We start from the raw sequence: 144,179 nt of genomic DNA, 5'->3' as shown, positions 1-144,179 counted from the left end.
CAACTTGCAACATAGCAACATTAATAATAACCACTTGAATGATATAAACAACGATATTTTCAATATCATACATTTTTCACATAATATATGTAGCTTAGATTAACCAACAACATTAAACCATATTAGTTTAGATTCACTGAAAGACTATACCTTTATAAACAACTTCCATTCCTACCCCAAATACCAACTCACGAACTCATTAGACCCTTTATACAAAGTTATTTCTTTCCTAAAAACATCTCTAGATGGTTAGGATAAAATCCCTACACTTAGGAAGAAGTTTGGAAGCAATTGAAGTGAAGAAAATGGCATTTTTAAGGTTTCTTGGATGACAGCATCGTGGCGTTGGTCTCCCATCGTGGCACGATTTTTCCAGAGTCATACGAACTAAAATACTGATCAAAATCGTGGCATGTTGGTCCCGAATCGTGGCACGATCATAGTTTGACAGACATCATTAGATTTTCAACCTTCACGTTTTTGCGCATAAAAAACAAACCGTTAATCTATTTTCGATGCCGTTTTCACCTACATGTTCCTGACACTTAGCCCTATCATAATCTACAAAAAAATTCAAGTTTCAACCACCCAAAAATCGATTTCCAAACCTCACATAATCCCTTATTTGCAAAAACGTTTAGACACCGACTTTTCAAGCGAAAATCCCAATTTCCATCAACCCAAACCCCAAAACTGATTGGAAACTTAGTATGTGAATAATCTGCAATCTAAACATCCTTTATCACCCTAATCCATCAGATTACCTACTTCTTCCAACGATTCAATTCTAAATTCTAACCCTAATTCCCAAATTCATAAACAACTACATGTTAAATTCAATTTCAGAATTATACAACCTAGAATTAAAGAATGTTAATCCCACCCTTACCTTAGGTTAATCGATTGCAAGTTTCTCCTCTTTGGTTCTCCTCTTCTCTTGTTTTCTCCCTTTTTCTCCAAAAACCTGTTTTACATGAAAACTATTATGACTCTACTTTCTCCTATTTATTTCCGCAACCCTCTTTATCTTATTTCCACTTATCCCACTAAACTCTTCTAAATTCCAAAACAGCCCCCACAACTTAATATTATTTTATTTTCAAATCTTATTCTATTAAATAATAAAATAAGTCACCTAATAAATCAACAACACATCACATAATCATATAAATCACATAAGTCATATAAATAGACTCTAAACTCAATAAAATAATCAAATAATTAAATAGGGCGTTACAGTGGTGGCCCTCTTAGTGGGAAAAAAGATTCCGAGTTTCCAACTTCAAGATTTGTTAACACGACCACACACCTTTTGTAGTAATTAGCAACAATGTGTCCCATGTCCGGAAAAGTCAACCACTTATCGACAAGATGTGCACAACCTTTCATATTTGCGGGAGGATGTAAGCCATTTAAAATGTAGTTATAACGATCCTCATCCGCAAATACTTCAACATAATCATCTCTATGATTTTTCAACTCTTGAATAAGATGTGTACGAATCATGATATGATTTTTTTCGGTCAAGCCCATGAACTCAGCTATAGCCCGAAATCCACAATGTCCATCGCCTAAAACATCCACCACTTTTTCAATAAATGGAAGCATGAAGCGTGACATATAATCAATAGGCCTCATAACCGTGAAGCCTTAGGCTTTGGATACCGAGAATGTGGTGGAAGTGGGGAAAGTGATGTTTTACCAAGACGAACACCTTTTTTTCTTTTATATGATGATGTTGTTGGTGATGGTGACGGTTGACTATCCGGATTTTGGGAATCAACATCCTCCCACGAAGAAAGGACCCGACTAGTCGATGTAATTTTTCCTTTAGACCTCGCAATGTCCACTTTTTTTTTGGCTCCCTTGGTTAGTACTTTTCTTGGTGGTGGAGACATCATGGTGGTTTCAGGAAATGCCAACTGCCGCAAACCCTCACTGACTTCAAACTTCATTTGGAAAGGGAGTTTCTTGAGACGTTCTACAATAGCTTTCAACTCAACCTCGACAAAAAAAAACCAACTTCATTACTTTCTTCGCCCATACGTAACCTATGTCAATGGTGGTGTATCTCATCCAATAAAATTGGCTTCTCTTCAAGGAGTTTAGTAGCAATTTCGCATGCACATGGTAACCCGTAAGATGTCCTTTGAACACAACCAAAAATTTCCTTGTCCATGCACAAAGTTTCCCTACAACGTGTCTCTTTCAAAGCAATGTTGTCGAAAGCATATCTAGACACATGAGCACCTAAGCCGGAGTACAAAGTGACATCTTTGAATCTATGTTCCAACACGGTAACGCTCTATCCAAAGGTTGTTTGTATCACAGTGAACTGAAGCACCAACATGTCATGTATTTTCTCCCAACAAGTACCCAAATCACCCACACTATTGTCCAAATATTTCTTTACTAAAGCATGAGCCGATTCTACCCTGTTGGTGATTCTGCAAACAAGATGCAACACATGGTATGTCCATGCCCTCACTATTTTCTCCTTCACTTCATTCAAGGTAGTCATGGCATAATTTAGGAAAATTGGGAAATCACTACATGAATCTTGGAACTCCACTAATGCATTTGCATATAACTCTTGAGTGGGCGATTCAACCATAGCTTTCCATGCTCTCATTATCTTTTTCACAACATCGCGAGGTTTCACCTCTTTCCCATCCTTTCCCATCCTTATTTAATCGAGTTTAGGCAATTATATTATATTTATATAATATATGTGTGAGTTTTGTTGATTTAATATGATTTAAGTCGATTTGAAAGATTTGATGTGATTTGGTAATTTGATAAGATTATGGGACTTATTTATTTTATTGTTAAATAAAATAAGATTTGAAAAGAAAATAAAAATATTTAGTTGAGGGCTGTTTTGAGATTTTAGATAGTTTTGGGGGAGAAAGTGAGGTAAGATAAGATATTAGGAAGAAGTATATAAGAGATAGACCTAGCCTTTAGAAAACAATTGCACGTACGATCAAAGTTTGGAAAAAGGGAGAAAAAGCCAAGAGAAGGGAGAACCACCTTAGAGTGCTGCGATTTTCTTCAAACAAGGTAAGGGTGAGACTAATAATTCAGTAATATTGATTGTTGTAATTCTGATGATTAATTGACAACGTTAGGATTGATTTAGAAAAGTTTTGAAATTAGGTCAAAACCCTAAAATTGATGATCAAACGGTAAAATTTGTTTAGATTGATGTAGAAACCGTCCTATAACCTTAGAATATGTTTAGGATGAATTCTGGATGTGAAATTAAGCTTAGAACCATGTTAGATGATGATAATCATGTGAAAACTGCATTCTGCCCGAGCCAAAGTTCATCGCTCGCCATAGCGAGCTATGATCCTCGCCTCACGAGTGATGAATGTTCATCGCTCGCCACGCGAGCCCCTTTTCCTTCGCCTCACGAGTTACCAGACGTAGCTCGCCACAGCGAGCAACCCTACTCGCCATAGCGAGCTTGACCAGAGAGTATGTCATTTTCTGAGTTTTCGACTTTTGAGTTAAACCTTAGATGCCTTTGAGTACCTTTAGGGGCCTACTATTGATTAGGGAAGGATTTAGAACGAGATTGAACCTGGAACAACCTTAGTTGGGATTCTGGCTTGTACTCGCCATGGCGAGCAGATGCTCTCGCCTCGCGAGCACTTCCAGAACTGAGTGCTTTTGAGGATTGTGAGACCTGAGCTGTTTGGTTTGGTTAGGAAAAGAACTTTAGGTACTAATGTGACCTATTAAAGATAATGACTATGAACTGTGAAGTTTTTATGAACTGTTAAGAGATTATGAAATGAAATATGGATTGATTGCCTTTACTTGAATTATTGTTGAATGATCAAGAAATTGTTGAGAATGATTTGTTATTAAACCTGTTGTGATTTGATTATGCCGCAAATGTTATTTAACTAAGTTGCATGTCTATGAATAAGCTGATGAAGAACTCCAAATTATTGGATGTATATGTGATAAGTTGATTAAGATGCTTTGTTGTTAGAGTCCATGCATTAGCATTCATTGAGCTTTGTCCTCACCACGATTAGGAGCTTTGTCCTCCGCACGTTTAGGAGCTTTGTCCTCCGCACGATGAAAGTATATTAATACTTATGATGACGATTGGTACCACATGCATATAAGTGTCTAAGTTGCATTGTCGCATTTGTCGAGTTTAATGATGTATATGCTATTGATTAAGACTTGAAGCTGTGATTACTTGATAATTGTTTATCAAAGATGCTATGTTGTTTAAGACTGATTATGATGTTAATTTATGATTTCGAATTACATTGATTAATGTTATTGTGTTATGAAATCTCACCCCTTCTGCTTGAAAATGTTGCTCTTCGTATGAGTAACTTGCAGGTGATCGTGCTTAAGTGTGCAGTTTGCTGTTGTGAGTGGCCTTGCCTCACTGTGTCGTCTAGGTCGCTCTGATACGTAACGGGATGGGGTTTTGATATGCATGCTTCATTCTATTACGTGAAACATTTATGTTATTTATATAATGTTGATTAACTTTTGAAATACTTTGATGGGGCCTACGTGCCAAAAAGATTTAAGGATTATGAAATAATTTCCGCTGCATTGTTTAAGTAATTTGTTGAAAGTTAAATTGTTATTTAACTGATTTTGGATTAAGTTTGCATGTGATATCCCGTTTATGCTGTTTACTCTGATAAATGTTTAAGAAATTTTTATATTGGGAAAACGGGGTGTTACAATTGGTATCAGAGCAGGTCGGTCCGTCCGGTCAATTAGAAGAGTCTTGTCGAGTCTTAGTAATATTTGTATTACTATCTGATGTTGTTGCTGCTACTTGTTGTAGAATATCAGAATGGCTGGAAGAAACGATGTTGCGATTGCTGCTGCACTAGAGACTATGGCGTAAGCTATTGGACATCAGCCTAATGCTGGTGTGACTGCTGAGAATAGGATGTTGGAGACCTTCATGAGAAATCATCCTCCAACCTTCAAAGGAAGATATGACCCTGATGGAGCCCAGACGTGGCTTAAGGAGATCGAGAGGATTTTCCGTGTGATGCAGTGCACTGAGGTTTAGAAAGTGCGATTCGGTACGCATCAGCTTGCTGAGGAAGCTGATGATTGGTGGGTTAGCCTTCTACCTACCCTAGAGCAAGAAGGTACTGTTGTGACTTGGGCTGTGTTCAGGAGGGAGTTCCTGAGGAGATACTTTCCGGAAGATGTTCGCGGGAAGAAAGAGATTGAATTCCTTGAGCTGAAGCAAGGAAACATGTCGGTGACAGAGTATGCTGCCAAGTTTGTGGAGTTGGCAAAGTTCTACCCGCACTACATTGCTGAGACTGATGAGTTCTCGAAATGCATCAAGTTCGAGAATGGTTTGAGGCCCGACATTAAGAGGACGATCAGATATCAACAGCTCCGAGTTTTCCCTGATTTAGTGAATAGCTGCAGGATCTACGAGGAAGATACTAAGGCTCATTACAAGGTTGTGAATGAGCGGAAGACCAAGGGCCAGCAGAGTCGCCCTAAGCCTTATAGTGCCCCTGCTGATAAGGGCAAACAGAGAATGGTTGATGATAGGCGGCCTAAGAAGAGGGATACGCCAGCTGAGATTACTTGCTTCAATTGTGGTGAGAAAGGCCACAAGAGTAATGTTTGTCCTGTAGAGATCAAGAAATGTGTCCGGTGTGGCAAGAAGGGTCATATTGTAGCTGATTGCAAGCGAAATGATATTGTGTGCTTCAATTGCAACGAAGAGGGTCATATAGGTTCCCAATGCAAGCAGCCGAAGAGGGCGCCTACTATGGGTCGAGTTTTTGCTTTGGATGGTACTCAGACAGAGAATGAGGATCGTTTGATCAGAGCTACTTGCTATATTAATAATACTCCTTTAGTTGCTATTATTGATACTGGTGCTACGCATTGCTTTATTGCTTTCGATTGTGTTTCTGCTTTGGGTCTTGATTTGTCTGATATGAATGGAGAGATGGTTGTCGAAACTCCAGCTAAGGGTTCGGTGACTACTTCTCTCGTATGTTTGCGTTGTCCTTTGTCTATGTTTGGTCGTGATTTTGAAATGGATTTAGTTTGTCTACCTTTGAGCGGTATAGATGTGATTCTGGGTATGAATTGGTTAGAGTACAACCATGTTCATATTAATTATTTTGGCAAGTCAGTGTATTTCTCTTCCGCTGAAGAGGAAAGTGGTGCAGAGTTCTTATCTACTAAGCAGCTGAAGCAAATGGAACGCGATGGTATTTTGATGTTTTCGTTGATGGCTTCTTTATTTATTGAGAATCAAGCAGCGATTGATAATCTTCAAGTGGTGTGCGACTTTCCTGAAGCTTTTCCATATGAAATTCCTGATGTGCCTCTAGAAAGGGAAGTCGAGTTTTCTATTGATCTTGTTCCTGGAACGAAGCCGGTGTCGATGGCACCTTATCGTATGTCTACTTCCGAGTTAGCTGAGTTGAAGAAACAGTTAGAAGATTTGCTCGAAAAGAAATTTGTTAGACCAAGTGTTTCACCTTGGGGAGCACCAGTTTTGCTAGTAAAGAAGAAAGATGGTATCATGAGATTGTGTATTGACTATCGTCAGTTGAACAAAGTAACTATCAAGAATAGGTATCCACTTCCGAGAATTGATGATTTGATGGATCAGTTAGTGGGTGCAAAAGTTTTCAGCAAGATTGATTTGAGATCAGGGTATCACCAGATTAAAGTGAAAGATGAAGATATGCAGAAGACAGCTTTCAGAACGCGTTATGGTCACTATGAGTATAAAGTTATGCCTTTCGGTGTGACCAATGCACCTGGAGTGTTTATGGAGTATATGAATCGCATCTTCCATGCATTTTTGGATCGGTTCGTAGTTGTGTTTATCGACGATATTTTGATTTACTCCAAGACTGAAGATGAACATGCTGAGCATCTGAAGATTGTCTTGCAAGTGTTGAAAGAGAAGAAACTTTATGCTAAATTGTCTAAGTGTGAATTCTGGTTGAAAGAAGTAAGTTTTCTTGGCCATGTTATTTCTGGTGATGGTATTGCAGTGGATCCGTCTAAAGTTGAAGCGGTATCGCAATGGGAGACTCCTAAGTCAGTTACAGAGATTAGAAGCTTCTTGGGTTTAGCTGGTTACTACAGAAGGTTTATTGAAGGATTTTCCAAGTTAGCACTTCCGCTAACGCAGTTGACTTGTAAAGGTAGAGCTTTTGTGTGGGATGTTCATTGTGAGAACAGTTTCAGTGAATTGAAAAAACGTTTGACGACTGCTCCAGTTTTGATTTTGCCGAAGTCCGACGAACTTTTTGTGGTGTATTGTGATGCGTCCAAGTTGGGTTTAGGCGGTGTACTTATGCAAGATGGTAAAGTGGTAGCTTATGCCTCGAGACATTTGAGAATTCATGAGAAGAATTACCCGACGCATGATTTAGAGTTGGCGGCTGTGGTCTTTGTATTGAAGATATGGAGACATTACTTGTATGGTTCAAGGTTTGAGGTGTTTAGCGATCACAAGAGTTTGAAGTATTTGTTCGATCAGAAGGAATTGAATATGAGACAGCGTAGATGGCTAGAATTGTTGAAATATTATGACTTTGGTTTGAATTATCATCCAGGTAAAGCTAATGTTGTTGCAGATGCTTTGAGCAGGAAGACATTGCATATGTCCGCTTTGATGGTTAGAGAGTTCGAGTTACTTGAACAGTTCAGAGATTTGAGTTTACTTTGTGAAAGGTCACCTCAGAGAGTGAAACTGGGAATGCTGAAGATTGATAGTGAATTTCTGAAGAGTATTAAAGAGGCACAGAAAGTTGATGTCAAGTTTGTAGACTTGTTGGTTGCTAGTAATCAGACTGAAGACGGTGACTTTAAAGTCGACAATCACGGTGTGTTGAGATTCCGAGGTCGAATTTGCATTCCTGACGATGAAGAGATGAAGAAAATGATTCTTGAAGAGAGTCATAGAAGTAGCTTGAATATCCATCCGGGAGCTACGAAGATGTATCACGATTTAAAGAAGATTTTCTGGTGGTCTGGTTTGAAACGTGATGTGGCACAGTTTGTGTACTCCTGTTTAATTTGTCAGAAGTCAAAGATTGAGCATCAGAAACCTGTTGGTATGATGGCATCTCTAGATGTGCCAGAATGGAAATGGGATAGTATATCAATGGATTTTGTGACGAGTTTGCCGAATACTCCTAGAGGGAACGATGCAATTTTGGTAATCGTTGATAGATTGACGAAGTCGGCTCATTTTCTACCGATTAATATTAGTTTTCCTGTTGCCCAGTTGGCAGAGATTTATATCAAGGAGATAGTGAAGTTACATGGTGTTCCTTCGAGTATTGTATCAGATAGAGATCCAAGATTTACTTCTAGATTTTGGAAAAGTTTGCACGAGGCCTTGGGTTCGAAGTTGAGATTGAGTTCGGCTTATCATCCGCAGACAGATGGTCAGTCGGAGAGGACAATTCAGTCGCTAGAGGATTTGTTGAGAGTTTGTGTTCTTGAGCAACGAGGAACTTGGGATAGTCATCTTCCGTTGATCGAGTTCACATACAATAATAGTCATCGTTCTAGTATTGGAATGGCACCTTTTGAGGCTTTGTATGGTCGGAGATGCAGAACTCCGTTGTGTTGGTGTGAGTCAGGTGAAAGAGTGGTCTTAGGACTAGAGATTGTTCAGCAGACTACTGAGAAGGTTAAGATGATTCAAGAGAAAATGAAAGTGTCGCATAGTCGACAGAAGAGTTATCATGATAAGCGTAGGAAAGATCTTCAGTTTCAAGAAGGAGACCACGTGTTTTTTAGAGTCACTCCTGTGACCGGTGTTGGACGTACCTTGAAGTCAAAGAAGTTGACTCCGAGATTTATTGGTCCGTATCAGATATCGGAAAGAGTTGGAACGGTGGCGTATCGAGTGGGATTACCACCGCATCTTTCGAATTTGCATGATGTTTTCCATGTGTCGCAACTTCGGAAGTACGTTCCGGATCCATCTCATGTGATCCAAAGTGATGATGTGCAAGTCAGAGACAACCTTATGGTAGAGACTTTACCGGTGACGATTGATGATCGTAAAGTGAAGACGTTGAGAGGCAAGGAGATACCCCTTGTTAGAGTCGTTTGGGCTGGAGCGACTAGTGAAAGCTTGACGTGGGAGCTTGAGAGTAAGATGCTGGAGTCTTATCCAGAGTTGTTTGCTTGAGGTAAATTTTCAAGGACGAAAATCTTTTAAGTGGGGGAGAGTTGTAACGCCCACTTTCGTTTAATTATTTATTTAATCGAGTTTAGGCAATTATATTATATTTATATAATATATGTGTGAGTTTTGTTTATTTAATATGATTTAAGTCGATTTGAAAGATTTGATGTGTTTTGGTAATTTGATAAGATTATGGAACTTATTTATTTTATTGTTAAATAAAATAAGATTTGAAAAGAAAATAAAAATATTTAGTTGAGGGCTGTTTTGAGATTTTAGATAGTTTTGGGGGAGAAAGTGAGATAAGATAAGATATTAGGAAGAAGTATATAAGAGATAGACCTAGCCTTTAGAAAACAATTGCACGTACGATCAAAGTTTGGAAAAAGGGAGAAAAAGCCAAGAGAAGGGAGAACCACCTTAGAGTGCTGCGATTTTCTTCAAACAAGGTAAGGGTGAGACTAATAATTCAGTAATATTGATTGTTGTAATTCTGATGATTAATTGACAACGTTAGGATTGATTTAGAAAAGTTTTGAAATTAGGTCAAAACCCTAAAATTGATGATCAAACGGTAAAACTTGTTTAGATTGATGTAGAAACCGTCCTATAACCTTAGAATATGTTTAGGATGAATTCTAGATGTGAAATTAAGCTTAGAACCATGTTAGATGATGATAATCGTGTGAAAACTGCATTCTGCCCTAGCCAAAGTTCATCGCTCGCCATAGCGAGCAATGATCCTCGCCTCGCGAGTGATGAATGTTCATCGCTCGCCACGCGAGCCCCTTTTCCTTCGCCTCGCGAGTTACCAGACGTAGCTCGCCACAGCGAGCAACCCTACTCACCACAACGAGCTTGACCAGAGAGTATGTCATTTTCTGAGTTTTCGACTTTTGAGTTGAACCTTAGATGCTTTTGAGTACCTTTAGGGGCCTACTATTGATTAGGGAAGGATTTAGAACGAGATTGAACCTGGAACAACCTTAGTTGGGATTCTGGCTTGTACTCGCCATGGCGAGCAGATGCTCTCGCCTCGCGAGCACTTCCAGAACTAAGTGCTTTTGAGGATTGTGAGACCTGAGCTGTTTCGTTTGGTTAGGAAAAGAACTTTAGGTACTAATGTGACCTATTAAAGATAATGACTATGAACTGTGAAGTTTTTATGAACTGTTAAGAGATTATGAAATGAAATATGGATTGATTGCCTTTACTTGAATTATTGTTGAATGATCAAGAAATTGTTGAGAATGATTTGTTATTAAACCTGTTGTGATTTGATTATGCCGCAAATGTTATTTAACTAAGTTGCATGTCTATGAATAAGCTGATGAAGAACTCCAAATTATTGGATGTATATGTGATAAGTTGATTAAGATGCTTTGTTGTTAGAGTCCATGCATTAGCATTCATTGAGCTTTGTCCTCACCACGATTAGGAGCTTTGTCCTCTGCACGATGAAAGTATATTAATACTTATGATGACGATTGGTACCACATGCATATAAGTGTCTAAGTTGCATTGTCGCATTTGTCGAGTTTAATGATGTATATGCTATTGATTAAGACTTGAAGCTGTGATTACTTGATAATTGTTTATCAAAGATGCTATGTTGTTTAAGACTGATTATGATGTTAATTTATGATTTCGAATTACATTGATTAATGTTATTGTGTTATGAAATCTCACCCCTTCTGCTTGAAAATGTTGCTCTTCGTATGAGTAACTTGCAGGTGATCGTGCTTAAGTGTGCAGTTTGCTGTTGTGAGTGGCCTTGCCTCATTGTGTCGTCTAGGTCACTCTGATACGTAATGGGATGGGGTTTTGATATGCATGTTTCATTCTATTACGTCAAACATTTATGTTATTTATATAATGTTGATTAACTTTTGAAATACTTTGATGGGGCCTACGTGCCAAAAAGATTTAAGGATTATGAAATAATTTCCGCTGCATTGTTTAAGTAATTTGTTGAAAGTTAAATTGTTATTTAACTGATTTTGGATTAAGTTTGCATGTGATATCCCGTTTATGCTGTTTACTCTGATAAATGTTTAAGAAATTTTTATATTGGGAAAACGGGGTGTTACACATTGCATAACTTTCGGGGAAAACATTTGCAACCGCTTTCATCAAAGACATATCCCTGTCAGTCACAATCACCTTTGGCATATTCATCTTTGACGTAGGAAGTTTACGCAACATTTTTAAAACCCAAACAAAGTTTTCCTCTTTCTCATGTGTCGCAAATCCAAACCCAACCAAATATGTCAAATCGGTCAAAGTGACCCCAACTACCTCAAACATTGACATCTTGTACATGTTGGTTTTGCAGGTGGAGTCCATAACCAAAACCGTTAGAAAATTGTTAAACAACTTAACAGATGTTGGATGAGCCCAAAAGATATTTTCGATTGTAGTACTTTCACTTTGTGTTCTTGAGTAATAAGTATAGTTGTGCTCCTCCAACTTCGAGATTAGATATTGCAACGGATTCTTGTCACCTCTTTTGTTCTTCAAAATATTTCTTGGAAGCATCTTGCTCTTGGTCAAGTCACGTACAATCTTCTTGTCGTCCTCCTTTAATCTACCGGCAAGAATGTGTCCTTCTAAAGTCGGCTCCATCGCATGGTTGTAAACTCCATTAAGAATGTTCAATCCCCATTCTTTGTTTGCTTACTTTGATATCCACTAATCATGAATGTAACGCCCACTTTCGTTTAATCGTTATTTAATCGAGTTTAGGTGATTATATTATATTTATATAATATATGTATGATTTTGATATGTTTTGATAAATTGTGGTGATTTTGGTGATTTGATTGATGACGTGTTAGGTTCTGAGTTTTGGAGGAATTGATAAGATTAGAGAATTTATTTTATTGTTAAATAAAATAAAGATTTGAAAAATATTTAGTTGAGGGCTGTTTTGATATTTTAGATAGTTTTAGGGGAGAAAGTGAGATAAGATAAGTTATTAGAAAGAGGTATAAATAGGAGAAGACCTAATATTTTAGAAACTCATTGTACGTGAAAACTTTTGGAAAAGGGAGAAAAAGCTTAGAAGGGAGAAGAGCATAGAGAGAGCTGCGATTTCTTCATAACCAGGTAAGGGTGAGACTAGTAATTCAATAGCATTGATTGTTGTAATTCTGATGATTAGTTGACCAAGTTAGGATTGATTTAGAGAAGTTTTGGAATTAGGTCAAAGCCCTAAAAATTGATGATCAAACGGTAAAACTTGTTTAGATTGATGTAAGAACCGTCCTATAACCTTAGAACATGTTTAGGATGAATTCTGGAATCAAAATTAGGCTTTGAACCATGTTGTGTGAGGGATTTTTGAGAAAAACCCTAGTCTGCCCGTGCTTCTGTTCATCGCTCGCCACGGCGAGTGATGATCCTCGCCTCGCGAGTGATGAACTTCATCGCTCGCCACGCGAGCCCCCTTTCCTTCGCCTCGCGAGTTGTTTGGTTCAACTCGCCATGGCGAGCAACCTTCCTCGCCTCGCGAGCTTAGGCAGAGTGCATGTCATATTTCGTGTTTCGACCTTTTTAGTTGAATCTTGTATGCCTTTGAGTACCTGAACTTACCTAGTATTGATTAGGAATGAATGTAGGATCAGAGGGAACCCAGAACAAGCTTAGTTTGTGAGTTGAGTGGTGCTCGCCATGGCGAGTAAGTACTCTCGCCTCGCGAGTACAACCAGGATGAACTTGATTATGTGTTTGTGCGATCTGTGTCGCACTTTTTGGTCCAGAGTGAACCCCTAATTGGTAATGAAACCTTATGATAACGTTTAATGCAGTCTGTAAAGCTATTGAGTTAAGTTGATATTATTTGAGCATGATTAAGGTATTATGCAATATGTAAGATATAATTGAAATGATTATGATTCTAGTAAATTGTTGTTGATATATTGATATCTCCTTGCTGTTATGCGACTTGACTATGCTGCTGCTGTTATTTAACTGAGTATGCAATGTTTATATATGAATATAATGAAAATGATGACGTTTTGCATCAAGTTATTGAATGCACATGATTACGATGATTATGATGTTTTGTTCATATGTGTCCATGCATAGCATATCATTGAGCTTAGTCCTCACCACGAAAATTAGGAGCTTTGTCCTCCGCACGTTTTATAGGAGCTTTGTCCTCCGCACGATTAAAGTATATTAATACTTATGATGACGATTGGTACCACATGCATATAAGGAGTCTAGGAGCATTGTCACATTGTCATGATTAAGATGCCTTGTTGATAATGAATGGATATGTGATTATGTGATAAGTGTTATTTGATTATGTTATGTTGTTTATAATGATTGGTTATATGATTACGTGATAACTGTTTAGCATTTATGCAAAGTTAATAATGGAATGATTGATGTTAATTTATGATTCGCAATTACATTGATTAATGTTATTTTATTATGAAATCTCACCCCTTCTGCTTGAAAATGTTGCCCTTCGTATGGGTAACTTGCAGGTGATCGTGCTTAGTGTGCAGTTGCTTCGTGAGTTGGCCTTGCCTTCACTGTGTCGTCTAGGTCGCTCTGATACGTAACGGGATGGGGTTATATGCTATAACATGCTTCATTCTCTTACGTGGATAATATGTTATTTTTATTATGTTATGGAATATGAACTATTTTGATGGGGCCTACGTGCCAAACTGATTTATGATTTTTGAATTAAATATTCCGCTGCTATGTTAAAGATATTGTGAAGGTTAAATTATTATTTAACTGTTTTTGGATTACGTTTCTATGTGATATCCCGTTTATGGTTTTTACTCTGATAATTGTTTAAGAAATTTGTATATTGGGAAAACGGGGTGTTACAATGAACAAGCACCCAAATTTTCTTGAGCCCGTTGTCGCATGCTTCGGGTTTTTTTTTTCCGGCACTTCGTGAGCTCCACTCCTTTCACACACCAGGCAGAACATTGGATTGATCAAACTTAATATTTGTGTAACAATTGTAAATCCCGCCCTATTTGCTTGACGACGTGCCCACTCAAGCAGTTCTTCTCTATCTTTCGAATTAACATCGTTTGGAAAAAACCTAGCCGTGTCAACTTCGTGGGCTTGAAGTGGGAGGACACCGGAGTCAACATATTTTGAAGCTTCAACATGGACGGAAGCTCCATCAATGTTTGGTTTCGCTTCAACCTTAGGCAATTTGACATCTCCAGAAATTTCGACAAAAATTGGTTTTGTCTCTCCCGGAACATCTTCCGCGTTATCTACTACTCCCTCCGTCCCAAATTGTATGACGTTTTGGGCATTTCACACATATTAAGGAATGTAATTAATATTGTGTGGGAAAGAGATATTATGAGTTGTTTTACAAAATTATCCTTAATAAATTATATTGGAAAGATAAATGAAAGAATTGAAAAAAGAAAGAGTAATAAATAGTTAAGGATATAATAGGAAAAGTAACATTAATGTTTCATTGGTATTCTAAAGTGACATATAATTTGGGACAAATATTTTTTCTAAAGTGACATACAATTTGGGACGGAGGGAGTATTACTATAATTAAACAACACAAAAATATGAATTAACAACTAACTAATGAATAAACATCAATGGCACAATGAATTAAAACAAAAAACAAAAAAACAAAGAAAAACAAAAATTGAAAAGTAGCTGCCATTTTTTTGGTACTTTACTACCGAGGTTTTCTTCGGCAGTAAACTATTGAAATTTACTTCGGTAGTAAGCTACCGAGGATTCCCATGATAGAGTTCTACGTAAACTGACGTAAAAACCCATAACAAAGCCTAAAAATGAACGGATTAAAATGTTCAATACCTGTTTTTTTTTATATCAAAAGTGTGTTGATACCTCCTATGCTTGATGCTCGAATGATTTTGGTGCAAGATTTGATGAAAAAATTATTGGATTTGGGTTTGGATGGAAGTGGTATGGAAGTTGACGATGAAATAGTGTGTGGGGGGAGCAGGTGGCTGTTTCATCTGATGAAACATACTTCTCGGCAGTTAACTACCGAGGTTTTCCTCGACAGTTAACTGCAACCAATTTTTGAATTCCTCAGCAATTAACTGCCGAGGGAACAAAAACGTATTTTATTTGTGTGTATCTGCCTTGTGAAATGTATCAACAACGATTTAAAAAAAAAAAAAAAAATTAGTAAAAAAGGTAAGTTTCATCATCAATTTCCACTGACGTAACTGATTTACCACTAGAGCAGTTTGGGTTTCTGCGTGGACACGGCAAAGAAAGAGGCACGCCAAAAGCTAGATTAGTCTTGTTAATGTCCATCAAATAAAGCAGAGCTCGTGGAGTTTTTTTAATTCCATGAGCTAAGCCATTATTTACGATGATGCCAAACAAGTACTCCTCCAAGTTTCACGGCCACAACGTCGCCTCCTTCTCCTTGTCTCGCAGATCCCTCATTCTATCCGCCCTTTTCCTTTGCATCATCGCCGCTTTTATCTTTTTCCGCCCTTTTCAGGGAAACCGCTGCCTCAACTCCAATCCCAGATCAGTTAAAGTCGTTTGGGAACACTCCGCGGCCGCCGCTGTCACTGGTAGCCATGATCAGGTTTCCAATCATCGGCATAAGGTTATGGGTTTTGTGGGTATTCAGACCGGATTCGGATCTGTTGGTCGGAGACAATCCTTGAGAAACACTTGGTTCCCTTCTGATCACCAATCCCTTCAACGGTATCTATTCTTCTTAATCAATTTAACATCCATCCTCCAACATTCATGTTAAAGTTTAGTTTTATTACTGTGTCATTGTTAGGAGTCTCACATCGAGTAGATATAAGTATGACTCATGAGGCGCTTCTGGACCAGTCTTTTGGTTGGCTCTCGTTGAGAGTTGGACCACTAAAATGCTACCCATAGACTGGATTAAGGCGCTCCACCGAATACTGATAGGTGAGTGAAGTCGCCAAAAACAAAAAAGGGCTAGCATCGAGTTAGTGGCGATAGAGTGAAAGTTTCCATGAACGTCGGCGCTCAAAACGTGGCAATGTTAGGAGTCCCACATCGAGTAGATAAAAATGCTTGATGTGGTAGTTAAGCCATGGACTCTCCCACCTAGGACTAGTCTTCTGATTGGACTCTCTATGGGCTTAAATCCTAACAGTCATGTTGTAGGTTAAGTGTTAAAGTTATGCAAAACTAGATTGTTTTATTCATAGTAGTCAATAGTGGCCGATAGCGGCGCTATAGCGGCCGCACGTAGCGTAGCAATGTCGAACCGCTACGCTAATCGTCGCAGTGGTGCGGAATGAGATAGCGGCGAGATAGTAGCTGCTTCAGCTGCTATAGCGGCATAGCGAAGCTGCCCCTTCATCCTCTATTTGATTTTAGTTGAAAATTTTCAAATTGTCACTATTTTTAAAACATTTTGTATGATTTCTCAATTTATAAATTAATTTTAGGGCATTTTGGAGATTTTTAACACCAAATTGACTCTGTTGTATGGTTTCTCTGTTCTTTTATTCTTCCTCTGTTTTCTTTTGTTTTATGCTTTCTCTTGTTTTATGATTTTTTTATTTGTTCCTCTAGCTTTTGATTTTTGGCGTTTTGATTTATGAATGTATCATGAGAGTTGAGTGTTATATTTTATATAATGTAAGTTTTTTTTTTTAGAAATATGCAAGTTTGTTTATACTTTATACCATTATTCAAGTAATTTGTTCAAAATATAATCAAATATCGGTGACCGCTATTTGTCATACCACTACACGTTAACCAGCTATCCCACTTTTGAGGTCGGACGCTACGCATCACTATCCTAGATTGACTACTATGTTGAATTTTGATTAAGACTTTTGAAAGCTTTCACAAGATTTGGGTGTTTTGTATGATTTATGAATGTTTCATGAGATTTGAATGTTATATTTAATTTTAGGGTTATGCTAACCAGTGCCCTTAGGGCACTTGTTAAGGAAACTAGAAATAGTAAAGTTTGCATTGAATTCAACAATTTATATTACATGTATGTTTGTTTATAATTTATACTATTATTTACGTAATTTGTCAAAAAAGTTTTCAAATAGCGGCCTTAGCACTATGCGCTATCTCGCTATAGCATTTTTGGGGTCGACCGCTACGCAGCGCTATCCGCAATTGACTACTATGGTTGTATTGGTTGGTTGTATAAATCTTGCAATTAAATTTATTTGTTGTTGCTTGCTTGCAGATTGGAAGAAGCCACTGGGTTGGCATTTAGGTTTGTCATCGGAAAAACAAGTGAACAATCAAAGATGTCTGCACTTAAAAAGGAAGTAGCAGAATATGATGATTTCATTCTGTTGGATATTCAAGAGGAGTACAGTAAGCTCCCATACAAAACGTGTGTGCTGGAAATGAATAAATTGTTAAATTGTAGTATGCGTGTGTGTGTGAGTGTGTGTGTGTGTGTGTGTGTGTAATTTGTTACTAACTTGACTATTATTCCTTTGTAACAGGTTAGCTTTCTTTAAAGCAGCTTATGCTCTTTTTGACGCTGAGTTTTATGTCAAAGCGGATGATGACATATATTTAAGACCTGGTGACTAAACTTTTAAGGCTTAGAGTTATGGAATTCATTCCTTTTTTGACTGCATTACACCTCTAGTTAAGTTTTTCTAAAATATTTTCAATTTGTTGTCAGATCGTCTTTCATTACTACTGGCAAAAGAGCGATCTCATACTCAAACTTACATAGGATGCATGAAAAAAGGACCTGTTTTCACTGATCCAAAACTCAAATGGTTAGTTTTGTTTTGATTGAATTTACTTTATCTCTATGCTTTAGTTCGCTTCTTTGTTGCAATAATACTAGTATATAGAACTTGTTTTGGTCTCTTCTTAACGGCGTTGTATGCTAGAGAAAGAATAAATTACTGTTTAGTTCTAGGATTAAGAAATGAACAATTACTATGGTGTGAGAGAGCCAATGTCAGATAATTAATTTCCACGCAGATGTTAGTTTTAATTATGTGTCAGCCTGAAACTTTTTTTTTTTTTTCTTCCAATTACCTTTACATGTAAATTTTCTGAACAATTTTATATTTTAGCTTTCTTCTAAACTGGCTTTCCATTTATTTGGGGGTAGAGTAAAATTGTTATTATCTGTGGCCGAATCAAAATAAATATATAATTCATCAAAATCATTAAAATGTTATTATAAATAGATACATGGTATTCAAATTGACATCTTCAACTGCTATTTTGTGCCATTTTTAGTTTTCCATTTGATTACTACAAACAAAACTTCTAAAATAATGTTATCCGTGATTATCAAATCAAGACTCGTTATGAATCGAAATACCTATTTTCCGAATCATGCATTGGAAACTATTATGTATCTTAAAATGCATGATCAATAAAAAAACATGATATTTGTAAGTAAAAACAAGTAAAATAGCAAAATACATCAAGTCATAAATCGAAATGAAAAAGTGGTTGGCTATACAAGTTGAAAAAAAGTGGTTGACAACACTAGGTTCAGGTTGTGATTCATTAGAGTGAATCTAGATTCATCATAGTGAATCAGAATTCATCCTAATGAATTGAGATTCATGTTGGGATTCAGGTCTAAACTAGATGCGGATTCAGGTCTAAACTAGATGCACACGAGGATTCATATTGATTGCGTTTAGTTTATATCAAACTGAGATACGACTTGCATGTAAAATGATACTGATAACTTATCAAGCAGATAGCAAATTTAGAATTCTATTTTTCTTATCAGTCAACTATCCCCACTTAATGGGATAATGATTGATTGTTGCCAGTTGGGGAATTTATTTCCAATTGCGATCGTCAGTAAATTGAAACAATTTCCCACCTTTTGCTGTGATATTTGAGTGCCAATTCCTGTTGTGGGTCATACTCATGTAACCTTTAGGGTCCGTTTGGTGCGCATGATAGTATAGAGACATGATATGATAAAGAGCTCGATAAGGATATGATAGGACAGTGACAGGATAACACTTATCATATCCCATGTTTGGTTAACAAGTGATAGGATATGATAGTGACAGTATTTTTTTTTTTTTTTAATTATATAAGAAATGAAATCACGAGAAGGCAGTAACAAGAGATTGTAGAGTTGTGATTTGCCTTCTTGAAATCATTAGTTTTTTATTTTGCCCAAAAAGTGGATCATCATGATTCATGATAACAATTGCAACAAGAGATTAGGAAAAGTAATGGAAAATAATTCTGTGAATCGATTAGGAAAAAGATTGGGTCTTGAACAAAATCCAAACACAAAAAGCAGGAAATAGATTAGGAAAAAAATATTGAAACAAAAGAAGAGATCGATTTCACAAAGAAGTGAATCGTTAAAAAAATTGTAGATGAAACCTACAGGAAAATAGTAATGTGGAACAGAATAATGGCTATTGTGGGAAAGAAGAAAAAAACAAAGAAAAAACACTGGAGTAGTACTGCCACAGGTGGGAGTCGAAGAAAGGTTTTGGAAGAAATAGAAAACACGCGTATGTAGTTTTATCCTATCATGTTGTTAACCCACCAAAAACTAAGGATAAGAATTACAAAGGTTCAATAGGATAGGATTAGAAACAGGTTAAACTTATCATTTCCTGTTGGTGCACCAAACAACGGATTGAGTCAGGATAGGATATTCTAATCATATCATGTCTCCTTATCATGCGCACCAAACGGGCTCTTAACCTTTTGTTTGTTTACGTTGTTGCTGTTATTTGCTGTCTAGTTTTGCTCTACAATTTATGGTGACATTTTATAACTATCATATGAACTTCTTTTGTTTATGGAGTAATTATACTATGAGCCACTATCATATGAACTTCTTTTGTTTATGGAGTAATATATCTTGCAGGTATGAGCCACTATCCCATTTGCTTGGAAAGGAGTATTTTCTTCATGCTTATGGTCCTATATATGCTCTTTCTGCTGATGTTGTTTCAAGCTTGGTTGTTCTTCGAAATGACAGGTATGTTTTCCTTTTTCAGTACACACTGGGGTTGCAAAATGTAGACAACTATTGTATATTTTGGGAATTGCAAGAAATAGCACTGGATATACTTGTTTTTTTTTATTTTTATATGTTTTTTATTTTTGGGTGGGGGTGGGGGGCATCTAGAATAAAATACTATTGATCTTTGTGTTTTGCGTATCTGCTTTTTTGCCATCTCCTATAATGGATTGTGAACATTTATATGTCTACTAGTGCTAGGGTTAATCTCTGTTTATATCATTAAAAAATAAAATAAAAGTTGATACATTACTCTGAATTTGGGATAGTCCTGTTGAGTAATGAGTTGTTTCCTGGCCCAAATTGATTGGGAGCTATATTCTCGTTTTATTACCATCCATAGCATTGTTTCGGGGAGTTTTTCCACTCATTTGGTTCTTGAGTCCATGGTTTAAACTTGTAAAATAGAAAGCCCTTTTATGATTTACAATGTTGCTTCCTTTGAATATCATGTCCATTGAATCAATCCCGTAAGTTGTTTGTTAGTTATCAAATTTACCGATAGACTGGTTATGAAAACATTGCTTGAAATGTGTAAATCAATTATTTGGAACTTATGAACCGGCTTCTTTCGTTCTTAACCCCTTCATGTCCCTAATTAATTCATACATTTTCATGCTTCATATGTCACGACGTTTTAAAATGTGTTTCATCCTTTCATTCCCAATGAAAAGGGGTGAACATTACAATAAATAAACATATTGATACGAACATTGTTCAGTACCTGACCCCTTCCCATATCGAATGTAATATTTGCATTGTGTCGCAGTTTCCGGATGTTCAGCAATGAGGATGTTACTATTGGAGCTTGGATGCTCGCAATGAATGTCAAACATGAGAACAATCTCGAACTTTGTGCTTCAGACTGTACAGCCACATCTATTGCTGTGTGGGATATTCCTAAGTGTTCAGGTTCGTTTTTCTCTTTGCCCAAAAATGTTGGTATCTATATTCCGGAGTTTGTACAATAAAATTCCCTCGAAAATATGAAAAAACACACATAGGCCTCCAACCAAATAATTTTACTGTTATCATTGGACTGCCTTGTGGTGAACAATTGTCTGAAGCTTAATTTTTGTGTAGTAATCTCTCTGTCCAACTATCGATGGAGAAGATCGGATGGCAAAAAAAAAGAGGGATAAATTTAACTGCATTAACAGACTTGTAAAATGTATTACAAAAGAAATCAAGGGATTTTTACTCTTTTCATATTAAATTAATCCGAAATAAGGAATGTTTAGTTACTTACCATCTTTGCAGAGATTCTTGTATATTTAGTGTATTGTATTAAATCTCGCACATGTACGCATTCGAGTGTATGCACACATTTGTTATATTCATCATATTATAATGTAACCAGAAAGGAATGGGAAATATTTTTTGTGAATTATATCTGGGTTATTGTATATCTGCAGGCCTGTGTAATCCAGAAAAGAAAATGTTGGAGCTCCATCAAAAGGAGAGCTGCTCTCAGAGCCCAACGCTGGAATCCGATGATGATTAGAATTTGTGGGAGTGTGATATTATTTGGGAAAAGTAAGCTCAGAAATTGTGGAGGAAGTTCTTCTTGTCATTTCTTAATGCCAGAAGATGCTACCAACGCCATTCTTTACCATTCACCTTTCTTCTCGTTTGAAGATAGGTTGTTGAGTTTTCTTTCATATCTCTTTCACACACACACACACTCTCTCCATTTTCATCTCATTTGAAGAGGGTAGTATTGAATGATATGAAGGTTGTATGAGGAGGGCTTTTAGATAAAACGTAAAGGATGAGATCAAGAGATCATTGTAGTTTACTGTAGTTTATTGTAGTTTACCAATTACAGATTCTTATATCAAACATTTTTGGAATTATACATCTAATGGTAAATGTTATACTTCTTAAAAATGTGTGTTCACTCCTTGGCATGAGTCACGGTTTCCAAGGTTTATGGGTTAATTCCCTCTTTAGTTCAAAATAATCAAATTTTAATTTCTTACTTTGTTTTGGATAGAAGCAGAAGCTACACGTTTAATTATCTTGATTTTATAGTATAAAATGGTGGTTGAAATGGAGAAGAACCTTGTGTAAAATACCATTCAAGTTGAAGGGAAAATTTTATTGGATGGTTGTAAGACTGAGGATGTTGTATGGAACATTGTGTTGATGAAGAACTGACACGGGGATAAAATAAACGTAGTGGAGATGAACATGTTGTGTTGTGTTGGATGTGTGATAAGATATGACGAAATATAATTAGATATGATATTTAGCACCTTATTATTTAATTTATTATTTATGTATTTACTTTTTATTCCGTTCAACCACGGTTGGACAATGAGCTGGAAGTTTCAACGACTCAATTTTTGAAATGTTTATGATTAATTTAAAGATAAATGTGTATTTTTTTTAAATAGCGTGCCTCTTGAATATTTTATAGATAAAAATATGGAGGAAAAAAACCTATAATTTACTATAAAAGTTAGGCTTAAATGCACTTTTGACCCCTAACTTTGCACTAGTTGCGATTTTGGTTTCTTATTAAAAAAACTACATTCCAGCCCTCTATGTTTCCCTCCTTTTGCAACTTTTAATTTTGATCATTCAAAATCAACTATTCGAGACAGTAGAAGATCAAGAAACCAATCTCAAGGCATATTTTTGCCCTATAAATCTGAACCTTGCTCAACAAAACACCTCACTTGTTTTTATTGTCTTGAATGGTTGATTTTGAAAGATCAAAATTAAATTACAAACGGGAGAAACTAATCGTAACTAAATAATTATCACTAAATAATTATACATATAACACATAATTATCACTAAATAATTTGTTTTAAGATATTCTTTCACGAATCAATTAATTACAAGAGAACTGTGTATTTTATTTGATTTTTTGACAGTATTTATTAGTTGTGTATCTTCTGCATAATTTTTTAGGGCAAATCTTCAAGATTAAAATGAGAAAAATATAGCAATACTCTAATTAAAAATTTAAATTAGGTGCACTCTTTGTCACTGTATTAATAAAATTAATTAAACATTATAAATAAAAATAATCTTGATCACTCTAAAAAATATTGTTGAGTCATTTATACTAAAATTTAAAATTAAATTGATATTAATCAATATAACAATGTTAATAAAATTACAAAACACTTCTATAATTTAGTAAATAAATATTGTCACAAGACTTTTGTTAATAAATGGTATTTTGTCTAAAAAATCAACCAAAAAAAACTCTGCATTAATGCTATTGATAACTTTTTTCATTTTTTTTTGGTAAAATATTGATTTTTTTTTTACATCTTATGACAATGATATCATGTATTTGTATGGTGCACGGATATCACACTAAAAAATAACCAAAAAAAAATATTTAATTAATATGACTGATGATAACATATATTTTGTAACAATCAATCACTGATTTATTATCCATCAACATAGTTTAGGATTGAACATACCAATCAGTTGCAAACTTGCATTGATTCATTCACAGAACCATGGAAACACTGTTGATATCTTATGATGGATATAACTAGGGAAAAGAAAAACACACCCTTTTGGTGTGAGCAACTAATTCATTATTTCTGGTAAGAAAACAGAAAACCAAAGTGAAAGTGAAAGTGAAAGTGAAAGCGAAGAGAAGAGAAGACAAAGACCACATAAACTCAGATTTAACCAGTGTTTTGCAAGCCAGCAGCAATACCCTTCATGGTGAGAATGAGGGTGTCTTCCAAACCAGGTGCATATTCACTTGTTGGGTTCAGTGTTACAAGTTCATCAGCAGCTTTACTTATCTCTATAGACTCTTTAGAGATGTGGGGACGTAGTTTCACATTATAGTTTGGATCACGGATGCGTTTCAATGTGTAAGCCTGGCACACATTCAAGGTAGTTATGTATGAATCACGCAGGCGGAGTCTTTGCTTTAAGTAAGGGTCTCCCTCAAGAAGATCCTTGTGCGCAGCCACCTATACCAGTACAGCAGAAAAATGAAAATAAGCTTTTGTAAGAACTAACCAGTGCCTTATTCTTAGTAAATTAGTTGAATTAATATAGCTTCACCTGAAGTAGGAGTTTCTTGGTTTCTTCAAATTTGGTTCTCAACTGCTCCCCAAATGACCATAGATCGTTTGAAACAAGGAGCCTGTCATACAGAGCAGCAATACCTGGGTCTCCCTTGGCAAACACCATTTCAATTAAATCAATAGTGACCCTAAAGAAAGGCCATTGATTGTACATCTCTTGAAGCATTTGAAGATTTCTAATATCCTTGTCAATAACATTCTTGAATGCGGCCCCAAAGCCTAGCCACACTGGAAGATGAAACCTTGTTTGTGTCCAGGCAAAGATCCAAGGAATAGCACGGAGAGTCTCAATACCTCCGCTTGGCTTTCGCTTTGCAGGTCGACTTCCGATATTCATGCGGCCATACTCCAACTCTGGAGTAGCCTGCAGTTTAGAAAGTTTTTAGTGACTGTTAATATAACTGCCGGTTTATTCAATAGAAAGAAAGAAAAACAAGCAACTGATCTTTATTTGAGGAATCTTACCAGCCTGAAATACTCAACAAAACGAGGTTCTTGGAATACCATAGAACGGTATTCCTCTGTGGCAATGATAGCCATCTGATCCATCAACGCACGCCATTCTGGTTTGGGAGAAATTGGTGGATGCATTCCATGCTCTAGAGTAGCTGCAGTGAAACGTTGTAGTGTTCGGAAACACAAGTGCTCCTCACCAAATGATTGCTCAATAACTTCGCCTTGTACAGTTACACGAAGTGATCCATGGATTGTATCTGGAGGCTGAGACAGGATAGCAAGATGAGTGGGACCACCACCTCTCCCAACAGTCCCTCCACGACCGTGGAACATAGTTAGTTTAACACCATACTCCTTAGCTACCTTTATAAGCTCCTCTTGAGCCTTGTATAGCTGCCATGCTGCAGAAAACCTTCCGGCATCTTTACCTGAATCGGAGTACCCAATCATGACTTCTTGTTTCCCGTTGATCCGATTTCTGTACCAATCTATTGAGAACAACCGGGCCAAAGCAGCAGGAGCTGCCTCCAGATCTGCAAGCTTCTCAAACAATGGTACAACTCTCAATGGTTGCTTGACATGGCATTCACGTTGCAAAAGTTCAACTGCTAGAACATCGGATGCTGCAGTTGCCATTGATATGATATATGCTCCAAAGTTGTCTGATGGTAGTTCTGCTATGACATGAAATGTATCCAAAACATCTTTAATTTCTTCGGTTTGGGGAAGGTCAGGTCCGAACAAGGGGCGTTTGCCACTCAATTCAGACAAAAGCCATTGCTGCCGTTTATCTTCAGACCATTCTTGGTAGGAGCCAATTTCAAGGTGTTTGGTTATGGCATCCAACACATCAGTGTGACGGTCTGACTCTTGCCTAATATCAAGCCTCACTAGTGACAGACCAAAAGTAGAGACTTGCCTCAAGAAATCTAGAAGACTTCCATCAGCAATTGCGCGATCACCACAAGCACAAAGTGATCTATAACAGAGTTCAAGAGGTTCCAAGAACTAGAAAAAATTTAAAAAGTTCAGTTAGCCAAAAAATAACAAGCAATCAAACTAAATGATTCATAAAACATATCCTTGTTCTGTTATGTCTATTTTATCCTTTTATACTACAAACAAAACTAAAGTAGTAAACTTTGATGATAATCTAACAAAACTGAAAAACATCAATTTCAGAAAATGAAATTATATTAATATCGAAATAGGTTTTGATAAGTTTCTTAAACTACATAAACAGTGGACGAATAATGTATAACAATGATGAATTTTAAACAGCTAAACTCAGAAGCTGAAATAGATTGTATTATTTGAAAGAAAAAAAAGTAAGCAAATATTTACCTCGTCAACATTGGTGAAAGTATTTTCCTCTGGAATGTCCGAGTACCCATGAGCTAACAAATGGCGAGAACGCTCACGAGTTTGGTAGAGTCTGTCCCTTACTTCACCAAGTATCACTCGGTATGGTTCATTTGGAGGAATGTTTTTCCAAAACTCTGTATCATGAATTGAGTAAAAGAGTATCAGAAAAGTAAACTAACCAATGTAGCTATCATCATATGGGAGCTTTTACTAAAGTACAAAAAATTTACTTAATTGAACTTAAAAGATAGACTTAAGTAAACACCTATGTAGTGTTTTGCAACTGCATCTTTCTTGGAAGACCTATTAAGTTCTTCTGCACGAACACGTAGCTCGTCATTGCAACGCCACATTGACAGCTACAAAAACAAAAAGAGAAATCAACATAATGGTGCCATAGTAGTAAACCATCTACAGTGATACCATTTAAAAAGATTTAGGCAGCTTTAAATTACTTCAAACATAAGATCCTCTATTTGGGAGTAATACAAATTAGCAGCCATCATTCTAGCCAATAAGCAAACATCTCTTGTCACTTCAGGAGTTACTCTTGGATTTCCTGCATTATATTGTACATTGTTAGACACATGAGATTTGGAGAAGCTTAATAGTATCATGACATATATTACAAACAAACAAATATGACCCGTCTAAAAGTTGACATTTGATGTGGCCACATTTATAATGTTAGGCTTCACAATCTCCACACATATTTGTTTCCTTCATATACTGAGAAATATTATTTGTGAGAGGTAAAAAGAATCATACCATCACGATCACCACCCATCCAAGAAGAAAACTGAATAAGTGGAGCATTATATGGGACACGTTCATTAATCCCTATATTCTTTAAAGCTGTATCAACACGACGGAGAAATTTAGGTACACCCATCCAAATTGTTTCATGGAAGTAGCTCATCCCGGCTCTCATCTCATCTTGTGGGGTTGGAGGGGTCCTCCTGATTTCATCAGTACGGAAGGCAGCTTGGATCTACATGAACAAAGTTAGCAGAAGAAACGTTTCAAAATCACCATGTCTTCATGAATAAAGCATTTGCTTGCAACTTGAATATGTATATATATTTTGGTGATTATATACTTTTTGATAACATGGATTCAGTGATGATTTTTGTTATAATATTCTCACGTGTAGAACCGATCCGACCCCATTTTAAAGAAATGAGGAGAATAAGTACTCTATAAATATTCTGATTTCCATGTCTACATTTGAAAGTAAATGTTTCATATGTATAATTTGTTTAAAAGATACAATAAGGTACTTATAACAACCATTAGATCACAGCACAAAAACTCGTTGAACTATGTTAAGGAAGAAATAATTTTCCCCATTACTTTTGTGCTTAACTTTCCTTTAATAGATGTCAAAAAGCACGCAGCGAATATAAAGAATATAAAAGAAATTCCGAGTTTTGATATCCACCTCCCTTTGTAGAGCCTCATCGAGCTCCTGCTTATCATCAGGAGTGATGTCTTTGGCATACAATTGTGTTAAACAATTACGTATCCTGTAAAGAAAATGAAGTGATGAAAAATAACAAAAGTAATAAAGGACATAAGGTGAAAAGTAGTAGGTTTTAAATCTAACCTTCCATGCTTTTGAAGCAAAGACCTGCGAATTGATTGCGTTGGATGAGCAGTAAGAACGAGATCAACGGTCTGGTTTTTAAGTGCATCAAAAACTTCCTGAGGAGTCTTGTTCAACTCACCAACAAGTCTCTTAATAGTTTCTTCGATATCTGATTCTGTTGTTGCATTGTTCTCATCAGCAAAATCACCCTTTTTCAACTTAATCCTTCGACGGTGAGCAATTTGGACCTCCTCAGCTAAGTTAGCCAAGTTAAGCATATGAGAAAAGGATTTGGCAACAACAATAGAATCTCCAGCATCCAAACTTGTTATGAGATTTCCAAGTTCTTCAAGTTTTTGAGGATCATGCTTTCCTTCGTACTCAGCAGAAAGTTCATATACTTCTTGAACTGTTTCCTTGAGATCCTCACCGTGTAAATCCTGAAGAATATCAAGGAAACGGTCCAAGAGCAAAGCATCATACTCAACCAGTTTATCATCCTCACTCACTTTTGCAGGAACCAATTGCCGAAGCTGAGCATCGATGGATGCCATCTTTTCAAGGTTCCTGTTTGCCATTGCTGCCTGCTACTTCTTTCCTGCAAACATCAAAATTTAATGATAGATAAATAAAGTGTTTGTTTGGTTTGCTACTACTAAAGTAGCCTATGGAAACATAACATGTGGATGATGAATCAATAACCGAGATCTAAGATTATGTAGAACTGTAGTACCTAAGGAAAGGACCAATCAGATAAGTAGATAGAGAGATAAGTGAAAGTCCCCAGATCCAAAGTGAAAAGTGGTGCAGAGCTGTCTTTATATAGATAGATTGAGATAAACAAGGAATGACACGTGCACAAAATTGTTTAAGATATAAGACTATGTTTGGATATTATAAAAAGAATGAAATAAAGTGGAACGGAATATAACGGAATACAATGGAGTGGAATGGAATAGAGAATCAATTCTATTGTTTTGATATTTTATAATTGAACATATAACAAAATATATGAAGATAGGATCCTAAACTTAATGAGTCTAAATGAATAGGGGGAAGACAATATGTGGAATGACGAACAAAAGATCTTAAGATCGAGTACCAAAGGTAAGACATAGAGCTGGCAACGAACCGATCCAACTCGAAAATAATTTGAAATTTGATTCGGTAATTGTTTCGTTGAACTTGGTTCATGAACCAAATAAATCGAACTTGAGTTGAAAATTAAGCTCGTCAAATGAATGAACCGAACTTGAACTACATATAATTCGACTCGTTTGGTTCATGAACCAACTCGATAAATATATATACACACACACTAATTTTCACACTAATTTTTAAATGAAATATTATTTTTAACATTTTTCTTTGTCAAAGTTTTTTATTACCACTTTATTAACAATGTAAAATAAAAATGTCCAACTGAGTAAAAATAATGGTAATCCATTCCTCACCTAAAGTTTTTTATATATCGATATAGCAAATATAACATAATCCATATACTTGAAAGTTTTAAGCTTGCTTGTTCAAAAAAAAAATTAAGCTTGCAATTTTATCTCCCACATCGAACATTCACCTACAATGGGAATGGAATTACAATAATATTAATTAATTAATTTAATTAATAGTATTTACCATTTTACGTAAGTGGTTTTTAGACCAATTACAAGGTTTCTGAGCTGTTTTTTGTGCCCTCATAAAAACCATAGTTGTTTTTGTCCCTTGGTTCATTTAATTCGAGTCTAGTTAATTTTTATCGAGTCGAATCAAGCTGAGCTAGGTTCGACTTAGCTCGACTCATTTTCAACTCTAGTTATGTGATTTGAGCAAACAAATTGAACCTAACGAACCGAACCGAACTGTTCGTGAACCTTAAACGAGTCGAACTCGAGCTGAAAAAAGAGTTCGTGTTGAACTCGAGTCGAGTTTCGAGCCGAGCAAAATCTTATCGAGTTGAGCCGAGCTCAGACAGATTCGATTCGACTCATTTCCAGCCCTAGTAAGACATGTCACTAGGACAAAGGACGTAAAGAATGGGGAACAAAACTAATGATGGGTGTGAGTTCTAAACATGATGTTGATTTAACGAAGACGTGAACTATAACATGTAGATATGTTGTTAATCAACGAATGAGATGTTAACGTTGTAAGATAATAGATATGATGATAATATAAATGTCATATGACGATGATGAACGACGTAATAAAAGATGCTTATGAGAGACTTAAGAGGAAAGTAGAGAGTTGTAAGAGGATTATTCATGAACTAATAAAGATGAAAATGATAGTAAAGTTAGAGTAAGGGACAAATATAACGATGAGGCTATATGAAGAGTGTGAACTTAGGAAAGTTGTTAGGTTGAAGCGGAAAGGAGTCGAGGTAAAATCGTAAAGATAAGATACGATGAGGCGTATGTAAACAGGGATTAGAGATGAGTAGGTTAAATAAAGGGATGTAGTGAAAGATGGCAGTCGCGGTAATGATGAATACAAAGTTACTTATGAATAATGAGACAAGATCATAACAATACAAATAACGAGGATGAATTTAGAGAACTGATGACGATTAGGGAATCGTTAGGGTGAAACGTAAACAAAGATAGGAAGTTGTGTATGAAGTAAATGAATGACGTGAGGGGTAGTAAGAGCAGTGAGTTAGGATAGGAATCTAATAAAAGAGAGTAAGATGAATGAGAAGGAAGATAAGAGATACATGAAGAAAAATTAATTGTTTTAGGAATAGTTCATAAACAAGAGACAAAGATGATAGAAGAAACTTAGAATAAAGGTCGAGTCTAGTAACTTAAGTTAAAATTAAAGAGTACAAAACCTAAGTAAAACGAGCATATGATGTTAGCGGCCTAAGGTAGTAGACAGCGAAGAAGATGACTTAATTTATAATGATGGGAATTGATAAGTGGAAGTAATGATGAGGTAAGAGCTTAAAACTAATACAAAGAATAAGATACGCCGTAGAGGGTAAGGTGTAGATTCAAAATGAACAAGTAGGATGGTGAAGTGGTTTAAGGTAATTAAGATGTTAGGTGAAGGAATAAGACGAAGGTAATTGGAAATATAAGTGTGTAAGTTAAAGTAAGGGATAATGTTAGAAATAATGTTAATGGTGAAGTAACGACCTTAAGTGAAAATGAACAAAGTGTGGTCGATTTAAGAGGATAGATAATGTTAAGAGAATTGATAAAATGAAATAGAACGGGAATAAAAAATTGTGTGTTAATTAATGAATGATGTCAGAGGTAATATTAGTGACGAGACAAGATAATAAATCACTAGAGAAAAAAAGACCTAAGTTAGAATGAGGTAATGATGATTAGGATGATTGGAGTTATAATTGACGATGAAAGAGAAACATAGTACTACGGTATAGTTGTGACGGAGAGTAAATAGTCTACTCATGGTGAGATGAAATTAGTGTCCTATAAAATCATTAATGATGAAATGAAGTAATATGGCATAAAATTGTTTTAAAGTGGAGAATAATTGTGATAGTTGTAATGATAATGGTGAGGTGGAACCTTAATCAAGGACAAAGAATTTGTCGTTAGGATGAAACACGCAGTGCTTGAGAATAGTTAATGTTCAGTATAGATTTTAAGGACAATGTTGAGTAATGACGATTTTGTATGTTGAATGATGACGTAATGATGACGGGGTTGAATAATATTGAATAATGACGACATAAATGATGTCAATGATGATGTATAAATGACATATATGAATGACGAATAATGACGAATGACATACTTGTTTTATAATAACAAGTAAAATGATGAAATGAACTATGTTGTGAAGATGATCTGTTGTCGATGTATTTTCTATATGGTATTAGTGAGTCTTCATGCATCATATCATATTGCATAAAAATGACGAATGATGTATGTTTGTTCAGTAACACAACTCTGACATACAAATGTTGATTAGGATTTATGTATGTATGTTTAGTAACACAACCCTGACATACAAATGTTGATTAGAAATCGGTACCAGGATGCATATAGGTCTAGAAACGAAGTGCATTTGCATGTCTCATGTTAGGTGTATATGATGTATATGTGATATGTGTCAATGTTGATGTATTATGAGTGTGATGAGTCATTTATATACTATTTTAATATGCTTTTTAGTTTAGTTTTATTTAGATTTTATATAATTTCATATTAGTATTATTTCCTTTTTAGGATAGTTTACTTTAAATTGCAATTTATTATATTTCAGGGAAGAATATTGGATGGATTGAGTCTTGGAGCAAAAGAAAGGGATTTTGAGCAGATTGGACACGAAAATATGAAGATTGGGAGACAAAATATGTCTCCCACAAGTCAGAAGCCTGGCACGGCCCGTGCTAGCCTTGGCACGGTCGTGCCACCCTCCAGAAGACCTTTTGCTGCTTTTGCTTGGGCTCTAAGCTATTCTATTTTGGCGCACAATCTACCGTGGAATATTCTTGAAAGATACTTGCTTAGATTTTAAGTCAATTGTGTACTATAAATAGAGTAGCTAGCCATCACAAATATTCATCTTTTCTTGGAATACAATATGTGACAATTGTCTTTCTAATAAAAGTTCATTTTACTTTCTTGTTATTTATCTTTATGCTTTCTCTCTTCTTCCCCTTGTCTACGATGAACGTCAGTGAGTAGACTTCTCTTGTCTTGGGATTGTTGCATAAGTCTAATGACATAATCCTAATCAAACCAAGCTTTAAACCTTAATCTTATGTAACCCTAATTCCTTATCTAAATTCACCGCTTTAACATGGATCAACCATTATCAAACTGTGGAAACGAAAGTGGAGGGTTTGATAATTGTTTATCCATCATCTCAAATATCAATTCATAAAACGAAAGTGGAGCTTTGATATTCGAACAAGTGAATTTAGACAAGGATTGCAAAGTCAGCGAAATAGGCTTTGCAATCTTTGAGACATATAGTTTCGATCTTCAAGGGAACTAATAACAATCAAGTCATCGAAATAGGCTTGGTTGTTAGAGGAACCAAAATCTAATAGTAATCAAGTCAGCGAAATAGGCTTGGTTGCTAGAGGAACATAAGAGAAACTGTCTTGAGAAATTAGGTCTAACATAAGGTTATAAGTTTAATAGTTTGGTTTGTGAAGGACTTGTCATTAGGATGAACCAATGATTCCAAGGCTTTTATCTTTTATTATTATTTCCTTTTAAATATATAAAAATACAACTTTCTACTTTCTATACTTTAATTCTAATCATTGTTAAAAGATAATTGAATTCATAACTCCCTGTCGGAACGATACTCTTATTTTACTACTTCGGTAAGACCGTGCACTTGCGGTTTTATCTCATCAAGTTTTTGGCGCCGCTGCCGGGGAGTTATTGTAATTTGATTAACTTTTTAATAGTGGTTAGTCTAAAATAATAATAATAATAATAATAATAATAAAAAAAATAATATAAAAATAAATATATATATATAAAATAGTATATATATATATTTATAAAATATTTTATTTCCTTTTTCTTACCTTTTTTATTTTTTTATTTTTTATATATTTATAATATATTTTATTTCCTTATCTTATTTTGTTTTTATTTTATATATATATATATATATATATATATATATATATATATATATATATATATATCTCCCTCCCTTTCTCCTTATTTTTTATTTTCTATCTTTAACCGTTTTGATTTCAGGCATGGCTCAAAGACAATAATAACGACATGGATGAGAAACGTGCTCTCAAAGAGTATGCAATCACATCTTCAGATGAGCCGTACGATGCTATTGTGTACCCAACGGTTGAGGGTAGTAAATTTGAAATAAAGCCTGCACTTATTTACCTAGTGCAGCAAAATCAATTTTTCGGATCACCCACTGAGGATCCGAATCTTCATGTTTCAAATTTTTTAAAACTCAGTAGAACTTTGAAGGCAAACCAAGAGGCCGTAAGGCTGCACCTCTTTCCTTTTTCCTTAAGGGATAGAGCTAGTGCTTGGTTTCATTCATTGACTATTGGTTCTATCACTTCATGGGACCAAATGAGGCGAGCTTTCCTTGCCCAATTCTTTCCCCTTTCTCAAACCGCTCAATTCAGGGCGAGGCTTTTTCAATACACTCAAAAAGATGGTGAATCTCTTTACGATGCGTGGGAGCGTTTCAAAGAAATGCTTAGGCTTTGCCCCCATCATGGTTTAGAGAAGTGGCTAATTATCCACACCTTTTATAATGGTCTTTCGTATACCACAAAAATCTATGTTGATGCAGCTGCAGGTGGAGCTTTGATGAATAAAACTTACACAGCAGCATATGATTTGATCGAGGGCATGGCACAAAACCACTATCAGTGGACAAGTGAGAGAGTCATCACTGCTTCTTCACCCTCTAAAAAAGAGGCAGGTATGTACAAAATTTCCTCCCTTGATCATCTAACTGCTAAGGTTGACACACTGACACAAAAATTTGATACAATGAATACTAGTGTTGTCACACCTGCTCCTGTATCACCTCCTTGTGAAGTTTGTGGTGTATTTGGCCATATTGGCATTGATTGCCAACTAGGTAGTGTTGTTAGAGGTCCTGAGCAAGTAAACTATGCTCAATATAATCGAGGGTTTAGAAACGACCAATTTTTTTATCAAACCCCTCAAAATCTTTTTGGACAACAAGCAACACCACCCAGTTATGCAAACAACCAAAGAGTCCCTCAAAAATCCAGCTTGGAACTTTTAATGGAAAATTATGTTATAAATCAATCAAAGCAGCTCCAAGAGCTTAAAAACCAAACGAGATTTTTGAATGATTCTCTTGCCAAAATCACATCCAAGGTAGACTCCATAGCAACTCACAATAAGATACTTAAAACCCAAATCTCTCAAGTGGCCCAACACGTGACTACTTCCTCTCAAACCATCGGGATCTTTCCAGGTCAAACTAAAACCAACCCCAAAGGCCATATAAGTTCTATTATTCTTAGGGATGGTAACCAATTAGAGGACCTCGTTGTGAAAATTAAGAACAATGAGGGAGAAATAGGAAGTGATGAGCCTCAAAGTGAGAAAACTATAGGAGAAAATGAACAGCCATTTGTTTCACCACCTCATGAGCCTAAAAATCCATTAACACAAGGTTTTGTCAAATCAAAGTTAGATGACGAATTTAGAATTTTAATTGAAATACTTCCAAACAAATTGTCATCTAAACTTAAGAATCTAGAAAGTTTTCTCATACCTTGTGTCATAGGATCCAAAAGCATTGAGAAAGCCATGTGTGATTTGGGAGAGAATGCTAGGTTGACGCCACTATCCCTTTGGGAAAGATTGGGTATAGGGTAGAGAAACCTCTTGAACGTCAAGCTAATGACTATAAAGAAGCGCTTCGTGGGAGGCAACCCGCGCATTTAACTGCTTTTGTTTTGTTTTGTTTTGTTTTGATTTGTTTTGTAGGTATTTGTCCAACTATGATGTGAAAAAGAGAAAGAAATTTGAAGCCATTGACCAAAAACCAAAAACCAAAAAAAAAAAAAAATTCTTCCCTCTTTTTCCAGAAAGTTGGCACGGCCCGTGCCAACCCATCAACAAAAAAAAAAAAAAAAATATTATTTTTTTTATTTTTTCTTCCCGTATCCATATCAAATAACATCAATCTTCAAACCTCCATATTTATCCCCATTCACCATTGCAAAAAAAAAAAAAAAATTCTTCACCAATCTCCACCATTCAACTCATAAACCTTCTCCCCATCACTAAACCAACCCTTTCCACCAAAACCATTCACTAACCCCAACCTTCACCACAACCACACCAAGTCCAACCAAGGTCAAGGCTATGGCTTCCAAAAGAAGTGGAAAAGAAGTTGCAACATCTTCAAGAGGACCTCCCCCAAAGAAGCAAGTACCGGCAAATAACCATGGCATAATATTCAAGGACAACAAGCAAAAGGATAGGTATACAAATCTCATCTCTAAACCTTTACATCCTTGCAGGTACCCTGATAATTATGACTTGGTTACATTAGGCCTTAGTGACAATGTGTTTAAATTTCTAAGACGATTAGGGTGGGTTGCTATGTTACGACCTATGTGGGGTTATGAAAGTTTCACCTATAAGTTTTTAAGTTTAAATGTTTTTACAAAGGATAGGATGAATTTTGATAACCCTAATCATAGAATCTCTTTCCGGCTTAAGACCCACCACCTTTTGGGAACATATCACCGACCTTAGGCAATTTAACACACGGTACCTTCAAAAGGTAATGACTGGCACTATTTGGGGTAGGACCGAATTGGGGAACACTAGGACGGAGGAACTCTTCATGTCGTGGGTCATGCTTAACAAACCAACCCATTAACACATGCTTTTACTTGCTTGATTACCTTTCCCATGACGGTAATAGGTCTGATAGTAGGGGAGAGCTAGTTGTGGGAAGTATCATCACATACATTGCTAGGCAATTGGGAGTGGGTGAGGACCAAGGGATTACCAAAATTGAGGGAAACAATAGGCTTAACATAGAGACCCTTATCTTTATGAACTTCATTAAGCCCTATCCACCCATGTCCTACGCACTCAAACTCAATGTGCCTATTTTGATTATACTTTCTAACCCATCTCGGACTAACACCGAGGTGGAAGAAAATTTGTTGTATGTTGCTGTTGATCCACAGGTACATGAAGAACACGATAATGAAGGCGAGGAAGATGCACATTTGTACCAAGAAGAGGAAGGTGCACAATTGTACCATGATGAGGAGCACCATGACCATGATGCCGGATAAACAAATGAAAATGCAAGATGGGCATGGATGCATACCGAGGCCGAGAGGATAAGCACCAAGCAACTAAGGCAAGGTGTTGAATTGTCGGGACTAAGGAATTATGTCCTAAGGGGCAACCGCATATCCGAAGAAAATAACCAAATACTTCGGAACATGATGCACCATTTTCACCTCCAAGGTCCTCCCTATAGAACTCAATGAAAAATGTGAGCTTTCCTCTTCCTCTCTTCTCCTACTACTCCTCCTCCCCCTCCTACTTCTTCTTCTTCTTCTTCTTCTTCTTCTTCTTCTTTATTTCTCTTATTTTGAATCATTGAGGACAATGTTTCTCCTAAGTGTGGGGGGAGCCTAATAAAGTGTCTTTAGTCGTAGTGTTTCCAAACTCCCTTGAACTTTATTCTTTTGTTTTGTTTTATTGTAAAAGGCATAGTTAAGTAGCTAATTTTTATTGAAAAAAATCATGACACAAAATTTTTTCATTGTCTCCTCTTATTTGGTTGATTCTTGTACATGAAAGCAAACTCTTGTGTTTTAAGTCTTCTTGATATACCCACATCTTGTTTTAAAGTGAATAAAATTCTCCAATGAGAAAAACACAAAGTTGCTTCCCTTGAGTAAATGTATGAATAGGTATTTTAAGGAAACGCGTTTTAATCTTAGTGGTGCATTAACCTTTAAAGATTCTCAAAATGCCAGTAGTATAAGTCAGTATAAGGGAGTTCATGAAAAGCCAAAAAGCCAAATAAATTCCAAGATCTCATCATTGAATCTAGATTGGGGAAGGAGGTAGGCCCTCCGACTTCCTACGTGAAGATGATTGTTATCTTGAGGAAAAACTTTAAAACGCATCATTGAATCTAGATTGGGGAAGGGGGTAGGCCCTCCGACTTCCTACGTGAAGATGATGTTTTAAGGGATACCATTGAATCTAGATTGGAGAAGGGGGTAGGCCCTCCGACCTCCTACGTGAAGATGTTGTTCCTTAAATAAAGAACTTAAAATGTGCAAATGGCAAAGAACAAAGATTCTCAAATACTCCCATCTCTCTTATATGGATTATAGAAGGAATCTTTCTTGGTTGGTTTAGTGCTAGGATTAGACCATGTTTCCTCATAATGCCTATCTTATACAGGAGCAAGAAAAGGGTTGGACTTCAACACACTCACTTGAAACTTGATCGTTGGGTTGAATAAAAATTACAAGAAACACTTGAGTTTGTGATTAGTGTACACTTGGGATTTAAGCCCTTGAGGAGACATGTGCTTTAATTGAATTGTCATTTGATATAACTGTTGGTGCTACTATGTTCATGCCTTTTGCTTGAGGACAAGCAAAGATTCAAGTGTGGGGGAGTTTGATGAGTCATTTATATACTATTTTAATATGCTTTTTAGTTTAGTTTTATTTAGATTTTATATAATTTTATATTAGTATTATTTCCTTTTTAGGATAGTTTACTTTAAATTGCAATTTATTATATTTCAGGGAAGAATATTGGATGGATTGAGTCTTGGAGCAAAAGAAAGGGATTTGGAGCAGATTGGACACGAAAATATGAAGATTGGGAGAAAAAATATGTCTCCCACAAGTCAGAAGCCTGGCACGGCCCGTGCTAGCCTTGGCACGGCCGTGCCACCCTCCAGAAGACCTTTTGCTGCTTTTGCTTGGGCTCTAAGCTATTCTATTTTGGCGCACAATCTACCGTGGAATATTCTTGGAATATACTTGCTTAGATTTTAAGTCAATTGTGTACTATAAATAGAGTAGCTAGCCATCACAAATATTCATCTTTTCTTGGAATACAATATGTGACAATTGTCTTTCTAATAAAAGTTCATTTTACTTTCTTGTTATTTATCTTTATGCTTTCTCTCTTCTTCCCCTTGTCTACGATGAACGTCAGTGAGTAGACTTCTCTTGTCTTGGGATTGTTGCATAAGTCTAATGACATAATCCTAATCAAACCAAGCTTTAAACCTTAATCTTATGTAACCCTAATTCCTTATCTAAATTCACCGCTTTAACATGGATCAACCATTATCAAACTGTGGAAACGAAAGTGGAGGGTTTGATAATTGTTTATCCATCATCTCAAATATCAATTCATAAAACGAAAGTGGAGCTTTGATATTCGAACAAGTGAATTTAGACAAGGATTGCAAAGTCAGCGAAATAGGCTTTGCAATCTTTGAGACATATAGTTTCGATCTTCAAGGGAACTAATAACAATCAAGTCAGCGAAATAGGCTTGGTTGTTAGAGGAACCAAAATCTAATAGTAATCAAGTCAGCGAAATAGGCTTGGTTGCTAGAGGAACATAAGAGAAACTGTCTTGAGAAATTAGGTCTAACATAAGGTTATAAGTTTAATAGTTTGGTTTGTGAAGGACTTGTCATTAGGATGAACCAATGATTCCAAGGCTTTTATCTTTTATTATTATTTCCTTTTAAATATATAAAAATACAACTTTCTACTTTCTATACTTTAATTCTAATCATTGTTAAAAGATAATTGAATTCATAACTCCCTGTCGGAACGATACTCTTATTTTACTACTTCGGTAAGACCGTGCACTTGCGGTTTTATCTCATCAGAGTGTTATGTGCATTTCTTTAATGTTTTGAAACTGAAGAATTATGATAATGATGATGTTATGTAACCTGATGAAGAATTGTGAATATGTTGTAAATGATGATCAATGATGTTATGCCTATTTATATATTATTCATGTATTCCAATATATGTTATGATGGACATTTTCACCCCTTTGTTGTTGTGTATTATGGTGTCTGTACTCTTGGGGTAGAGACACTTAAGACTATGAGCTCTAGTTTGCGGGACGTTTAGAAGGTGGAGACAGAAATATACTTCTGTAGCTATTATCTGAAGCTTGTCTTGCCTTGTCAAAAGGTTATTTTGATGATGTTAGTCCTAGGTTTTTTGATGATGATGTTTGTAACACCCCAATTTTATGTTTTTATTTAATTCAATTACATTTTATAGGTGAAGTTTTTTAATAATATTATTATCGGTGCCGTGTTGTTGCATAACGAATTATTGTTGAATAGAGAAAGGAAACAGAGGGAGAGATTCAAACTAAATAAATAGAGTTGTGGGTGTAGGGAGTAAGACGTAAATAAGTGGGGGAGGGGAAGAGTAATAAAATAGTAACCAGCAACGAAAAGAGTTTGGGATGAGTAATGGTCCGAATATAAATAGAACCTTAGAAGTTAGATTAGTCAGTTTTCCACTGAACGTGAAAAGAGAATAAGAGAACAACAGAGAGAGAAACGGAACCGGGAACCCTAGTTGCAACCAAGTCAAGCCAAACCAAAGATTTCGACGAATTTGAGGTAAGGGGGAGAATCTATTCATCTCTAGGGTTTATTTTTCTTGTTGGGGCTGTACAAGGGATAGAGGAGGAGAGTTACTATAATGCTTAAGAGAATTTATCTTGGTGGTTGAAGATTTAAAATTCAAAAAGAACAAAGTTAGGGTAATTGAATTAGAGCCTTCAATCATGTGAAGAGTGATGCAATTAGGTAAATTGTGTGAAAAAGTAGTGTTTGGATGATATGGTAATCCTAGGTAATGGTTCATATCAGTTTTGGATCATAAGATCTCTTGAAGTGAACATTTAGGACAATTTAGAAGCATTACCATAGCTCGAAAACGTAGAATTTGGACATATCGTCAGCTATGGCATGGATTTGGATTGTAGATAATCCCATCAATTTAAATTTCTGCGAGCTACAGTGACATTTTCTCAAGGTTAGGGAAGACATGAGAGATGGGTTTCTCATTGCTAGTTAATAAAAATAGATACGGGCTCCAAAGCCCATTATATTTATTTGTAAATAAGAATTTAATTTTTTTAATAAGTAAATAAGAATTTAATTGCATCAATCGATGTTTTAGCACATCAATTAATAAAATATGAAAACACAATTGTGCACTAAGAGATACTAATTACTCTCTCTGTCCCAAATTGCACGTCGCTTTAGGGGGAAAATTTGTCCCAAATTATATGTCGTTTTACAATAGCTCAGACATGGGTGCAAGACATGGAGAGGATCTTCCGTGCTATGATGACTAATGATGATCACAATGTCAGGTACTAATGCAACATTAATGTTACTTTTTCTATTATAACCTTAACTATTTATTACTCTCCCTTCTTTCAATTCTTTCATTTATCTTACTCATATTATTTATTAAGGACAATTTTGTAAAACAACTCATAATATCTCTTTTCCACACATTATTAATTGTATTTCTTAATATGTGTGAAATGCCCAAAACGTTATACAATTTGGGACGGAGGGAGTAAATTATTGTAAATAAACTCTATTAATATAAAAAATACCCATAATAAAAAGTTTCTAATATAATATGCATTTTTTTAATAATACAACATAAATGTAAATAGTTATGTAAAATATAAATGAAATTAAATTTGAATACACAATAATACCCATTTTAGTAATTATACATCCAAAATCAATTTTAGTTGAAAGTATCCAAACAACATGAATTGATAATAATCACTTTTACAATAATGCATCCAAACATAAATCAATTTTCCATCAACTCACTTTTATCCAAAATCAATTCAATTAAAATCAATTATGTCAAAATCAATTATACTCACAGCATAACCAAACATACACTTAAACCCAAAAAAGTAATAAAATATTAAATTAAAATCTTCATCAAATCAAATCAAAACCTTACTCCAAATTCATTTGCATCACATTTTTTTTCTGTACCTTACTTCTCCAACAACAAAACCCAAACTTTAACCTCAGATACAACCAAATCTGGGCACACCAAATTCATTTTCAATATTGTTACGGATTTTTTTCTTGTTCTTTTCTTCTTCAACCTCATAGATACAACCAAACCTGGGCACACCAACAACAAAGATTTGTAACAGTGATCCATAACAAAATACAAAATTCAGACTGGTTTCTCTTGAAGATTCATAAAGTGATTCATTTTCTCTTGAAGATCCATTCAAATCGTTCGAGAAGATTATGGATTTAAAGTCGTTCTCTTGAAGATTATGGATTCGTAACAGTGATCCCAACAATACCGATCATCTACGACGGCGGCGTTGGGGTTACGACTACGACGACGACGTTTGTTGCGGTGGTTGGAAGGGGAGAAGAAACGGTTGGTATAAACACCACACATTTGAAAAACCCAATTGTTTCATTGCTTTATCAGCCCTTGAAGAACCTTCACCAACACAAATGGTATTTGCTTCACAATTCAAAAACTCTTTACCCACCAATTCAGTGACCACATTCACTGTCAAGTTACCGTCTTTTTCGCAATTCATTGAACCCCAGATTCAATTCTCAAAGAAATACGATTTGGGGTTTGAAGTGACGTTGTTTTCTAAATTTGCAAAACAGTTCAAGTTTGAGGCAAATTCTCCAAATCTTAGTTTGATAAAGCGCGAAGAAGCGCAATCGTTGACATGGTAGCGACAATCATGATTGAACACGAAAGAACAAGCCTCGAATCGTTGACCCATTCAGGATCTGAAAATTAAGGATCTTCGTATCCATGAATTTTTCAAGAGCTTAGAAGAGAAGGGTTGTTTGAATTAGTCAAAGAGACAAGATTTTTGAAAAATTTAGAGAGAGAAAGAGAGAGAGAAATTGAAAAGCTAGAGAAAGTGAGAGAAGAATTTAGTGAGTACAAAACCTTGATGAAGTATGATTTCCATCCAAATCTAAGAGAAGGAGAGGGGCGATGGGGAAGATTGCAGCATTTGTTGTGTTGTGTTGTGTCACTTTTTGTCAACTTCTTTTTTAATTGGTGTTGAATTGATATTTTTTTATTTTATTGGTGGAGAATTGTTTTGATTTTGAAAATGCTATTGAATTGGTGCATAATTGATTTTTTTATTTATGGTGAATGTTGTTGTTGTTTAATTATATGAATTTTGGTGATTAGATTATGTGTTGTTGATAGTTATTTATTTGATTTTTTTTTTGGGTTTTTGTCATGAATGTGAGTTAAAGATGATGAAGATTAGTAAGGTAGAAGATGAAGAAAGAAAGAACAAAATTAGTTGTTGTTGGTGAACTTTAAGTTACAATAGACATGCAAAATTCAATTGTCATCTTTTTAAAAAACAGATCAAACGGTTTAAATTACAAAATTTAATAAGGTTTATGGTGGATCACTTTTAAGGTTTGTCCACCATAGAGATTTGGGGTTAAACTTAACAATCCAGGATTTATTTGGCAAATGGAGAAAAAGTGAGGGACCAAAAGATACGTTTTATTAATTGTGGGACCAAAATAAAAACTTGAAATTATTTGAGGGACCTGTTGACCTTTATTTTTTGAGAATTGTTGTTTACACATTTGATAAGGCTGTGCCACACGAGTAATTTACCTAAATGCCCTTCGGCAGTTAACTGCCGAAGTTTTAGAAATCCGGCTGCAGTTAACTGCCGAGGAAAACCTCGGTAGTTAACTGCCGAGGAAAATGTTATAAGAACAGAACGGACATAGGAGTTTCCAAAACTCCATTGTTGCGTTTTTGATTATCCTTGCTGCGGTTTTGAGCAATTTGAAGCCATTCCAAGCCAATTTCAATCACAAAAACAAGTAAGTTTTCTGAATCCTATTGCATTGTTGTTTTGTGGTCGAATTGTTTGTTTTTTGTTGTTAAATTTCGATTATATAGGTTCGATTATATTGATTTTATGATTTTATGATATGTTAGGATAGTTTAGGTTAGAATTGTTAGAGAACTTTTATTGAATTGTTAGATTTAGGTTTTGATTAATCGTTGTAGAATTGTTAGAATTGTTTAGGTTTAGGTGTATGTTTTGATGATAGTTTAAGTTTAGGTTTAGTTTTTGATTTTATGATTTTATGGCATTGTTGTTTAGTTAGGTTTTGATCGCCATTTATTTTTAATGTAGATATGTCTCAAAATAAGAACCAGGGTAACGTTCAGGGTGATGAGAAGAACAAAGAAAAATCGCCTATGACGTGGCACAGAATTGTTTGCGATGGTTACGAAAAAAGAAGGGTTTGAATGTGCCGGTGTACAATCTCTGAGGTTGAGGAGGAGCGGGAGGACATGCTATTTTGGTCCTCAACCAAAACAAGGTGCCGCAGGGACAGTAGCGGGAAACCCGATTGACTTGTGTGACGAGGATGAATGGATGAATGCCTAATTGTTTTCGATTTTTTTATGTTTTATTTTTGTGTTCCGCACATTTTGTTTGACATTATGGTACTTAGAATAAAATCGCATTTGAAATAATTTCGATTAAACTCGCGTTTTTAATAATTGTGTATTTGAATAAAAACTAATTAAATCTAACGTGAATCCAACTAATTAAAATTGCGTAATGAATAAATAAATTCGAAAAGTGAATAAATAAGATAATTATTGTTTCATTCAAAACAAAATATATGTTATCACATTACATTGCATTACACATTACATTCCGGAATTTACCTTCCAACTGCAACAATCATCTTACCACTGAATGGGGAAAGTTCAAACTTGCTAACCAACATGACTCCAGTATTCGATCAGCGTCTTCAACGCTGGTATTCAAGTGTCAAAAGAATGAGGTGCATTCCTTGACACTTGAATACCAGCGTTCAAGACACTTATCGAATGCTGGAGTCCTGCCGATTAACAAGTTTGAATTGCCCCATCCAGAGTAAGACAATTGTTGCAGTTGGAATGTGCATTCCAACTGCAACAATTGTCTTACCTTTAAATGGGGTCAATTCAAACTTGCCAAACAGCAGGACTCAAACATTTCACCCGGCATTCATGTTTTCCTTTGAAAAGAATAAATTTTTGTTAGGCTTGCTTTAGATGATGGTATTCAAGTGCCAACGAAATGAGGTTCATTCCTTGACACTTAATACCTTCATCTAAACCAGCCTAACAAGAATTTAATCTTTTCAAAGGAAAAACATGAATGCTGAGCGAAATGCTTGAGTCCTGTTGTTTGGCAGGTTTGAATTTATCTCATTCAAAGGTAAGACAATTGTTGAAGTTGGAATACACCTTACCCTAACTAATGACGATCTTCTGGCGGAATCAAGTTGATGATATCTTCAGTTGATGTCAGCAACGTCACCTGTAACACCCAAGGCTGACGAGGGCGGGGAGTGGTCGCCGGTGCACAAGGCACGACAATGAGCGGCTCCTGACAGCTTCTAGAGGAACCGAATCACACCGGAATGAGAGGCTTCCTGAGGCTGTGCAGGTATGTGACTGCATGGTTGAAGGAAGACTTATAAGAATTGTTTGGTACTACCTATATCAACAAGATGCATCTTCTTTTCGGTAGCTCATTCCATAAAAACTCCACAGTTAAGCGTGCTTGACTTGGAGCAATTTTGGGATGGGTGACCTACCGGGAAGTTTCCCAGTAAGCGTGCGAGTGAGGATAAAACACGCTGAACAGACTCGTGTTGGTTTGTGGGGTCAGTCGGCAATCCTGAAAGCAGTATGGGATGTTACAAATGGTATCAGAGCAGACCTCTCCCAGTACGGTGTGGAACCAAGCGGAAGCTGATGGGCATGTAACACCCAAGGCTGATGAGGGTGGGGAGTGGTCGCCAGTGCACAAGGCACAACAATGAGCGGCTCCTGACAGCTTCTAGAGGAACCAAATCACACCGGAATGAGAGGGTTCCTGAGGCTGTGCAGGTATGGGACTGCATGGTTGAAGGAAGGTTTATAAGAATTGTTTGGTACTACCTATATCAACAAGATGCATCTTCTTTTCGGTAGCTCATTCCATAAGAACTCCACAGTTAAGCGTGCTTGACTTGGAGCAATTTTGGGATGGGTGACCTACCGGGAAGTTTCCCAGTAAGCGTGCGAGTGAGGACAAAACACGCTGAAAAGACTCGTGTTGGTTTGTGGGGTCAGTCGGCAATCCTGAAAGCAGTATGGGATGTTACATCACCCGCATATCGATCCACCAAAACATGCTCGTCACGTTTTCGTCATTTGTTAATTCCACCCAAGTGAATGAAACTCTCCCCTCGTCGAGCGTTGGACGTTTATATCGAATGTGTTCCACCCTCCTTGTGTCTCTGGGGTTGACTCCTTAGTTGAATTCAGTCAGTTCATCCTTGAGACATCTTAACGTTACACCAAGGCATCAAACCTTCAACCTCTGAGGTTCTCCGCCGTTGAATTGCGCATGAACGTCGATCCACCCGGCCATTGTTTCAAATCTACACAATAAGAAATTTAAAACAATCAATTAAAAATTCATTCAAACATTATACATAGACTCTAAAATTCATAAAAATAACTCTAAAATTATAAATCATATACTCTTACTAAAATAAAAAAATTAATCATATAATATAACATAAATCATTCAACTTATGTTTAATCATGTAATATAACATTAATCAACTAACATGTAATCTAAAAATGATTTATAACATGTAAATCTAATTAAAAACTAAAATAAAAAATAAATATAAAACAACAAAATAATAAATAACCCTAAAAATCTAAATTATAACATAAACATCATGCAAATATTTTAACAACATTAATCAAGTAACATCCACCCTAAAAATTAATTATAACATGTAAATCTAGTCAAAAACTAAAAAATAATAAATGTATTCAAAAAATAAAAAATAAAAACATTTATAACAACTAAAATGTAAGTTAATAGCATTATAATTACTTACTTGTTGAATAAAATGTGATTTTGTTGAATAAATTTGGTTGTATTTTTTAGAGAGATTTGTGAGAGAAATTTGAAGAAGATGAGATGAATAATTGATGAGAGAGCTTCTGCCAGATTTGTAGTAGAAGATCCTCGGTAGTTAACTGCAGCCGGATTTCTAAAACTTCGGCAGTTAACTGCCGAAGGGCATTTAGGCAAATTACTCATGTGGCACAATGCAATGTGGGAACAACAATTCTCTTATTAGGGATCAAGCCTAAAGCTGTCAAAACGGGCCGGACCGTATGGGCCCAATATCAATGTTTTGGGTATATAAATCCCCTAATATTATTTCAACCAATCTCTCTCTCTCTCTCTCTCTTTCATACAACACAACACAATCTGAGTGAAGAGAGCTGACACATCAAGGATTTAGGGTTAGGGTTTATCTTTTCTTGAATCTTTACCCTTTTCTAAATTCCAATTCCAATGCAAACGATAATGGATCCCACCAAAAAGCGCAAGCTGGACGAGAACGGCTTCGGCGGCGAATCTGATCACCTAAAGCTCTCCCCCTCGGAAGGCCGCAAGCTGATCGAGCGTTTCACCCCTGACCAGCTAATCAACATCCTCCAAGACGCCGTCGTCCGCCATCCCGACGTTCTCTCCGCCGTTCGTGCAGTTGTAGACCCAGACATCTCCCGACGCAAGCTCTTCATCCGCGGCCTCGGTTGGGACACCACAACAGAGGGCCTCCGGTCACTTTTTTCAACCTACGGTGAACTCGAAGAAGCCATCGTCATCGTTGATAAGGCCACTGGGAAGTCAAAGGGTTACGGTTTTGTAACCTTCCTCCACGTGGACGGTGCTCTATTAGCTCTCCGTGAGCCTAGCAAGCGGATTGACGGGCGCGTTACTGTCACGCAGCTGGCCGCAGCAGGGAATTCAGGCTCCAACACCAACGCAGCTGACGTTGCCCAACGTAAAATATATGTATCCAATGTGCCGCCAGATCTTCCAGGGGACAAGCTTCTAGCCCACTTCTCAATTTATGGGGAGATCGAGGAAGGTCCATTGGGCTTTGATAAGCAGACAGGAAGATCCAAAGGCTTCGCTCTTTTTGTTTATAAGACACCTGAGGGGGCAAACGCTGCCGTATCAGAGCCCGTCAAGAATGTGGAGGGGCGCCAGTTAAATTGCAAGCTGGCAATAACAGATGGTGGGAAACAGCAAGGGATGCGGGGTGGCCCGGACGGGGCTCAGGGTCGTGGGAATGCTCATGGAAATGGATTGGGGATGGCTCCTGCAGCTGGGTCTGCGTCGGGTCAATATGGTGCTTCTGTGGGTATGGGTTCTTATGGTGGGTTTTCTGCTGGGCATCAGGGTCAGCCTCCAATGGGTAACCATCCTTTGAGTTCGTCTGTTGGTGGTGGTTTGTCTTCTGTTGGGAATCAGGCTCCGTCTTCAATTGGTGGAGCTGGTGGGTATGGTGGTGGTCATTATGGAGGTTACAGTGGGCCAACGGCGGCTGGCTATGGCGGTAGTGGTGGTGGTGGTGGTGGTGGTTATGGTGGAGGCAGTGGTGTGACTGGTCCAGGTGTGGGAGCCGGTGGTGGACATGGTTCTGCTGGAGGTAGTGGTGGACATGGACTTGCTTCCTTGTACAGATTACCAAGTTCAGGTGGAATGCAAGCTGGTGGATATCCTGACAGTGGACACTATAATTCATCGGGCTATCAGAATCAGCATCATCCTCCTGCTGGAGCATCGCCGGTACCAAGGGTTCAACCTGGTTCCATGTATTCAAATGTGCCTCCTTACTACTAAGGTAATTTTGAATTTCTGGTTTGTAACATTCTCCTTAGGTCAATTATTTTAAGTTGTATGTTCCTTTTTCTTAGTTTTGTTCTTCTTGTTTTGACAGCGTTTCTCTTTTCTCAGTTTTTGTTTTGTCAATAGAGTGTTTCTTTGTTTACTCCATAGTATTATTTGGTATATATTATTACTACGTGCATTATTTCCACTGTGGTATTATTTTTAATAATTATTTGCACTGTGTTTTGTAGCATGAGTTCTATTCATGAATAATCAGTGGTGAGGTCTGAGGACTAAATAGTGTTATAGTTCAAAATTTGCTTCGCATACCCTGTCTATGTTATGGAAAGTTGTTCTTGTCATTGTTTGTGTTGTGTTTGCTGTCTTGACGTATAAATTGTTCACTATGTATGACTAAATATGACGTTTGTGATGTCTTTTTTTCTCTTTTGATCGGTGTCTTTATTTAATTGTCACCTTTTGACCTCTTTGCTTGTCGTCTTATAAAGTAATTGTCTTAATTTTAATTGAACTGAACATACCTGTTTGTTTTGGTGTTAGAGATTGCAGCTGATCTGTGATTTTCAATACCTGATTGATAAATGTTTTGATTTCTATGCACTTGTAGCTAGATAAATCCTTATTTGAAGTCGTTGATAGTGAATTTGTGATGGGTAGTAAATTCCATCCTTTCAGTATGGTATATACCGAATCACTTTTTTTTTAAACTTCTGACTGGTTTTAGTTGTTATTTTTGTTTTATTTTACTTGACTACAACCTGTTTTGTTACTTTCTTTGTTAACTCATGTATTGCATACCAACTCTATCATTTAGAATTGCGCTAGGAAACTCTCGTCTCATTCAATAAAAAACGGCATGGAATAAAATCTGAAGTTTTCGTACTCCCTTTGTCCCAAATTAAGTGTCACATTTGAGAAAATAATTTGTCCCAAATATTTGTTGCTTCTGGTTTCCTGTGCAATTTTCATTTCTTTTTTCAAATTGTACCTACTAATCAATACTATATGCATCACTTTCAATTCATTATTCTCTCACTTTGTTTTAATGATAATTAGAACACACCAATAGTTAATAAGGATAATTTGGTAAAATCATCTCTCTCTCTCTCATTTATCATACTTGTCGAATACAGCACTTAATTTGGGATGGAGGGAGTATTATTTATGGAGACATTGAGTTTATTTCTTGTTGAAACTCTTATTTAGTGGTTATCCTACATTTAACATGTTCTGTTCTGCAATGTCTTTCTAATTTTTAATTACCTTGATACTAAGTGCCGTCTCTATGATTTGATTTTAATCGGTATCTTCTGATTATTTGATATTGTGGTTTTCCCCTCCTTGCTTGTATAGTTTAATTGTTTGTGGTGTGTGGCTTGTTTGTCTTTAAACTTTGCCATTATAATTTCCTACTTGTTGTGCATGTTTCGTATTCCTTGCTTGAAATCATCTTCAAAATTGTAATTTGGGTTGTGTTTTGACATGGCCGTTCCTCCAGCAGTGATTTTTGTCATCGAGTATGCACTTTTACTATATATATTCATTGAAAGATGGTTGTGAAATGATGAATTGAGTTGAATGGATGTTTGATTCAGGTGTATCATCGCTTGTTGGGCGCAGATCTTTGTGTGCTTCTGGTGATTGCGTTATTGCAGACTATGTGCTCTGGTGTTGTGATTGTGTTAGCTTGTCCTTTTACAGCCTGTTGATTTCATCTGCCCCTTTTTTAAGCTTGTTCCATGTGTTGTTAGTTAAAAGCTATTGAGATAGACTAGTTTTGTACTTTAGCCGGATCACTTTAGCTGTACAATCTGTTTTAATTATATTCATGGATTATGGTATTTTTATTATGAGTCTGTACTTGGTTACATTTTCCTTGGGTTATCAATAATTTCTTCCTGAGTTATATTATACTCTCCTTATTTGATGTTGTACCTAAAAAGAATTTCGTTGTACAATATAAAATGGATTATATTGGTGTCAGCCATTTTTAATTCCCAAACATCTTTGCTTTTCCAATAAGAACTCATTTATTTTGTTTCTCCCTTTACCAAGGAACTCACATCAAGTTATTGCACCTTTGTTTAGTTTTATCAACTGTGCTGTATGAATTTGTTGTAAAGAAATTGTTTGGGTTTGAAGTATGATGCCCTAGTTACTTGCATAGATTGTTGGTGATGTTGTGAATGGAAGATGTCGGTTTATGGCGGATGCTTTAACAAAAATGATTGTTGATACACTTTATGTAGAGCTGGTTAGTGGAAGATAGCGGTGCAATTGTGTATTTCAATAAATTTATGTTTATTTCCCAATTTAACGGGATTTAGTTTCTTTTGCTGGTTTGTGGTATGGTGAAGGCTTTCTGCACCAAATAGTGTTTTAGCTTGACATTGTTGATTGCTAACCTAAAGATAAAATGATAGTGACACATAATGTGTATTGCTTAAAGCCTGCGCTTTATTTATGTCTGTAAAGAAGCTTGCTGATCGATGAATTTCTTGCTTTCCTTCTGTTTTGTATTTCACTCGTCTCCATTTTCTTTCCCCCTCTATTCTAGTAGTGTTTTGATCATGGGACTGTGTTTGAATTGCCTCAACAATTTATGTTTTGGCATTTCATTTTTGTTTGCCATAAACCCCACATCTATAGAATAATTCCATGTCTAGTCATGTGGAATTCATTAGATGCTTGGTTTTATTATTTCTTTTTGGGTGTATTGTATTCTGAATTTGCTCGTGTGCTTGGGATATTTCACTCTTTTGGGTTATATTATACTCCGTCCGATCTGAACATGTGATTCTTTTAGATTGTTGGTACTTCAAAATTTATGTTCTGTACAATTTCTGTGCATCATTTTTTTCATTATAGGTCAAATTTGAATCCTATAATATATGTTTTTTCTTCAAACTTCTCTTGGTCACTATCCTTACTAATTCATATTCTAGAAGCTAGTGTATAATTTGCATGCTATGGTGTAATTGGCTTTATTCAATTACACAAATGAAAGCGCTGAAGTTTTAATCAAAAGATATAATGCATTATTTTTTGCAATACTTATACATCTAAGTGTCTTATTGGTTGTAGTTTTGTTATATATCTTCTTCACTCCATGTTGGTTATGTCTAAATATTGTGGTAAAGCTTCAACCATTGGTTGAACATGAACAAACGATTGGTTTCCGTTGGACCGAATAGTTGAACTGAAGTAGCATCTGTTTTGGTTGTGCGTCCAACATGCAATTATTGCATCTCGAGGCTGTTTTCGCCTCAATTTCAAGAACCTATACATCCAAGCTATTGCCTAAATGTGCGGCCAAGTCCAACTAAATTAAACACAGCGACAAACATTGGTTTATTTATGTGATCATTACTAGTCTATTGATGCGTCTTCAGGAAGATGGTTGCTGGCGTGGAATTTAGAATCTGTCATCCGCTGGCTTGGTGGGTAAATCATTTTTCAAAAGCTCGTTTTTGACCCGATTCATCGCTTTGAAATTCATTGGCTCTTCCAACAAGCCTTGTGACGCTTGTATATGTATGTCAAGTTGGTAATAGTATAGTTTAGTTAGGTAACTTTGTTTAGGTAAGAGTTGACGTTTTAGAAGAATGAAAATATTGTTAGATCTGGTCTGCTTTATGATTGCCTTGTAATAGTATATTGGGGGAGAAATTGGACTCCTAGCTTGGTTTGGGTTTTAGAGAAAATTGAATTTGAACTAGTCAAATTTGATTGGTGTATATTTCTAAAAATATCAATCAATAATTTTTCGTCAAGGCTCAACAAAGCTAACCAATGTTCTCAAAAAAAAAAAAAAAAACTAACCAATGTTCACCCTTTGGTGTTACTGCCATTACATGATTTTTATTTAATTAATTAATTGAGATATTATAACCTTATCTGCCATCTATAATATGAAAGTGGCTTCCCAAAATTTATTTAAAATAATGATTATATTGCATGTTTTTAAAAAAAGGTCAAAATAAAATACTATCAATCAAAACACACAGTTTGATCTAGCACAAACAGTGCCAAAGAACTTCGAATGTTCACAACATGAAAAGCTTATGGTTAGGCATAAACATAAATGAAGATGAAGTTGAACATAAACATAAATGAAGATAAACATAAACATAAATGAAAACATGAAAAGCTAAACTGATAGATTAAATAGAGCCAGTACAAGATTACGATCCTTGAAAGAAAGTGGTGAGTTAAAAGCATCACCAAGTAATCTAACTTTAAGCCTCTAAAAACTAGCCACCATGCTCATCTATGGTGAATATGAGATGGAATGAAAACTCTAAAGCTGCTAACCCATAGCTGGAACTTGTCCTCTCCAACTCTATTACAAATTTTCAGACCCTTGTGGCACCATCATATGGTTGCCCTTTTGTAGTACAAGGCCAACATTTATAAGTTGTACCCTATGATCATTTTACACATGAGTTGTCCTTAGCATATCCTACCTACTCCTGACATATTCCTCTTCCTTATTAAGCAATGGTCAGACGTGGTCCTCTGGGTTCGTACTAGTTGTACGACTCGGCTAGCGATCCAAGGAGGTGAATCTTTCCAAATCTTTAGAGAAGCAATCTCCATCCGCAATGCAATTTCCTGTATCTTCAGTGTCATTCCTGATCTTTCATCATCAAACATCCACAACAAGCATTACTAGTTCAAAATGATTAATTAAAACTAAACTAATTAAGACTATAAAATCTTAAATAGACATTGATTAGATGTCTGAGGCAATGCAATTATGCAATTTCTTGTTTATTATGAGAGCTAGTGCAACGTGATAACCAACTATTTTGTTGATTATCCCACATATCATAATTAGTTCGAATCCAAATCTACTGCCTAAATAGGTGGCTCGGGCTTAAGTCCCTCCACCTCTGTATCCAATAGGGACTCTGAGCAGAAGGCATACAAACTTCAACTGTCCTCGATCCTGATTTGACACCGTCTCTTTTCTTTAGTTAATCTTGGTGTCCTCAAAGTTCAGCACAACAAGCCATCATCGATTAACCTGACATTATTTGTACCCCCATCAAAAGGAAATAAGAGTGCCCATATTAACCAACGATAACCATCACCACCGTCACCACCATCTTCTCCGACCAACCATCCACCCATCTCACCAGAATCCTCAGACTATCAAACTCCACCTCAAACTACTACTCACACTTCACCTCTGAACAAACCAAAAATTCAAACTTCTTCAAACCCCAAAACCATTGAAGAACCTTCTTCCAAAACTTCTCCAACAAAACCCTCTCTTCCAGAAGAAGTTGCTCCTATAAACTTCATTCTACCACCACTCTTCCAAGCTACGGCTCCCAACTTCAATCAAGCTCCTCCTCACCTTATGACTTAGACAAAGAAGGCAAACTCAGCTCCATCACTACGAAGAAGATTCTCCAGGCTATTATCAGCGAGAGGAACAAAGAAAACGGGGGAAATAGATAACACTGTCCATGAGATAAGTGACTCAAATGAAGAAAATGCTCACTCCTCTCAACAGCCAAACCCTAACCCTACTCCGCAGAAAACCGCCTCTCTCACTGAAAATCTAGAAACAATTAATCCACCTACAAATAGGGAAAACAAATCCCTGCAAAATCAGAATGATTTTGTGGAAGTTGAACCAACCGCTGCTTCTGATAAACCCCCTTCTCCAATCGAAATTCCAAAAGAAATCACAAAATCTCCTTCGCGGCAAGAAGAGAAAGAAGAAGTTTCAGCTACTCAAGAACGTTCTCTGGGAAGCTCTCGTGCCAGGAACAAAGGAAAAAGGAAGCTCACTATAGACTCAGAACATTATCAGATCAAGCAGTCAGTTTCAAAAAGGGGTAAAACTCATAATCTATCTGTGTCTAGGTCTAAGTTTACTCCTCTAATTGATCCTGATTTAACCAAAACCTTCTTTGACAAATGGTCCTCTAGACCCATTGGGGTAGGTCGTTACTTTGATTTTAAAAAATTACAAGATGCTGAAATCTTTGTTAACAATACCCTGATGCTCTAGGTTGGGTTCCTTTTCTTCAAATTAGGGAAAAAAATACTATCCAAAAGCTGTTCAAGCTTTCTATTATATGGCTGAGTGTTATCTAGATAAAAATGTGATCATTTCTCACATTAAGGGAGTCAAAGTAGAAATTAACTTAGAAACAATCTCAAAATTGTTAAACATTCCTCTAGAGGGTCCAACTGTGTTTGGTGATGATTGGTATGATGTACTTCATCTAGATCGTAATGTTGTTTTTGACATTATTTACAAACCAAATGCAACTGATCTATCTTGTTCAAATTTGTTGCACATTCCCCAAATTCTTGTAAACATGTGTCATAACGGTTTCCTTCCTAAAAATGGCACTTTTAATCATATTTCACACAATGACATTCTTTTGATTTATCACATGTTCACTAGAGAACAAGTTAATCTCCCATTCATCATTCTCAAAAGTATGATGATTGCTGCTAACTCCACAAACAAAACAGGCACTGTTCCATATGGAATGGCCCTCTCCAAAAAACTTAGGTTACTTGAAATCCATTTGCATGATGAGATGTCTAGTTTCAAAATCTCAACTTTTGGATCCAAAAATGTCCACCAAATGAAAACTAAACCTGACTCATTCATTACTCCTGTTGTGAATAAGTCTCAATCTCATGGTCTCAAAAGGAAAAATCTTATCTCTATGGAACATCTTTTGCAATGCCTACAAAATGAAACCACTACTCCTAGAGAAAGTTCTCCTGTTTCACAAGAACATGCTAGGTTGTTAGATAACTTTGCCAAAAATCCCATTCTTCCTAAATTTCAAAACTTGAATGAAATGAAAAGCTTCTTTGAAGAGGGTGCTCCAGCAAACAAACTTTCTGTTGCTGCTCCTATCTTTGTCTCTCCACCAAGGCACAATTATTCAGCTCTCTTTCGCTCTGAATATATTGATAAGTTTTTTGCGGATCCACCCTTCTATGATTCATTTGTTCCTTTGAAATCTGCTTCTCCTTCTTTTAATGTCTTGACTAGGGCTTGTCTTCCTCCTTCAATGAATGAGCACCCTCCTAAGAGGTCAAAAACTGAGAAAAACATTAGAAGGATTAGGAAAGACATTCTCAAACTATTTGAATCTCTGCATGGTGTTATGAATCATATTATGAATCAACACCCCATCTTGCAGCAAGACTTGTATACCACTGCCTATGCAATGTCCTTTCCATGGAATCATACACAATATGATTCATAATACCATGCAGAGATTCAAATAGTTTGAGAATGTCTTTCCTAATCCTTCTAATGTTTTTCTCAGTTTTTGACCTCTTAGGAGGGCGCTCATTCGTTGAAGGAGGAAGAGAAGCCCCAGTCAAGACATTAAAAGAAGGAGAAGCAAATTTCAAAGGAACAGATGAATCATAGAAGGGTGGATCTGCAAAAAACTTATCAATAGATTCAGAGCGAAAGAGAGCTGAATAATTGTGCCTTGGTGGAGAGACAAAGATAGGAGCAGCAACAGAAAGTTTGTTTGCTGGAGCACCCTCTTCAAAGAAGCTTTTCATTTCATTCAAGTTTTGAAATTTAGGAAGAATGGGATTTTTGGCAAAGTTATCTAACAACCTAGCATGTTCTTGTGAAATAGGAGAACTTTCTCTAGGAGTAGTGGTTTCATTTTGGAGGCATTGCAAAAGATGTTCCATAGAGATAGGATTTTTCCTTTTGAGACCATGAGATTGAGACTTATTCACAATAGGGGTAATGAATGAGTCAGGTTTAGTTTTCATTTGGTGGACATTTTTGGGTCCAAAAGTTGAGATTTTGAAACTAGACATCTCATGATGCAAAGGGATTTCAAGTAACCTAAATTTTTTGGAGAGGGCCATTCCATATGGAACAGTGCCTGTTTTGTTTGTGGAGTTAGCAGCAATCATCATACTTTTGAGAATGATGAATGGGAGATTAACTTGTTCTCTAGTGAACATGTGATAAATCAACAGAATGTCATTGTGTGAAATATGATTAAAAGTGCCATTTTTAGAAAGGAAACTGTTATGACACATGTTTGCAAGAATTTGGGGAATGTGCAACAAATTTGAACAAGATAGATCAGTTGCATTTGGTTTGTAAATATTGTCAAAAACAACATTACGATCTAGATGAAGTACATCATACCAATCATCACCAAACACAGTTGGACCCTCTAGAGGAATGTTTAACAATTTTGAGATTGTTTCTAAGTTAATTTCTACTTTGACTCCATTAATATGAGAAATGATCACATTTTTATCTGGATAACACTCACCCATATAATAGAAAGCTTGAACAGCTTCTGGATAGTATTTTTCCCTAATTTGAAGAAAAGGAACCCAACCTAGAGCATCAGGGTATTGTTTAACAAAGATTTCAACATCTTGTAATTTTTTAAAATCAAAGTAACGACCTACCCCAATGGGTCTCGAGGACCATTTGTCAAAGAAGGTTTTGGTTAAATCAGGATCAATTAGATGAGTAAACTTAGACCTAGACACAGATAGTGACACGTTTTGACTGCATCAGGTCCAGAAATCTGCTTCTCAAAAAGTGCAATTTTCACCATTTCGCGTGTAAAATTCAAACCGTTAATCGGATTTTGATGTCGTTTTCGCCTACACGCTCCTGACACTTGGCTCTATCATAATCTATAGCAATTTCAAGTCTCAACCATCCCAAGAATCATTTTGCCAAACCTCACATAATCCCTTATTTGCAAAAACGTTTAGACACCGACTCTTCTAGCGAAAATCCCAATTTTCATCAACCCAACCCCAAAACTGATTGGAACATTGCGATATGAAAGATCTAAGGTCTGAACACTAATTCTACACCAATTCAACAAATTTTCTACTATTAAAACAATCAATTACAACTTTTAAACCTAATTCCCAATTTTCCAAAACTACAACCTACCACCTGTTAAATCCAGTTTCAGAATCATACAACTTAGAATTAGAGAAAGTTAGTCCCACCCTTACCTTAGATTGATTGATCGCGAGGTTCTATCGTTTTCTCTTCTCTGACTCTTCTCTTCTCTTGGTTTCTCCATTTTCTCCCAAAAACTTGTTTCACGTGAAAAACTGTGAAAAACTATCTGACTCTTAGTTTTCCCTATTTTTATTTCCTTAATAAATTTTCTTTATTCTACTTAATTCCACTAAATTCTAATTCAGCCCCTCAAGTCTAATTATTCTATTTTTAATTATTTTCTACTAACTAATAAATAAAGCCACTTATCAACATAACAACATAACAAGTTAACACATAAACAATTAAATCATATAATTAGACTCCAAACCCAATAATATAATTAAATAATTAAATAGGGCGTCACATTGTTCAGGAGCATCATCATCTAGATACTCATCTTTGGTGATTTCTTTCCTCTTAGTCTTCCTGCTTTTTGCTACTGGTAATGCTCCACCATACATGGTCTGAGGAACATATTCTAGCCTTATCTTTTTACCAGTTAGAGCAAAGTATTCCTTGATGAAGTTCATCTGCACTTTTAGAGGGTCTTTTGCTTGCAGATTGGAGGAAAGTCTTCCATCAAGTTTGAAATTGCATCAGACTCCTTCAGGACTGTGATGAGCTCTGTGTAGGCATCTTTTGGAATTAGAGGCATATTCCTAAGGCTATGTTTGGATTGATGGGTTGTAGTGGAATGGAATGGAATGAGATGGTATATAATAAAATTCCATTGTTTGGATTGATGGGATGTACATGGAATGGAATGGAATGCAATGGAACCAATTCCATTCTATACCACTCAATCCTTCAATTTCTCATTCCCCCCAATTTGGGAGGTATCCAATGGAATGAAATTTGTGTCTTGAAATTTTACTATTCTACCCTCCTTTTATTTGCCTCTTCCTCTACTCAATCACAATTTTAAACACGTTCTTTTCTCTATTTCTACTGACTGCATTTCACTTTCATCTTCTTTGTACTGCTGACTGCTATTCTTCTTCTCCTGTCTTCTCATTTCTACGATTTTGCTTCACAAGGTACCTCATTTCTACCCCATTTATTTTTTCACCGTATGCTTCTATGCATGTTTAGTTATGTGTATCAAATTTTATTTGTCACGTGATCTTTTCATTTTTATTATGTGTATCATAACATCAATCCTTTGTGAGCCATTTATTTTGTGAACTAGCGTCAAAATTTTCAATTATTTTAGGTGATCGTGATAAATTTATACACTTGCTCTGTTTGGGTATCCTATGATTTTGTCATTTTTGGTAGTGTGGAGTATCTCTATGTAGATAGTTGATGAATGTAAAATAGAGGGTGTGTTCTTTTTATTTGTTTATTCTAGTTTCTTATATATGACATATGCATGTCATTTGATTTTTTTTCCTGGAACTGAGATTATGTCTATATGCTAGTTGTATAAAGTAACCATCATTAGAACAGTGAAGACTTGTGAGATTTTGTCTATATATGATTTTTTTTGCTTAGTTATTTGTGGTACTGGGTTTTCGTCTATATATGATTCTTGCTTTGTTATTTGTGGTACTGAGTTTTTGTCTATATGTGATTTTTTTTTTGCTTTGTTATAGATGACTAATGAAGACATGAGAACAAAATATTTGAAATTGCTTCAAATGATGATTGTTCAAGTATCCATCATTATAGTTCTAATATTTCGCCTAAAAAACAAGTCTAGATCTCAAATACCCTCTAGAATCATAGAGCATAGAGAGAAAGTTAGGAACGAACTAATGAAACATATAATAGGTAGTGACCGATGTTATGATATAATTCGTATGAGTCCCAAAGCTTTCGTAAACTTGTGCACCTTATTACGAGATCACGGTGGGCTTACACATACACGAAGAGCATCTATCGAGGAACAAGTAGCCAAATTTCTTCACACAGTCGGACATAACGTCAGAAATCGTGTGTTGTCCTTCTTCTTTAGACGCTCAGGTGAAACAATTAGTCGTCATTTTCATAGAGTATTAGATGCTTTGATAGAATTGGAAGACAAATTTTTGAAAGGCTAAAATATGCTTTTGATCCCTGCAAATATAGCGAGTTTGGGTTTTGGTCCCTGGTAAAATTTTTTTTTGAATTTCAACCCTGCAAAATTTTTTGTTTTTTAAAAAAGTCCTTGGACCCACTTTCTTGCTGATTTGGCTCATTTTTGCTTATGTGGCAAGTGCTGACTGTACAAACTTGTATACATTGCATTTAGGTGGCAATTTTAATTATTTACTATTTAAAAAATCATTTTAATAAATCAGAAAACTTATTTTTTGAAATGAAAAAAACATTTATTTTTAATTTAATAAAAAAACTATGTGAAATCAATTAATCATCTCTTCTTTACCAATATGTTTGTTCAATCAGCAAGAACAAGCAATCTTCCACTCTTTGATGATCAAGTTCTATGTTTATTTACACCAACCCAACCAATCTCCTAAAAAATCCAAACCATGAACAACAACAACACAACAATTGCTGCATTACGGTCTCTCCTCCATTTCTTTCACAGATGCCCAACAACACAACAACCGGCACCTCCTTCACCTCCTCCACTCCTCCTCCATCGTCCCTCTCCTCCTCTTCACCATGGCCTCTGCCTCTTCTTCAACAACTCCACCTGCAACCCATCCTTCCTTTCCAACCCCAAACGCAACAAATGTCGTCACAAATCCAACGCTTCGTATTAATTTATCGCGACGGTGAGTTTAAAAAAAAACAAATTGGATTTCCTTGAACTCGATTTGGGAACATCGGCGAACCAATTTCAAGTTTCAATTGCAATTTCAAGCAAACAAAGTGTTGTTGTGTTGGCTATGGAAGAGAGAAGAGAGAATAGGGTACTGGGTTTGAGATGGTGATAATGGTGATCTGAATAATTTTTATGTTGATAGAGATGATTTAATTTGCTGGCTGGAAAAAAAATCATGTTTTTCTCAAATTTCTTTCCCCAACGATGAAATAAAAAAACCGAATTTATGGACTGGCTTTGATGCTGATTGAATCTCTCGAAGATGAAGGTTATTGGAGAGTGGAAAAAAAACGAATTGAATATGAAGATAAAGAGGGATGGAGGTCAAATGAAGAAAGTCGATTGAAGAAGATGAATTGAAGAATAATGGATGGATTGGGACAGACAAAGAAAAGGGGGAACTTGAAACCCAAAAAATTTCTTCCTTTTCTGATTTTATTTATTTAATTAAATTAAATGTTTTCTTAATTTTGAAAAACAATTTAATTATTATTAATTAATTTATAAATGTTTTAAAAAATAGAATTTCCAAGTATTTGCCATGTGGATGAGTTGGTACAATCAGCACCTGCCACATAAGCAACAATGAGTCAAATCAGCAAGAAAGTGGATCCAGGGACTTTTTTAAAAAACAAAAATTTTGCAGGGATGAAATTCAAAAATTTTTTTTACCAGGGACCAAAACCCAAACTCGCTATATATACAGGGACCAAAAGCATATTTTAGCCTTTTTGAAACAACCTGATGGAACACAAGTGCCTTCAGAGATACGTAACAACAATAGGTTGTACCCATATTTCAAGGTAAGAATAAGTTTGTCTTACACTTCGATAAGTTATGTTATACACTTTTAATGGGATAATTGAATGCCAGGATTGTATCGGAGCAATTGACTGTACACATATACGTGTCAAAGTTCCAACAGAACTTGCACCTAGATACCGTGGTAGAAAAGATTACCCTACACAAAATGTATTCGCTGCGTGCACATTTGACTTGAAATTTACATATGTCTTGGTTGGATGGGAAGGAACAGCATCAGACTCAAGAATAGTAAAGAGTGCTTTGACACGTCGGTATCCTCTTAAAGTCCCGCAAGGTAACGAAAAAATACAAAAGCTTTTTATAAGTATGTAGCTTATCCAAACCAATAGACTCATTATTTTCTATAGGAAAATATTATCTTGCTGATGCGGGGTTTCCTTTAAAGGCATGTCTCATCACACCTTATAGGGGAGAACGTTACCACTTACAAGAATATTCTAGAAATCCACCTCGAAACCCTCGCGAGTTGTTCAACAATCGACATTCATCGTTAAGAATGTCTATTGAATGTGCATTTGGAGTGTTGAAGAAGAGATTTCCAATTCTGCAAACTTCAACTGAACCCACATTTGGAATTAAAACTCAAAATGAAATCATTGTTGCTTGTTGCATCTTACACAATTATTTGATGACTGAAGACCCTAACCAGAATCTAATAGACGAGGTGCGTCACGAGCTCACAAATGAAAGCGGTTTGCAAGAGGGACATCAAGCTCAAAGAGAAAACAATGATGATACAGCTAGAGGAGAGCTAGTTAGAGCTGATGTTACTGGTTCAATGTGGATAGCTTACTAAAAAAGTATTTGAAGGCCTCTCTTTCAAATATGGAGTGTTCTTAGGCTATTTAGGCTAGTTTATTGGTGTTTGTTTTGATGTTTTGGGCTTATGTTTTGAAGCTTAACGTGTTGCCATTTGTTTGAGTATGATAACTGACACTTTGTTGATACTAATGTGAACTTGGGGAATCTGTTTGCAATCTGAATCTTAATTTTTAGTGCTTGGAATCTTCATATTTCAACTTGTGCTTGAGTTTGTAATTTGTGCTTGAATTATTATATATGTCGTTTGTTTTTTTTAATATTAGATATGGAAGAAAGTTCAAAGAGGCCAAGGAAATGCAAAGGTCCTGATACTTGTAATTGGACTTTAGCTATGGATGAGGTATTGATGGATGCATATTTGCATCAACATACTCTGGGAAATAAAAATGGTAACAGTCTGACATCATTTGCAATGGATAGTATTTTTCAAGAGCTGAAAACTCACTTTCCAGACAAGCCAATTACTAAAGACAAGATTAAAGATCACATGAAAAATATCAAAGCAAAGTTCAATCCTTGTTATGATGTTTTCAAGAATGGTTTGAGTGGGTTTGCATGGAATGCAGAGACAAATACGTGGATTGCTGAAGATGAAGTCTGGGAAAGTCTAATTAAGGTATTATTTACTTCAACTGAAGTATTTTTTTTTATCAAGTGTACATGATAAGTTTTTTTTTTTATGTAACACTTTGTTTAATTTACGAAATTGTAGACAAAACCCGTAGCTGCTGAGTGGAAAAATAAGCCTATTATGTTTTATGATAAACTAGCAACTCTTTTTGGGAAAGATCGAGCAACAGGAGATGATGAAGATACATGATTTGAAATGAGAGCAAAAAAAGCTGCTAGTGCTAAAAAAAATTACGGTCCAACCATTGAGGATATAGACCATTTGGTTGAAACCAATGAAGTTACTTTGGAGGGATTTGAAGTTGATGAAGAATTTGATCCCAATGGTTCTCCTAAAAGACCTTCTATTAGGAAGCCTCAAGATGTACCATCATCTAGGAATAAGAAACGTGCAAGAAAGGTGGATGAAGATGAGACAAGCATGAGCGAAATTGCTAAGACTTTTAAGAAAATGGCTGAGATGTTTGAACTGAACACTGCAGAGTTGGTCAAACAGAATAAGAGTTCTAGTGCTGAAGATGTTTAGGCTAACTTGGTCGAGATTGGTGTTGAAGAAGCTTCCTTGCCTTGTGTCTACATGCACCTTGTTCAACATCCAGAAGCATGGAAAGCTTTTAATGGAATTCCAGTTGATAAGCGTAAGGAAATGTTACCTTACATTGTGCCGAACTATCCTTGAAGAAGAGTATTATGATCTGCAGTGAACCCATGCTTTACTTATTTTGTTATTAACAGCTAATGTTGGTTGAAAAGAAACTCTTTTGTTTGTTAGCTTTTTGAGAGGTTTAAAAAGCCATTTTTGTAGAAGCAAGAAAAGCTTGTTTTGGTGGGAAAAAAAAAAGACAAGCACTGTTATTTTGTTCTGTTTGGGTTCTAACATTACTCATGCAAGTACATGTTAATTTTCAACTATTGCATTTTGACAGGATAATGTTTCTTGTCTATGATGTTTTCTTTATTAGTCTATGATGTTTCTTAGTCTATGATTTTTCTCGTTACATTCTCGTTACATTCAGTCAGTGATATTAGCCATTGTTTGATACATATATGAATAAATAATCATAATATGGAACTTATTTTATAAGGGTAAAAATGGAAAAAAATATTGTAACTTATTTTATTCCATCCATTATCTAAACAATGGAGTGGGAACCTTGTTCTATTAAATTGTAAAATATCCAAACAATGGAATGGAATCCATATTCCATTCCGTTCCGTTCCATTCCATTCCGCTCATTTAAATACCGTTCCGTTCCACTCTCTTCCATCAATCCAAACAGAGCCTAAGAGTTTTGCCATTGATGACCTTGCCTGTTTCTATACCAAGCTGTTCATCAGTGAAGAAGTTGACTTTGCTAAGAGCTTTCAGAATCCCTCCTTGATGAAGAATTTCTGATATCAGCCTTCCATAAGGAACCCATCATCTTTTCTTTTCTTGGCTGTCCCTAAGCTCTTTGAACATAGGCTTGAAGATGTATCTGGGCACATTAGCTTGTTCTCCTGTGATGAAGAAATGAAGCAGGATTCTGTGCTCCAGAGATGGTTGATCACTACCACCACCTTTTAGTAGTAAATTCTCATTCTGAATCTTCAGAAGCATCTTCTTCTCCATGCTCAAATCAGCGTAAACTCATTTCTTGTTGTTGTTGAACATGGATAGGTTGAACGGTTCTAAGCCCAATTCATCTCTTGATTTACCTTCCAATGTAGGATCAATCAGAATCTTCTCAGTTTCCTCCTGTAGCGCCCTCTTTATTTATTTAATTATTTTGTTGAGTTTAAAGTCTATTAAGATGATTTATATGATTTATGTGATTTATATGTGATTATGTGATGTGTGTTATTTTGTTGAGAGGTCTTATTTTATTATTTAATAGAATAAGATTTGAAAATAAAATAAATATTGAGTTGATGGGTTGTTTTGAGAATTTAGAGAGTTTTGTGGGAAAAAGAGGAAATAAGATGAAATAGATGGGAAGAGATAAATAGGAGAAAATAGGTTAGAATTATTTTCACGTACGTTCAGTTTTGGAGAAAAGGGAGAAAAATCAAGAGGAGAAGAGAACCAAGAGAGAAGCTGCGATTTTGATTTATAAGGTAAGGGTGAGACTAACATTCAATTTTCTTAAGCCTTATAATTTTGATGATTAGATTTAACAAGTTGTAGGTTTAGTTTTGAGAATTGGGAATTAGGTTAAAAGTGATCAATTGAGGATTAGATGATGAAAACTTGTAGAATTGATGTAGAAAGTGTTTACATACCTTAGATAATCCATATGGTGATGTTTAGAATCAGTTTTAAGCTTTGAACCATGTGATTAGGTGAATTTTCGTAGAAAACTGCATTCTGCCCGAGCCTAATTCATCGCTCCCCTCGCGAGGGATGATCCTTGCCCTCGCGAGCAAGTTCCATTCGCCTCGCGAGTTGCATGTTGCAGCTCGCCATAGCAAGCAGATCACTCGCCATAGTGAGTTTGACCAGTGAGGAAAACCTGATTTGTGATTTAACATATTAAGTCGAGCTTTATATGATTTTGAGTGTCTGAATATGTATAAGAATGATTAGGCAAGTTGTTAGATTGAAATTGAACCTGGGAAAGTTTAAAAATGGGATTTTTGGGTGAAAAATGTCAAGTTCCCGAGAGCACCCAATTTTAGTTCGCCAAGGCGAGTAGCCTTTTTCCTGAACTCGCCATAGCGAGTAGAGTGGCTCGCCTCGCGAGCTGCACAGAGACAGTCAGCCTTGTTTAGGGTTTTGCGATCTTTGTCGCACGAGATGTTATGAGTTGATCATTGGGGTAGGAATGGAGGTTAATTATAATACTCCTGATGTTTTGTGAATCTGTTATAACATGATTTAATGTTGTTGGTAATGTCATATATTTGTATATGCATTTGATATTGTTATATCTTGAGATGTTTTATGTACTGCCTAAGTTGTTGTTGTTTATTAACTAAGCTGCATGAGTCGGTCTATGATGTAAGAAGTTGTTCTAAATTATTGGAGTTGTATAAGATGTCGATGTTTCTAAGATGTTAAGTTGTTGAGTTCATGCATACTCATTCATGTTGGGGGCTTGATGCCCTAGAGCCTTTGCTCAACACGTTGGGGGCTTGATGCCCTGGAGCCTTTGCTCAATTAAGTTGAGGGCTTGATGCCCTGGAAGTATATTAATACTTAAATACGTTGAGGGCTTGATGCCCTGGATTGGTACCACATGCATGATTAAGAGGTTTAAGTTGCATAGTCAAGTCGAAGTCGCATGGTCGAGTCAAGTTGTCAAGTTGTTATTAAGTTGTTATACTTTAATGAAGTGTTAAATGAAACATTATTATATGATGAATTGATGATATTTATCTTGTTGAATATAATTGTTGAATTATATGCTTAATATTATTGTTTGTGAAATCTCACCCCTTCTGCTTGGAAATGTTGCTCTTCGTATGAGTAACTTGCAGGTGATCGAGTTTAAGCTGCTGTTAGATTGCTGTCATGAGTGGACTATCTCTCACGTGTGTCTTTAGGTGCTCTGATACGTAACGGGATGGGAACTTTGTTGCATGCTTTTCTATTCCTTACGTATTACTTATGAACTTTCACGAATAAGTTGTTGAATTGATTTTATGAGATGTTATGAAGAGACCTTCGTGCCAAAGACTAATATTTTTAGATGATGAATAAATTCCGCTGCGAAGTATGAATTATTATGTTATTGAATTTTGAAGGATAATTAGTTAATTATTCTATTTATGATTTTAAGAAAAGAAGTGTGACATTCCGTTTGTGATGATTACTCTAATTATTTAAATGAAATTTTTATGTTGGGAAAACGGGGTGTTACAATTGGTATCAGAGCAGGTCGGTCCGTCCGGCCAAGTAGATGAGTCGTGTCTTGTTGAGTAACAGTTGTAATACTGTCTTATGTTGTTCGATTGTTGTATGTTGTGTAGAGAACTAAGAATGGCTGGAAGAAACGACGCTGCGATTTCTGCTGAATTGGAAGCTGTGGCTCAAGCTGTGGGGCATCAACCTAATGCTAATGTGAGTGCTAATGCTGAAGTGAGGATGTTGGAGACTTTTATGAAGTATCATCCTCCTACCTTCAAAGGAAGATATGACCCTGATGAAGCTCAGACGTGGCTCAAAGAGATAGAGAGAGTGTTTCGGGTTATGTAATGTACTGAGGTTCAGAAAGTGCGTTTTGGTACGCACATGCTAGCTGAGGAAGCTGATGATTGATGGGTGAGTCTTTTACCTACTCTAGAGCAAGATGGCGCTGTTGTTACTTGGGCTGTGTTTAGGAGAGAGTTCCTAGACAGATACTTTCCGAAAGATGTTCGCGGGAAGAAAGAGATTAAGTTCCTTGAGCTGAAGCAAGGAAACATGTCGGTGTCTAAGTATGCTGCCAAGTTTGTAGAATTGGTTACCAGAAGATCCGTAACTTTTCCGAGCTGGTGAGCAGTTGCAGGATTTATAAGGAGGATACTAAGGCTCATTACAAGATTGTGAATGAGCGAAAAGGCAAAGGTCAGCAGAGTCGTCCAAAGCCTTACAGTGCCCCTGCTGATAAGGGAAAACAAAGAGTTAATGATGAGAGGCGGCCTAGGAAGAAAGATGCTCCTGTTGAGATTGTGTGCTATACTTGTGGCGAGAAAGGCCACAGGAGTAATGCTTGTCCTGGAGATGTGAAACGGTGTTTCCGTTGTGGTAAGAAAGGGCATGCACTTGCTGAGTGTAAGCATGATGATATTGTGTGCTTCAATTGCAATGAGGAAGGTCACATTGGTTCGCAATGCAAGAAGCCTAAGAAGGCGCAAACTATTGGGAGAGTCTTTGCTTTGACTGGTACATGTTATTTTGATAGTACACCTTTAGTTGCTATTATTGATACTGGTGCTACACATTGTTTTATTGCTATTGATTGTGCTTCTAAGTTGGGTCTTGCTATGTCAAATATGAATGGAGAGATGGTTGTCGAAACTCCAGCTAAGGGTTCGGTGACTACTTCTCTTGTGTGTTTAAGATGTCCTATATCTATGTTTGGTCATGATTTTGAAATTGACTTGGTTTGTTTACCTTTGAGTGGTATGGATGTAATCCTTGGTATGAACTGGTTAGAGTACAACCATGTTCATATTAATTGTTTTAGTAAGTTGGTGTATTTCTCTTCTGCTGAAGAAGAAAGTAGCGCAAAGTTCTTGTCTACCAAGCAGCTGAAGCAATTAGAATGTGATGGAATTTTGATGTTTTCTTTGATGGCGTCTTTGTCTATTGAGAATCAAGTAGTGATTGGTAAGCTACAAGTTGTATGTGATTTTCCAGAAGTTTTTCCTGATGAAATTCCTGATGTGCCTCCAGAAAGAGAAGTTGAATTTTCGATTGACCTTGTTCCGGGAACGAAGCCTGTGTCTATGACACCTTACCATATGTCAGCTTCTGAGTTGGCTGAGTTGAAGAAACAATTAGAAGATTTGCTTGATAAGAAGTTTGTTAGACCAAGTGTTTCACCTTGGCGAGCGCCAGTATTGCTAGTTAAGAAGAAGGATGGTAGCATGAGATTATGCATTGATTATCGACAGTTGAACAAAGTAACGATAAAGAACAGGTATCCACTTCCAAGAATTGATGACTTGATGGATCAGTTAGTGGGTGCTCGTGTGTTTAGCAAGATTGATTTGAGATCGGGTTATCACCAGAATAAAGTGAAAGATGAAGATATGCAGAAAACGGCTTTTAGAACACGTTATCGACATTATGAGTATAAAGTGATGCCTTTCGGTGTTACAAATGCGCCAGGAGTGTTTATGGAGTACATGAATCGCATTTTTCATGCATTTTTGGTTTAGTAGCCTTGTGTTGTGTAACACCCCGTTATCCCAACAGCTAAATATTCAATAAAATAAATCAGAGTTCAACAACAAACGGGAATGTCACACTGCTTTTCAAAATTTCTTAAATAGAATAAAATGTTATTTATTAAAATCAACTTTGATAGATAAACAAATACTTTGCAGCGGAATATTTTTCAATCACTTAACATTAAATAACCAACAATAAATTCTGGCACGAAGGCCTCAACATAAATAGTCATCAATATTTTATTCAAAAACAATAAAGACTCCAACAACATGTTCCAAAATTGATGCATAAGGAATGAAAACATAAAAACAATTTCCCATCCCGTTACGTATCAGAGCCCTAAGACACTTGAGCCACCACTTCTACTACTCTTCATCACCTGCAAGTTACCCATACGAAGGGCAACATTTTCAAGCAGAAGGGGTGAGATTCACAAACAACAATAATAGATATATAATTCATCAATTGAATCTAACACCCTAAATAACAACAATACTTCCATATACTTATATACTTCATGATCAACAACATTATCAACATTCGGCAATTCAAACCAACAACAACGACTTAGGCAATGACATGACAACACTACTATGACTTAACAACAAAATGCGACAATGCACATGCATGTGGTACCATTTAACGCGTTTGAATGACAAAGCATTCCAGGGCATGAGCCCTCAACAGTTTGAATGGTTAAAGCATTCACAGGGCATGAGCCCTCAACGGTTTGAATGAACTAGCATTCACAGGGCATAAGCCCTCAACGATTGAACGACAAGGCGTTCCAGGGCATGAGCCCTCAACAGTTTATGATTATGCAATGAACTCCACTTGTGTATATCAACATACAACTCAACTACAACACAACGACAGCATGAACGACGACAACTGCTACTCAACAATGCATATATATGAATATGACTTACACCTCAACATAGTCAACTAATGATACAACAACCTTTAAAAATGAAATTCAACAACTTGTATAATTTATTTAAATATAATTATACATAACAGCAATCAACAATTCATCATACTTAATTCAATAGCTCCGGTAAATAACATAATTAATCATAACTATTTGTCCTACACAAAATCCAACCAACATTATTCAAATACATAGAAACGACTTCAGGTACTGAGCAACTCGCCTCGCGAGTACATCTGCTCGTTGTGGAGAACTCAAGAAAGGAGTTACTCGCTATGGCGAGTACGTGGCGAACAAGAAAAATGGTGCTCTCACTAAATCTTCAATTTTAAGCTCACTAATCATCTTTTTAACCTGAAAATTGTCTCAGTCCTCTCTAAAAACATATAGGCACTCAAAACCATCCAACTTACATCTTATAACAACAATTTGAAAATCATGATCTCTCACTCTCTTACTCACTATGGCGAGTGGTTTTGCTCGCGAGGCGAGCGATGAAGATTGCTCACTCGCGAGGCGAGACAAGCTACTCGCGGAGGCGAGCGATGAATATCCTGTACGGGCAGAATACAGGTTTTTCCCAAAAATCTCAATTTTCTCAATTTCAATCCCCAAAACAGATTACATAAGTGTAATAAATTTCTGTCTACGACCTGAACACATTCTAACACTATTACAATAGTTCCTACACTCTTTCAATCCAAAATCAAAGAATTAAAATCTAAACCCAATTCCCAAATTAACCAAAACCCTCATGTTAAATCAAAATCAGAATTACAATCTATATCATTGAGAGTTAACCTCACCCTTACCTTAGATTGAAGGACAAAACTCTACAGAAAATCCAGTTCTCTTCACTTGGCTCTCCTCTTGGTTTTTCTCCCAAAACTCTGTTGTACGTGAAATTCTTCTGACTGTCAGTTTCTATTTTTTTTATTTTTTTTTAACTTAATGTAACCTCCCAATATTACTTTAACTCCTCATAAACTCTATTAATTCTAATTTAACCCCAAACTTCCAAACTAATTCTATTTCTCACATTAATCTAATAAATACTAAAAATAAATCAATTAATAAAATACACCACACCACAACATCAACAATAATTATTTAAAATCATAAAAAGACTCTAAATAAATCAGAAATAATAAAATAACGACTAGGGCGTTACATCTTGTAGCAGAGACACAAACTGAGTAGTGGAGATAGTGGTTGTACACTTCGTACAAGTGTACTTTGTCAGCGCTCTTCAAAGAATAAGCATCAAATGCCTTCAAATCCTTTCAAAATAGTCGTTGCTTCCCTCTTTCAGTCTTCTGCAATGCTTAGACGAGATTAAATCCATTGAACAACCTTTGAAGCTTTAAGTCTTGCATCTCCTGATGAACTAGAGCTTCTGGTGATCTTCAGCTTCTGATGAGATGCTTCTGATGAACTTGTTTCTGATGACGTCATCACTTCAGGAGCACTTTGACTTCAGAAGCACTTCTCTTCAGATGCTTCAAGCTTCCTTTTTTGTTGATTCCTTTGCTCTCTTTTGTTCTTCCAGAACCTAATAATGATTCCAAATTTTTGTCTATGGTCTTGTACACTTGAACAAATATTAGCATATTCAATTGACAATTTTTAATACCTTATTATCATCAAAACTCTCAAAGGGTAATGTTTAACAGATTTTGTTCCAACATGCAGGTACACCATCCTCATTCGCATGGAGAAGAATGTCGTAGGTCACAGAGAAGAAGACAACAACTAACGAAAGTGTCCTCTTCAAATTTCATTCAACATCATCAACCAAAATATCTCAAATCCCATGTGATGATGCAGGAGGGTTTTATTAGTAATTTAGTAGTATTTATTATTTAGTCAAATCTTAGTAATTTTCTAGAACTTTATATTATTATTTCGTTTTATTTTATTGCGGCCCACGAGTTTGTTATTTCTTTCACTATATAAGCAGCACTTATGTAACCTAAGAGTCACACTTTTTTTATTCAATAAAATTATTCGAGATTTTCTCTCAATTCTGGTGGATTTCGGAAACCCTTATTTTGATAGGTTTGTCACTTGCAACCCTATTTTCACAAGTTTGTCGCTTGCAAACTTGTTCTTTTCTACCTAGGTTTAGCGCTTGCTAACCCTACACTTCCGTACTGCGTCAGTTGGTATCAGAGCAGGTTTCTCCTGTTCTTTTCCTAATGGATCAGCCATGGGAGATCAACCGGTTACGAGGGCAGAATTTGGCAGTTTAAATGCGGCCGCCAAAGCTCTGTTAGATTAGATGGTGGCGTTAACGGCTAAGATTGACAACATCAACATCAACAACCGCAACAACAACAACAACAACCGCAACTACAACAACAGAAACAATCAGAATAGGGGAGGTAACCAATTAGGGTTCGTGGTGAAAACAATCGAATTATTGAGGATTCGAGTTCTTCAACGTTGGAGAAAACTGATTTTGACGAGATAATGTCGAATCATTGGAAGAAGCTGCAGATTTTACGAGAACAGGCCAATTCTGCTAAATCTATTGAAAAGAATCAAGCTTTAAAATCTAAGACTTCGAGCGTGGTACAAACTGTCGTGAAACCAGTAGTGAAGGCGGAAATTGCTGCTCCAGTAAAAAGGGCTGAAGCAGAAATATCGATTTCAGTGGCAAAGACAGGTGTTGAAAAAACAGTTCCACCATCAAAAGCTTCTGAAGTTCCTCTTGATAATGAATTTGAAAAGAAAATATTGGCTGAAGTTAATAGTTTGAAGAAAGCACCAGATCGAAGCGGCTTTCTGGCTCGATTCAAACTGCAGAACTTGAATACTTATGTTGAGAAGAATGAGATCTGCCACATCGACCTCCGGCAAAACCACCGCATCACATCCGTCACATTGAACACAAGAAATTGCATGCGGATTGGGTTCAGTTCAAATATACATGTGGAAAATTGTTTGAAAAGAAAGAAGCGGCAACAGAAAAGTTAGCAATTAGTGATTATGAATTGTGTCTGGCCCATGAAGACATCTCAAAACTCAAGAGTGAATTGCAGAAGAAGACAGAAAATAGTAATAAACAAAGTGCTACACAGTTAAGTGGAGATGTTTCAGTGAACAATGGGCAACAAGTTCAACAGCAAAAGAACACTTCCTTCACCAATTTGGGTCCATTAAAGGATAGTGAACGTCAAGATTTGAATTGTGTTGTAAAGGAATATTCACTTATATCTGATTACCGTATTGCTGCAATAACTTTTTATGAAGAGGTTACAGACCAGAACTTGGACATTTGGCATGACACACCTGCATTTGCATTTGTACCTGATGCCTTGCGGCATTATTATTATCAATACCTTTCATCACCTTCGAAAGCGGCTGAGGTAAAATTTCAATCACTCTCATCTAACCACTTCCAAGTGTTTGCACAATCAATTCCTTTAAGCTTCGACTGTCTCAAATGTTTCGATCCCGGTGGATCGATACCGCTTTCGTTTTTCCCACAATTTTCTATTTCAAATTCGTTGTTCTCATTGCCGTGTACAATGGCTCCGCCGTGGGCAGCATTTGAATGGTGGAGTTTTTATGATGCTCGGCTATACACTCAAGCACCGAAGCTGCTGCCGAAACCTCCACATCCATGTGTTTTCACTCCGACTCTGCCGTCACTGCCCAAACCTCCGGATCGAAGCTATCAGAAGATTCTCGTGGATTTTCAAGTGACACGGAATTTCACCTTGCCTCCACCACTTCTTGCAAACAAACATAAACAAAATTCTTTGATTTTGCTTGGGAAATCAGGCCGTGTATATCAGTATGATGATAGTTTGGTTGAAAAGTATCAATTGAGAGGCCAATCTAAGTCAACTCCCTCCTTACCAAAGGAAATTATGGTGAGGATACCATTTGTTTATTCAAGCATCACCACCATAGAAAAGAACATCTCCAACAACACCGGTGTGTTTTATTCTGCAGATGAGTATTACAGTCAGATGATCAAAAATCATCCACAACTTGTTTCAATTGAAACAAACCACAAAGGTGGGATTAACTTGAATTCTACCAACTTCTCTGGATTTTCAAACATCAAAAACTTGTACATAACTGGACACCATAATGGAGGCATAACTTTTTGGGATGCATCAGGTCCCTTCTTCATCACAGGTTTGCAATTAAAGCAGCAGAGTAAAAATGATCATTCTTTAAGTGGTGTTCCCTTGACAGTATTATATTTTGACATCAACTCTCTTCGCCTTGTTTCTGGTGACCAAAGTGGAATGATCTTGGATGGACAGTGTGAACCAATTACAAGAATTTTGCAAGATGTGATAGCAGGTTCATATATTTTTGTGTGTGCTCATGGAAGTCGCGACGTGAGGTGCGGTGTTTGTGGCTCTGTGCTCATTGACAAGTTCAAAGAAGAAATTCAGCTCCGAGGATTGAAAGATCAGATATCAGTTTTGGCATGTTATCATACTAGTGTAACGCCCGTGCCAAGCACGGGATACATTTTATTTAAAAAAATTTAATATGATTTAAATTTTAACATATTTTTTAAATATTATTGTTTTTGTTTCTTTTCATCCATAATTTTGGCGTTATGTGATATTTTATCTTCGTATTTAAAATTGAACAATAAATAATCATTTATTGAGATCAAAAAGTTAAATTTTATAGATGACTATTTTTGTGAGAGTGATAAAATAATCAACAAAAGTACAATTAAATCCAAAAGATAAAAACACTATAAATAATTAATATATTTCTAAAAAATTAACTAATTAGTAAGAGTTTGTATTAGCTTTGTTTGTCAGTCATTCAATATATCAAATGGATATGATTACCTATGTTTTAATTTTTCACTCTTAATAAAAATATTAATTTTTTACTTAATCACAATGATCTCTATGATCGCAATTATAAATTAAAAAACCTAAATTCAAAATTTTAGTTACATCTATTATTTTTATTGGTTTCATAAATAATATTCATTGACATTATTTTTTTAATTTATGAAAATAAGCACATTTTTGAATAAAATTTAACTCATAAATGTATGTATATTTTGTACTTCATTAAAAAAAAAATGAATTTTTATGTAAAATTTTGAATATAAAAAAAGCATTAACAAATCATGTTTGGTTTTATATTTGAGAACAAAAAATAAGTATAAAACATAAAAACAATATTTTTAAAATAATAGGTTATTGCTAATTATTCACACTTAGTGAAACTTAATTTTTGTATTTACTTTAGAATTTGTGTAAAGTTTAAGACATAAGTAAATTGAAAATTGAAAATATGGAAACTGTTTTTATTTTTATTGAAGTGTCAATACATGCAACAAAAACGCTTTGTTTAATTGAAAATTGAAATTTCCAAGACAATAAAAGAGGTGCCCTGCATCACCATACAAAATAACATTATACCAAAAGGTGTGCAAACTTTACCAAAATAGACCTGTAATAAAAATAAAAAAAAAGCTTATTAACATTCTTCAACTCCTCAATAGTGGTCCTAGGAGTAAGTAAGAGAAACTCCTCATGTACAAATATGCAAGATGAATTTGGTAACTGGATCAATCCCGATGCAGGAGAATTTGTATTTGCACTAAGAAAGCTATAATAAAAAGTATCAATCAATAATATTATAACTTAAGAAAAAAAATGTTATATTAAAAAAAAATATATACCTTTTCCTTAGTTCCTTTGTTTCACCAATTTCAGGATTGAATGTGATTCTAGTGGAAGAAAATGCATTTTGCAATGCTGGTTTTCCTATCATTAAGATTCAAAAGTATATGAATCAAGTATATATATTCGTATAAACAAACAATCATAATTGCTAGTCATAAATTATTACCTTGAAACAATTTAACTTTTGTCAACATAATGGCTACAACAGCATTTTGAGATTCACCAGAAGATAGGAAAGAGTTCAGCTCTTCAACATACTCTCCAAAAAGAGTACATTTAAAACGGTACGTACCTATTTAAAATTGTCAAAGATTATACAAATATTAATAAAAATATTATAATACAGGTCTTGAAAAATTACAATTACAAAAAAAAAAAAAAAAAATCAAACCTACCCATTTGAATCAAATTCAATGACATTCATATTTTAGTTTTTACACCATCTCTTTCGTACTCTCTTTCAACTCCAACTCCAATCATGACTCCAATTACATCTGCATATATAACACACATTAAAATATCGATCAAATTACTATTTATTATTAAAAGAATATAACGTACAATTGAATCATATTAAACAAAACATTATTAATTCAATATATAAATTATTGTGTTATTTTTGTAAGCAAAAATAATATTTAAAAAAATCTACATGAAGAAAATTATAGTCACTTACCAACTAAGTAGTTGTTGTCGTAAAATTCATTGAAAACATCAGGTGCAGGTGTAAACGAATACACGTTTGTTGGGACCAAAACAGTTGTAGATAGTTTGACTTTTGTGTTGATTGTGAAATTCAGTTTGTATTCTTTGCGTGATGGTCGATACAAATCACTGTTGCTAGCAACATTAAATGAGGAAATCGTGAACACCATTCCCTCTTGGAGTTGATTCTTGAACTTATGGATCAATGTTCTTCGTATAGACGCACCAAATTTGATCACCCTAGATAAAAAAGATGAGAACACTATACTTTAAACAAAAAAATACTAAAAAAAAAGAAAAAAGAAAAACAATATGAAAAAGGTACCTTTCAATCCATTAGAACCAACTCCATGGAAAATGGTGGTTTTTTATTTTTGTAGTCTTGACCAAATCAAGCACGAACAACCTTCACAACCAATGTCCACGATTGTTTTCTTGACGAAACATTAGAGATGAAGTTGTGTTTCGTTGACATTTTCCTTTGCAATAGAAAAATTATAGAAATAGTTTAGAATATAGATATCAGAGCACCAAAGAACAGAAAACGAAGAACTATATTTTGTGATTGTTGTGTACTCATACCCAAAATCTCTACTATTTATATAGAAAAATAGTATCATAACGGTTAATATAAATTAATTATCAATTTAACCGTTTTAAAATTAATATTATCAACGTCTTTAATATTATAAAACGTGCATTAAACGATTAAATTATATTTCATGTAACGTACAAAAAATTAACTTCATAACATTTGAAATTTAATTTAATATTTAATAATATCTTATAAATAATTATGTAATATAGTTTTGTAACAAACAAAAATTAATTATATAACCTTAAAAACTAATTAATACAATGAATTTTTTAATTAGTAAGTTAATGTCTTAGTGTAACGTCCCAAAATTCAAAATATAATTTATTTAGTTTATTTATTATAATTTTGTAACCAACCAAATTTTGAATGTTACATATAAATGTTAATTGAATACTAATTAGATTAATAATTATTTGATTTGTAACGTTCAAATTTTTATTGTAAAATATAAATTTTAATCGAAATAGTAATTATATTAATCATTATCTGATTGTAACCAACTATTTACTTTATGTACAATTTAATGTTAAATAAAAAACGGTTTTTAATAATAATTAAAATTATTAAGCTTGTATTAAAAATTAGGAGGAATTTTAGAAACATATGCCAAGTAGGCTTTTGATAAGGTGGACATCCTTAGAGGAAAGGAATTTGAATTAGGCTATTTCTAAGAACTCTAAATTGTTAGTATAAAGATTGGTGGTCATAACTATGCTGGTAATTTAATCACATTTAATCATGGACCAGATGGAAAAATTATGGGTCATTGGTATGGCTATGTTACTCGTAATGATGTGCTTGCCTTGCTAGACCAACACATTGCCAAGGAAAGGATCGGCTACAAATTGAATTCAATTGATAGGGAAAAATATGAGAGCTGGTTTACAACAAGCAATGAGGATTCTGATAGCAGCAGGAACAGTTGAAGTAGAAACACGCAGAAGTGATGCGTCAAAGTTTTTACATGTGAATGAAAAAGAGAACAATGGTTGCGGTATAATTACACAATGTAATTCTGTCAAGGAAGATTGGGATATGGATGTGAACAAGTCTTTAGTTTTACCATCTAAAAATAAAGAATGCCAGAAGCATACTGCCAATACTTTACAAGTAACTGAAGATCAAAAGATAGAAAATCTATCGACACAACCTCCACTCCCGCCTAAGCCACCTGATATTTGTTGTCGTGGAGCTGCTGCCAAGAGATATATTGTTTCAGACTGTGATTCGGTGGAAGTTTATTTTGACTCAATTCATTACATTGATTACTACTATGGTGACCGGACAATCTTAGCTGGTCGAAAGGAGATGGAATTCATGGCTAACTTTTGTGCATTTCAGTTTTGGCAGCACATTTTCAAGGAATTGGACAAGCAACTTGAACAGAAGGAGGCTGAAATGAAGCTGGTTAATAATGCTTCAGTTCTCAAGCAACATTATGAAAAGAAACGTAATGAGTTGGAACATGAGAAGTTGTTCATGCTAGACTATCATGATCTATGCTTGCCATATGTAAGCAAAGTGAGAAAGAGTGAGGGTGCAACACTATATGGATCAAGGTCACTATCCTTCCTCACTAGTGACGGCATTTTGAAGCCACCAGATATTGAGCTCACTAGACCACCTATTAATAGCAAGGCACAATGGAAGCAAGTCTTCACACCTGATTCTGATTCCTCCTATTGGCTAAAAACTCATTGTGTTGTCGAACCTATTATAATTGCCATGCATAGACAACTCAGTTCCATGCATCTAATTTTTAGATTATTGCATCCACATCTGAGGTATACCATGGAGATCAATAAAGCACTTAGAAATGATCTTATCAATAGAGGAATGGTTGTGGAAGATCCTAATGCACAACATGGAGTGAAGTTAATAATTGAAGACTATCCTCTTGTCAATGATGGTCTTCAAATATGGGATGCAATTAAACAATGGGATCCTGGTAAATCAATTCAATGGCATAAAGGCAATTACTATATTTTTCAAACCAAGTCATCTTTGCATTTCACTCAATGGGATCCAGGAGGGCGGTCTTATGTTCGTTGGATGAGTCAACATGGGAAGCTTCTTATCAGAATAAGAACTCGGGGTCGAGTTCTTTAGAGGTGGAGGAGACTGATGCAGGAGAGTTTTATTAGTAATTTAGTAGTATTTATTATTTAGCTAAATCTTAGTAATTTTCTAGAACTTTATATTATTATTTCGTTTCATTTTATTTCGGCCCACAGGTTTATTATTTCTTTCACTATATAAGCAGCACTTATGTAACCTAAGAGTCACACTTTTTTTATTCAATAAAATTATTCGAGATTTTCTCTCAATTCTGGTGGATTCCGGAAACCCTTATTTTGATAGGTTTGTCACTTGCAACCCTATTTTCACAAATTTGTCGCTTGCAAACTTGATCTTTTCTACCTAGGTTTAGCGCTTGCTAACCCTACGCTTCCTTATTGCGTCATGTGATCATAACATATATAATGCAATAGTGAAAAAAAGAAAAAAAGATAGAGGTGGCAAATTAACCCTCTTTGCTACACTCTTGTATTAGAACTAATCAAAAGTGGACTTCCTCCCTTTATGCTCTAAAAAGTGGTGCTTCCTCTCTTTATTACATCGTTGATCACACCATTAGAGATTGTATTTAGGTTACACAAATATGGTTTGCCTATTCTTTTTGAATTACTTTCTCTAATCATAATAATATATCTTTTATTAAAAGGATGATTTATAATCTTATTTCGGTAACTCTATTATAATCCAATCTAAGTTGGATTTCATATTTCATAGGTTAGAGATCAACTTTGTTGGGATGTTTGAGTTTTCCCTTGATGCTTAACATATCTATTGGTTCACAAAAAAAAAATGACTCGTCTTGGGACCAACTCAATCATATCCTTATACTACTAGTTCTTATTGGATCCTTATTTCATTAGATTTTTATCAAACTTCGATCTGAAAAAATTTGCTCGATTAATGTTAGGGTCGGGGTCACATGTAACCCGACTAACAAACATCTGTTCTTTTTTAGACGGAGAGCTTGGTTAGCCTTATTCCTAACATACAAAAACATAAATTATGAAAAACGACATTAAGATTAATACAATCTCCAATAATAGATCGACGTAGTTGGGCCAGCGTTGATGAACATTATAAAAATATAGGTTTCTTTAAAAAAAAACAAATATTTTTGAAAAATAAATAAATTTCAATCTTTTATGAAATAAATTGACACATTTTCCGATGCAAATTTTATATCTTTGGTACCTTAACATGTACCCTAATGACACATCATGTGCTGTTAATGAAAAAAAAAATATTAGCTAAAAGAGAGACAAAAAAAAGTCATAAAAGTCACCAAACACAAAATCACACTGGAGTATAACATTAGAAAAAAGATAATATCTTTTACGGACTTCAATACTAACGCACACCCCTTGAATCAAGATTTATTTTGTACACAAGCCTTGATATCAAGATAGAAAGTTAATAAAAAAGGAGAATGTTAACTGGTATCTAGGACATGAGAATTACTGTTCCCACATATAGTTTGGTTGTGCCACACGAGTAAAATACCAAAATGCCCTTCGGCAGTTTGCTACCGAGGTTTTTAGGAACCGGCGGCAGTTAACTACCGAAGTTTTTAGGACACCGGCGGCAGTTAAGTGCCGAGGAAAACCTCGGTAGTTAACTGCCGAGGAGAATGTTATAAGAACAGAACTTCATAGGAGTTTCCAAAACTCCATTGTTGCGTTTTTAATTTTTCAAGGTGCGATTTTGAGTCATTTGAAGCCATTAGAAGCCAATTTTAATCACAAAAACAAGTAAGTTTTTTGAATCCTATGCAATAGTTGCTTTGTGGTCGAATTGTATGTTATTTTTTGTTAAATTTCGATTATATAGGTTCGATTATATTGATTTGTTGATTTTATGATATGTTAGGATAGTTTAGGTTAGAATGGTTAGAATTGTTAGGATAGTTTAGGTTAGTGTAGGTTGAATTGATCGCCATATTTTTTTAAATGTAGATATGTCTCAGAATCAGAATCAGGGTAACGTTCACGATGATGAGACGAAAAAAGAAAAGTCACCTATGACATGGCATGGAATTGTTTGCGATGGTTCCGAAAAAAAGAAGGGTTCGAAGGTGCCGGTGTACAATCACTCGAGGTTGAGGAGGAGCGGGAGGACATGCTATTTCGGTCCTCAACCAAAACAAGGTACCGCAGGGACTGTAGCGGACAAGCCGATTGATTTGTGTGACGAGGAAGAATGAATGTAATGACTTTTAATGCCTAATTGTTTTGGATTTTTTTATGTTTTATTTTTGTGTCGCGCACATTTTGTTTGACATTATGGTATTTAGAATAAAATTGCATTTGGAATAAATAAATTTGAAAACAAAATAAGATAATTATTGTTCCATTCAAAACAAAATATATGTTATCACATTACATTGCATTTTACATTACATTCCGAAATTTACGTTCCAGCTGCAACAATCATCTTACCACTGAATGGGGCAAATTCAAACTTGCTAAGCAGCAGGACTCCAGTATTCGATAAGCATCTTGAACGATGGTATTCAAGTGTCAAAAGAATGAGGTGCATTCCTTGACACTTGAATACCATTGTCCAAGATGCTCATCGAATACTGGAGTCCTGCCGATTAACAAGTTTGAATTGCCCCATCCAGGGTAAGACAATTGTTGCAGTTGGAATGTGCATTCCAACCACAACAATTGTGTTACCTTTGAATGGGATAAATTCAAACCTGCAAAACAACAGGACTCAAGCATTTCGCCAAACACCTCATGTTTTCCCTTTGAAAATAATAAATTTTTGTGAGGCTTGCTTTAGATGATGGTATTCAAGTGCCACCGAATTGAGGTTCAATCCTTGACACTTAATACCTTCATCTAAACCAGCATAACAAAAATTTAATATTTTCAAAGGAGAAACATGAGGTGCTTGCGAAATGCTTGAGTCATGTTGTTTGACAAGTTTGAATTACCTCATTCAAAGGAATACAAATGTTGTAGTTGGAATGCACCTTACCCTAACTAATGACGATCTTGTGGCGGAATGAAACTTTTGATGATATCTTCAGTTGATCTAAGCAACTTCACCCGCATATCGATCCACTGGAACATGCTGTGCTCCCAAAACATGGTCGTCACGTTTTCGTCGTTCGTTAATTCCACCCAACTGAATGATACTCTCCCCTCGTCGAGTGTTGGACGTTTATACCAAATGTGTTCCACCATCCTTGTGTCTCTAGGGTTGACTCCTTGGTTGAATTCAGTCAGTGTATCCTTGAGACCTCTTAACGTTACACCAAGGCACCGAACCTTCAACCTCTGAGGTTCTCCGCCGTTGAATTGCGCATGAACGTCGATCCACCCCGCCATTGTTTTAAATCTACACAATAAGAAACTAAAAACAATCAATCAAAAACACATTATACATACACTCTAAAATTCATAAAAAAAACCTAAAATTATAAATCATATACTCTTACTAAAATAAAAAAATTTATATCATATAACATAAACATCATGCAAATATTTTAACAACATTAATCAACTAACATATACCCTAAAATTTAATTATAACATGTAAATCTACTAAAAAATAATAAATGTACTCAAAAACTAAAAAATAATAACATTTATAACAACTAAAATGTAAGTTAATAGCATTATAATTACTTACTTGTGATTTTGTTGAATAAAGTTTGTTGGATTTGGTTGTGTTTGTTAGAGAGAATTTGAGAGACATTTGAAGAAATTTTGGAAGATAAGATCAATAATGGATGAGAGGAGATTCTGCCAGAATTTGTAGTGCAGAAGATCCTCGGCAGTTAACTACCGAGGTTTTCCTCGGCAGTTAACTGCAGCCGGATTTGAGAAAATTTCGGCAGTTAACTGCCGAAGAAAACTGTCGAAGAAAACCTCGGTAGTTAACTGCCGAGGAAAACTGAACATACTTCACAAAGTTCTCAAGTTCTCTCAAATCTTCGCCAATTCTTCTTTCACGAATTGCGAGCAAATCAACGGGACACTTATATTATATTCTGTCAAGTTCTCTCAAGTTCTCTCTCGTCCCTATTTTTCCTACTCTCAACTTATTTTTATGTTTTATGTTCATAAAGCAACCTATATTTGCACATTAAAGCAACCTATTTTTGCACATTAAACAAAGTAAAAAAAACCCACGAAATTAAAAATAATGTCATCAAAGTAGAAATATACAAATATACAAATATACATATATACATAACTCAATGTCATCAAAAGACTAAAACTAAAAAATAAGACTAAAAAAGGAAAATAATACTACTGGTCCTGATCCTGCTGATGGTGCCTCCGCCTCGGCCTCTAGGCTCTCCTCCTGGTCAGAATCGGCGCGATCTGCTCCCTCATATGGGTCATGGCCTCAAACCACTGTTGAGGGGTCATGCTCATGACCTCCTCTTGGCCTAACTGCGCATCAGCGTAGGCAACAGCGCCACTAACCATGTCATAGGTGTCAGGCGAGCTTCTCGCCTCATACCGCTGCCACTGCTCTGCAATGATCTTCTCTTCATTTGCAGGCCTCGGAAGATCTCCTGGAATAGGTGGCAAGATCTGAGGGTGAGACACCGTAGCGTACCACAGGACATAGCCATCCACCGCCCGCCATGTCTCCTCTCCTGCCTGCTCACCCCGGGCGTCCGCCTTAAGCGTGTGAGTGCGGAAGTCGACGAACATCTGCAGTATGGAAGGCGGTGGGAGGTCCCTAACATCAGTCGGATGTCTGGGGATGGTCTGCACGTATCCGTACTGCCTCAAAACCCTCTCGGGCAAGTGACGGTACACCCTACGGACGCCGCACATAATCCATCCAGAATACCAGAAAACCTCCTCGAAGTCCTGGATCTCTCTGTGCTCCTCGTACGGCCTCCAGCATACATCATCTAACTGTATACGATCGAGCAGTGACCGATACGTGATCCCCTCCCCATGACCCTTCTGGAGCTTCCACCTCGCTGCAACCGGATAGTTTTCCAGGTAGTCAGTGTTGAGATCAACACTAAAAAACCCTGGAAAATGCGCCAAAAACCATGCCTGCACAAAGCAAACAAATAACATTTATAAATTATTACGCATGGAAAAATATAACAAAAAAATAAAAGTTAACAAAAAAATAAAGTTAACATAAATATAAAATTTAAGTTTTCTTACAGTCAGCAGTGTCACGCTCCCCCCAAACGCCCTGTGTCCAGGCCTACATGCATCCGCCAACTCGCCGTATAGGTAGGCGAGGGTCATAGCTCCCCAGGAATAATTACGCATCCATGCGTACCCGTCCGCCATGGTCGTCAAATATATCAGCTCGATGCGCTTGTTGCTTCTATCGCCAAACAACAAGCATCCGACCAAGTACAGAAGGTAACACCGGACGCAGTATGTCCTGACCCTCTCCAGCTCCTCAACCTCCTCAGGATCCTCCGTACCCGCCAATACGTTGGCCCTACCAAGGTACGAGGTATAGAAGTCCCTCAGCCTGGGGTAGCTAATGTACCCACCGTACTCCTGGTTGCAGATCTTCTCAGCCTCATGCTGGGCCACACCAAGATACGTCATCAGCAGTGCCGCTCCCTCATGCTTGGGCATCTTCTTCCCATGGGCCAACATCCGCCCCTCAATAGGAAGATGCATGAGACATGCGACATCATCCAATGTCACAGTCATCTCCCCCATCGGCATGTGGAAGGTGCTGGTCTCCGGATGCCACCTCTCGCATAAAGTAAGCAGCAGGGCATGAGGCACGGTGGAGTACCCCAAGTAGACCAAGTCATGTAGCCCGCTCTGCTGAAGCGCATCCCAAAACCAATTCTCATTCCCGTTAGGGCGTCCGAGAGTGAGAATCTTCGCCCCATGATTAATCGGTTTAAGCACGCGGGTCTTACGAACCTGAAATAATAGAAAAATAAATTTGGTTTAAACAAAAACACATATAAACAAAACAATTAAACATAAAAAATAGAATTAAAAAAATAAACATATAACAATGTATATAATAATTAAAACAAACACACATTTAAAGAAAATAATTAAACATAAAGAAAAAGAATTAAAAAAAACACATATAGAGGTGGATATAATAATAAAAACAAACACACATTTAAAGAAAATATTTTAACATAAAGAAAAACCAATTAAAAAAAACACATATAAAAGTGGATATAATAATTAAACAAACACACATTTAAATTAAAGAAAATATTTTAACTTAAAGAAAAAACAATTAAAAAAAATACACTTACATTATTTGAATTATACCAGAGTGGCAACGCCACATGACCGGCATAAGAGTGGAGCAAGGACAAGTCAACCGGTCCACCAGGAAAGGGAGGGTCCGTAGGTAACACCTCCGGTGCAGCAGCTGCTGCAATGTCATCCTCGTCTCCTGCATCCTGCTCATGTGGTATATGATCCTGGTCATATCCACCGTCCGTCACATCATGATGTACCTGATCCTGATAGTTCAGGTACTCCACCCCAGTCTGGTCAACAGGCTGTGACGGGTCAACAACCTGTGACTCCTCAGGCTGTGTAGCCTGAGAGCTTCCTGAGCCATCTCCCCTCCAACCTCTACCCCTCTTTGGGATGTGGGCAATCTGTCTCTCCCTGCGGTGGCTCTGAGTCATGGCACGCCTACCACCAATCATCCTCGATGGATCAATGGGGTCCTGATCGGCCATATCTACAAAAAATAAAAAATAAAAATTAATATCATTCAACCACTTTATCAACAAACAGTAAACCTAAACAAAACCTACACTTTCACATTCAACCTAAACATAACCTAAACATAACCGCTTTCACATTAAACCACTTTACCAAAATAAAGACATTGATTGAACCTAAACATTATCATACACATTATCATTAACATTCAAACGCAAAAAATCAAATGCATTATCATACACATTCAACCTACACTAAACATAATTCAATATACACATTCAACCTAATTCAATATACACTTTTTCAATATGCATTCAACTTAATTCAACATACACGTTTTCGAATTACAATCAAGATCATATCCAATACCTAAACTAACTAAATAATCAATAAAATTGTCATTGACACATTTTATCAAACACTTTGTGTGCAAAGTATCAAACATACTCAAAATGTGTTATTTTGCCACCAATCAAAACCACATTATACCCTAACATCATTCAATCATCAATTAAACCAACTACATTCAATTATAAACTACATGCACTCATAAAAAATTCAATTCATACATTAACCCTAACCACATGAAAACTACCATTTTTTTTAAAAAAAAACCTACCCAAACTAACGTTATGATTAAAAATGAGTCAAGATACTTACTTGTGATTAAATGGAGATGATGCATTTGATTTTGTTGAAAAATCGAATTTGGAGAATTTTTATGGTTTGGAAGAAGTTTTGAACAATGAAGCAAATGAAGAAAACTGAGTTTCTGCGTTCTGGTTATGATCAGTTTTCCTCGGCAGTTAGAAATCCTCGGTAGTTTGCTGCCGCCGGTTCACTCAAAACTTCGGCAGTTAACTGCCGAAGGGCATTTTGGTATTTTACTCGTGTGGCACAGCCATACTATATGTGAGAACAGCAATACTCCTAGGACATTGGTTAAACAATTAAATGAGCTAAGATTTTATTATAAAGTATGTTTATATTTTCAAGACAATTTTTTTAGTTTTGCATTCCTCGAACAAGACCCATAAAAAAACGAGGTAAAAAGTTGCTTACTTAAACCCTTTGATTCTATTCTTCGTATGACTCAAAACCCTTTCTTACCTTCCTTTCCTTCCCGTGTGATTGGCCGGTGACACGCTGATCGATCGTTAACCGGTCACCAACGGTGTTTCTTTTCTCCTTTCCTTTTACTCATAATTCACCTCCAGAATTTCTTGCAAATCAATTTTCCGCACTCACACGTAAGTGCATATATTTGTTGTTTGATGTTTTAGGGTAAACTTCTTATACTGTATGTATTGAAAGTGTATGATTAGTGAAAGATGGTTTTATTTGGCATATACAATTTTGTTAACAAGGGTTGTTTATTAAGAGTGAGACCCTTCCTTCACTGTTATTGCAGATCTATCATAGGATTCCAAGTTCTAGATCGGGCACGATGAATTTGAAGGTTAAAGGTATAAATTGGGTGGGGAATATTTACCACAAGTTTGAATCAGTGTGCCATGAGGTGGATGGTATTGTTGGCCAGGTGCTGTTTCATTATTGCTTTCATATTTCTCTTCTTCGTTTCGAGAGTTAGTATGTGATACTTGTTTCTATTTTCTCTTGTTTCAGGATACTGCTAAATATCTCGAGAATCGAGTCCAGAATGTTGGAGATAGTGTGAAAAAGTTATATTCTGGAGTTGTGCATGAGCTACTACCTTTTCCTACCTTGTCTAGTCCCACAAAATATGAAACTCATACATTTTCTTTGAAAAATAATGTTGGTTTGTCAGTTATTAAGTTGGCTGGTGGTGTTGAAGACAACGATAAAAATAACAACAGGGTTGAAGAAAACCCTGCCAATAATTTTATTGAGTCATTGCAGGATTCTAATGTAATTGATCTTGTTAATGAGCAACAAGTTGGTAATCTTCCAGGCAAACACGAGCTTGTAAATCAAGTTAGTGGTGAAACTTGCTCGGATTCCCTGGAGTTGGAAGATTCTTTCGTAACTCAAGAAGAGGTTGCTGATGACTCTAGAGAAATTTTTGTGCTTGAAAACGAAATCTTGCATGCACGCATTGAAGAAACTGCCAACAAGTCCACTTCCAAGCTACTGAATTTGATGTCTCTTAAAGAGTACGAACCCGTTGAATTCTCAATGCATAGTCAATTCCATTCTGGTTCTTCTGATAGTGCATGTGGAGTTTCAATGAGAATGGAAGTTAATGTAGAACAAGACTCATGTTTGATTGTTGAAGAAGATAATATGAGTTCATCTAGTGCTGAAGTGTTGGATTTCACGTCTGTTGGTGAGACAAAATTAACAAAATCCTACTTATTCGATGAATCATCTGATGTTGATAAGGGTGATACTGATATACTAGCTTATGTTTCACCTGCTGTATCATTTGCGTCATGCAAACAGCCTTATATCACAGAGATAGGAACTTCATACGTTGAAAGTTCCGTAGTTTCTGATGGTCCATATTCAGAATCATTAGAAAGCTACCCCTTTGAAATTGAATCGGACAAAAGCAATTCAGGTGATGTTGCTTTGTGTATTTCAGACAATTCCATGGCACAGGTCAAGGAATCCCATGATGGAATCATTTCCTCTTGTCGATGTCAATCAATGGAATCAAATGGTTAGTTTCATAAAGTTTTAATTTTTGTGAACTTTTGTTTAAATTCTTGTATAAGACTATAAGAACAACATCACCCAAGCCTTTTTATACTAGATGAGTTGGCTACATGATCGCTTGATGCTGTAATACCCCATCAAATATTATGTCTTGTTTAATACTATGTGTGGTCTTAGGAGATGCTTAAAACCTCAAAATGCATTGAAATATCTTGCTTCACTATATGTGCTTTGACCTTATGGTATGCATAGTTGAAGCATCCATGCAGTATCAAATTTATATGATCAGGAAACTTGTTGATTTTGCATGCGTGATGACAGGAACTAGAGAAACGGTTGATTATATGTTTCATTAATTTCCTGTTTCAAATTTTTTGGGAGTCAATATTCTTTTGAATTTCAATTTTTCAATGGTAAGCAACGATGATTAAAATTTTAAGTTTGAAGGTACTTTGTCAACTGCCTTTGGTCTTGATTCATGAAAAGAGTGAACTGTTTCGAATATTGCTACACTATATATGCTATTTCTGCAATCAGAAAGACAAAATCTCTATAGAGAAATTTGAAAATCTTGTTTTTTTTTCCATTTCAAACGTATTCATGATTATGCTTACTTGAAGTTGAAGTTGTATTACTGATACTTCTGTTCTTTCAACATTTTCTTTTCTTTCTTTGGTGATTTTTCTACAACAATCTTCCCCATGTCATCATGTGTGTCCACACTTGTACTTTCGTCCTAGTTTTTGATGAATATTTTATTGTATGGATATAATTCATGGACCTGTTGAGTGTATTGTCACTTAGCTGATATCGGTTTTGCTTGTGCTGTTCAGATGAATCACGCTCTATTAAATTAAAGTTGGAGGACATTCAATTGAATTATGATACAAAGCGTGAAGATAGCGGTATATTTGTGAATGATAGGGAACTCTACGCAGTCTCATGCAGAATCCAAAAGCTTAGATCGTATAAGGTACTCCATTAGTCTTTTCTACTAAATGTTTCAATGAATTAACTTATAAGTTAAGTTGTTCTATATATTGGTATTTTAAAGTGTTTTTCTTAGAATAGTTTGAAACTTGACTATTAACAACTAAAATAGCTATAGTTATATTTAGTTATAGAAGAAAACTTAGTTTCTTTGCCACATCTTCATCGTTTCCTTGAATTTTATTCAAAAAATGGCGTAGAAGAAAAAGAAAATGATGTTTATTTTAACAAATAAGTTCTGCTGTTAAGAAATGTCATGTTCCATTACTGTCATTTTTCATGGGACAGAAAAGAATCCAGGATGCATTCTCTTCGAAGAAGAGGTTAGCAAAGGATTATGAACAACTAGCAATATGGTTTGGCGATGCAGATATCGAGCCAGGTCAAGATTTACCACCAACTCTCAGACGATTTAATTCCAGAACATATGTGAACTCAACGAATTTGCAAGTGCAGCAAGCTTCTGAAACTGAGTGGGAGCTGCTGTAAATAATAATCAAGTGGCATGAAAATAAGACACAAATGCTGTGGCTCATTTAGTTGCAAATGTACATGTCAAAGGTGGGATTGCTTGCCGAAAATTATATTATTTAGGTTTCCATGAAGAACAAGCTAAAATCATAAACTATAGGAATAATTGATGAGATTTCCTTTGTTTACAGTTTGTGTCTATCTACATTTATATTGAATCTATTGTTCTGTTATACAATCCAAAAGGCAAAAGGTGTTGGAAAAGAAAGCAAAATAGAATGGTGAATTGATGAAAAATTGCGAATGTGTCCACCATCAATCTGAATGATGCTTGTGCTTTTCTGTCATGGTTATTAGCCACGTTAAGAGAAGTTTTGATAGTTCTTAAACAGATATGCATATAGGATTTCATTCCATGTATCTGGGACCCCAGGTAAACACCAGTGAATGCAATCAGCAAAAGATTTTGGGTTAGATCTCTGTTCTTTAGTCAGGAGCTTGCCCTTTCGCTCGCCGTAAACTGACGTGTGAGCATCTTTTCTGTACTCTGATAATTGGGTGATGTTCAATAGGGTGACATCTATTTTCAGTTCTTGTAGTGAATCATGTAATATCTTCATAATCTCAAGATTCGAGCCTGTGCCCCAATATGACGAACCTTGTATTGGGTATGACTCATTGAAGCAGTTTTCATCACTTCCTGGCTTCCATTCCCAGCTCCTGGAGAAGAAAATAAATTCATTAGAGAATGTTGTCAATTGAACTTGTAATAATTTGCTATATTAATTTGCTAATAATAACTAGAGATGTTAATAACTCTGGTTACTATTAGGTAAAAAATGCATGTTAGTTTCAAACATTCACCAATTCATCCGGGCTTCACTGTCTATTTTTGCAGAGTTACTCTTTAAATTTGGTGAGATCTATATGAATTTCACCTTATTAGCAGAACTTGATAATGTAAACTATTTAATTTTCAGACAGTAGAAAAAGATTGTAACTTACCACAAATGTGTTGGAGACATACTCATGAAAAATACATATTGATTAAGTGGTTGGATGTTTGATTCTAACCAATTTGCCCATGTTTTTAACGCCAACTTATATGCTGTCGTGACGTTATATTCTTGGACTTCATCTGGTGATCCATGTCTGGAACAAAACATGTTTTAAACCAATTCAATAATTTGTCTGATTTATATTTGAAATTTTGATTTGATTACATTTTGTGCTTTTTCCACAACTATAGGCTATAGCCACGAACATTCATTCAAGTACTGAACTATGCTCACGGAGACCAGTCAAGGTCTATAGATATACTCACGTAGCATTGATGAAAGGGCTGTGCATCCACCAAACATAACTCTCGAACACCAAAATGTCCACTCCTTGCCAATGTTTGCCATGCTTAGCTATTGAGTCAAGCATCACCATCCGTTTATGTACGGTATGATTTGTTGCATGATCTGAAATTGATTCAACCATGAATGGAGCCCAGTAGTATTCAATCGTTGCATTGAACTCCTGACAAAACAAAGCTATAGGAATTTTCAGAAATTTGAAATGTCACGACATCATCATCATTCAATCAAATTTCATAAGCTGTTTCTATAGATTTGTTTAGATTGACTTATTTGAGCTTATCTATTGACATAAATATTTGAGATTGGTTTAGAAAGCTTACGAAAACAACTTATGACGTGTTCATATGCTATTTGTTGATTATGACATAAGCTTTTTAGACTGTTAAATAGTTACACATAAGTGCTTACTTAAGTTATTTATGAAAGCAGGGTTATTGTTTTGAAAAATACAGATGAAAGATGCATTTTTATGTACCTCAACTCTAAATATCTTCATAGGTGGAATTCTTTGGAGGGATTTCTTTCCTTCAGGAATTACAGATTGTACCAAACAGATCATAGACTCAAATTGACCTCTTTGTAATGAGTCTCCAATAAACATCATTCTTTTGTTCCTCAACATGTGCAACAACTTCAAAGGATCAAACCTGAAGTCAAGAAAAGAATAAGGAGAATTTTAAGTCAAATTGATATATTACGTCACTTCTCATCAATAAACTTTTATTTGAGTACCCAACTTCATGAATGAAATTACAAATTATTCAAGTTCCTAAATCTAGGTACCCAAAATGATAACAAATTTGGGGATCTAAATACATTTTTTTTTTTGAGTTAAAATGTGAAAAAGTGTTGGTTACCTTGGGAGGTTGCATTCATGAGGCTGCCACCTCCAATTTGTGTAAAAAGAATCAGGTCTCCCATTCTTCATGCAAGTGGTTTGCTTGACCAAGTAAGGGCAACTCTCTTCTTCATAAAGAGGATAGGACACATTATCCCATACCCATTTCCCTTCAAATATATTGCAACCCTCCTCAATGCGATCCTCCGGCAACACGACAACTGGTAATCGATTCCTTCCACCAGATGACATGCCATAGAGCTGAAAAACACGGCTTTGCTTGCTCTTCAAGCTATCTAGGACTAACCTTGTAACTGCAAAGATTAGAATTGAATACAATATAATTGGGAAAATTGATTGGATCCGGCGATCAATCGAAGACTTGAGAGACAACATTGATATGAGATGGTTGAAAGGAATTGAAAACTGCTAAGATTCTATAATTTTTTGTTGCACACATTTTCCAGTGACTGATTTCGTACATATAGCTTGCTTTAGTTTAAAGTTACTTTGAAACACACCCTTTGCAACAAACGGTTGGTAACATCAAAGTTTAGGTGTTGAAAATATTAAGATTGAAGGAACATAATTACATAGGCATTTTCGAATGTCGTATTTTGAAGGTCAATTTTCGGTTCAAAACATACAAATATAGTATATTTTAAAGATATCTTATAGGTAAACTCTAGTTTGCATCAATTTGAAGCGTCTCTTCTTAATGACACTGCTTTATCTTTTAATTGAATTAGATTAGATGTGTGTCCTCGTGACGGTTGGTTGGACAATGCATAAAATATGCAAGGTTCGGGGTTCAAACTCCGATCACTACCAAAAAAATCTTAATGATATAGTTCGGGTTGATTCGGATTTTATTAAAAAATAATAATTTAAATCTTTAATAATTTAGTTTGTTTTGGTTTTCGGCAATTTTTAAAAGGGGAATTGAACCAAATTAAATTGATAATTCGGTTCAATTTAGTTGATCGATTTATCTGAAAATGTAATTAACAAAAAAAGTTTTTGGTAAATCTTACTAACATATATTATTAAGGATTGAACGAATTCGAAAGTACTACATTAGAATATTTTCAAATTTTCAACTTACATAAAGTTACGAAAATAACTAAAACAATATTTATTTGACAAAAACATAAAAATCGTTAAAGAAAAACTTTATACTCCCATCGAAGAAATAAAAACTGAAAAATGTGAAACATAAGGTAAACTAAATAAACATGTATAAATATTATTTATTTTTGTTTTGGTGTGAGGGATTTGTTTGAACCGCTAACATCTAGGACCATAAGTCAAGGTACATATTATTTAGTTTACATTAAAAGATATTACTCCCTCCAACCTTAATTATAAGTAAAATTTTGTCAAAGTTGATGAATATACTTTACTTATTTTGGAGCTAGAAAAAATGTTCGGGTTCTTTCAAAAAAAAAAAGTCCGGGTGGACTGTAAAAAAATCATATAATTTATGTTTTAATAAGCATTAAACACGAAATGGACCAACAAAAAAAGTTAAATTATATATCTGAAAATTTCAAAATAATTATCTACGCTTTCGAATGACTTGAAAGTGTGATAATAAAACATTTTTAGATGGAGAAGAGGGTGGACCACAATAAAATTTTATTTAAAATTCAAGGATATTTTAGTAACTTTTCATATAAAAAATTAAAAAAGTTTGGTGGGGTGGGCCGTGGCCCACCTATGCCCTAAAGGGGCTCCGCCACTGTATATAAACATAAACAATAAATGAAAAAAAATCAATGGTAAATATATTTTAGTCTGCTTATTTTATTTTTATAAAATTTTCTTTTATTTCCTTTTTGAAAAGTGAAACATGCAATCTACGGTCTTTTAGACAAACATTAAATAGAGGGGCTAAAATTAAATTTTAGGAATAAAAAATTATTCAAATGTTGGAGAATGAAAAACACCTCACTTTTAAAATTAGAATTAAAAGTTAATTGAACTTTATAAATTTTGAGGGAAATTTTTTCAAGGGAAATGACAAACATCAAGGGGATGCTCGGACTCCCAATTAAATTGACATCTCCAAAAAACCCCTCATCTGATGCATATATATATATATATATATATATATATATATATATATATATATATATATTAAAAAAAGAAAAAATATATACATGAGGTGGCAGAACCAAAACCCTCAAAAGGCCAGAAGAAAGCAAGAAAAATAAACAAGAGACCTAAGGAAATAGAAAATTAGGCAAACAAAAGTGGTCCTTAAAAAAATACTCAAGGTCTCCCACCAAATAGATCCCTAAACATCATGACCATGATCAGCAAGCTTGTTTGCACAACCATTACCTTCATGAAAGATGTGAGATGAGACAATATGAAGTCCTAAGTGAAGATAGTTGTGCCATCGGTTTCGAGGATGGAAAGGAGTAGAAGGAGTCTTGAAAGCCAATAAAGTGTTGGATGAGTCGCTTTCTAACCATAACTTCCACCAACCTCTTTGCACAACTTACTCCATATCCAGAAGATAACCATTGTAATAACACCTTTGAACCTCAAGAGCAATATTAAATGCAAATAAATTATTTAATCAAGAGTTCAAGATGTTATGTCATTATTTTTTTCTCAAAACATGCATCATTCAATTTTCATAAACTAGCAGCGGAATAAAAACAACATCTCAAATATCTCAGATACATCCAGAATCTCAAAGTGCATGAATCACAAAATCTTAACAACCTATCTCAGGTCTCATAATACATAAACAATTATGGTCTTAGCATAATCTCAAAGATAAATAAACATAGAATCCCGACAATCCTAATTAGAGCCTATACTAGACACCATGCAAAAGAAAAACGAGAATGTGCCATGCAAGCCTCGGGTACTCACGTCTCCATGATCCTCCTCAAGCTTGCACGTTTACTCCATTTTTACAAATGGTGAGGCGAACAGCCAAACGATCACTGGAGGGTTAGATAATATTCACATAAAAATATATAAGCACAAATATAACATTCTAGGATTCAAATATCACATATATACATGCTCATCATTCCTAGAATACTACCATCACATGAATATTATCTTTAATTCAATCATAACATAAATTATATTATCATCAATGAATCATCACATCATTCTCATATTAACAACATTATCTCAAGTATACAGGCATATGATGACATATCATCTTACGTTATTCTTATCATGTTTTTCAATCTTTTTCAGTTGGTTTTACCAGCAAAACAGAGGAGTATTAGAGTAATCGCCTATGATTTTGAGAATTTGTAATGCTTTCTATATTTGAGTCTGTAATCAGAGTTTTCCCGAAACATAACAATTTTAGGGTGTTCTTGATGTAATTCACGAATAAATCATGCAAATCGGCAAAGCAAGACATCCGAAGATTTATGTTGTCCTTGGGAAGACGAATATTGAAGATTCAAGAGGCCTCAGAAGACATTACAGAGGGAGGAATTCTGTTCCCAAGTTCCAAGATATCTTACATTGAAGAAAACACCAAAACGGGAGAAGTAGACAGGCATTTCAGAACTGAATTTACATTGAAGCGCCTGGGTGCTTCGGAAAAATGCCTAGGCGCATAAAGGCGGTTTAGAAAGAGCCTGTAAAAGACACACATGCCCTTCAACAGTTAACGGCCGCCGACTATCATTTCCTCAGCGCTTAGTTGTCGTCGAGTTGTGTAATCCTCAGCAGTTAACTGCCGATGCGTCTTGATGCCTCTGCAAAACCAAAATTTTGTTGTTATTACCTGTTTCAACATTGTTTTTTAGCGGAATCATCAACATGCGACACAAACAAGTCAAAATACGAGACCATATTTCACATGAACATTAAACAATTACCACAATACGTTATAAACGTACCAACATAGTTAAAGCCAATATACGAGAACATGTCATCAAAATACAAACATACAAACCAATGTTATCAAAATACAAAAAGTAAAAAACAAATCCTAAACATCAAATACTCAAACTCTTGTTGCTGCTGCTCCTGCTCGGCATGCTGCCTCCTCGGCCTCCGGCATCGCCTCCTAGTCAATATCGGTGCTATCTGCTCCCTAACATGGCGCAAGGCCGCAGATTAATGCTCAAGGCTTATCACCTCTTGACCCAAGTGCTCATCATCATAGGAAATAACGCCACTAACCATATCATAGGTATCAGGCGAGCCTCTCGCTTGGTGTTGCTCCCACTGGTGTGCAATGATCTGCTCATCATTTGTTGGCTTCAGAGGAGATCCCAGAATATGTGGCAAAATATGAGGATGAGAAACCCTAGTGTACCATAGCATATAGACGTCCTTCATCCGTCATGATGTCTCTCCTGCCGGATTACCCCAACCGTCTTGCTTAATGGTGTGAGTACGAAAGTCAATGAAAGCCTGCACAATATGAGTGTCTCGCATTTGAACAACATATGTCAGATGTCTAGGGATGTTATGCACGTATCCGTACTACCGTTTAACTCTCTCAGGCAAGTGACAATACACATTTTTAACACCGCACATGATCCAACATGAATACCAACATATCTCCTCAAAATCATGTATCTCTCTTTGTTCTTCGTACGTCCTCCAGGTAACATCATCCATCCCCAGACGATCAAACAATGAACGATATGTCACCCCCTCTCCATGAACCCTCTATATCTCTCATTTGGCCGCAACCAGATAGTTTGGGATATAATTTGGATTTTCATCAAAACTGGAAAACGAGGAAAATGCGCAAAAAATCATCCCTGCACAAACCAAACAAATCACATTTATAAGTTATTACAAAAAAAAAATGTTAAGGTTCAAAAGTGTTACGCAATTTATTACCATAAGCAGTGTAGGGCTTCCCCCAAAAGCTTTAACATTAGGCAAAGAGACCTTAGATAAACATTGGTAAAAGTATGCAAATGTCATCCCTCCCCAAGAATAATCGCGCATCCTCGCATAGTCGTCCATGGTCGCCAAATATATCAACTCGATGCGTTTGTTGCTTTTATCACCAAACAACAAACATCCGACCAAGTAGTAGAGGTAACGATTTACACAAGTAGTCATACGTCTATCCCTCTTATGTATCTCTTCTGGCGTCTGTGCATCCCTCGATCTAGTAGCAGCAGAGAGGTGGTCCTCGTAATAATTCTTCAGCGTCTTATAACCAACGTAAGCACCGTACCCATCCTTGCAATTTTTCACAACAACAGCCTATGGCACACCTAAGTGTGCCACCATCAGCCTCACTCCATCAACCTGAGACACCTTCTTTGGATGACTCAACATGATCCCTTCAATGGGAATATGCAATAGACAGGCGATATCATCCAAAGTAATGGTCATCTCCCCTACAGGCAAGTGAAATCTGTTGGTCTCAGTATGCCACCTCTCGCACAAAGTCATAGCAAAGCATGAGGCACACTGGCGTAGCCTGTATAAATAAATTCATGACAACCGCTCGCCCTCATCGGATCTCAAAAGCATTTCTGATTACCATGTGGATGTCGGATGTAACGCCCTATTTCTATTAAAGCGATAAAACACGTGAATAATATAAATATTCAAGAAATAGACGCTACGTCATCAACAAAATCCAAACAACAGGCATATATAAAAATTCTCAACAGTTGCAGCGGATATAGATCATACATCTCCAAAGTCTACATGCCATGAGATCAAAATACAATATCATAAAAATTCTCCAAATCCCGACAAATGGGCAAATCTCCACAACATAAATAAATCCAGAATAAACAATCTAGAATAATCATAAAGACAGACATCCTAGATCAGAGTCTACCCTAAGACTCAAAGGAAACGATAACGGAGATAGCTCCCTCTATCCAAGCAATCACCAAGCAACTAACCAAAAGCAAACTAATCCTGCACTTCGTCTACCATCCATACAGACAGGTAGGCGGTTAAAACCACTGGGGGTAAGCTTTACATCAATCATAATCAATAAAATAAATTTGAACATAAATGAATCATTTCAAGTTCCAAATAATTAACATGAGCAATTAACCCATATACACATTCACACAACAATTCCAAAGATCAGAAGTATGTATTCATCAAACACCCTATCATCAACAATCATCATTCAAATGCATCAATTAGGATTCATGCCAATATGATATGCGCCTATATTCGACACATATATGCATGTGGTACCAAATCACCTCAAGGTCGTCACCCATGATGCAACAAAAACATCATATGTAAGATTTCACACCCGTCTTACATTATCACCGAAGTAAAAGAGTAACTCTCCTTTACGACATCAAGACTCAACATGACTATGATGCATGGACATACAAGCAAAGACTCGACAATGCCAAATCACCTCATAAACATTCAACAACAATATAATGGATAACCTCCATTTATATTGATCACCTCAACAACAATTGCATAATCACGTATTTACGTCCACACAATCAATCAAGTCATAATTCAATTAAGAGTCATCATTACATTGTCATCATAATTATCAATATTCATCAACATCAATTGATATATATATACATTAATCAACATCAACTATATAATATAGTTCAACCACTCCATACACTTCTCATATTCCAAGTATAGGAGAAAATACAACACCTTGTGATAAACATCATATTCAACACCTATCAATCATTCACATATCTTCATTTAATCATATAAAGCTATTCACGAAAGATTTATAAGGTAATTGGCTTTAAAGAATCGTTTTCGACAAAGTCCGCATCAAGTGGTAAAATGGGCAACATTGATAATTTTCAAAACAAGGTAACTTATTCAAGTTTGGAAACTCACAAATCAATCTTAATCAATCATGAAGTCATGAGCTTAAGCCACTTTTGAACTATCCAAACATTAGTTCAAAGATTAGCCTAAGTTCGTGTGAGAAAACCCCAAGTTCACACATTCTGTAATCCTACCCGAAAAATCAAGTTTGACATGATTAAGACCTTGTACCAACTTTACAAGCCTTGCCTAAGTCCACTTGGACTGTAGACCAAGCCTGTAATCCCTTTTTGTTTACAAAAGTTCATTTCCGACAAAATCCGAAATTATCAAAAGTTCAAGTTTCAACCCAATTAGAAAATCCCAAGTTTCAACCCAATTAGAAAATCCCAAGTTTGAATAAGTAAATCATGTTCCAGTAGGTTTAGGAGTACAAACAGAAATTAAACAAGTTGAAAGAAGTGTTTTACAACGCTCGGATTGACCTCCTAAAGTCCGGAACGAAAATCAAAAGTTGCTGAAATTGGGCTCGTTCGCTTAAGCGTCCATCCGTTCCCTTAAGTGACCAAGCTCCAGAAGCTTACAGTAGCTGTTCACTTACCGGTTCGCCTAAGCGACAAAGTTCCAGAACTTACTGTGACTGTTCGCTTACAGGTTCGTTTAGCGTTTGCTTAAGCGAATAGTCACCAGTTCTGCAGAAAAACTTTCGGGTTCCAACCTTTTTTTCACCCAAAATTCCCAATTTTGATCTCCCAACGCCCAAATATTTTTCTAAAGTTTGTTTACAGGTCTTAGCACTTAAAAGGGCACTCAAGAACACATCAAACATGAAAACAAATGTCATTCAAACATGATTCACCAAATCAACCCATTTTCACAAAACCAACAACAACAACTTAATTCACATCACAAACTCATGATTTATGAACACCCAAACTATGAATCATTAACAACAATACCTCTTATCAACAACAACATCAATTAAACATGAATCTCATCACAAATCAACAACAACATAGCACAATTCAACAATTAGAGCACAATTCACAATATATCATTTTCACATATTATGAACATGCAATTTCATCAACAACAATTCAATTATCACCAATTTCATCTACTCAAACATATCATCATAACAAGAGCACGAATTTCAACAACTAAGTGCAAAATAATCACTTATTCAAATAAGCACTTATGCATATAATTAGGGAAAAGATTACAACTAAGTGATTATGATTGAAATCTGACCCCCTTACCTCAATAAGCAATAATCCTAGCAAAAGTTTCAATTTAGCTCATAGAATCTCTATCACATCTTGGTTCTTCAAGCTCTCTCCCTTCTAACCCTTTTGCTCATTCTCTTGAACTTTCTCTCTCTATCTCTCCCAAATTCTTATGAAATGAGATGAAAACCAATTTTTCTCTAAAGCCTAAAACTTATATAGGTTCCTCTCAAATGGGCTTAACCCTAATGCCTTAGTGGGCTTAACTTATCACTAATTCTAAAATGTTTCTACTCACTTAACGGTAACATAATAACAACGATCACTTCTCGGCTCACAACTAATTACCACACTAGTAACTTATTAAAATAATGGTTCTCACTTGAAACTCTAAAAATAATCCTCACCATGAATTTACTAAAGTACCCTTCCAACACGAAAACCCATAAAAATGCATCCAATGATAAATAATTACACACAAACACGTATTAAAACAATTAAAAATAATTCTAGCGAAAATCGGACTGTTACATCGGATATCCAAAATCTTAGCCCCATGGTTAATGGCTTTAAATTTACACTCCTTACGAATTTGAAATAATAAAAAACACATATTTAAATAAAAAAAATAAGACATAACACATTTAAAAAATAAAACATTTAAATTGGCATACATATTTCTAATTTAAGACATATCACATTTTAAAAAAAATAAAACATTTAAATTGGTACGCACATGTAATTTAAATTAATATTATGCACGAGATTTTAAATTTAAATTACGCGCCCCAATTTTAGAACAAAAAAAATAATATAATATGTTGATAAAATATTTTTAAGTATTGCATATAATAATTTAAGGCAATTAAAAATAAGACTTACACTACTTGAATTATACCAAAGCTGCAATGTAACATGCTCGACATAATTTAAATTGGCACACATATTCTTAATTTAAGACATAACACATTTTAAAAAAATAAAACATTTAAATTGGCACGCACATGTAATTTAAATTTATATTACGCACGACATTTTAAATTTAAATTACGCACGCCAATTTAGAACAAAAAAAAATGTTGATATTATATTTTTAAGTATTGCATATAATAACTTAAGGCAATTAAAAATAAGACTTACACTACTTGAATTATACCAAAGCCGCAATGCAACATGCTCGACATAAGATCCAAGAAAGGGAGGCTGGTAAGGTAATATCGTGGGGGTTGTCTGAGCTGCAATGTCATCCCATCTAATATAGGCACAACATCATCCAGAATATGTTGGTCGTCATAACCACCATCCGTGGCATCGTGTATCTGATCCTGATAATTTAGGTACTGACTCAGATCATCCACCTGTGACTGTGTGACCTTAGAAGTCCCTTCACCATCCGCATTCTGACCTCTACCTTTTTCCCTCTTTGGTATATGCGCGTTAACCATTGCCCGCCTCACGCTACCAGTCACGACAACTCTACCAGATATCAACCTCGATGGGTCAATCTGCTAGCCCTGCTCCTGATAAGACATATATCTACACATAATTTTAAAAAATTAACATCATTGAACAAAGAAAATTAGCATAAAATCTAAACACCATTCACAACACAATCTAAACAACATTCACAACATAATATAAATACCATTCAAAATCACATTGAACTTAAACATAATCTAAACATCATTCTCATCAACTACAATAATATATAACTACATAAACTAAGTAAATAATCAATGCAATTTTCATTTGGGCATTTTATCAAAAAACATTTGTGCAAAGTATCAAACATATTCTCATTGTGTTAATTTGACACCATTCAAAACCACATTCTACTTAAACATCATCTAAACATCAATTACATCAACTACATTCATTTATCAATTCGTAAACTACACATGCAACCATCAAAATGTCAATTCATACGAAAACCTAATCATATGCAAACTACCCAAATTTACAACAAAAAAAAAACCTACACAAACTAACATTATGATTACAAGTGTGTAAAACTTCTTACTTGTGATAATGTGGAGATGATTGAGTTGCAAATCGTGAAAACGGAAATTGGAGGATTTGGAGAAAAATTGAGAAGTTTTGGAGGAAATGAGAAACTGGAAAACTGATGCTTATGTTGTTTTTTCATTTGTGTAGGATCGAATCGGCAGTTAACTGCCGATAAAACCGTCGACACTTAATTGTCGATGAAAACTTCGATAGTTAACTACTGATGATATAAAAAGCGACAATTAACTACCGAATAGATATTTACGTATTTTACTGGTGTTTTTCAGCCTTCTGTTAAGTGTCAACAACAATTTTCCACTCAATAATATATCTATGAAACAAGTTTTCAAAATCGCTTCCTAAAGGAAAAAAAAATACCTCTCTTCGTCCCTGTAATATCAGTGAATTCTGGTTTTAGTTCCGTAAAAAAAGAGATTTAGAATTTGTCCCTGTAATTTCAAATTCTTCCACTTTTGGTCCCTCATTCCACCACGTAAGCAGAATTTGCATACATGACACGTAAAATGAGGGACCAAAAGTGGAGGAATCTGAAATTACTGGGACCAAAAGTAGGAGGAATCTAAAATTACAGGGACGTAATTTATGCAGATTCTGCTGACGTGATTAAAGAAGGACCAAAAATGGAAGAATATGAAATTACAGGAACAAAATCTAATTTTTTTTACAGGGACTAAAACCGAAATTTGCTAATTGCAAAATCCTTTTCCTCTAAAAAGAAATTTGCAAAATTTTCCCCAAATTTTACTCCTTTTTTGTGGACCCGAAATAGTTGATGCTTGTAAGATGCTCAGTCACTAATATCTACTCGCAATAAATTGGAATCATCGTCACTCTCCAAAGCATAAGCATTCATTCATTCATTCATCCATCTCTCTCTCTCTCTCTCTCGTTATTCTCGAAAAGCTTTCTCAAAGCATCCATGATGAGGCCGTCGATACTCAGATCCGTCCAGTCAGCCGTGTCCCGCAGCATAACCCGCCGCGGCTATGCCACCGAACCGGTGCCTGAACGCAAGGTGGCCATTCTCGGTGCCGCCGGTGGGATCGGTCAGCCCCTCTCTCTTCTCATGAAGCTCAACCCTCTCGTTTCAACCCTTTCTCTTTATGATATCGCTGGTACCCCCGGTGTTGCTGCCGATGTTAGCCACATCAACTCCAGATCTCAGGTACCCTTTTCAATGGTTAATTGTAAAATTTAATCCTTGATGATGAATCTTAATTTCAATTTCAAAGGTGCTAATTTTACTGGTGCTGTTTATTGGGTTATTCTTGTGAGAGATCGGAATTAATCGGTGTATTTTTAAGAAGAAACTATACATTTTCCATCTCACGCGTATTTTTATTGAATGAAAACTGAAATTTGTATAGGGGTTCTTCTTGTTGTTGCATTGCATCTCAACAACGCAAAAAACTCAACTAACTCTAGTATGATTGTGCTATGACCTTTCAAATCAATCTCAACCAAGATCCTTAAGATTTTTATTAAATTAAATTATTAAACATTTGTTTCAATTATGAAGCACATACACTCCTCGGATTAGGCGGACACGACAGCACAACACCGACATATATGATTACACTGAATTATGTGATTTTTTAAAATTATCAGTGGTGTCGGGGCGTTCCGGTGTCCGTATCCGTGCTTCATAAGTTTTCAGGATCTCATTTCTCTTTTGTTGTATTTTAATGTTATGGTAATTATCCTTTTTGTGGGGGAGTGAACTGCAAAGATGAAGGATTTATTTACTATTATGGTTTCATTTGATTTTAGAACATGAAGGTACCCTTTTATTGGATTTACTTTTTTGCAAGATGTACTAAACTGTGCTTGGATTTAGTTTAATGTTGTATCAGAACAATTGGAAATGTTAAAATGCAAACTCTGATTTTTTTGATGTTATTGTAAATTCAACCCTTCTGCAATGCCGTGAATTTTTTTAATTTAGTTTAATGTTGTTGAGCTATTGATTGAGGATTTTTTTCCCTTCCAATTTTGGTTTTAATTGCAGGTAACTGGGTATGCAGGTGAAGATGAGCTTGGAAAAGCTTTGGAGGGTGCTGATGTTGTTATAATTCCTGCCGGTGTGCCCAGAAAGCCTGGAATGACTCGTGATGATCTTTTCAACATTAATGCCGGCATTGTTAAATCACTTGCCACTGCTATTTCTAAATATTGCCCCCATGTGAGTCTCTGTTTTTGTTGAGTTGTTTTTTACTGTTCTTCCATAACTCTGTTGATTTTGCTTGCAATTCAGTGATGTTTATTTTGGTTTCTCTGTGAAAATTTTAAACATGTGTATTAGCTTATGCCATTAAGGAAATGAGTGAATTTCATTACAATTGGTTATGTATCAATTAATTTTCTTAGTTAAAGTTACCCTGGACTTACTCTTAGACTGGCAGTCTATTTCTCTAATCAATTTATTATGTGTATTGAATTTATTTAAAATTTGATTTGATGACCAATAATACTAATAATTGAGTGGCATATTATTGGTGTTTTTACATCAATTAAAAGTGTAGGATTCGAGATTTATAAGTTGGAAAATTAGAAAACTAATCAAGTGTATTTGATAACTTGAAGTAAGTAAATATATGCATGTCCTAGCATGATATGATTTTAGTTTTTATATTCATATAAAATATAATTTTATTTTATTTGATGCTGAGTACTTTAAATATGGAATCAGGCCCTTGTTAACATGATAAGCAACCCTGTGAACTCAACCGTCCCCATTGCTGCTGAGGTTTTCAAGAAGGCAGGGACATACGACGAGAAGAGATTGTTTGGGGTTACAACTCTTGATGTAGTTAGGGCAAAAACTTTCTATGCTGGGAAAGCTAATGTTCCAGTTGCGGGTATGTAAAGTTTAACTGTCGCACAAATAGTCTAATGTTTTTGTGTTTTTGTTCAATTTTCCTTGAGACGAAACATGAGGATTTGAGTATTGGTCGTATTTAAGCTTCAAGCTTTCCCAAAGAAAGTCGAACATAACTGATATGTTTTTTCTCGAGTGCGAACAGGGTTTGGTGGGGGAAAGGATTGTAATTGCATGAAGATTTTGGATTTCTTTCTACAGCAGAACAATTTGCTATTAGTTGTACATAACATTTGATTTTTCTGCAGAGGTCAATGTACCTGTTATAGGAGGCCATGCAGGAGTTACTATTCTCCCACTATTTTCCCAGGTAATTACCTGCTCTTTAACTTGGCATTTTCGTACTTCTAACATGTATTTTGGCTTCCAAGCGCTGCTGGTATGTGGTAATCCTCTTAACTGTTCTCTTGTATAGGCATCACCTCAAGCCAATCTGGATGATGATGTCATTAAGGCTCTAACAGCAAGGACACAAGATGGAGGAACAGAGGTTGTGACTGCCAAGGCTGGAAAGGGTTCCGCAACTTTGTCAATGGCGTAAGTCTTGGTTTAGCCATGTTGATACTGGACTGGACAGTATAGTTAATCTCTAGAAAAAGTTTATTCAATGTTGACTCTTGATAGCACTACAAAAATTATGATTCTTGGGTGAGTTTTTCATGTAGTTGATGTAAAGTGTTCACATGTTTCTTGCAGTTATGCTGGAGCCATATTTGCTGATGCTTGCCTCAAAGGTCTTAATGGAGTTCCAGATGTTGTTGAGTGCTCGTATGTGCAATCCAATCTCATTGCTGAACTTCCTTTCTTTGCTTCCAAGGTGATCGAAACTGCAATGAACTATATTCTTTTATGTTTCTATTTTTTACTTCTAATGTTTTAAGGTTCATTCTCTTGTTTGAGGATGCATAGGGCCTATTTTCTTTTAACTTGTTGTGTTGATAGAAACGGTGATCTATGTTGACCACCGGTTGTTTTATTCTTTCGTATCGACTAAACTGTTGAAATATTTTACAGGTGAGGATTGGGAAGAATGGTGTGGAGGAAATTCTGGGCCTAGGTTCTCTCTCAGATTTTGAGAAACAAGGCCTTGAAAACCTCAAGTCTGAACTTAAGTCATCTATTGAGAAGGGAATCAAATTTGCTTCCCAGTAATCGAACATGTCATACATTTCTGGCAGGTTACTGGATTTTTCCATTTAGAACCGAATCAAATTTTGCAAATTCAGAACAATTGTTTGTAATGTTGCCGGCAAAGGTGGTGGCTTTGTTGTTTTATTTAGAGCAGGTATACGCCTAGATTTAATAATTAAATCTGCAAGAACAGTTTATTGCTGCATGGATTGAAATTAAAACCAGTTTTAGATTGGCCTTTCCATTCATAATGGCTCTTCACTAATGTATGGTTTCATATACTATGCAATTGAAGGGTGATGTACACTTTTTTTTTCCTTTTTATTTCTCATTTATATTTCTTCTAGTTTTCTACATATCGATCCATTTTATTTTGGTTTAGATCTTGAAACGTGGTTATAATTATTAGGCTTCAGGCTAGGGTGTGGATGAGTGGAGGAAGTCATCCACGTGGATGAGTTATGTGCACATATGTGAACTGTTGGATGAGTGTTATTCCATTGATTTATGATGCACATCCCCTATCTTATACTCCCTCTTTCCCTAATTAACTGAGCCACTAATTATTTCACATGTATTAAGAAAAATGTATAAATGAAGGAGAGAGAGAAGTATCAAGTGCTTTTGTTGGTGGATTCTTCACTATCATAAATACAAAGTGGAATATATTGAATTGAGAATGATGATAGTTGTATTAATTAGAGTTATAAATGGAAAAAAAAAAAAAAAATAATATTGTATTGAAAAGTAAAATAACTCGGATATTTTGAGACACTTTTTTTGTTAAATGACTCAGTGATTTTTTACAAAAAGTCTCCATTTAGTTATATTAACTTAATAACAAGACATTTTTTTCGATAGAAATCAAATCCATTACAATTTTGATAATGTAATATAATCTGGTTTTGGATTTGGAAATAAGATTAGTTACAAATCTTCCTAAAAAAAAGATTGGTTACAATCTGTAATTGATTGTGTAGTGTATGTGATTTTTTTTTATTTAAATTTTCAGCATTTTTTTTTTGTTGGCAAAATAAGTATTTACTGGGTTTGAATTGTTAGAACGTAGAAAAATGATATGTTTTCGATTTCAGATTTCGTCTTATGTTTTGAATGAAAACTGAAATTTGTATAGGGGTTCTTCTTGTTGTTGCATTGCATCTCAACAACGCAAAAAACTCAACTAACTCTAGTATGATTGTGCTATGACCTTTCAAATCAATCTCAACCAAGATCTTTAAGATGCAAAAAAAAATCAAGATTGTTCGAGAATCAGTGAAGAGATTTGTCAACAAAAAACAATTGAAGAATGTTTTTTAGAAGCAGATCTAGAAGTGGTGGGAAAACAAAAGAGATAGAAAGAGTTTGGATCTAGAAGTCGTGCACTTGCGGATTTTTCACTCATCCACGGTGGATGTTACGAGAGACTCATCCAGGTGCCTAATTATTATGGAATCTACTAAATTGCAATATCTTTTAATTTAAAATATAAATTGTAAGATAACCCAAATCTATCTATCTATAGATAATAATAAAACAATCTTAGTATCTATCTATGGGTAATATTCCATCCGTTTTAAAATGCATGTCTAATTTTTGCAATGTGCACTATTCACTTGACTTACTTTGACCATACTTTTTAACTAATGTATAAATACAAATATTAGTAATGCAAGATGTTGTTTGATTTGTCTCGACAAATATTTTCAAAATATTAAATTTTTATAATTTTTATTTTAGATAATTAAAGATATTAACGATCAAAATTGTGCATTGACATATGTTAAGTGGTTGACTTAAACATGTATTTTGAAAGGATTTTGAAAAGGAGGGAGTAATAAAACAATCTTAGTATTATAGCAAGTGTGACATTTGTCATCTTATTAGAGTGCTTGCTTATTTTTATGTTTCTATTATCAGTAACTTTTCTATTATGATTTCTTTAATGAGTCATGTTAATTTGTGCCATAAAGACACATGTTAAACATTAAATTCTCACCATTAATAGTAAATATTAATTGAAAAAAATTAATATTAGATTTTCGTCAAGCTTGAGGATGTTGTCGTCACTACCGGCAAAGAAAACGAAGCTACTATTCTAAATATGCGTGTAGTTTCCTTTTCCTATTTCTCATTATTTTATTTTTGCTATGAGTCTTGCTAACCAGTGCCCTAAGGGTAATGGTTAAGGATTCCATTAATAGAAACTTTGTTTTGGAAATACAAGTTTTCACTTTTTTCTTAGCAATAGTTACCCCACCCCCACTTTTCGATGTAAACTTACTTATTTAAGTACTTTAACCAATGCCCCAAGGGCAATGGTTAGCATTCTCCTTTTGCTATTTACCTTACCTTACTTCGATCATGGTTTTCATTGACCGCAACAAATAGAAGCTTTACCAGCTGGATCGGATTGGAAGCCAGTTGAAGCAGCGGCGTCAGCACCATCAAGTTCTTGAAGCACAAGGCCATTCATAAAGTTAGGCTTCTCAAAGACAATTCAAAAATTACCTTTTTACATGCATCTGCATCTATGTTTCCTAATCTTGATTTTAAGATTTTTCTGGTTGTCCATTGTTGCAGTTTTACCTATGTTAACTGTGAGTGTGAAAGGCACGTGGGAATAAGAATGTATTTGACATGATATTTTTCTGCATTCATTTTCCTTCTATTGAAAGTAAGTGCGCATACGTTTTTCCTTTAGTCGAATGTTGTCTTCGATTTATTATTGTCTTCCTCTTTCTGAAACACTTTGCTGCTGCAACTACTCACGCGGAGGAATCCTGGGATATTGAAGTCTTCGTTTATGGTTTATACAAGATTTGAAAGCATATCATAATTCTTCTGCAATGACTGTTTAGTTTTGGTCATGATTTGATGACATGGTTTTATTATGGGAGTGATTATGTTTAGACATTGTTTTAATAGGTTTCCATCAGATTGGACCTGTTAAACGGAGTAGATCCAACAATAGTGTAGATTAAGGGACATTTGTTGATAACAAAATATTTCATCCTTGACTAATGACAATGTGTTGTTTATGTCTGATTCATTTCAGTTATGTTGTTTGACCAAATTATAGGCAGCAGAGCTTTATTTCACTTAATATGTTAATACTTTGAATTTTACTTACACAATTTAATCGTGGAGAAGTGGGGTGGGGTTCGTACCCCAACCCTTGCATATAAAATGCAATATCCCTACCAACTGAGCTAAACTCACGGAATTGAAAATATGTTTAATCTACTTAAGTTTTGATATGGGATATTTTGTATATCATTGGAGGACTTTGCTATCGTTAGATTAATAGATTTTTGAATGCAATTTAAAATAAAATATACTTCATAGATTTAACATTAAGGGACTTTGCTAAGTAAATGATTTTAAATTTTATTTTCAATAGAAGTTATACTTAAGAGACTTTGCTTTATAACTAAATTATTTGAATTGATGTGACATTGTATCTTTAAAATTAAATTCAATAAATAATTTTCCCGGTGCACCGCACGGGTATACATACTAGTATTTTCTAAAGAGCAACAAATACATAAAAACAATTTATTGAAATGTCTATAATTCATTTTAAAGAACATTCGAGGTGGTGAAAGAAGCTTCCAAGGGGAATTAGCATTGACACTAGAGCTGTCAAAACGGGCCGGTCCGTTTAGCCAGATTAATTATAGGGCTTGGACCTTAAATATTGAGCCCGAATTTTAATAGGGTTTTTTAGTCTGGCCCTAAAAAGCCCGATACCCGTTAGGGTTAGCCCGCATAACAAAAAAATCCTATAAATTATATATATTTTTCAAATAATTCTTTACTTAGTTGATTATCAAACTAAAAAATAAAAGTGAAAATTCAATGAATTAACACATATGAATGTAATATAAAATTATATTTACTCGTTTAGTTATTTATAATTTTAAAGATCAAATATATAAATATCTATAACTTTTTTAAGGGAAGTAAATATCTATAACCATAACGTATCTAATTTATTTAAAATTGTTATCCTCGCCGTTTTAGTTTACGACTAGTGTACGAAAATGTTTGCAATTTATTTTTGTGCTAGACATTATTTAAACATATTAAAAAGTTATTTATAAAAAATCTATAGGAGTATTTTTTAGTACTTTTTTATATAAAAAAAATGCAATTTTTAATAAGGGCCGGCCCGTTAGCCCGCGGCCCGTGTAGGGCCGGGCTCGGGTAGTATATTTCAAGCCCGTTTTTCCAACCGGGCTTTTTGGCCCGGCCCGATAAAGCCCGAAGCCCGTTAGGGCCGGCCCGTTTTGACAGCTCTAATTGACACCAGGGGTGGCCCTGAGGGCAGGTGCGAGGGGCGGCAGCCCAGGGCATCATTTTTTTAGGGTACCAAAATTATTATTCTTACTTAGTAGTCACTACAAAATAGATATGTTTCTTTTTAATTTGTTTTGATTAATTCTATTGAAAATATCATTTTAGAGAACTTTGATTATAAATGAATCTTGTGCAAAAAAAATAAAAAAAGACAAAAAATATTAGAATAATTAAAAGGGTACAATTTTTTTCGTTCGCCTCAGGCATAAAAAATCTTAGGACCGACCCTGATTGACACGGAGACTCGAATTGCACATGGATTCCCTAACTCCTCCGTTTCAACTTGTCTTAGCTTCCTCTAGATGTGTTTTCTCCAACTCCTGTATGACCTTTTCCCTTTCACTTCTACCTACCCTATTGGGGTCTTTTTTCCCCTACAAACAATGCCCTCAAAGATTCAACTAATTTTTCATTCTTTTGGTGCTTATTATTGCTTTTTTTTCTTCTTTCTTTCGCATAATCACTAGTAATCAACATTTTTATTCTTCCCTGCTTTTAAGTCACTTCAGCTTCAGCCTCTTTCACCTTTGATGAGAACCAGGGGTCTATGATGAAGGAAATAAAGTGGATTGTAGGGAAATGTTTATAAATAACAAGGCTAAATAATCAACCATAGCCTATGAAGTTCAGATATGTAGTACAAGTACATACAAGTACGTGGATATGCAAAAATTTTAAAATTTAGGATACAATATTGTTGGGTATTTGTATTGGCTGTATTGTTGCTAAAATAAATATCCTTGTTCTGTAAGTTGGAACCAAAGTTTCAACATGTGTTTAGGTGTCTCTGGAAAAAGTTGGATACGATGCTCCAACATCCTGGCACAGTTCAGTGTGCCTGAGTTCTCGTCTGTTTGTACGCGCGCCCTTTATTGTTTAAGGAAACAATATTTTCCTAACTTATTGATCAAGCAACACGCATATCATTTAAGAATCAGCTGTGGAATATTTCTAAAGTGTATTTTATATTTTAGGAAATATTTATTATTGTTTAGAACGATCCTATAAATGTTCCGACATTTTAGGACTTTCCAGATTTGTTTCTGATTCTTGTTTTGCAGATTAAGCTGAATCGATCTGCATTTTACTGAAGCCCAATGAAATCTTTAGCCCAAGTTGCTTCAGTATATAAGGAAGACTTCAAGACCTAATTGTTCATTCAAGCCGTCATACTAAAAAGTTTAGATTTTTTGGGTTTGAGTCTTCATGTATTCTGCTCTTGTATCATTTGTGATGCAAGTTTAGAATCTAGTGTATGTTCTTCTTGTATCGTCTGTGATACTTGTTAGGACTGTGTGTGAGTATTAATTACTCTTTTGTACTACACCAAAGTTGTGAAATACGGTGTTAGTTGTTTGTGTTTGAAGGTAACTTCTACTTTGTTTTGATTTAGGTCTGATAGGTCACTAGGGTAGTGACTGACCATTAGGATAGTGAGATGGGATCTCAGATCTAGGAGTTCTTAGGTTGAAGTCTATACGGATAATTCCTAGGTCATATAGTGTAAACGAGGAGTTTGCTGAGAGCTATTGAATAAGGACTACACTAGTGGATTTTCTTCTACCCCCAGAGTAGTTGTGTTTGTCACCGAACTGGGTCAACAAACTCATTGTGTTCTTTACTTTCCTGTCTTTTATTTTCTTGTTTTTTTAATTCTGTTTATTGTAACGCCCTATTTTATTATTTATTTATTTTATTGAGTTTAAAGTCTTTTTTATAATTTAATCGATTTATTTTGATAAGTGATATTTTTGTTGTGTATGATATTTATTAGTAGCCCCTATTTTATTATCAGATATGATAAATGAACACAAAAAATTAAACACAATACAGACACCATAAGTATTTTTATACGGTATTTTTTCTTCCTTTGTTATTTTTTTGGTTTCCCTCTTCCTTCCACTTCTTCCTTTCCCTCATCTCTAGCACCACCACTGTTAGTCTCTTTCTCTCCCCACTGCTACTCTCCGGCCACCAACGACCTCCTCCAAGAAGCAAAAACAAAGCACAGCAGATCTGTAACATAAAACACAAATATGGAAAAACGACCCAAAACGCAGATCTGGAAAAATGTAGATCTGGTGGTTTCACTCCTCGCCGGAGTTCTCTCCGGCCTGATCACTTTCTCCGGTGGTGGTGAGATGGGGTTGCGATTCGATGGTGGTTTAGCACGGCATGTTGCTGCCTGATGAGAACAGTGGTGATGGCGTGTTGACAGATAACGACGGCTATGGTGGAGGTGACAAATAACGGCGGCGATGGTGGAGGTGACAGAGAACGGCGGCGACAATGGTGGTGAGTGAGTGACAATGATGGTGAGTTATGTGTTTAGAGAAAGGGGAGAGAAGAAGACGATGAAAGGGAGATAGAGAGAGAGAGAAGTTTCAGTTGGAAAAACCAATCATGCCCTTGCACTTGTATGAAAATTACAAGAATATCCATGGTGTCGTATTTGTGTCAACAAATGTGTGTTTAGTTATCATTTCTCTTTTATTATTTATTGGGGAAATATATTATTAGCCCATATTTGATTATTTAGTGGAGAAATATAATTAATTAGAATAATGAGGCTTGGGGGCAGAATTTGAAATAAGGGAAAATGAGTAGGTTAAGAATTTATATAAAGGGGAGAGTCAGAGTTAGAAAAATTAGAATACGTGCAAACTGCTTTTTTGGGAGAAAAGGGAGAAAGTGAGAAGTCAGAGAAAGAGAAGAGGAGCAAGCTTTAGAGTCCGAATTCAACCAATCTAAGGTAAGCGGGGACTAACTTTCTCTAATAATGAGTTGTATAATTCTTAAAAAGGGTTTAACATGGTTGTTGTTGTTTTATTGATTTAGATTGTTGAGAAATTAGGTTTTTTGAAATTAAAATTGATTGTTGCAAGAGTAGGTAATCCGATGAAGTAAGGGTGGGACTAGCTTTCTCTAATAATGGGTTGTATAATTCTGAAAAAGGGTTTAACATCGTTGTTGTTATTTTGTTAATTTTGATTGTTGAGAAATTAGGTTTTGAAACTAAAATTTATTGTTGAAAGAGTAGGTAATCTGATGAATTAACATAAGAATTGATGTTCAGGTTGTAGAATAAACATAGGTTGAGTTTCCTATTGAATTTGGGTAGATGAAATTTGGGTTTTTTTGGGTGATAAATGTGCAGAAATCGTAACAGCAAGGGAAAACTCGCTAGAAGTTCGCTATTGGCAAAATCCTATGTAACAATTTCGCTATTAGCTAGATTTTCGCCATTAGTGAAATTGCACAGTGACAACATACCCTGTTTCATGTTCATGCGTCTTTTTCACACATTTCTGTTTTGAATTGGCCTTTGGTGTAAACATGAAAGTTTTAGATAATTGTGTAAGCTTTCCAATGGCTTTGGTTTGACTTGAAAATGATATTTGGTTTTTGAGATATGATGAAAATACTTCAAGGAGGTCTTAGTGAAATTTTATGAAAATTCCGCATAACTATTTCTAAGTCAACCCAAAACTTATGGATTGTCTCCAAACTTCAAAACTTGTGTACTATGAGTTCAATTAAGGTGTTTAAGAGTATTTAACTTATGTTGTGATGGATCTAACTTGGTTTGATGTGAATATCTTTGTTGGATGATTTAATTATTATATGAATGTATATGTTGATGAATATGAATGCATATGATGTTGTTCATGATTGATGAATTATTATATGAATGTATTTGTTGATGAATATGATGTTATATGATGTTGTTTACGATCGATGAATTATGATATTATGATGCAAAGTTGTTGTTGTTGTCGTTGCCGCTGTAAGTCATCAATGTCGTCAATGTATAATCATTCATATAAAGTTGGGGGCTTGATGCCCTGTTGAATGTATAATCATTCATACAACGTTGAGAGCCTATGCTCTATAAGTTGAGAGCCTATGCTTTATAAGTTGGGGGCTTGATGCCCTGATTGGTACCACATGCATATTGCATTTGTTGAGTCGTTGTTGTTGCATTGTCGAGTCGTTGTTGTGCATTGTCGAGTCGTTGTCGTTGCATTGTTGTTGATGTCGAGTTGTCGGTGTTGTCAAGCTGTCGAAATAATTAATGAGTTGTTATTGAGAAATTATGTGAGACATTATTAATGATGAACTGATGCTGTTTGTGTTGATAAATTCTCTTACTTAAATTATTGTTTATTAGCATTGTTGATGATGATTTGCTGTTGTTTTGTGTTGATAATAATTCACCCCTTTTTGTTTTAAGACCCGTTTTCTTCTTTGAAGCAGACTTTGCCGCAATTTTCCTCTTGGATTTTGGGGATGAAACTGTTGTGATGGGTTCAATCATCTTGGGACTAGAGGTAACTGAACTTGGTTTGTCAGCGGGATTCTTCTCCTTGGAGATAGAGACTTCAATTTTGAACTTCATGGTGATGTGAAATTGTTGAAACCGACCAGTGAAGGAAATGAGTTGTTGATTTTTAGTTGTGAGTGTATGAAAGTGACTAACCTTTGGGGGTTCATAGAGGACCAACCAATGATTAGGGTTTGAAGTCAGATGATTGTGTTTACTTGAAGTTTGGGTGAGGGTTATAAGAAAATCTCATGAATTTTCGAGCACGAATAAAAAAGGGCAAACATAAAAAGATGTGGAACCCTTGTTGTACAATAACTATTGTAACTCCTTAACCTTCTTAGCCTGTGAGATGCCTAATGTGACCTTATGATTATTAAATATCTTTCAATCAAACATTCTGTCACACGCACTTACAAACCGGTCTTCAAGCATCCATCCCTTTCTCATAAGATTACAAGAGCGAGGTTGAAGCCCAATCAGATCTTGTCATATTCTCTTTACTTGGTTGCTTATCAAAGTTGGGTATGATGTTCCGACCATTTGATATGGACCTTTTATTAAGTTGATTGAAAATCTTATTGAACTGTCTTCCAAGCAGAGCTAGTGATCCTGACATATCTCCACCATCTTCTTGATTTCCTTTAGTTTCATCTGACTCAACAGTAGATTCAAAAGTAATACTCTTGCCCTTCTTGTCAGTCTTACTGTTAACAGTTATTTCAAAATTTTGTAAAGATCCTATTAACTCATCAACCTTTAAACTAGATATGTTTTGAGCCTCCTCAATAGCAATGACCTTCATGTCAATTCTCTTGGGGCAGAGATCTAAGGATCTTCCTCACAAGTTTTTCATCAGAGATTTTCTCTCCAAGGGATTCAAGTGGTAGTCATGAATGCTCTCATCTTCCAACATTTTCAGATTCTCAAATTTAGTAGTAAGAAGTTGAACTTTAGCACTTTTTACCTTGGTAGTGCCTTCATGTGCAGTTTTGAGAATCTCCCAAGCATCCTTAGCCACAGTACACTACTTGATCAATCTGAACATGTTCTTGTCAACACCATTGAACAGGGCATTCAAAGCTTTGGAGTTTCCAAGAGCCAATTCATCTTCAGTAGCAGTCCATTCTTCTTCTGGCTTCAACACATCAGTCCTGTTACCATCATCATCAAGTGACACAGGATGTTCCCAACCTCTCAGAACTATTTTCCATGTTTTTCTGTCAATTGACTTAAGGAAAGCACTCATACGTGATTTCCAATAGTCATAATTTGACCCATCTAATAGAGGTGGTCTATTCACAAATCGTCCTTCCTTGTCCATCAGGCTAGAAATAAACTTCCCTGGAGCTCACCTTAAAACAAGGAGGGTGCTTGCTCTGATGCCAATTGAAATTCTAGAACACTTGTTTTAATATGTTTTGTATGATATTTTAACGTTTGCGATGTTACGATTAATGTTTCAACATCACGCGATAAATGCAACACCCCGTTTTCCCAACATGAAAAATAATACATAATAATCAGAGTATTCAACTTAAACAGGATGTCACACTTCTTTAAAAGATAAATAGAGTAAAATTACTATTTATTTAAACATATTTTATCAATAATTCAAATTACATCGTAGCGGAAAAACATTTCATTATTCAACAAAATGACACTACGGCCTCAATATAAACAACAACTTAAAAACTCCATTTTCAATGGTTCATCAACATAATTCATAATAATACATAACAAATAGAAAACAATACAAATATCCCCATCCTGTTACGTATCAGAGCGACACTAAGACGACGCGTGAGAGAGTCAACTCACATCAGCAGCTAATCCTGGTTATCTGCACGTTACCCACGTAGAGGAAACATTCATACAGAAGGGGTGAGATTTCACATTCAATAATAATAAGCAATATAATTCTATAAAAGAATTTAACAACACAAAACAACACGAATTTATCATCAACAATCCTAATAAACAATAATTTAAGTAAGAGAAAAGGACACCATTGAGTATGCCGGATCTGTACGAAAAGGAAAATCATTTTATATCCACTGTAATTGAGCCATGTTATAGAAAATCGGAGGAAGATCTCAATGATGTTAAAGAAAATCCAAATAATGCTTCAAATGTTGCAACTTCTGTTGCTAATAAAGGTATTCTTAATGAAACCCTATCATCTGTGGTGTCTGAATCTACTAAGAAACTTAGGTTGGAAGACCTGAATGATGCTATAGACAGTTCTAAAAATATGAATTTGGATGACCCTAATCCTGATAAGGAAATTATGCAGGATAGCTCTGTTCATCTATATCCTAAAAAGACTTAAAGCCTAAAGAAAGTTGGACCTGATGTTGGAACCCCTCTGGACCAATAGGTCATACATGATAACCCTACAACGACCACTAATGAAGATCTCAATACTTATTCTGATCATGAGAAATCTTCTAGAAAATCTCCCCCTAATGGTGAACAGATCAAAATTGGGTCTGAACCGGAGATAGATGAGAATGTTGAAAAAGAATAAGAGAATGTGGTCAATGTGGATGAGACCGACTCATATGGCATTCCACTTGGCAGAAGGATTGATAGAAGTATGGCCAAAAGACTAAGAAGTGAAAAGGGGAAGCCAGTTTCCTCTGATATTGTAACTTCTAAAACCAGGACCAAGAATGCTGGTATGGGACCAAAGAAAGGTTGGAGCAAGGTAAAGGTGAAAACTACCGTTGGAAGGACAAGAAAGAGAAATGATTCCTCTTCTAGTGAGTCTGATTATGACGTTGAGAATGATGTCTCAAACATTGTTCCTTTTACTTCAAGAAAGTCTGATGGGAGGAAGGTTTTTTAGATTGTTTCAAATGTTCCTATTGATAAGGTGTCATTTCACTTACCTGAGAATGCACAAAGATGGAAATTCATTTTCCCTAGGAGGATGACCTTAGAAAGAGTATTAGGAAAGGAAGCAGTAAAGATGAGTGATGTAATGAATATGATCAAAGAAGCAGGTCTGATGAAAACTATATGCAATCTGGGTGATTATTATGAGAAATTAGTAAAAGAATTCTTAGTGAATATTTATGAAGAATGTGATAATCCTATGAGTCAGGAGTATTAGAAGGTATATGTTCGAGGAGAATGTGTCAACTTCTCTCCAAACATTATCAACAAATTTCTAGGAATCAATGAGGCAAATGTTGCAGAACCAAAGGCAACTGAAGATAAAGTCTGTAAGGAAATCACTGCCAACCAAGTAAAAGTTTGGACCAAGAAGGGTAAGATTTCTTCTGGAAAACTCTCAGTTATATATGCCATTCTCAACCGGATAGGTGCTGTAAACTGGGTTCCAACCACACACTCCTCAGACATTGCTACAGGTCTGGGAAAGTTTATCTATTTAGTTGGCACTAAGACTAAAATGAACCTTGGACAATATATCTTTGAACAGACTGTCAAGCATGCTAAAACTGATGTTGTGAAGTGTCTCATAGCGTTCCCTACCCTGTTATGTGGGATTATGCTGGAACAACACCCCAGTCTTTTAACTGTTACTGATATTCCTGAGAAAAGGGAGTCTCCTATCACCTTGCACCCCAAATTGTTTAGTGCTGATCATATCCCTGACATCGTTGGAACATCTGGAACTGCTCCTGCAGTATGAATGATGACAATATAGGAAATTGTAGGTGTCCTCAAAGATACATGTGCAATGATGGATAAAAGGAAAGCTCAGTTTGAACTGATGATCCATTCCTTGGAAGGAAAGAATGCAGATGCAGATGAAAAAGTGGTGAGTGAGGAAGAAGAAGAAGTTGAATGATTTTTTTTTCTTCTAATGTGTGGGCAATGCCCTGAATTTTGTGCACCTTGTGTGCCTATTTTGGTATGTAATACCTTAATACTTTTCACTTTATTTTATTGTTTTTTCTGCACCTTATTTTCTATTTGGCATAATTTTGTGGCTAAAAAGGGGAGAAAAATGGTATATCTATACTCCTTATGCCTGTATTTGTATATGTGCTTCTGCATGTATCTTTGTGTCTGCATTTATTTTGCAGCTATGTTTTCTTGTATGCATGTATTCATGTTGTTGCTTTTGCAACTATCTTCAGGTTGTGTAGATGTTGTTACTGTTGTTACAACATCTCTATTCTGTCTGAGAATTTATTTTTCTCAGCTTTTATTGTGTACATGTTCCTTGCTGATGTTCTCTGGAATGTTCGAACATGTCTGAGAAGACTTGTGTAGATGTTAGCACTTGTGCTAAAAAATCTCTATGTGGTTCTGAGAATTTATTTTTCTCAAAACTTTGAGTGTACATGTTCCCTGCTGCTGCTGCTATTACTTAATGGAACATGTCTATGTGTATGACTTTTAAAAGTATGATTTTTTTTGTGACCTTTGATAGGTCTGCTAACCTATGACTGCTGTCTGCTAGTTTAGAGAATATTCCTTGATTGATTTTATGCCCAAATCTGAATTTATTCTGTCTATGCATTAGGAATTTCTGCTTGTTCAAATTATCTGTATGCATGTATTCAGGGGGAGTAATGGAATATTCCTGTAAGTAGTCACTCATATATTCTCATATTCAGGGGGAGTGATACTTCTATGTGTGCTTGCGCTAGTCCAAGCTATTTGACAGGATGTCAGATCAAAGGTTTAAACATTCATGTCTGTCACTTGTAAGTTTAGGAATGTATTTTTCCTTACTTCCTTTTTGTTTAATGACAATACTTTGAAGACATCCAGGTATGCCACTTGTAAGTGTGGGAATCTTTTTCCCTTGCTTCTTTATGGTGTTAGTGACAATGCTTTGTAGGTATGAGAAATTTATTTTTCCCCTTGTCTCTATGTGTGGTAGGTACTCCTGTATGTGGGAAGTTCTCTTCCTGTTTGTAGCATAGGATTTCTCCTCTGCTCTTGAGAGAATTTACTTCTCTCTACTTCTGTGTGGGAATTCATTTTTCCCTGAGTGTAGCATAAGAATTTATTTTTCCTATGTTCTATGTTGTGAAGGATGTCTGAACATCCAATTTGTAGGGAACTTATGTTTCCTCTCTGTAGCATAGGAATTTATTTTTCCTCTGCTCTTGTGAGACTATCCTATTTATCTGATCCGCTGCTGCATGTCTCTGATCAAGTGTAATACCTCTACCAGCTGAAGCTGTGATTGAAGATTCGTGAGGTATTCTATGTATGCACAATCTTGCTATCTCTGGAGTGATACTGTCTGCTACTACTTCTTCTTGAATATGTGTTCATAATGGCTTGAGAAAGTGTATCTAAGGTGTCTCTTTAGATTCTGTGTGCTAGTTGTTTCTTCATAGGTGTGGGTTCATGCTCTTGGAGAAATGGTATTGTGTATCCCTCTGTTTGTAAGTATTGGCCTTAATTTGTTTTAGCCAAAAATTTGCCAAAGGGGGAGATTGTTGGGTATTTGTATTGGTTGCATTGTTGCTAAAACAAATATCTTTGTTCTGTAAGTTGGAGCCAAAGTTTCAACATGTGTTTAGGCGTCGATGTTTGTACGCGCGCCCTTTATTGTTTAAGGAAACAATATTTCCCTAACTTATTGATCAAGCAACACGCATATCATCTAAGAAATATTTATATTTTTTTGGAACGATCCTATAAATGTTCCGACATTTTAGGACTTTCCAGATTTGTTTCTGATTCTTGTTTTGCAGATTAAGCTGAACCGATCTGCATTTAACTGAAGCCCAATGAAATATTTAGCCCAAGCTGCTTCAGTATATAAGGAAGACTTGAAGACCTAGTGTGTGAGTATTCTGCTCTTGTATCATTTGTGATGCAAGTTTAGAATCTAGTGTGTATTCTTCTTGTATCGTCTGTGATACTTGTTAGGACTATGTGTGAGTATTGATTACTCTTTTGTACTACACCAAAGTTGTGAAACACGATGTTAGTTGTTTGTGTTGGAAGGTAACTTCTACTTTGTTTTGATTTAGGTCTGATAGGTCACTAGGGCAGTGACTGACCATTAGGATAGTGAGATGGGATCTCAAATCTAGGAGTTCCTAGGTTGAAGTCTATATGGGTAGGTCCTAGGTCATATAGTGTAAACGAGGAGTTTGCTGAGAGCTATTGAATAAGGACTACACTAGTGGATTTCCTTCCTGGCTTGGTAGCCCTCAAAGTAGGTGTGTTTGTTGTAACACCCTATTTTATTATTTATTTATTTTATTGAGTTTAGATGTCTTTTTATATTTAGTCGATTTATTTTGATGAGTGATATTTCGTTATGTTATATGTTGGTATTTATTAGTATAATATATATGTTATTTGGTGTAGAAATATATATGTTATCTGCTGTAGAAATATATTTGTTATTTGGTGTAGAAATATATATGTTATGTGGTGTAGAAATATATTTGTTATTTGGTGTAGAAATATATATGTTATGTGGTGTAGAAATATATTTTTTATTTGGTGTAGAAATATATATGTTATCTGTTGTAGAAATATATTTGTTATTTGGTGTAGAAATATATATGTTATCTAGTGTAGAAATATATTTGTTATAGAGATATATTTGTTATTTGGGGTAGATATATATTTATTATTTGTTATAGAAATATTATATATATATATATATATATATATATATATATATATATATATATATATATATATATATAGGGGACATATCATGTGAGAATGACAAAGTTATGTGAGAATGATAGGAATGATTATGGACCTTTGGATTAGAATTGATGGTAGAGACTAAAATGTCATATTTAATTGCTCACGTGACTGGTTTTCATGTTTTCCAAGACCACACTCCTATTATGAATCTCTTTCTTCTCCCTTGCTCACGGCTCACCATCACCAGCAAGTTCACAACTACTCCTTTCACCATGATCTTTTCAGATTCATTTTTTCTCTAAAATTCTCTCAAATTTGATATTTTATTCTTCAAAATTCTCTCGCGATTCCAGCCAATAAAATTTGTTGAACCTGTGAATTGAAACTCGCAAACGACGTCGCAAAGTTTAGATCAGAGCAACGTCGCGGAGAGTGTGAGGTTGGAAGAGATTAGAGTTTGGAAACCGGTTAAATTGCGTTTGGAAATTATAATTTATTTTTTGGAATAAATTAATTCAACGAACATAAAATTGAATAAAGGATACAATAAATCTATGTTGGTGATGGCAATGACAATTTCACAATAACGGTGGAAGTTGTGATTTATTTTTCTTCTTTGAATTCATACAAAAGTTACCAATGACAGGAAAATGGAAGAGAAACAACGATGAGGTGAGAAGAACACAAGTCACGTGAGCAATTAAATATGACCTTTTAATCTCTACCATCAATTCTAATCCAAAGGCCCATAATCATTCCTATCATTCTCACATAACTTTGTCATTCTCACATGATATGCCCCCTATATATATATATATATATATTAAAATAGAATATTGAGATGTGAGGGGCAGATTTGGAATAAGGGAGAATATGTTAAGTTTATAAAAAGAGAGGTTAGGAATAGAGAAACAGAATACGTGAAAACAGTTTTTGGAAGAAAAGGGAGAAACCAAGAGAAGAGAAGAGTCAAAGAAGAGAAAGCGGTAGAACCTTGCGATCAATCAATCTAAGGTAAGGGTGGGACTAACCTTCTTTAATCATAAGTATGTAATCCTGAAAAAGGGTTTAACCTTGTAGTTGTTAATAGGTTTTGATGTTGTAGAATTAGGGTTTGAAACTAAAATTGATTGTCGAAAGAGTAGATAATCTGATGAATTAGGTTGATAATTGGTGATTTTCTAAAATAATGTTTTGGGTCAAGTTTTATATGGTTTTGAGTGCCTTATCATGTATACAAATGGTTAGACAAGTTTTGGAATCAAATTTGGGCATTGGGAAATCAAAATTGAGATTTTGGGGTGAAAAATGGTTTTTTTTTTCCCGAGAGCTGCACAGTGACAGCATCTCCTGTTTCATGTTCTTGCGTCTTTTTCACATGTTTCTGTTTTGAATTGGCCTTTAGTGTAAGCATGAAAGTTGTAGATAATTGTGTTAGCTTTCCCATGGCTTTAGTTTGACTTGAAAACGATTTTTGGTTTTTGAATTATGATGAAAATAGTCCAAGGAGGTCTTAGTGAAATTTTATGAAAACTCCACATAATTATTTCTAGGTCAACCCAAAATTTATGGATTGTCTCCAAACTTCAAAGCTTGTGTACTATGAGTTCAATTAAGGTGCTTAAGAGTATTTAACCTATGTTGTGATGAATCTAACTTGGTTTGACGTGAATATCTTTGATTGATGAATTATTATATTAATGTATATGTTGATGAGTATGATATTATATGATGTTGTTCATGACTGATGAAATATTATATGAATGTATATGGTAATGAATATGATGTCCTATGATGTTGTTCATGATTGATGAATTATTATATGAATGTATATGATGATGAATATGATGATTTATGATGTTGTTCATGATTGATGAATTATTATATGAATATCTTTGATTGATGAATTATGATATTATGATGCAAAGTCGTTGTTGTTGTCGTTGCCGCTGTTGTCGTCAATGTCGTTAAAGTTTTAAGTTGTTGAAGTCGTATAAGTTGTTGAAGTTGTCTAAGTTGTCGAAGCTGTCTAAGTTGTTAAAGTTGTTGGTTGATGAGTCCATGCATACTCATTAAAGTTGAGGGTTTGATGCCCTGTGAGCCTATTTGCTCTATTAAGTTGAGGGCTTGATGCCCTGTGAGCCTATTTGCTCTATACGTTGGGGGCTTGATGCCCTGATTGGTACCACATGCATATTGCATTTGACAAGTTGATGTTGTTGTCGTTGCATTGTCGTTGATGTCGAGTTGTCGGTGTTGTCGTCATGTTGTCAAGTTGTCGAAATAATTAATGATTTATAGTTGGAATTATGTGAAGTATCAATATTTTTTATTTTTGTTGTTTATGTTGTTCATGTGAAGCATTGTTAATGATGATTTGAAGTTAATTGATGATTTATAGTTGGAATTATGTGAAACATTAACATTGTTTAATTGTTGTTGTTTATGTTGATGAATTCTCTTACTTAAATTATTGTTTATTAGTTTTACTAATGATCAATAGATGTTGTTATGTGTTGTTGAATTCTTTAAGAATTATATGCTTATTATTATTGAATGTGAAATCTCACCCCTTCTGTTTGAATATTGAAAATTATTGGAAGCAGATGTTTTAAATAAATAGTAATTTTACTCTATTTATCTTTTAAAGAAGTGTGACATCCTGTTTAAGTTGAATACTCTGATTATTATGTATTATTTTTCAAGTTGAAAAAACGGGGTGTTACATTTGTCACCGAACTGGGTCAACATACTCATTGTGTTCTTTACTTTCATGTCTTTTATTTTCTTGTTTTTTTAATTCTGTTTATCGTGTGATGTTGAAACATTAATCGTAACATCGCAAACGTTAAAACATCATACAGAACGTATTAAAACAAGTGTCCTAGAATTTCAAATACGGTCAAGATGCATTAACAAAAAATTTATACTATATGTGAAGTTGCCCCTAGTGTTAGTTTTGTTGTGATGATTTTTTTTTAGGCTGCTAGATATTTTGATTATGTTTATTGTTCCTTTTATAGTGATTAGCATATGTTAAAGAACAGAGCAATCCATGTTCTTAGGGTTCTTCAAAGTATCTTGTGTGTCAAGTTTTATTTTGTGGCAAAACTCTTTTTTCCATCCCTTTGAATTGATTCACTATGTGTTGATTCATATCATTTGGGTTCTTTGATCTTGGTTCTTATTGGACATGTCAATATGAATCGTTTCATGAATATTTTGATTCGTATCATGCTTGAATCGAATCACAATTTGTTGATTCGTATCATTTGAGTTCTCTGGTCCTATGATTTGCCTTGATGAATCGTATCACTGTTATTTGATTCGTATCAACCTTCATTTGAGTTACTTTGAATCAATTCATTTTCTTGCCTTAGCACTTTTGAAGCGTATTAATCTTCATCCGAAAACCACTTGATTCGATTCAAATGTTCCTTGAATCGTATCGATTTTCATAGCTCCAAATTTATCCTTTTTCACTTGTGTGAATCGAATCACACTTAGTGTGATTCAAATCAAGTCATTGTTTTTGCCACAAATATTGCACTTATCACTCCTGCCTATATGTAGCTATACCCATACACCTTCCAACTTACCAAATCAATGACAAATAACATTCTAGAGTCTTCAAACCTCTCTATCCACTTGTTCTTTAGATTAAACATTTTTTCTAAGATTTTTTGTCGATTTTGAGTCATAGATTGCTAGAGTACTATAAGATTTGTACAATGGTTTCTTTCAAGGAATTTGATTGAGGATCAAAGGTCTAAATAAAAAGAGGAATTTCTTTCCACCTCCAAGGGGAATTGTGGGGGTCTTTCTAACTTCTCAAGTTCAAGGGGATCCAAGCTTCAAACATAGAAAATAAGAATTCCAAGGATTGCATGGGAGCTTGAGTTTCAAAGACTTAGAGAATTTCCAATTTCAAGAGATAGTTGAAGATTGGTGGTATTGTGGTTGCTTATGACTGAAGATTAGGGTTATCGAGGGAATCTTTTGTAATCATAACAATTTGTGAATATTTTTCAACAATAGTAGAAGTCTTTAATAGAGACGTTTTCTATAAAAAAGAGTGGAGGTACCCCAAAACAAGGACGAAATAGGGAACCACTGTAAATCCTAGTGTTCTTCTCTTCCATATCCTTTTAAATTTTTGCATTCATAATTGTATATGATTTCTATGTTTGAAACAATCTTGATTTGATTGTGATTACTTTTGTTCACTTAACCTAATCTCAATTACTTCAATTGAAATTCTTTCAAATTCATTTTTATCACAGTCAGGGTTCAATTAAGTTTCAAACCACTGACTCATATACCTTGTGTTATTAGTTGTTAGTGTGATTTATTGTTAATAGGTTTGATTTGAGATTGTTTAGTTTTGCAATTTGTATACTTGAATATTGATATTTGATTTGCTTAATAAGATTCAATATTTGAAAATCTCAATTCAGCTTTGAATCTTAGTTCTTGTTCATTGTCTTAAATTTGTTATCATCGTGTCGCACAAATCCAATAAGTCATAAGTTTATAAATCCACGCTTTCACAAAACCTTTTGAAAATCGAAAAAGACTATTCACCCCCTCTAGGGCACCTTCTATTTCATCATATAGACCAACAATATGCATGTAAAATACTTGAAAACAAAACATCATTTACTCTTCATTAATATATAATTATAAAAATAGCAATTTACTAGAAATAATACATGTGATCAAAATAAAAATATAAAGTTTTCGTATAAATCATATTCTATATTCATTTCTATGTTAGGATATCAACAAAAACATCATTAAAACCTCAACAAATATTGAATCGATTCATTTCCTTGCCTGAGCACTTTTGAAGCATATCAATATTCATCTGGAAACCACTTGATTCGATTCAAATGTTCCTTGAATCGTATCAATCTGCATAGCTAAAGATTTATCCTTTTTCACATGTCTGAATTGAATCATACTTAGTGTGATTCGAATCAAGTCGTTGTTTTGCCACTAATATTGCACTTATCACTCATGTCTGTATATAGCTATACCCATACACCTTCCAACTTCCTGAATATATTGCTAATAACATTCTTGAGTCTCCAACCCTCTCTCTCCACTTGTTTTTAAGATTAAACCTTTTTCCTAATGATTTATGTGGACTTTGAATCATAGATTGCAAGAGTGATATATGAATTGTAGATTGGTTTCTTTCAAGGAATTTGATTGAGGATCAAGGTTCTAAAAGAAAAGAGGGATTTCTTTCCACCTCCAATGGAAATTTTGAGGGTCTTTCTAACTTCTCAAGTTCAAGGGGATCCAAGCTTCGGACATAGCAAAGAAGAATTCAAGGTCACACGCAACTTAACTCACATTATGAAACAAGACAAAACACTGTAGAAGTGACAAGAAATATTATGTACCTGCAATATGTAACTTGTGATTTCTTGTAAAAGAATAAATCAGGAACTAAATGAATCATTTTGAGTCATAAAAATTAAAAGAGAAGCAATTTAGTAGTGTCGTGCAATTATTGTGAAAACATTGTCGTACCATTTAGTATTTTCCTTAGGAAAATGAAAATAAAATACAATTTATCCATTAAATGATCAAAACTTCCATCATCACTACATTTATTCAGCCATAGAGGCATTAGAAACCACAAATGTGATTAGTAGGTAGACATACAAGTATTAACACCTTTCCATTTTCCCTAATGTGACATAATGACATTGTTTTATTCATTCCCTTTTACCATTGATCTTATCTCATATAATGAAAAAGCTATGCTTATGCACAAACACTAATATGATATATCTAGGGAAGATTAGTCACTTTAGTCTATGAATAAGAAATGAGTCGTCACTTTAGTCCTTAAATGCAGATAAATTGTAAAATAGTTCCAGAATGTAGATTCTGTTAGTCAATTTAATCCCTGAATTCAAACTCCATTAGTCAATTTAGTCCCTGAATTAAACTCCGTTAGTCACCTTAATCCCTGAAATTGACCAACAGAGTCTGCATTCAGGGACTGTTTTGCAATTTCTCTACATTCAGGAACGAAAGTGGCTACTCCTTTCCCATTCAGGGATTAAAGTGACTAATTCCCGTATATCTAGTGATGTTGAGCATCTGGCCCTCCAGGGGACACTCTCTCTGGCTTTCCACCTAGCAATGCCCTCTTCCGCAGCCACTCACTATTTCTTACATCATTAATTACTTCACGTAACCCAAATTTGCTATTCATCACTTTTTCCTTTGTTGAGAACAACATAGGCACAAGTCTTGCCTCTGACCTCACTACAAGCAATGTTAGAACACAAATGAAGATAAGAAACTCTCTTGAATTCGTGGAAGTAGCCATGATCTTACAACACTTAAATTTGTAAGCAAAACAAGTAACTAGCTTAATTATTTTTATCAATAAGTGAAGTAGCTTAGACTTTAACAATGCCAAGCTATATATATATAACCATGGGATGAATTCAATTTAAGGATTTTGTATTTACAAAATTCTAATTGGAATGTCGTGTAAGCAGATATAACTATAATCCAAACAAGCCTTGTCTTATGCTCTTTTGGTTTCAAATTCAACTTGTCGCCATAGATGACAAATGTTGAATGATATGACACTTTTATGGATTTTACAAATTTGGGTGCTTTACTCTAATATAAGTCCACCCAACCTATTCACCTTAATTTGTCTTTGTTGTTAATTGTATTAAGATAAGAAGTAACGACAAATAACCCTTTACATTTTGGTCCATCTTTTGAAATCCATCAATAGTATTTCGAGTATGATCAATGTGCTATGTCATGAAAAGTTTTAATGCTTTTTCTCCACACTCACATCATTGCATTTTTTTAGCTCAAATGCCGTCGTTTACAATAGTGCTAATCAATTGGGTCATATCACAATATCTCTTTTAGCATTTAGTTTATACACGCGTTATTTGAGAAAGATGATTGATTTTAAAAGATGGACCAAAATGTAAAGCGTTATTTGTCGTTACTTCTCATCTTAATCTAGTTAAGAACAGTGAGAAATTAGCACTGAACCAGCACCTCATAACTATTGGAAAAATTAAATTCCACACACATTAAAGATAAGTTCTGGTTAGAGTTTAAACAGAGGTATCCCTCACTTTACGAATCGATTTGTAAGATTGAGTTAGGTGAAACCAAAATTATAAGATGATGTGATAATATATCAACTCAGATCAACCATAATTTATATATACACACCAAACTCAATAATGTTGGATGTGGGGGTTTTATTGAAAAATTTACAAGTTTATAAAGAGAGACACATTCATCTTACAAAACGTTTTACTCTAATTTAGTTAGTACTCATTCAAATTTTAAGACGAACAAAAACGACAACGACATCAAGTCTCCACTTGATTATTAAAAAAATCAATTAAATTAATATATAAATTTCATTAAGGAAATATAGTTAAGTTAAGAATTTATATATACAACATTAGACCAAATGGTTAATCCTTTAAATCAATTTAACAAACAATTAATACAACAAGACCTTAAATCAATTTAACAAACAATTACTACAACAAGACTTAATAAAACCAAACACAACTATGACAGTTATTTGGAACTCTGAGACTATTGTGATATAGGACGACTAATGAGCAACCTAGAAATATTCTTCAATTTTCTAATAATATTTTCTGCTAACCTTAAACACCATTCTAAAAAGTAATTAGTTTAAGAAACTTAGTAACAAAGAATATAAAAAAGATCCGTAAACACCATCCTAAAAAATAACGAGTTTAAGAAGCTTAGTAACAAAGAATATAAAAAAGATATCTGAACAGATTTTGTGAACAAATTTGATGAAATTGGCAGCAAATGAAACAATCGTGTGCTTGAACCTTGTCCCTCACTACATGATAATCTAACTTATTAGAGGATAGTACTTCATCTAGCGTACAACCTGTTATTAGAAGTCACAAATAGGATATAGATGATAGATTGAGTTAGTTACACCAAAATAAGCTTGTTCAAAGTTAGTTATAACTTGTAACTTGTTCTCCAAGCTACAAGTTATAACTAACTTTGAACAAGCTAGATAATTTGAAGTTCAGATGCTGACGTCATCCTCAGAAGTACATTTTTCTCAGAATCTCAGTGAATAGCTTCTAATGGACTATAGTTTCTGAACAACTTCAGAACCTAAATTCCTATTCAGAGATAAGCATTTTAATCAGACACAAAGTGTATGTTCAAATTTTTCTTTATAAAATCAAATCTTTCCACAGTTAAAGGCTTACTGAATATATCATCCCATTGATGTTCAGTATCAATGAATTGTATATCCAAAATTCCTTTTTGAACATAGTCTCTAATAAAGTGGTTTTTGATTTCAATATGTTTGGCTCTTGAATGTGGAATTTGATTCTTTGACAAACAAATAACAACAGTATTATCACAAAAAATGGGAATATTGTTAGCATTAATCTGATAATCTTCCAACTGATGTTTCATCCAAAGTAGTTGTGTACAACAACTTGCAGCTGAGATGTATTCTGCTTCTGCTGTAGACATAGCAATAGTTGTTTGTCTTTTGCTAGCTCAGGATATCAGATTCTCACCCAGGAACTGGCAGTTACCACTGGTTGATTTTCTTTCAATCCTGTCACCAGCATAGTCAGCACCACAAAATCCAACCAACTGATAATCTAGAGATTTCCTATAGGTAAGTCCAAGATTAGTTGTTCCTTTCAGATACTTGAAGATTCTCTTTACAACAGTTAAATGAGATTCTCTAGGATCTGATGGAATCTTGCACACAAGCATACACTGAATTAAATATCTGACCTAGATGCAGTGAGGTATAACAAAGAACCAATCATACCTCTATACAGCTTCTGATTTACCTTTGATCTAGTATCTTCTTTGCTTAAGGTGCAGGTTGGATGCATTGGAGAGTTCATCAATTTACAATCTTTCAGCTTGAACTTCTTCAGAAGCTCCTTTGTATACTTTGTTTTATGAACATATACTCCATCTTTGCACTGATTGATTTGAATCCCAAGGAAGAACTTTAACTCTCTCATCATGCTCATTTCAAATTCATCCTGCATTAGCTTAGAAAATTCCTTGCAAAGAGATGCATTAGTAGAACCAAATATTATATCATCAACATATATCTGCACAACAAGATTCTCTTTCTCAAGAGTCCTTCTGAAGAGTGTTGTGTCAACTTGACCTCTTTCAAAATCATTATTAATCAAGAAATTACTTAGCCTATCATACCAAGCTCTGGGAGCTTGTTTCAAGCCATATAGTGATTTCTTTAGTTTCTAAACATGGTCAGGATGCTTAAGATCCTCAAAACCAGGAGGTTGTTTGACAAACACTTCTTCTGATATCACTCCATTGAGAAATGCACTCTTTACATCCATTTGATATAATATTATGCCATGATTTACTGCATAAGATAGAAGTAACCTGATTGCTTCCAATCTTGCAACTGGAGCAAATGTTTCAGTATAATCAATACCTTCTTGTTGATTGTAACCTTGAGCAACAAGTCTAGCTTTGTTTCTGACTACTTCACCTTGTTCATTGAGCTTGTTTCTAAATACCCATTTTGTTCCAATAATGTTCTTCTGCTGAGGTTTGGGTACCAGATCCAACACATCATTTCTTTGAAACTGATTGAGCTCTTCTCGCATAGCTAATATTCATCCATCATCTGAAAGTGATTCATCAACTGTAATAGGTTCTATCATTGATAACAATCCTATCATAGACTCTTCTTGTCTGAAATATGATCTTGTCCTTCTAGGACTTTCTTTGTTTCCAATGATTTGATCCCTAGGATTGGAAGACTTGTACTTGAATGTTTTCTTGGATTGATTAGCTTGTTGAGAACCATCTTGAGCTTCACCAAAAGCTACTTCATCTTGAGCTTCTGGAGTGGGTTCAGCTTCTGGACTATCTTCAGATTCAAAAGTCTGATCAGGTTCGGAAGTATCTTTAGGCACCTGTATATCTGCAAAACTTTCACCTTGCTCTGAAGTTTCATTTCCAGGCTCTTTTTCATCAAATTTAACGTGCATTGATTCTTCAACACAGAGCGTTTCTGAATTATACACTTTGTATGCCATTGACCTTCAGAGTAACCTAAAAAGATTCCTCTTTAGGCCTGGCATAAAATTTCTTTAGGTAGAGCTTGTTATTTAGAATGTAACAGGTACATCCAAATTGATGAAAGTAAGAGATATTGGGTCTTCTTCCCTTAAAGAGTTCATATGATGTTTTCTCCAAGATAGGTCTGATATATATTCTATTTTGGACATAACATGATGTATTCACTGCTTCTGCCCATAAATGTTTAGCCAAATTATTTTCATGATCATGGTTCTTGCCATTTCCTGTAAAGTTCTATTCTTTCTCTCTACAACCCCATTTTGCTGTGCAGTTATAGGAGAAGAGAATTTATGGATAATTCCATGTTTTTCACAAAAAGCTTCAAATGGCTCATTTTCAAATTCTCCACCATGATCACTTCTTACTTTTAAAATTTTTATTTCTTTTTCAGAATGTATTTGAGTGCAGAAGTTACTAAATACATCATAAGCATTATCCTTACTTCTCTGGAATTTTACCCAAGTCCATTTGTTGTAATCATCAACAATGACTAATCCATATTTACTTCCATATAAGGATGTAGTGTTAACTGGTCCAAATAAATCAATATGAAGTAATTCTAAGGGTCTGGAGGTTGAAACAATGTCTTTTGTTTTAAAAGATGATTTTACAATCTTCATTTTCTGGCATGCACCACAAAGTGCATCTGAATGATAGTTTATGTTCGGTAGGCCTTTAACAAGTTGTAACTTACTAATCTTAGAGATTAATCTCCAGTTAGCATGTCCCAACCTTTTGTGCCACACCCATTTATTATCATTCACTGATAGAAGACAAATTACCTTCTGATCAACCAGTTCAGAGAAGTTAATTTTATAGACATTCTCTATCTTCTTTCCCTTGAACACTATGGAATTGTCATCCTTTCTAACTACTGTGCAGTTGGTCTTTCGAAACATCACATCATAACCATTATAACAAAACTGACTGATACTTAACAGGTTATGTTCAAGACCATCTACCAACCACACATTATTAATAGAGATTAAGGAGTTACCAATAGTTCTTGTACCAATGATCTTGCCAGATTGGTTGCCTTCAAACTTCACATTTCCTCCTTCTTTCATTGTGAGGGTGAGGAACATAGACTTCTCTCCTGTCATATGTATTGAGCAACCGCTGTCTAGGTACCATGATTTTTGCTTTCCTTTCCTCTTAAACATATCTGCAGTATTGACATTTTCATATTTAGGTACCCATTGTTTTATGGGTCCTTTGAGGTTAGTACTAGAAGTTTTACTCTTCACTTCTTGTACCTTGTGATGTGAGTTTGATAGCTTCTGATTAACCAATACCTTAGGTTTAGCACCTTTTGGTTTTGATTCCCAAGAAGCAACAACTGTTTTGTTCTTTTGAAACTTAGACTTCAAGATACCAGACTCTGGTTTCAACAGACTCTGAGGTGCTATAAATCATAGAAGCCACTTCTCTTCTGTCAATACCAGACATAATAAAATCCTCAGGAGTAATTTCATGTTTACTTAAAGATTTTCCATTACACTTTTCATGTAGCTTCTGACAAAGATGCTTGAGTTTTTCTTCATAAGATTTACAAATGAAGTCAAACCCTCTAAGTCCTTCTTCAGAAGCTTTCAGATCCACTAGAGTTGATTCTTTTTGTTTCATCAAAACAAGATATCTTTCTTTTAAATCTTTCAACTCATTGGTTCTAAATTCAAAATGTGTAAGGAGCTCTTTAAGAGACTCAATAAGTTCTTTTATAGGAATTTTAGAGTATACCTCATTTTCATCTTCAGAATCTGAGTCAGGTTCAACTTCTGATGTCAGTGTAGCTACGAACCCCATAGCTACATTTGCTTCATCTCCAACTTCTTCCTTTTCAGACCCGGATTCACTGTCTATATCTTCCTAGGTTGCCATTAAACCCTTCTTAATCTGCTTCTTGAATTTTCTTGAGTTAAAGCTTGATTTCTTTGACTTGTCCTTTGACTTCTCCTTCTGAAGATCAGGGAAATCAACAATGAAATGTCCAGACTTCTTAAAGTTGAAGCATCCCTTTAGATCTTCTTTCATGGAGCTTTTGTAGCCACCTCTCTTGCTCAAAAACTTCCTGTTCTTCTTTGCCAGATACTCAAACTTGTTGGAAAGCATAGCTATCTTCTCAGTATTATCTTCATCAGAATCTCCATCAGGTTCATTTAGGCTTCTTAGTTGGCTCATGTTCATTTAGGCTTATCTCATGAACCTTGAGAGAGCTGACAAGATCTTCAACACTTAAAGAGTTTAAATTTTTAGCTTCCTCAATAGCAGTAACCTTAAGTCTCCATCTAGCAGGTAAGCTTCTTAGTATCTTGGTCACATGATCAGATGCTACATAGCTTTTCTTCAGTACTTGAAGTCCAGATAGTAGAGTTTGAAATCTTAAGTACATTTGCTCAATACTTTCATCATCTTTCATCTTGAATAACTCATACTGATGAACAAGCATAAGAACTTTTGCTTCTCTGACTTTCTTGCTACCTTCATAGTTTGCACAGAGAGAAGCAAACATTACCTTTGTAGTAGATTTGTCACTCATTTTCATATACTCTGCTTTAGGTATAGCAGTAACAAGTGATCCTTTGATCGTGTGATGCTTCTTGTAGAGTTTCTTTTGAGCAGGAGTATGTTTCCTCCTATCAATAGCAGCTCCTTCTTCATCAAGGACCAAGTCACCAACACCATCTTCAAGAATATCCCATAGTTCTTCATCTAAACCCATGACATAACTGTAGAAGTTGGTTTTTCACCAAGAGAATTCTTCAGGATCTCTATTAAACTTTGGAACTTTACCAGAGTCGGCTTTCTTATTTCCATTATCATATGGAACAGCATTGTTGTTCTCACCAGAACCAGAAGTGGAGTCTTCACCAGACATGTTTTTCTCAAATCTTTTTCTATTACACTGTTAAGTGTTAAGATAACAGACCAAGGCTCCAAAGCAATTATATAGGTTTCTTCCACAAACCGGAAGAAGTGCTTTCACTTCCAAGGAGAGTTCACTAAAAATGTAATATCTGATTAAAACTACTCACTGCTAAAACTTGCAAGAGACTTTAAACTACTCAAATACAAGTGCAACAGATTTCCTATGCTCAAGAACTAAATCAAGAGACTTCATATGCTCAAGCACACCTACAAGAGACTTCTATTTAAACAGAATTACAAAGAAATATGTTTGAGGTTGAACACTTGATATACAATCAGTGGTGTTCACCATACAAATCAGATACAGACTTTTAAGACTCTAGAATTTGTAAGATATGAAAGTTGTTAAGAAATTCTAATTGAACTTTTGATGCAGAACAATTTCAACAGAGTTTTGGCACTTGTAAATTGTTGTATGAGTCTTTGCATTCTCTAAGTCTTCACTCCTTTATATAGAGGTGTGAAAGAGACGTTGTTGAATTGCCGCAATATCAAAAAGAGTCGTTTGAAGCTTGATCAAATCACCAATGATCTTTTGCCTGATTTGGTTATTGTCCTATGAAAAATCAATTTCAAATACATTCCAAGTGAGGAGGAGCACCGATGCCGGCATAGTTATTGTTCTTGTCTTATTGCAGACACAAAACAAGGTAGTGGAGATAGTGGTTGTGCACTCCGTACAATTGTCCTTTTTCAACTCTCTCCAACGAATAAGCATCCAATGCCTTCAAATCCATTTGAATTAGTCGTTGCTTCATTCTTCTAGTCTTCTGCAATGATATGCTAGATTAAATCCTTCGAACAACCTTTGAAGCTTAAATTCGTTCAGCTTCTGATGATCTTCAGAACTTCTGATGAAATCTGCTTCTGCTGACCTTGCTTCTGATGAGGTGCTTCTGATGACATCAGCTTCTGATGTACTCCAGAACCACTTGTCTTCAAAACCTCTTTTCTTCAGACGTTTCAAGCTTCCTTCTTGTTGATTCCATTGCTCTCTTTTGTTCTTACAGAACCTATGCTTTAAAGAGACACTAAATTTTTGTCTATGGTCCTGCACACTTGAACAAATATTAGCATATCCAATTGACAATTTTTAATACTTTGTTATCATCAAAACTCAAAGGGTAATGTTAAACACATATTGTTCCAACAATACATATTGGTCGGAATAGACTATTTCACCAAATGGGTAGACGCCATTCCTTTAAGGAAGGTTACTCAAGATGTGGTCATTAGTTTCATTCAAAACCATATTTTGCATAGGGTTAGAATTCCATAAAATATTGCCAGTGATCAAGGATCAGTTTTTACAAGCCAAAAAACGATACGATTTGCTGACCAAATAGGTTTCAAATTGTTAACTTCGACACCATATTATGCTCAAGCAAATGGTCAAGTCGAAGCAGCCAATAAAAACCTCATCACTTTGATTAGAAAGAAGTTGGAAGAAAATCCAAGAGGTTGGCACAAGAACCTTGATCAAGCTCTATGGGCTTATAGAACTTCCCCTAGAGAGTCAACTAAAACAACTCCCTTTAAGCTCACATTTGGACATGATGTTGTGTTACCTGCAAAAATTTGTCTTCAGTCGACTAGAGTTCAAAGACAACATGAAATTCATGTTGACCATTATTGAAATATGGTTTTGGACGAGTTGATCGATTTAGACGAAGAAAGGTTAAATGCATTAGATGTTCTCATGAGGCAAAAGAAGAAAATAACTAAGTTTTATAACAAAAAGGTCAAATAAAAAACTTTTGATATAAATGACTTGGTTTGGACAGTTATCCTGCCTATGGATAAAAAAGATGCAACCTTGGGTAAATGGGCACCTGGTTGGGAAGGACCATGGAAAATCCTAAGAGTTTTTTCGAATAATGCATATGAAATCGAAGATTTGAATGACGATAATCGAATCATGCGCATAAATGGAAAGTACTTGAAAAAGTATAAACCATTACTACAAGAAGTTAAAATAACTGTAAACTAATTCGAAAATAAAATAAAAATATGGCATTAAGAAATTAAAGCCAGCTAACCGGCGATTTACAAAAAGATGTCGAATAATTACAATTTTAGTTTGAAATGTTTGAATATTCAATTGACATATAAGCTACAAAAGAAAGCAGAAGCCCTGATCTAACTAAGGCTATAAAAGAATTAGCCAAAACGGAAAGTGCTCTGGAAATCATTGAGCTCACTGTCGAAACAGCAGAAGATGAAGATGTCAGTTTGAGAATACTCATAATCTTGCGTAGGAGAAGGCCAGTAATAGCCAGGTAATCTTCCGCCTCCGACATAGGTATCCTTTGACTGACACAAAGTTCTCAGAGTTAAACCAAAATGCCTATCCCACCCAAAAGGACCGAAGCGAGCCTAATAAGGGGTTCCCCAACCGCACATGCGGAGGTGGAGTTCACTAAGTTCCTGGGCTCGAAAGAACTTAGTGAAGACACAAATTGCTTTGTTGATACCTTTAGTTCCCTCTGCGGAGGCATCTAGCAACATCAGGAAATAATCCACCACCTCGGCTTTAGAGGCAGAGGCAATGTTTAAGACATGTCGGACTATTTCCACATTGGGGTCAATCTTGTGAAGCAAACTAACTCCACGAAGAACGCAATAGTCTGGATGACCTTTCTTGATTATTGCGTTAAGGAAAGAGACTTGACGAGAAGTAAGATCATAATAACCCAACCAATCCGCATGTTCTAGGGGCAAAGCCCTAAGCACCTCTGGGAGCCTACAAATTCTTGCGTGGGCTCTCGAAGTTTGCAGGAAACTTGAAAGGTGGTGACTACCATACCATGCCACTCTCTGCGCAATCATAACAAGTTCATAATCACCCAATCTTTCCATTACTCAAATAATGCGAAAGTAGAGTAAAGGTCGGAAGAGCTTGTCTCTTTTCTTTCTGGAAGGAAATGGAAAGAGAGAAGGAAGGTGATGTAACGCCCTAGTTATTTATTTAATTATTTTATTATGTGGAGTATATATATATATTATTATATATGATGTTGGGTGATTTATGTGGAGTATATGCATATATGTGTGTATTTGTGATTTTTGGGTGATTTATATGGTATATTATTTTATTATATGGTTTATTTAATAATAATTAAAATAAGTATGAAATAGTAATTATTTTGAGGTTTGGGGAAATAATAGGAGTTATTAGAAGTTATGGGGAGCTAATGATAATAGAAGGGAGTTACAAGTAATGGGAAGTTAGGAAAAGAGAGGTTAGAAAGCTTTGTACGTAAAAACTGACAAGTTGGGAGAAAAAGAGGAGAAGACCAAGTTAGAGCCAAGAGTGAATTTGTGCTGCATTTCTTCTGCAAAATTAAGGTAAGGGTGAGGTTTTCTTCAGTAATATAGTTATTGATTTCTGATTTTGTGTTTAACAGAGTTTTGGTGAGAATTTGGGAAATTGGGTTTTATGATGAAATTGTAGTTTTGAAGTTGTAATCATGAATTTGATGTTAGAAATGGGTTCTAAGTGCATACAGAAAGTTAATTTGCATCTGTAAACTGATTTGGGGAGTGATTGGAAGAAAAATGGGATTTTTGGGAAAAACCAGGTTTCTGCCCGTACAGAAGTTCATCGCTCGCCTCGCGAGTAGCTGTGCTCGCCATGGCGAGTGAGCAACTTCATCACTCGCCTCGCGAGCAATCCAACTCGCCATGGCGAGTAGCCCAGATTAAAACTTGATTTTTGAAAAGTTGTTATAAGATGTTTTGGGGATGGTTTAAGGTACCTAGATGATTTTAATGATGAATGGTGGAAGTTTTAGGTTAAAAAGATGAATAGGGAGCTTAGGATTGGAGTTTGAGTGAGAAAATAGCATTTTTCCCGAGAGCACCTGATTTTCACTCGCCTCGAGTTCGCCTTGAACTCGCCATGGCGAGCTAGTGTTTTTGTGAACTCGACATGGCGAGCAGATGTGCTCGCGAGGCGAGCTACTCAGTTCCTGAATGTTGAATTTCGTGCTTGAATGGTAGTACCTTAATGTTGTTGTGTTGAGCATAGTTTCATGTGATTATGCTTTATTGTGGTTGTTTTGATTGCTGGATTGATGATTGCTGATGATGAATGAAATGTATGCAAAGTATTGAATCATACATGTTGTTTAAGTGGAGTCACATGGAGTTGCATTGCATGGTCAGTTGTATGTAGATATACACAAGTAGGTCCATTGCATATGCATAAAAACAGCGGTGAGGGCTTCGGTCCTGGAGTACTAGTTGCTCAACAGCGGTGAGGGCTTCGGTCCTGATGAATGCTTTAACCATTCAAAAGCGGTGAGGGCTCCGGTCCTGATTGGTACCACATGCATAATGCATTTCATTAAGAAGTCTAAGAAGGTGTCTTAGCAGTGGTCATGTCATTGCATGAGTCTTGGTTGTTGTTCGGTTTTATCTGATGTTGATGTTGATGTTGAATATACATTTATTCATAAATATTCATTGTGATCTTGATGTGTTGTTGATGTTATTGGTGATATGTACATTGTATACATACCTGCTAAATGGATTATTATGGTGATGTTGTTGTGGCTTGTGAATTAAATATTGATATTTACAAGATTAATATGTTTGAAGTAATAGGGTGTTAGATTCATTTGATGATTTTAATATCTATATTTACTGTTGTGAATCTCACCCCTTCTGCTTGAAAACGTTGCCCTTCCTATGGGTAACTTGCAGGTGATCCTGAGTAGTAGGTGGTGGCTCAAAGTCGTGTCTAGGGCTCTGATACGTGGGATGGGAATTATCATTTTTGTTATTGTTGCTTTCCTTTCCATGTATCAAATTTTGGAACTTGTGGTGTGGAGCCTTTTATTGTCTTTTGAACAATGTTGATGAATTTTGCTAAGGCCTTTAATGCCGTAGGATGTTGTTGGATTTTGAAAACTATTCCGCTGCTATGTTTTCATATTTTATCAAGTGGTTTGATTAAATAGTTTCATTTCCTATTTAAGAATTTTGAAATTGCAATGTAGCATACCCGTTTGGTGAAATACTCTGATGATTATTGTTATTTATTTACTTCGGGGTAACGGGGTGTTACAATTTGGTATCAGAGCCTGGTTGGTCCGTCCGACCAAGTAGTAGAGTCGTGTTGAGCCACCTAGGATAGAGTGTCAACTTTAATGTTGCTTTTTGTTGTTGTCCTGTTGGTTGTTTGTTGTGTCTTGGTATGAACTGGTTGGAGAATAACCATGTTCATATCAATTGCTTTAGTAAGACGGTGTACTTTCCTTCTGCCGGAGAAGAGAGTAAAGCTGAGTTTGTGACTACAAAGCAGTTGTAGGAGTTGTTGAATGAAGGTACTTCAGTGGTTGCTTTGACGGCGTCTTTGTCGGTGGAAAATCAAGCTGTGATTGATGGGTTACCCGTAGTGAATGAATTTCCGGAAGTGTTTCCTGAAGAGATTCCTGATGTGCCACCAGAGAGGGAGGTTGAATTTTCAATTGATGTTGTTTCAGGAACTAAGCCGGTGTCGATGGCACCGTACCGTATGTCAGCTTCTGAGTTAGCTGAGTTGAAGAAGCAGTTGGAGGACCTGTTGGATAAAAAGTTTGTAAGACCCAGTGTTTCACCTTGGGGAGCACCGGTGTTGTTGGTAAAGAAGAAGGATGGTAGTATGAGACTGTGTATAGATTACCGTCAGTTGAACAAAGTTACGATCAAGAACAGGTATCCGCTTCCTAGAATTGACGACTTGATGGATCAGTTGGTTGGTGCTAAGATTTTCAGTAAGATTGATTTGAGGTCTGGTTATCATCAGATAAAAGTGAAGGATGAGGATATGCAGAAGACGGCCTTTAGGACACGTTATGGTCATTACGAGTACAAAGTGATGCCTTTCGGTGTTACTAATGCGCCTGGTGTTTTTATGGAGTACATGAACCGAATTTTCCATGCTTTCCTGGATAAGTTTGTTGTGGTATTTATTGATGATATTTTAATCTATTCCAAGGATGAAGAGGAGCATGCGGAGCATCTGAGAATTGTATTGCAAGTGTTGAAGGAAAAGAGGTTGTATGCTAAGTTATCAAAATGTGAGTTCTGGTTAAATGAAGTAAGTTTTTTGGGTCACATTATTTCTGGTAGTGGTATTGCAGTGGATCCTTCAAAGGTTGATGCGGTATCACAATGGGAGACTCCGAAGTCGGTAACTGAGATCAGAAGTTTTCTGGGTTTGGCTGGTTATTACCGCAGGTTCATAGAAGGGTTTTCGAAGTTGGCTCTTCCGTTGACACAGTTGACCTGTAAGGGTAAATCTTTTGTGTGGGATGCTCAGTGTGAGAGTAGTTTCAATGAATTGAAGCGAAGATTGACAACTGCTCCTGTTTTGATTTTGCCTAAACCAGAAGAACCGTTTGTTGTGTACTGTGATGCATCTAAGCTGGGCTTAGGTGGTGTTTTGATGCAAGATGGCAAGGTGGTAGCGTATGCTTCTAGGCAGTTACGTGTTCATGAGAAGAATTATCCTACACATGACCTGGAGTTAGCTGCGGTGGTTTTTGTTTTGAAAATTTGGAGGCATTATTTGTACGGTTCCAGATTTGAGGTGTTCAGTGATCATAAAAGTTTGAAGTATTTATTTGACCAGAAGGAACTGAACATGAGGCAGAGGAGGTGGTTAGAGTTACTGAAGGATTTTGATTTTGGCTTGAATTACCATCCTGGTAAGGCCAATGTGGTTGCTGATGCTTTGAGTAGGAAAACTTTGCACATGTCTGCTTTGATGGTGAAAGAGTTTGAGTTGTTAGAACAGTTCAGAGATATGAGTCTTGTCTGTGAATTGTCACCCCAGAGTATACAGTTGGGAATGTTGAAAATTGATAGTGATTTCTTGAACAGTATCCGAGAAGCTCAGAAAGAAGATTTGAAGTTTGTTGATTTGATGACTACTGGTAATGACACTGAGGATAGTGATTTCAAAGTTGATGACCAGGGTGTGCTGAGGTTCAGAGGTAGAGTTTGTATTCCTGACAATGAAGAGTTGAAGAAGTTGATTCTTGAGGAGAGTCACAAGAGTAGGTTGAGTATTCACCCGGGGGCTACAAAAATGTATCATGATTTGAAGAAACTGTTTTGGTGGTCCGGTTTGAAAAGGGATGTTGCTCAGTTTGTTTATGCCTGTTTGGTTTGTCAGAAGTCCAAGGTTGAGCATCAGAAGCCTGCAGGGTTGTTGACACCGTTAGATGTACCGGAGTGGAAGTGGGACAGTATCTCTATGGATTTTGTGACGAGTTTACCGAACACTCCGAGAGGGCATGACGCTATTTGGGTTGTTGTCGACCGGTTGACGAAGTCGGCACACTTCATTCCTATCAATATCAGTTATCCGGTAGCACAGTTAGCAGAGATTTACATTCACAGTGTGGTGAAGCTTCATGGTGTTCCGTCTAGCATTGTGTCGGATAGAGATCCGAGGTTCACTTCTAGGTTCTGGAAAAGTTTACAGGACGCCTTGGGTTCGAAGTTGAAGTTGAGTTCGGCTTATCATCCTCAAACAGATGGTCAGTCGGAGAGGACAATTCAATCATTGGAAGATTTGTTGAGAGTGTGTGTGCTTGAGCAAGGTGGAGCTTGGGACAGTCACTTGCCTTTGATTGAATTCACGTATAACAACAGCTATCACTCGAGTATTGGTATGGCACCGTTCGAAGCCTTGTATGGTCGGAGGTGTAGGACTCCTTTATGCTGGTTTGAGTCGGGTGAGAGTGTTGTGTTGGGACCGGATTTGGTTCATGAGACTACTGAGAAAGTCAGGTTGATAAGAGAAAAGATGAAAGCTTCGCAGAGTCGACAGAAGAGTTACCATGACAAGCGAAGAAAGGATCTTGAGTTTCAGGAGGGTGATCATGTTTTTCTGAGGGTCACTCCTTTGACGGGTGTTGGTCGGGCTTTGAAGTCGAGGAAGTTGACTCCTAAGTTTATTGGTCCGTATCAGATTTCAGAGAGAGTTGGTACTGTGGCATATAGAGTTAGTTTGCCACCACATCTTTCGAACTTGCATGATGTGTTTCATGTTTCTCAGCTTCGGAAGTATGTTGCGGATCCTTCTCATGTGATACCGAGGGATGATGATGTGCAGGTTAGGGACAACCTGACAGTTGAGACTATGCCATTGAGGATTGATGACAGAAAGGTGAAGTCCTTGAGAGGTAAAGAGATACCTCTTGTGAGAGTCGTTTGGGGTGGAGCGACTGGTGAAAGTTTGACTTGGGAGCTGGAGAGTAAGATGCGGGAGTCGTATCCGGAGTTGTTTGCTTGAGGTAAGATTTCGAGGACGAAATTCTGTGATTTGGGGAGAGTTGTAACGCCCTAGTTATTTATTTAATTATTTTATTATGTGGAGTATATATATATATTATTATATATGATGTTGGGTGATTTATGTGGAGTATATGCATATATGTGTGTATTTGTGATTTTTGGGTGATTTATATGGTATATTATTTTATTATATGGTTTATTTAATAATAATTAAAATAAGTATGAAATAGTAATTATTTTGAGGTTTGGGGAAATAATAGGAGTTATTAGAAGTTATGGGGAGCTAATGATAATAGAAGGGAGTTACAAGTAATGGGAAGTTAGGAAAAGAGAGGTTAGAAAGCTTTGTACGTAAAAACTGACAAGTTGGGAGAAAAAGAGGAGAAGACCAAGTTAGAGCCAAGAGTGAATTTGTGCTGCATTTCTTCTGCAAAATTAAGGTAAGGGTGAGGTTTTCTTCAGTAATATAGTTATTGATTTCTGATTTTGTGTTTAACAGAGTTTTGGTGAGAATTTGGGAAATTGGGTTTTATGATGAAATTGTAGTTTTGAAGTTGTAATCATGAATTTGATGTTAGAAATGGGTTCTAAGTGCATACAGAAAGTTAATTTGCATCTGTAAACTGATTTGGGGAGTGATTGGAAGAAAAATGGGATTTTTGGGAAAAACCAGGTTTCTGCCCGTACAGAAGTTCATCGCTCGCCTCGCGAGTAGCTGTGCTCGCCATGGCGAGTGAGCAACTTCATCACTCGCCTCGCGAGCAATCCAACTCGCCATGGCGAGTAGCCCAGATTAAAACTTGATTTTTGAAAAGTTGTTATAAGATGTTTTGGGGATGGTTTAAGGTACCTAGATGATTTTAATGATGAATGGTGGAAGTTTTAGGTTAAAAAGATGAATAGGGAGCTTAGGATTGGAGTTTGAGTGAGAAAATAGCATTTTTCCCGAGAGCACCTGATTTTCACTCGCCTCGAGTTCGCCTTGAACTCGCCATGGCGAGCTAGTGTTTTTGTGAACTCGACATGGCGAGCAGATGTGCTCGCGAGGCGAGCTACTCAGTTCCTGAATGTTGAATTTCGTGCTTGAATGGTAGTACCTTAATGTTGTTGTGTTGAGCATAGTTTCATGTGATTATGCTTTATTGTGGTTGTTTTGATTGCTGGATTGATGATTGCTGATGATGAATGAAATGTATGCAAAGTATTGAATCATACATGTTGTTTAAGTGGAGTCACATGGAGTTGCATTGCATGGTCAGTTGTATGTAGATATACACAAGTAGGTCCATTGCATATGCATAAAAACAGCGGTGAGGGCTTCGGTCCTGGAGTACTAGTTGCTCAACAGCGGTGAGGGCTTCGGTCCTGATGAATGCTTTAACCATTCAAAAGCGGTGAGGGCTCCGGTCCTGATTGGTACCACATGCATAATGCATTTCATTAAGAAGTCTAAGAAGGTGTCTTAGCAGTGGTCATGTCATTGCATGAGTCTTGGTTGTTGTTCGGTTTTATCTGATGTTGATGTTGATGTTGAATATACATTTATTCATAAATATTCATTGTGATCTTGATGTGTTGTTGATGTTATTGGTGATATGTACATTGTATACATACCTGCTAAATGGATTATTATGGTGATGTTGTTGTGGCTTGTGAATTAAATATTGATATTTACAAGATTAATATGTTTGAAGTAATAGGGTGTTAGATTCATTTGATGATTTTAATATCTATATTTACTGTTGTGAATCTCACCCCTTCTGCTTGAAAACGTTGCCCTTCCTATGGGTAACTTGCAGGTGATCCTGAGTAGTAGGTGGTGGCTCAAAGTCGTGTCTAGGGCTCTGATACGTGGGATGGGAATTATCATTTTTGTTATTGTTGCTTTCCTTTCCATGTATCAAATTTTGGAACTTGTGGTGTGGAGCCTTTTATTGTCTTTTGAACAATGTTGATGAATTTTGCTAAGGCCTTTAATGCCGTAGGATGTTGTTGGATTTTGAAAACTATTCCGCTGCTATGTTTTCATATTTTATCAAGTGGTTTGATTAAATAGTTTCATTTCCTATTTAAGAATTTTGAAATTGCAATGTAGCATACCCGTTTGGTGAAATACTCTGATGATTATTGTTATTTATTTACTTCGGGGTAACGGGGTGTTACAGGTGAGATGGGAAGAAAAGAGACGGTGGTTTATATAGCCCGAAAGGATGGAAGAAATTAAGGTTAACTTTTAAGGATTGACCTATCGGGCAAAGCCACGCGTTCATGTGGAAAGGAAGCTTTTTAGTGGAAATGGGAAAGTTAAAACGCCTTAAAAAATTAATGGATTTATTTTTTCCATAATTATGAGCAGGGACTTCTCATTTTCCAAGTTTATTTCCCAAAGTTGCTGAAGGAGAAATGCAGAGTTCTAATGAACTAGGAAATGGAAGAAGGGAAGGCACGCACCTTTTAAACTTCAAATTTTCAACAGATGTCATGGATGGTTATTGGAAGTTGGAGAAAAATTTGGTTCCAACGAATTTAGAACGTGGCCCACTAAGTGGAGTTTAATGATGTCATTAAAAGGTTAGTTTCAAACTGCCTTTAAAATTCTCACTGATAATTTGGCCGGATTCG

At 35.6% G+C, this 144,179-nt stretch overlaps 10 protein-coding genes, 2 long non-coding RNA genes and 1 other non-coding gene across 15 annotated transcripts; 9 read left to right on the top strand and 4 right to left on the bottom strand.

The window, feature by feature from the left end:
• Window positions 1–15,411: 15,411 nt before the first annotated feature.
• LOC25502535 (probable beta-1,3-galactosyltransferase 14) lies at window positions 15,412–22,114 on the top strand. Its single transcript, XM_013590081.3, has 7 exons — window positions 15,412–15,904; window positions 17,397–17,549; window positions 17,665–17,747; window positions 17,850–17,949; window positions 20,046–20,159; window positions 20,971–21,113; window positions 21,617–22,114. The coding sequence occupies exons 1-7, from the start codon at window positions 15,558–15,560 to the stop codon at window positions 21,703–21,705; spliced, it is 1,029 nt and encodes a 342-aa protein (XP_013445535.1). The 5' UTR covers window positions 15,412–15,557; the 3' UTR covers window positions 21,706–22,114.
• Window positions 22,115–23,561: 1,447 nt separating this feature from the next.
• Window positions 23,562–28,568, bottom strand: LOC25502534 (phosphoenolpyruvate carboxylase, housekeeping isozyme). Its single transcript, XM_013590079.3, has 10 exons — window positions 28,420–28,568; window positions 27,705–28,284; window positions 27,540–27,624; window positions 26,867–27,089; window positions 26,554–26,657; window positions 26,364–26,457; window positions 26,078–26,232; window positions 24,743–25,741; window positions 24,255–24,641; window positions 23,562–24,160 (listed from the first exon to the last, which is right to left on the bottom strand). Exons 2-10 carry the CDS (start codon window positions 28,262–28,264, stop codon window positions 23,864–23,866), a joined length of 2,904 nt encoding a protein of 967 aa, XP_013445533.1. The 5' UTR covers window positions 28,265–28,284; window positions 28,420–28,568; the 3' UTR covers window positions 23,562–23,863.
• Window positions 28,569–33,778: 5,210 nt separating this feature from the next.
• Window positions 33,779–33,885, bottom strand: LOC120577787 (small nucleolar RNA R71). The gene has a single exon (XR_005643769.1). It is a non-coding gene; the product is annotated as a small nucleolar RNA R71 (small nucleolar RNA).
• A 12,635-nt stretch (window positions 33,886–46,520) lies between these two features.
• LOC25502531 (UBP1-associated protein 2C) lies at window positions 46,521–70,867 on the top strand. 2 transcript variants are annotated; one of them, XM_039829413.1, is made up of 2 exons: window positions 46,521–47,990; window positions 70,536–70,867. In XM_039829413.1, exon 1 carries the CDS (start codon window positions 46,652–46,654, stop codon window positions 47,987–47,989), a length of 1,338 nt encoding a protein of 445 aa, XP_039685347.1. In that variant the 5' UTR covers window positions 46,521–46,651; the 3' UTR covers window position 47,990; window positions 70,536–70,867. The 2 variants fall into 2 exon arrangements, with proteins under 2 accessions (XP_039685347.1, XP_013445530.1); XM_013590076.3 differs by lacking the exon at window positions 70,536–70,867 and adding an exon at window positions 49,594–49,992.
• Window positions 60,323–62,893, top strand: LOC120577654 (uncharacterized). The gene is made up of 2 exons (XM_039829414.1): window positions 60,323–62,038; window positions 62,135–62,893. The coding sequence occupies exons 1-2, from the start codon at window positions 61,688–61,690 to the stop codon at window positions 62,240–62,242; spliced, it is 459 nt and encodes a 152-aa protein (XP_039685348.1). The 5' UTR covers window positions 60,323–61,687; the 3' UTR covers window positions 62,243–62,893.
• Window positions 60,613–61,396, top strand: LOC112417369 (putative nuclease HARBI1). Its single transcript, XM_039829070.1, has 2 exons — window positions 60,613–60,874; window positions 60,948–61,396. The coding sequence occupies exons 1-2, from the start codon at window positions 60,613–60,615 to the stop codon at window positions 61,394–61,396; spliced, it is 711 nt and encodes a 236-aa protein (XP_039685004.1).
• A 5,664-nt stretch (window positions 70,868–76,531) lies between the features above and the next one.
• LOC120577671 (linoleate 13S-lipoxygenase 2-1, chloroplastic-like) lies at window positions 76,532–78,157 on the top strand. The gene is made up of 2 exons (XM_039829438.1): window positions 76,532–76,940; window positions 77,172–78,157. The coding sequence occupies exons 1-2, from the start codon at window positions 76,701–76,703 to the stop codon at window positions 77,937–77,939; spliced, it is 1,008 nt and encodes a 335-aa protein (XP_039685372.1). The 5' UTR covers window positions 76,532–76,700; the 3' UTR covers window positions 77,940–78,157.
• A 1,441-nt stretch (window positions 78,158–79,598) lies between these two features.
• LOC120577695 (uncharacterized) lies at window positions 79,599–79,960 on the top strand. Its single transcript, XR_005643662.1, has 2 exons — window positions 79,599–79,657; window positions 79,862–79,960. It is a non-coding gene; the product is annotated as an uncharacterized lncRNA (long non-coding RNA).
• Window positions 79,961–82,004: 2,044 nt separating this feature from the next.
• LOC112420925 (protein MAINTENANCE OF MERISTEMS-like) lies at window positions 82,005–83,191 on the bottom strand. Its single transcript, XM_024780745.2, has 3 exons — window positions 83,060–83,191; window positions 82,584–82,942; window positions 82,005–82,014 (listed from the first exon to the last, which is right to left on the bottom strand). The coding sequence occupies exons 1-3, from the start codon at window positions 83,189–83,191 to the stop codon at window positions 82,005–82,007; spliced, it is 501 nt and encodes a 166-aa protein (XP_024636513.2).
• A 2,392-nt stretch (window positions 83,192–85,583) lies between these two features.
• On the top strand, window positions 85,584–89,673 carry LOC25502526 (uncharacterized). Of its 2 annotated transcripts, XR_003008094.2 has the most exons (6): window positions 85,584–85,818; window positions 85,980–86,108; window positions 86,195–87,212; window positions 88,042–88,181; window positions 88,487–88,759; window positions 88,861–89,673. XR_003008094.2 is itself a non-coding variant. In XM_013590070.3 (5 exons), exons 2-5 carry the CDS (start codon window positions 86,016–86,018, stop codon window positions 88,685–88,687), a joined length of 1,452 nt encoding a protein of 483 aa, XP_013445524.1. In that variant the 5' UTR covers window positions 85,584–85,818; window positions 85,980–86,015; the 3' UTR covers window positions 88,688–89,673. The 2 variants fall into 2 exon arrangements, 1 of the variants encoding a protein (XP_013445524.1); XM_013590070.3 differs by having other exon boundaries at window positions 88,487–89,673.
• On the bottom strand, window positions 88,825–91,336 carry LOC25502525 (protein trichome birefringence-like 31). Its single transcript, XM_013590069.3, has 5 exons — window positions 90,891–91,336; window positions 90,509–90,680; window positions 89,994–90,193; window positions 89,675–89,821; window positions 88,825–89,389 (listed from the first exon to the last, which is right to left on the bottom strand). The coding sequence occupies exons 1-5, from the start codon at window positions 91,265–91,267 to the stop codon at window positions 89,032–89,034; spliced, it is 1,254 nt and encodes a 417-aa protein (XP_013445523.1). The 5' UTR covers window positions 91,268–91,336; the 3' UTR covers window positions 88,825–89,031.
• Window positions 91,337–101,694: 10,358 nt separating this feature from the next.
• Window positions 101,695–105,209, top strand: LOC25502524 (malate dehydrogenase, mitochondrial). Its single transcript, XM_013590067.3, has 7 exons — window positions 101,695–102,034; window positions 102,878–103,051; window positions 103,559–103,727; window positions 103,996–104,057; window positions 104,163–104,284; window positions 104,444–104,564; window positions 104,762–105,209. Exons 1-7 carry the CDS (start codon window positions 101,789–101,791, stop codon window positions 104,897–104,899), a joined length of 1,032 nt encoding a protein of 343 aa, XP_013445521.1. The 5' UTR covers window positions 101,695–101,788; the 3' UTR covers window positions 104,900–105,209.
• A 642-nt stretch (window positions 105,210–105,851) lies between these two features.
• On the top strand, window positions 105,852–107,985 carry LOC120577395 (uncharacterized). Its single transcript, XR_005643457.1, has 3 exons — window positions 105,852–106,314; window positions 107,270–107,357; window positions 107,462–107,985. It is a non-coding gene; the product is annotated as an uncharacterized lncRNA (long non-coding RNA).
• Window positions 107,986–144,179: the final 36,194 nt, after the last annotated feature.

This window comes from Medicago truncatula, chromosome 8 (genome assembly GCF_003473485.1).
Source record: "Medicago truncatula cultivar Jemalong A17 chromosome 8, MtrunA17r5.0-ANR, whole genome shotgun sequence".
NCBI classification, from domain to species: domain Eukaryota; kingdom Viridiplantae; phylum Streptophyta; class Magnoliopsida; order Fabales; family Fabaceae; genus Medicago; species Medicago truncatula.
The sequence above is the reverse complement of the archived record's forward strand: the minus strand, read 5'-3'. Positions and strand labels throughout refer to the sequence as shown.

What these genes read in the sequence shown, in the direction of transcription:
- LOC25502535 (XM_013590081.3), top strand. Translation starts at nt 15,558, where the DNA reads ATGATGCCAAACAAGTACTCCTCCAAGTTTCACGGCCACAACGTCGCC. An exon ending in GATCACCAATCCCTTCAACG is followed by an intron (nt 15,905 to 17,396) that starts GTATCTATTCTT and finishes GCTTGCTTGCAG; the next exon opens with ATTGGAAGAAGCCACTGGGT. An exon ending in GGATATTCCTAAGTGTTCAG is followed by an intron (nt 21,114 to 21,616) that starts GTTCGTTTTTCT and finishes GTATATCTGCAG; the next exon opens with GCCTGTGTAATCCAGAAAAG.
- LOC25502534 (XM_013590079.3), bottom strand. Translation starts at nt 28,264, where the DNA reads ATGGCAAACAGGAACCTTGAAAAGATGGCATCCATCGATGCTCAGCTT. An exon ending in TTGCTTCAAAAGCATGGAAG is followed by an intron (nt 27,625 to 27,704) that starts GTTAGATTTAAA and finishes TTTTCTTTACAG; the next exon opens with GATACGTAATTGTTTAACAC. An exon ending in CTTTCACCAATGTTGACGAG is followed by an intron (nt 25,742 to 26,077) that starts GTAAATATTTGC and finishes AATTTTTTCTAG; the next exon opens with TTCTTGGAACCTCTTGAACT.
- LOC25502531 (XM_039829413.1), top strand. Translation starts at nt 46,652, where the DNA reads ATGCAAACGATAATGGATCCCACCAAAAAGCGCAAGCTGGACGAGAAC.
- LOC112417369 (XM_039829070.1), top strand. Translation starts at nt 60,613, where the DNA reads ATGTTATACACTTTTAATGGGATAATTGAATGCCAGGATTGTATCGGA. An exon ending in TCCTCTTAAAGTCCCGCAAG is followed by an intron (nt 60,875 to 60,947) that starts GTAACGAAAAAA and finishes TATTTTCTATAG; the next exon opens with GAAAATATTATCTTGCTGAT.
- LOC120577654 (XM_039829414.1), top strand. Translation starts at nt 61,688, where the DNA reads ATGGAAGAAAGTTCAAAGAGGCCAAGGAAATGCAAAGGTCCTGATACT. An exon ending in TCTGGGAAAGTCTAATTAAG is followed by an intron (nt 62,039 to 62,134) that starts GTATTATTTACT and finishes ACGAAATTGTAG; the next exon opens with ACAAAACCCGTAGCTGCTGA.
- LOC120577671 (XM_039829438.1), top strand. Translation starts at nt 76,701, where the DNA reads ATGAGAGCTGGTTTACAACAAGCAATGAGGATTCTGATAGCAGCAGGA. An exon ending in ATACTGCCAATACTTTACAA is followed by an intron (nt 76,941 to 77,171) that starts GTAACTGAAGAT and finishes TGTGCATTTCAG; the next exon opens with TTTTGGCAGCACATTTTCAA.
- LOC112420925 (XM_024780745.2), bottom strand. Translation starts at nt 83,191, where the DNA reads ATGGCGGACGGGTACGCATGGATGCGTAATTATTCCTGGGGAGCTATG. An exon ending in GGAGCGTGACACTGCTGACT is followed by an intron (nt 82,943 to 83,059) that starts GTAAGAAAACTT and finishes TGCTTTGTGCAG; the next exon opens with GCATGGTTTTTGGCGCATTT.
- LOC25502526 (XM_013590070.3), top strand. Translation starts at nt 86,016, where the DNA reads ATGAATTTGAAGGTTAAAGGTATAAATTGGGTGGGGAATATTTACCAC. An exon ending in TCAATCAATGGAATCAAATG is followed by an intron (nt 87,213 to 88,041) that starts GTTAGTTTCATA and finishes TGTGCTGTTCAG; the next exon opens with ATGAATCACGCTCTATTAAA. An exon ending in AAAAGCTTAGATCGTATAAG is followed by an intron (nt 88,182 to 88,486) that starts GTACTCCATTAG and finishes TTCATGGGACAG; the next exon opens with AAAAGAATCCAGGATGCATT.
- LOC25502525 (XM_013590069.3), bottom strand. Translation starts at nt 91,267, where the DNA reads ATGTTGTCTCTCAAGTCTTCGATTGATCGCCGGATCCAATCAATTTTC. An exon ending in CATGAATGCAACCTCCCAAG is followed by an intron (nt 90,681 to 90,890) that starts GTAACCAACACT and finishes TCTTGACTTCAG; the next exon opens with GTTTGATCCTTTGAAGTTGT. An exon ending in AGCCCTTTCATCAATGCTAC is followed by an intron (nt 89,822 to 89,993) that starts GTGAGTATATCT and finishes GTTTTGTTCCAG; the next exon opens with ACATGGATCACCAGATGAAG.
- LOC25502524 (XM_013590067.3), top strand. Translation starts at nt 101,789, where the DNA reads ATGATGAGGCCGTCGATACTCAGATCCGTCCAGTCAGCCGTGTCCCGC. An exon ending in ACATCAACTCCAGATCTCAG is followed by an intron (nt 102,035 to 102,877) that starts GTACCCTTTTCA and finishes TTTTAATTGCAG; the next exon opens with GTAACTGGGTATGCAGGTGA. An exon ending in TCCGCAACTTTGTCAATGGC is followed by an intron (nt 104,285 to 104,443) that starts GTAAGTCTTGGT and finishes TGTTTCTTGCAG; the next exon opens with TTATGCTGGAGCCATATTTG.